The sequence below is a fragment of the Dipodomys spectabilis genome, unplaced genomic scaffold (genome assembly GCF_019054845.1).
Source record: "Dipodomys spectabilis isolate Male_0828 unplaced genomic scaffold, ASM1905484v1 ptg000051l, whole genome shotgun sequence".
NCBI classification, from domain to species: Eukaryota; Metazoa; Chordata; class Mammalia; order Rodentia; family Heteromyidae; genus Dipodomys; species Dipodomys spectabilis.
This window is the reverse complement of record NW_024870728.1, coordinates 6,650,707-6,794,885: the sequence shown is the minus strand read 5'-3', so window position 1 is coordinate 6,794,885 and position 144,179 is coordinate 6,650,707.

Genomic DNA, 144,179 nt, shown 5'->3' with positions numbered 1-144,179 from the left:
AGAGTTATTTTTTTTATAGAATATGTGGGTTGAAAGGCCAAAAATCATTGGTCATTCTGACAGTCTTAATTACTCATTTAAATTGGTAATTATTCAAATCATTATATGAAGAAAAGCTCATTGTCCTCATCATAAATGGTGTCATCTTTGCAAACTGACTTTCTTCCTGATCCTTTTGTTAACTCTGCCATTTTGGCATTTAACTTAATATGCTGCTACCCTCCTAAATCCTGTGTAAGGAGCAGAGTTATGTTGGAATTTAATCAGAAACACTGACTATTTTCCCATTTTGAAAGTACAGACTAAAGGAACTTTTCAGGACATGGGTTTGTTAATTCTTCTAATTTCAGAGGCAGGCAGAGTCACATCAATCTAATTGCAAGATCTTAATGTTCTCAAAAGTAAATATTGCCATTAACTCAGTCACCATCATTGACATGTTCTATTTCTGTGCCACTGAATGTAGGTCAACAGGTCAAGAGTCCAGCAAACATCAGCATCTACTTCCAGTCCACTAACACTGTTGTGAATGAGAAGAAGCAAACAAATACCACTTCAATGAAAAAAAATTCTCTTGTTTGTAAACATGAATATTCCAAGACTAAAAGGGATAGTGTAACAGATACAATATTACAGTCCAACGACCACAGGCTTATCTTGCCATCAGTATATGGTTCAAGGGGAATCAAGTGGTGTCCCTTTCCGAATTCGAAGAGACTTTGCAAAGCTTAAGACATTCTGTCCCAATGCCCATTCTTGGAAAATGACAGAGCACCAAAATGGTATCCAGGATGGGTGTCATGGATCTCCCATGTTGCTGTAATGTTGCAGAGAAAAACATTGTTCAGCAAAGAAAAAGACTTCATCCTGTTGCTCCTTTTGCATGAATCTTTTTTTTTTAATTCTTCTTCCTGTGGCTGGCTCTCTGAAGTCTCTTTCTCTCTTCCTGATCTCTTTGATGGAGGCCAACTTCCTGTCTATGGAGGCCATTCCTGTCTACTGGGGCAGGTAGAGATGAGTCAGGAGACCATGGACTATGGTAATATTAGACTGCTTGCATGGGATTCCAATTCATCATTCATGCCTCACGCTTTCTGGGGCATGTTCCTGGTCTCCAGGCATCTCTTTCCACCTACATTGTAGATAACTCTTACAAAGATGAAAGGATGTGGCACAGGTAAAATGCCTGATGTCTCCCCTGTATGATCCCATGTCCAGGCTTACCAAGCTATACCAGTAGAAGATGTAGAAGATGGAGAGGTTGAATCTAGGAGAATCATTATGAGACACTGCCAGCAAGTCAGTACCTCCATTCTCATCTAGCATTGGCAGCACTCATTCCACTGTCTTGACTTAAGCATTCCATTTTCAGTGAAACAACTCCCTCCCCACCCCCGCCAACTTGTTATGTAGTAAACAGGTTAGGAAAATAGGTTCAAAGGACCATGTTAGGTGGTGCTGAGTATGAAGAAGAGCAAGCAGAGAGGTTGATGTACAAGACAGAGCTGGAAGAATACTTCATTTATTCATCTAGGAGGACAAGGAGAGAAAGCTGTGAAAACTCTGGGGCAGAAGAATGGCATATGAAAGGACCAGAGCATGCCATCATCTCATTTCACTCATGGAAAATAGGTGGTTCCCAAGCGAAAAGTGGCTTAAACTTAGAGCCATGTTATTCCTCTATGAAAAACAACAGCAAATAAATTGTTTCCGTTTTCAGAAATGTTAGAGTTGAATATGTACAGGGCAAATGACTTCCTTTTATCTTCTGGACTTCTTAAATCCCATGGCATTTTCCTTTGTACTTAGTAAAAGAAGGTAGCTTTAGCAAGTCTATAGGTTAAAGCTTATTTATTATAGGTACTGATTCCATTGTATTGTTCTATATCTGACTTTAAATCTCTTAATACTCTTTACCTTTGTTATGATTGCTTTTTGTCCCCACCCTTTTACTTAACCATATTTGTGGTTGTTATCTTACACGGATCTTTGTAAGACACTTAGAATCACCTCTGTGAATAAGATAGAAAGTGAGAAAAAATGCAACCTAGAGTGATGGAAATACATGTTCAAGCACACCCACAGCACTGAGAGATTTTAGACACATGGTGGGATGGGATAAGAAAACAGTGGAAAAGCAAGCAGCTCTAGAAGTAGACTTGAGAAAGATTAAACTTATCCCTTGCCCCTATGCTTTGCTTTTCAGACAAGAGAGAGAAGACTGTAGTGAGTTGGTACTTTTAAGGATTTCACAACTGAACGTCTAATTCTTTGACTAGTCTTTTATTAAGAGGGCACCTGGGAACAAGTCTACTGCTGTTACAAACCTTGTAGGAACACTGAAGTGAATTCTAATGGCTAATCTGAAGCTCATGTGGGAAGAACCATTTCCTGTTTGTTAGGTAGAGTTGAGTCTTAGGTTAGAAGGCCAAAGTGCTCAAGGTCAGCATTTTAAACTCCCTAATTTGGAGATGCTACCAGAGGCAATTATGAAACGGTATACCAACTAGGGATTTACTGGAATTGTTATTCTGGGCAGTTACTATTCAAGATGCAAATAAGCACCAACACTGTGGTTACTGGTTACTGAGCACTGAGCAAGGTATTTAACCCCATGAGTCTCACTGGCCTCTTCTGTAACCTGCAGTAATAATTTCCTCACAGGACTGCTCTGAGAATTAAATAAACCCTTTAACATTGTGTGTTTCATACATTCTCAACAAGTTCTTGACCATAATACATTTATGAATTCTCTGCTTTTCTACGCTAAGTCTTTTGAAGGAATAAACAGTCTAATCCCCTTTAGGCTGACTCACTGTTTCATTTTTACACCTTCTAGAAGTTTCCTAGAACTCTACTGTTGTTACTGTAACCATTTGTTTTCAAAGTTTCTTCCCCAAGTGCCCTTGAGAAAGAAAAAAAAAGAAAAAAGAAAAAACACCAACACCAACATCGATACATTGATACATTCAGTAATACTCAAACTTGACCGTGTAAAGTAAGTTTCTGTTGACTAATTCCCTAAGCAAAGAGGTCAAAGGAATCTTCTCATCTGAAAATGTAGATGTAGGATTTCTGCTAAAACGTAAACACCTTTACCATGGAATCAAGGAGAGGAGAAGAAAGAAGAGGAGAGAAGAAGAGAGAAGAGGAGAGGAGAGGGCAGAGGCAGGGAGGGGAGAGGTGGAGAAGTGGGGAGAGAGGAGAGGAGAGGGGAGGGCAAAGGAGAAGAAGGGAGGGAAGGAGAGGATAGGAGAGAAGAGAGGAGAGGGGAGGGGAAGAGAGGAGAGGAGAGGGCAGAGGCAGGGAGGGGAGAGGTGGGGAATAGGTGAGGTGAGAGGTGAGAAGAGGAGAGAGCAGAGCAGGACAGAGGAGGGCAGGAGAAGGGAGGGAAGGAGAGGAAAGGAAAGGGGAGGAGAGGAGAGGTGAGGGCAGAAGAAGGGAGAGGAGAGGAGGGAGAGGGGAGGAGAAGAGAGGAGAGAGAGGAGGTAAGGAAGGGAGAGAAAGAAGAAAGGAAGAAAAGAAAGAAGGAAACAAGGGAAGGAAGGCAGTTTGTACCTCGAATGCCAAAAAAAAAGACTTTACTTGGCATATTGCTTTCAAGTCTGGGCACTGCTACTCGAACAAGCTTTTGCCTTTCATTTCCTATCACTATCTACATCTTTTCACTAGTTTGCACCAAGACTTTTTGGAAATTCCAGTCTCTCCCAATGTTTAAAAACCCTTCCCACTCTCAACTATTTAAATGTCACAAAGTTCAGAAGGGAGGAAATTCCTCCTTTTAGGAACTGCTCATGCAAATATGTACACACATGCATTTCTTCTCAATGGAAGTTCTTTGGTAGGTCAAAGGTTCTACTGTCTTCAGAGTTCCCTCAAATATCAAAAGTAGCATTACATTGGGTCAGAAGACTTAAGATCCAAGCAGGAATGTACAATTGTGTTATACTGAAATACTTAGCTCCAAGTTGGGGAAGAACTTTTCCCCTTTAAAAGGAGTTGAGAACTAAATGAGGTACAATTCAGCAATACTTGCAGAGTATTTTGCCTAACACCAGAGAAGCCATCATAAATACATTGAAGTCCTTTCTTCACTGTTACCCAATCTTCCATTGCTGCAACCCACCTAAAACATGCCATACACATAACTCCATTTCTCTCAAAGTGACAGAGACCATGCTGTGCCTGCATACATGTTGCCTATACTTTGAAGGATTATTTCCCTCCCACACTGTGGAAATGACAATATATTCACTGGTAGAAAATTGCACAACTTTTTTTAGTTTAAATTTTAATGTAATGTAGAAATCTACCTAAAGGCGATAACTCATGTTAAAGTATATATATATATATATATATATATATATATCTCCATATATATACCTACATTAATATATATGTATATACGCTTCATTATTTCTTATCAAGAAGTGGCATTCACCATTTTGAAGATAACATGATATACATATTCAACCAAAGTATTAAAGTACTAAAAAATGCTCACAATAGAAACCTTTCTAAGTAGAAACGTTTCTAATCTTAGAGCTGGGATCTTACACTAGAGAAACTTGCTCTATTAAGACAACCAGAAACATGATTTGGGAAAAATCCTATGACTTGGTCCTTGCCTGAGTTGTTAACCATTTATTTTGAACAAAAACTGACAATAACCCAATGGAATATCTATTTATCCTCTCTTCATAATTGTTCTTGGAAGAGATGTACAATAGAGTGTATCTTCCCAGGAGTGTGCGTGAATAAGAGCCTATTCCTGTGACTTGAGTTAAACTGAAAGACCTATTTGGGCATCAACCCTACTTTTTAAAATTTTACTTTATTGTTATTATAGAGGTGATGTACAGAGGGATTACAATTACACCAGTCAGGTACTGAGCACATTTCCTTTCACACAGTGTCTTCTATTCCCTCATTCTACTTTCCTACCCTACTTTTATTAACCTTCAAAATTGGGTCCTGTGAGGTTGCCTTTTTTGCTATCCACACTCCACAAATACTGGTCTCTGTACACACGCACACGCACACACACATACACACACACACACACACACACACACACACACACACACACACACTACATCCTATTCTCACAGTGCAAATCTGCTTGGTTAATCTGACACCCCAGGTCAAACTCTATAATAAACTCTGTAACCTTCTAGAGGATACACTTCCTGAAACTGAGCTTTCATTATATACACATACCAGTGAAGTAGTTTTTCTCAGCAGAACTTTCTGATATCCCTCAAATATTCAATACCTAAGAGCTTACTCCAGTGTACATGTCATTCTACCAGCCTGTATAGAAGTAAACTACCCATAATCTTCACTCCCACACCCACGTTGGTCTATTATCTCCCTTGACAACCAGGGATTGAAGACTTAAACCAACAACAGAGGAATTATATCCATGTAAATTATGATTAGTCTCTTCCATGATAGAGTCTTACTTTCCAAAAGAGTGCTCTTCTCTTGGCGACTGCACTGAGTTGGGTGCTGACTCAGAGGGCTTACTTACTACCTTCCTGCTTCTCTTGGAGGACTGATGGGGAGGAGAGCAGTGCTCATGTGTTGCTGACAAAAAAGAAAAAAAAGTCGCTGCCAAGACAGCCTGCCTGGATGTGTAAGATGCCATGAAAGGTCTTGGCAGAAGCTAGCGGGAGAGTGTTGGCCAAGGTGCTGAAGTGAGGGGATTGAGAAGACAAGGGCACCTTTGCCAGTTCCTCTCCCTTCCCCCACGGCCCTTTAAGACAATGAGCTCATTCATGATGACAAGATCCCAGTAGGATTTCATAGGTGACATAATTTTGGAGAAAGTAATGTGTGTGTGTGTGTGTGTGTGTGTGAGTGTGTGCATATGTGTGCAGCAGTGTATCTGGGATATTCTTTTCAAAAATTCCAGCATGACAAAATCTAGAAGTCACCAACACCAAACACCAATCAAAAGTACCTGTGCTGATGATTCCCTCGGAAAGCTACTACCGCTATACTTCTTGAGCAGATAATGACCACAATTCCTATGCACTGAAAGATTCGCTTCCTATCTCTACCACTTGTCTTTCCCCAATCTCCCTTTTGACAGTTTGTCCTGCCTGCCACATGCGGGGTAGCAAGCAGCAATGTGTTGGCTCACAGTTGAATCAGCTCAGGGTGACTACAGACTGTAGCTGGTGGAAAGTGAAAGAGGTGGTACCCGGGCCCCCAGATCCTTTCACACCCAGATGGCCCCCTCCGTCTCGGGGAGGGGGGGAGGTGGTGTGCATCTGATGTCTCATCTCTCCTCTGCCAGGCAATTTGCTTCCGTTCTGTTCAACTTTCCGACCTCTGGCTTAAGAAAATGGTCCTGGCTGTGGGAATTGGCTTTGGCCAGCATTTGGCTTCCTCTTGGCTGGTGACTGGCAACAGCAACCACTTTCTTTGACACTTTTTTTTTAAAGGAGAGAGCTGTTTAATTCCTAATGATATTTACTGGCAAAGGGGAAAATGAAACGTACAACAGGGACTCTGGCCCAGCCAAAGTCAGGCCTTAAAAAAAAAACCAAAAACCAAAAACCAAACAAACCTCCCTGCGGCTGAGCTCTGGCCTCGCTAGAAGTCTGATTCTCCTACTCTTCCCTGCTTATTCCCCTCCATCCTGCAGTGTGACACCTACTGGAATTGAGGAACGTCTGGAGATGTATGGATATGATTTGGGCATGGATGGCTGCTGCCCCCAGGGACTTCCCGTGGAAATCACCCCGCATTTAGAAGGCATTTCAATGAGGAAGTTACCCCAAGGCCTTTTTGTATTTTTTATTTGGAGGGAGAACCCCATGAAACATCTTCGAAAAAAAAATACCAGAAACCAACCAACCACTGGGTATTTATTAAGAATGACCCATGTGCCCTCCAGCCTGTTTTCCCCAGCTCTTTCTGCAACCCTATAAAGTGGTTTGTGGGTCCCCCCCTTCCACCCTCTCTTTGCGGCAGGAGGGCTAGGCGAAGTGCATTTATTACCAAGCTCCAGCTATTGGGTGCGGGATTCCCTAGTGAGGAGCTCAGAGCACATCCTCTCCACGATGCTCCCTAGTTCACCGTGGGGAGGGGGGTGAGGGGGGCGCATAAACCTGTAGGGCGTGAAGGATTTCATTCCACAGATTCTCCCCCCCCTTCACCTACTCTGCCCTCCGGGTTCCCTCCACCCCCAGAGTGAAGAACAATTCCCACCCTCTCCTCCCCTCCCCTCTCCTTCGCACCTAGACGCCTCCGCTCCCACGCCGCACTCGCGCTGCCCACGCAGCTGTTCACCGAGTCCCCCAAAGCGCCCCGGTCCTCGCGCGCGTCGGTGGCGGCACTGCCCGGGCGGGCGGCACCAGGGGCGCCCCGGCGAGGCGGGAGCGCGGAGGGAGGGAGGACCCGCCAGCCGCAGGGGCGCACCGAGCCCTGGGGCCTCCCGATCCCCCCACCCCGGCTTCATCTCCGTGCCCCCACCGCCGCCCCCTGGCACCACCGGGCGCGGTGGGCGCCCCGCACTCACCCGCTGCTGCTGCTGCTGCTGCCGGCTGCTGACTGCCACGGCGGCGGCGGACGCGGCGCTGTGCCGGAGCTCGGCCGCCTGCCCGGGGCGCAGCAGGCTCCGGGTGAACCTGCGGGTCCGCTCGCTGGCCATGGCCCGGCGCGCTGCTCCACGCCGCGGACGCGAGCCTGGCCCCGGCCCCTCCGAGCCGTGCGTCCCGCTGGTCCTGCCCGCTCCCAGCCGGCTCTACCCACTCGCCGCCGTTCAGGAAGCGGAACTCGGAGCCTTCTCCCCCCCCCCCCCCCGCCGCCACCACACACACCCCCTCTTCCTCGCTCAACTCACAAGAGGCGGGTTTTGCTCTCTCGCACCCCCACTCTTCCCACCCCCTGCTCTCCGCTCCAGCTCCTCCGCGCGCGACCACGACGACTTTCCAAACTCTCCGCGGCCCCAAGCGCGCGCGCGCGCCAGGCTAACTCGGCGGGCCGCCCGCCCCCCTGCCCCCCTGCCCCCTGTCCCCCTGCCCCCCTGCCCCCCTTTCCCCCTGATCTGGACACGCGCGAGCGCGGGGTGGGGACGGCTCCAGCCCGCGCCACCCACCCAAGCCCGGACCGCCTGCCGCCCACCGGGGGCAGGGGCTTCCACCCACAGGGGCGGGCGCAGAGAAGCCCACGCGGGGGCTCCAGGCCCGGCCCGGCCCCTGGGTCAGCATCCTTTTTAGGAGTATGCCCAGCAGGTTCCAGCGCTGGGGGAATTTGCAGGTTAGATCCCTGCTTTCTGGGTCTGGGAAATGGGAGCCCAGTTCCCCTTTTCCATGCTTAAGAAGAGGTCACTGGATGATTAAGAGTCCGGGCAGCTGGAATCCTCCTAAGCTTAGCCTCCCAGCCCTTATTCAGACCCTGGGAGTAAGGGTTCCTTCTAGATTCACACCTGCAACCAGTGAAGTAGTCCTTGGGCTATTTACCAACCCTATAAGCTTAGCTCCACTCAGCCCTAAGGTGGGACTGGTTAAAGTTAACATTTCCAGCAGGGAAAATGAGGATGGGGATGGTTATTTACTAGCCCCACCTTCAAGGCTGTATGGGGCTGGGGGAGGGAGAGGGGGAAGATGTAGATGAGAGGCAGTTACCAAGTGCAATTAGTACAAAAATGAGCCAGACCATTCAGATACATTATGAACTAAAAATAACACAGCAGGGTACTGTGGTGTAAGAGGCAGTATTCTTGTGACTAGGCCAGATCTGAGTTATCGGGTTGCTGGGTAGGATGGGTCAGGAGTGGAGGATGGGCCTTAGATTTGTGCTGTTTTTCTGCACCCACTCTTCTAAGTATTCTGGGTTCCTTAATGACTCTGACATTTTTCTAAAGCCAGTAACACATTTTTAGCACAAGGTCACATTTGGGGTTTAAAGAATTTTAAAGCGCTTGATAAATGCACTTGGGCAGCGCTTTACTACCTGCTACCTGAAATTCAATTAACCAGTGCAGTACTGGATTCAACACTGATTGGACAGCAAAGCATTTCCGCCTATTGTAGAAATCGTGATGGGCAGAAGCTATGGAAGACTCCGAATGACTTTGTAACAGCATCTGGTTTCAGGATAATTTATGTAACAAAACACTGTAGCCTGCATCATGTACTTTTACATTGCTACTCAACAATGTGTGTTACAATGTGGGTGGTTGGCTTTGTGTGAGAGTATAGGAAGGTCTCTGCAGCAACAGTCCCTCTGAATGCAACCTGTGTTGATGCTGTTCCCTCTCCCTCTCTTTTACCCTCCCACTGTGTTTATCCCTCTTCCTCTTCCTCCCCTACACACACTTTCTCTCTCTCTCTCTCTGTCTCTGTCTCTGTCTCTGTCTCTGTCTGTCTCTCTCTCTCTCTCCCTTCTCTCTCTTTGGATCTACATTCATAGAGAGATCTTATTTTGTTTTTTATTGTGTGGATATTTTTTAAGTTTTTTATTGTGAAAATACTGCTGAGTGTAAGTTCCAGTCTTGGTAATCTGAGATAATAGGAACACATAGGAATGCTCCTTGCCACTGCATGGAGACCCTTTCCCAAATGATAACCAATCAAGGGCATCCTGGGGTTGAACTTTGTTGTCAGCATGTGTCAAGGTTTACCATTTTCATATCTGTCTACTGCCATGTGTGTTAGACAGAACCCTCATTTCTTTCACTTGATTCTCAGATCATTCATTCTAAAAGGGAACTGGGACTCTGACTATTGCTTTCCTGTACGCAAGGGAAAGCCCAGATAGAATTTAATAGAATGGACATCAAAGGAAAGAGTGTGAAGCTGGGTGTGGATGGTTCAAGACTATAATCCTAGCTACTTAGAAAGGAGGGATCAGGAGGATCACAATTTTAGGCGAACAAGAACAAAAAGTTTGGCAGACCCCACCACCTCATTCAAGAGCTGGGCGTGGTGGCACTAAACTGTTATCCTAGCAAAGCAGTTGACTGAAATCAAGAGGATCACTATTCCAAATCATCCTCTGCCGTGCATCTCCTCCCAAACCCCCCCAAAAAGCAAGATTTCATCTTAACAGGAAAGAGTTTGGCATACGTGGTACACACTCATCATCAAGCTATGTGGAAATAAGAGGACCACTATCCAGGCCAATTGGAAGAATAAGTGACACCTAACTCAACAGTAACTAGCATAGAAGGGATGGACATATGGCTTAAATATAGAGTACCTGCCTATCAAGCATGAAGACCTGAGTTCAGACCTCTGTGCTGGCCCTACTAAGGAAAACTATCACTAATTAACATAGAAAGGGATAGGGATGAGAATATGCAGGATATCAACCCCTCCTTTCTTAATGCCTTCTGAGGGAAAGCATATGTGTTCCCTTTTAACAACAGGGAACAAGGTCAATAGAGGCCCGGGGCCCGATAATGCAGTACCATAACTGGGAGGTGCGAATTAATTTCAGCCAAGTACTAAAAATATGAAACCTGTTTCCCTGTGCATTAAGAAAATAAGGTGTCAGAATTGTAAGCCAAAAAGTAAGGAAACTATTTTGATGGTATAACTTTCCTGATTATTTTTTAATTCTAAGGAAAAAAATCAATTGAATTTGCCATCTTTTGTTTGTTTAGGTCCTTCTTATAAGGTACATTGTTCTACCACTTCACATAGGGAATATTAAAAGGTGGACAAAACTACAATTTGAAAGAAGCAATATTAATAGAGATCCATCAGATCTTGCCAGAACTAGAGCCACATGCCTCTGTGTTGCTTGTGGGCAAAAGCATTAAATATGATACATATTCATTACTGTGTTTAGAAGATAGATCACTACCCTGGTGAGAATTGGTCTTGGAGTAAGGGATATGAGTGTGAAACTCCACCAGGCTGTAGGATTTGGCCCAATACCCAGGCAGTAGCACATTCTCTTATACACTTCCACCAGAATCGTTGCAGGTATGATTCAAAGAAAAGCCCGTTACTGGGGCTGGGAAGGTGGCTTAGTGGTAGAGTGGTTGCCTTGCATGCATGAGGCCCTGGTTCGATTCCTCAGCACCCCATAAGCAGAAAAGGCTGGAAGTGGTGCTGTGGCTCATGTGGTAGAGCGCTATCCTTGAGCTGAAGAACTGAGGGACAGTGCCCAGGCCCAGAGCTCAGGCCCCACGACAAAAAAAAAAAAAAGGAACAGTTTTGATTGGAAACCAGTCTCTGAGTTTCTCTATTTTATTTTGACATTAATCTGTAGTTTGATATCAGGAAATTCCTGTCATACCACCTTTTTTCTCTATCTGTAAAAGCTGCAAATGCAGATCTGGGTGTAATATGAGGTTGAAGAAAATGGTTAGTGAATACCAAGAGAAATTTTAGTTTCTTACCTGACAGAGGTAAACTCTTAAAGATCACTTACTTGGGTATTCTGATTTTCTCCTGTTCTTGTTCAACCTGTTGGTCATTCCTAATATCTCTCATTTCTCAAAGTTTTACATCTCACTATCTAATAAAATTATAATAGGTTTTTTTTAGGTTTGAATGAGAGCAACACACAAAAAATAAATTCATCTTGTAGTATTCTGGTGAGTATTTTGCCACTCTATACAAGTAAGGTTGCTCTTTCTTTTCTTCTTTGGAATTAACCTTATTACATTTTGCTAGGAATCTTTTTCTGGCTTACGGACTTGGATTGGGGAGCTTTCTACCTCTTTCCATGGCTACAACAATTTAAATAACATTGGGAGTATTTGTTCTCTAGAAGTTGGATGGACTCCAACCTTGGAACCATCTGGTCTTGGTGCATTTTAATGGGAGATCTATAATCAGTTTCAAATCACTTCTATGGTAATTGGTTTATTCATGATTTCTACATCTTCTTTTATTTTGTTAATAATTTATATTTTTCTGCGAATACCACCCTTTTCTCTAATAATGTAAATGTATTTGCCTTAGAATTTTATGTTGCATAAAATTATGTGTTCCTTTTTATCGTGTATTCTATTGCATTTTGTTATAAGTAGTTTAAACATGTCTAAAATGTGTCAAAAGATTACCAAAGATTGCAGTTTATACCCATAATTTAAAATGATTATGTAAGTCATGAACTTTTGGCTCCAACCAGTTCAGAATTTATCCTCTGAAAGCTAAAAAACATTACTGCAATATGATTTATCATACTGAACATAGCAACCCCTTTATATCTTTTGTTACCAGGTCACATTCAAATTTCTCCAATTGTTCCCAGATTTCTTTTTTTTTTTTTTGGGGGGGGGGGGTCCGGTTGTGGAGCCTGAACTCTGGGCCTGGGTGCTGTCCCTCAGCTCTTCAGCTCAAGGCTAGCGCTCTACCACTTGAGCCACAGCTCCACTTCCGGCTTTTTTCCTTTTGCTTATATGGTGCTGAGGAATCGAACCCAGGGCCTCAGGCATGCAAGGCACACACTCTACCACTGAGCCATCTTCCCAGCCCCCAGATTTCTTTCTTTATGATAGAGTTCCACCATCAATGATGTGTTGATTTGAATGTCATATCTCTCACATTCTCAATGTAAACTACCTCTCTCCTTTTTGATGATGACATTGACTTATTGGCAAGACAAAGTGAATTGTCCCAAGTCTTAGTTTTTCTCCTTGTAGACATTTATAGTGTGTTCCTTTTTCTTTAAAGGTTTTAAATATAATTATTCATTCAGTGACTAAATCACTTTTCTCATGTCTAATCTGGAATTATTTTCCTTCCTTCCTCAGCTCTACAGTGGGGTTTTCAAGGAGATTATCTACTGATTAGTCTACTTAAGCAATTAGTTTCACTTTCATTAGTTTGACCATGCTTTATTGTTTCTTGGTAGTTGTTGATAAAAGGCTGATAGTCTCTTATCAAGTGAGAGATCTTCTATTTTACAGAAAAAAAATAATAATGTTCAATGCTTAATCCTGATTACGACAAAAGCAAAATTAAAAGTCATACTCAAATGATATAATTGGCTAAACATTTACAATATACATGAACAAGAAAAGCCACTGTAACAAAAAAACAAAGATTGCAAAAGTCTCTTACCAATGTACAAAAATACAAAAAAGGCAATTTCCTACAAGCAAATAAACATTTTGAAAAAGAGTGAGATCTACTCAAACTCACAAACTCACATTTTTTCCAATTTTTGAAATGTGTTGGTAGTCTTTCCTTTCTGATTTTTAAATTGTAATGTATGTGCATTTTATATATATGTGTTCTTTGGATAATGTATGTATACATAATTTGTCTATAAGTACTGTACATTACTAACTAATCAGAAATCACAGAATCTTAAATAGTTTTCTTAACAGAATTTAGAGAAGGTCACACCAAACATATATTTATCAAAAGATAGCTTTCCAAGAGAGAGGATGCTTCTTTCTAGCAGTCTCAGAAAGAAGCAAAATGTTTCTTAAGTTTTAGATTGGTGCTATAAATTTTATAATAGCTATAATACTTGTAAAGTTTTAGCATTAATTTTGCACTCTGATTATGTATGTGTAGAAGAGATGGAGAACAGACATTTATTGGTATTGTCTAGCTGACATAAAGAAGCTTTATTTCCAGGATTTTTTTTTTTTTTTTGGTAAAACAACGATGTCAGTTGTCACGGGTCTTTTTCTGGCCTGTGGTTTTGGTGCACACTCGTATTTGTACTAACCCATTTCCTGTGCACACTTTCTGCCTGCTTCTGCTCAGGCTGTGGTAAGAAGATGTGAAATAGAATAGAAATTATCACAGCATGGCCAGGGCTCAGTTTTTGAGAGGAGAGAAGGCAGAGCAGAGAAAGCCATAGATATGTGCTTGCTTTTTCTGGAAGCCCAGAGCAAAAATGGCAGGTTGACTGGTCTTGATGATGTCTATTCAAATAAAAACCAATGGGCTTTTGTTCTTCCCTACATGATCATTAGAATTTATTAATACAACTAGATTAGGGTTTCTCATAGCTTTTATCTTCTATCAATTTCTCTTGTGTAGACTTTAAAAATTTGCTCTGTTCTGAGCTAATCATGAATATTGTCTCCTTTCTCTTTGTTTGTTTATTTGCTAGAAGGACAACAAAAGGAACAAATAGCTATTTTTATAGAAGTCTTAAAAGCAAGAGGAGAGTTATTATGCAACTTGTCTACAATTTCTAATAAAATCAAAGTACCTTTTGTAGTTTTTAAATGAGGACTATTAGTATCATCAAATGCATGACGCTCCAAGCTCAAATTAACAAGAGATTTTTCTTACACTGCCGTGTAGCCTGCCTTCTACCAAAGAAATGCTTGCAAGGAAGTTTTGCTATTGAAAAGAACACAAGCCAGATTGCATTGTTGTTATTAATACTGGAGTTTGAACTAAGTGACTTGTGCTTGCTAGAAAGACTTTCTACCCCTTGAGCCATGCTTCCAGCACAGAACTCTGATTGTTGAAGTTCAATTTGCACCAACATTTATCCAAACAGTGTGGATCAGTTTGAGGGGGAAAGACTAAGTGATTAGCATGTGGATATGTTTTATGTGGATATGTATATGTGGACAGACTTTAATCCAGTCATTGACTGTATGCTCTTGTTGGATTCACATTTTGGGGCAGAGATGTAGGGATGTAGGGATTACTGACTCTGCTAGTTAAAGTCTTCTGGAGCCATGCTTGTGTATAAAAGAGTTGAGGTATGCCAGAGATTGACAAAGATGGAAGAGGCATAGAAAACACCTTTCCTCTTACATGTAAGTTGATCTGATTTGGGAGAGAGGGAGAGCACAGAAATGGTGGGCAAAGGGTGAATTAATTCAGCAGTGATACTCACTATGTTGTAAATGAACTATACAACTTAGTGGGAGAGGAGGCTCGGGAGAGAAAGAAACTGGGAGGAAATGAGGGAGGGGGGAGACACTTTTCAAAAAGCAGTGTACACATTACCTGACTTAAGTGACAGTAACCTCTCTGTTCATCATCTTTACAATAAAAATGTTAAAAAAAAAAAGAAATTAAAAAGTGGCATAGAAATAATGTAAACCAAGTGGGGAGCTGGTGGCTTATGCTTATAATCATAGCATCTCAGGATGCGTTGATCTGAAGGATCACGGTTTGAAGCCATCCCAGAGAGAAAAGTCCACAAGATTCCATCTGCAAAAGAACCGGCACAAAGACAGGCTGGAGACCTGACTCAAGTAGAAGAGTACCAGCTGTGACCAAGGAAGTGTAACTGTGAGGCACCCTACGTTCAGGCCCTGTTGGTGTTCTTATTTATAAAAGAAAACCTAGATGTTAATGGCTGTGTCACTGATTTCCTAGTTAGTGACTGCGTGATGTCACAGGTAGATGAAAGAAGTGTTTAATGTACTATGAAGGCACAAATATACAAAAGATTTAGTGTGAACATTGTAGAGATCTACAGAGCTACTACTGAATCATGGGTGGGGCTGGGGAGAAGCAGTAATACTTGTAATACTTGTAATTTCCTTACCTGCCATGTATTTCAGGAGGTGCTAACCTTTTTTTATATTTCAAGATTCAGATAAGAACACGGATTCCTTAGGATGCCTTTTCTCCATACGAATTTGTCAGATTTTCCTCCTATATGTTCAGATACTACTCTTTGTGAATTGTGATTTCATATTCATTTCTTCAACTCTGGGTACCTATTATGTACAAGATCTTTTACCAGGGATGTTTTAAGAGGCTTATTGAGTGCTTTAAAACTCTCCAAATGAAGTCTGAGACTAGGAAACTGTAATTCAGACTGGGTGAGTAGTTAAAATTATGTTTATAAGGCTCCAAGTCTCATTTTTGTGTGTGTCCTAATGAATTGCTTATGGGTTTGTCATGATGGTGGCAATTTCTAGATTTCCCTTATTGTCCATTCAACTCCATTTCTCACCAATGATATTAGAAAACTATTCTGTGGGTCAGTGTCAGGCACAGCCCAGCTATGGGAGCTTTTGGAAATCAAAGCAGAAAGAGATGTGTTTTAGGGACAGTAGAGGCCAGGCTTGAGATCCAGTGTGTTCTCTTCTACACTGAGGTTTGAGAAGCTGTTGTGGTGGCAAAGGTTGTAGCAACCATGGAGGCTTCCAGATATCTGGGTTCTGAGCTGCACTTTTGGACTCAGTGGTTCTGTATCCTCCCACCCCTAAGGGGGAGCGCTTCTTTCTTCTCCTAATGGCTTTGTTAAACTTCAAGTATTAGAGCAAATACAGTGTTTTTTTTTTCATTTTCAGATCAATATTTCTGTACAAAAAACCCACTGCAGAAACTTTATGGACCTAGACAATAATGATTTATTATTCACCATAATCCTTGGGTGGCTTAGAATCAGCTTAGCAGTTCCTAGAACTCACATGGTTGGCAGAGGTCATTTAAGTCACTGTGTTAGGTGGGAGCTCTGTTAGAAGGTCAAAGTTAGTGTCACATACTGTGGTATATGTTCTGGTAGCCTTTCATTCTTCCTGGCTTTTCTACCACTCAGGAGTTTAATTTTAAACTAGCGAGTTTGTAGTTTGCTTTCAAGAATGTGGAAATGTAAACTGCTGTGTCTCTAAGATCTAGGGCTGGAACTCATCTACTACATGCTACTGACCAAAGCAAGTCAGAACAACCCAGATGAAGACTCAGTCTTCTGATAGGAGTGCCATGCATGGACCACTGTTAACAGCGAAACAAAAAACAGAAGCCTAGAGACAAATGTTAGAGGATACAATTTTTAAAAAGTACTCATGAGAAAATCTAACCAAAATTTTATAAGTCATCAAAGGGGAAAAATATAAAATTTTCAGTGAATATTAATTGTTTGGAAAGGTGTGAGGCATTTATGGATTTGGGGAATCAATACTGAAAAAAAAGTCAGTTGTCACTAATCAATTAACTGATTTAGAGACTCGGCGGAAAAATCACTGCCGTTTCTCCTGCAGAATTATTGCACAGCATCTTCGAATAGCACTACTTTGCAACCAACATTTTACCCATGGACTACTTGAGTATGCTTATCCAAACCATAGAACTAACTTCTGTTGTATAATCATGAAGGCAACCTTCATCAGTATGTTTGTTGTTTGGTCAGAAGTAATCATACACCCAAAAGGAGAGGATTACCTGGGGCATATGCATGATGACAGACTTTATTGTTATTAATAGACTTGTAATACTGTAAGAGATGTATAGGCTCAGTTTATGTTGTTGTTGTTGTTTTATTTGTTTGTTTTATGTCAGTCCTGAAGCTTGAACTCTGTACCTGGACACTGTCCCTAAGTTCCTTTTTTCTCAAGTCTAGAACTCTATCACTTGCCACAATGCCACGTTCAGATTTTTCTGTGATTAATTGAAAATAAGAGTCTCAGGCCTTCCTGCCCAGGCTGGCTTCAAACACCACAATCTTCAGATCTTAGCCTCTTTAGTAATAGGATTACAGGCTTAAGCCACTGTCACCTGGCATCAGATTATGTTTTAAACAAGAATTCCAATTGCACCAAGGTCTAGGACAAGGTCTCGAAATTCAAAGAGTTGTGTTTCTTGTTACTTTGGCAAAATTAATTTCTGATAAGTAATGGAAATAACTATTACTGAAATCTTTAAATGGAAGAGAAAAGAAGGAAAATGCAGTGGTTTAAAAAAAGTTTTGTTGTAACTCTGCTAAGAGGAGCTTGGCTTCTAGTGTCCCTGATCACTCACTCTCAGAGCTAAAGAGCAACTGGAAAATTTGAAATATAGTACGTGCTCTGTGTCAAGTTCCCTTAGATTCTGCCTGCTCAAACTCTCAAACTCGACACACCCCCCCTTCCGCCCCCATCTAGTTCTCTCACCGGTCAATGAGGAAGATAGGTTTGATACTCTTTGGTAGGACCTCTGGAATTATCCAGAAGATGAGAGCATTAGCAATGTGGCCTGCTCTTGGACTCTGTGTGTCTTAGTACCAATTTGTCCTAAAAAAAATTCTGTCGGAAAATACAGTCTAGTAGTTTTTCCTGCTTACACATACATCTTTAAAATATGCTCAGAAACCATCTCAGAGGAACAAACAAGCAAAATCATAAGTGTGCCGGAGCAAATTCAACCATTCTGTGAGAAAGATGATTTTGATTTTATTCCTCATGTATATTTACAGGCACGTCAAGGAAGAATTAAAGAGAGTTATGATGAAAATATTTAACTAAAACCATAGGGACATTACGACGGTGGGTCTGTGTTTCCCCAAACCAGGACAAAAGCACAGCAACTTATTAAGTGCCTGGCTTTCAAGTAATGACTTCATACAGGCAGTGGATCGTGTCGGTGCTTCTAGCTGCTTGGGAAGTGGAGATTGAAATTGTGGCTCAAGACCAGCTTGGAAAAAAATTTTGAACCCTCATTTTCACCCAAAACACTGAGCATGGTGGTACATGTCTACTGTGCTGGGTACATGCATGGGAGCCATGAACAGGAGACTCATGTTCCAGGCCTCTAGAACATAATTTGAGAGGCTATTTGAAAAAATAACAAGAGCAAACAGGACTGAAAATATGGTTCAAGTGGTAGAGATCTTGCCTAGCAAGCACCATATCCTGAGTTCAACCCTTAGTACCATAAAAGAAGTAAGAACCATTTCCTTTCAATATCAAATTTCCTCTCATCCCTTATGTACCACACAAAACCCCCAAAGTTAACATAGTTGTATGGCTTACCTGATGATAGATCCATGAAAGTACATACAGAATGCTTGATCTATAATGGTATTTCTCACCCTTGCTGGATATATAGAAATTTATGGAGATGCACATTGTTTATGGACCTTTTTGTTATCTAGTGATTAGAAGAGCTCTGGCCCATTCATTTTACTCTCCTTGGCTAAGTGTCATGAATCTCAGGAAGTATTCACAGAACACAAAGGTATGTAGTGAGGGCCAGTGAGACACTTGCAGCCAAACTGGTTGGCTACTGAGGAAAGGCTCAAACCAATAAAGCTATCGCCAAATATTTGTGGTATAGGCAGGAAAGGTTTTAGGGGGAAAAATGTGTGACTGGAAGGAGGGAGGGAGAGACAGGAAAGCTCTGATTTGTCTCCTTTCCTTCTCACACCTGCTTTCCCTATAATAAATGAATAGATTTGAACCCTTTGCGGTGCATGTGTGTGCATGCACGTGGCTGCATACCTGCTGATGGAGAAGGCTGAAACAGTGAGCATTCCCATAGAGCAGCTTCAGACAAGGCAGCTTAGGGAGCCATGCATCTTTTGAGCTGCTAGCATGTTTGAAGTTTGTGATTTCCACACTTGTACTACTTTTTTTTTTAATACATTTTTATTGTAAAAATACTGTACAGAGGGGTTACAGTTACATGAGTAAGGTAATGTGTACATTTCCTATCGAGCATTTTTACCTCCTCTTTTGTTTTTCTCCTGCCATCCCTCCCCTCCCACCTCTCCAACTCCTCCCTCCCCCCGCCTCGTTAGTTTTCAACATAGTGTCTTGTACATCTCATTGTTACAATGGGTCAACCTATATCCCTGTTTAAGCATTTTGTTTTTTCCCTTCCCCTCCCCAAATTAGAAAAATGTATATACAAGATGCAGGGCACCAGAATCAAACAGTGAAAACAGGGGTTATACCATGGGGGAGGAACATACTAAAGAAACAACAACAAAAATCACATCGTACATTATAAGTACGTTAAAAACAATAGCAAGAAAGAAAAGATAACTTGTGTCCCTGTCTTGAGGTTCTTTTCGTTTAACATCATCTTATATGGTCATATGTACATAGCTTTTGACCTTTTCTGCTTGTCCTAAACATATACTTCTTTTTCTGTCTTGCTTTTTTTCTGTATTTGTTTTTGAGACAGGGTGTTGCTATGCATCTGAGGCTGCCCTTGAACTCATAATCCTCCTATCAATTTTTCTAGTGCTGTAATGACAAACACGAATGACTTGTTCCTTCACTTTTCTAGGGTGGTAGGTAGATCACACTTGTACTCCTGGGAAGCTAGAGCTACCAATGTGGAGTCCTGGAAAGATGATGGGATCTGAACTCGAAAGCTTGGCTCGTAGACTTAGGAAACATAACCAGAAGGATCTTCAGATGGCTACATTTAAATATGGTGCTCACAGAGGCCTATGTGCTAAGAGAGGAGGCTGGGCTTGATGAGTAGACTGGGTCGAGAAAATACGAGCTCCTTATTGAATGATGCTTCTATTGTAAGATAGTAAGACATCCCAAAGGGCCATTTGTGGTGTGGAGGATATTCAAATTAGCATATTAAAATTCACTTGCTAAGCTTTGCTTCTCTTTTGTCCACTCACTAGAGATTCAGTGGTTTATTAGCATTTTGAATATAGAAGGTTTATTTGAAAAAAAAACCATCAAGTCTTAGAAGCAGAAAAAAAAATACAATTCTGACTGGCAAGTGAGTGCTGAGATTCTCCAGCCTAAAGAAAACAAGGGTGTCTAATATGTACAGTGCTCTCACTTCCTCTAATGGAAGTCTCTGGTGCCGTATTGCCATAATGTTATACACAATGCAATTAGACTAAGAATTATTAAGGGAGGGATTGCCTTCAGAACTTAAAATGTGTCCAATGAGAGATGGACAGCTTAGTTTTGTATTGCCATTGAAGCTTTAATAAAAGCTCTTTCAGAGTGTGTAGCTTCGAGTGGAATGTGGGTTTCACATATGCAAATATCTATCTATTGATCAATCTATCAGTCCATCTAAGACAGCTCTTTTGAAATCTAGGATTATATCTGACAAAGGCATACATGATTGCTTTATGTCACGTAAGTAAGATGGTACATCTCTATCACCAAACTGAGATGTAAAAATACATTATTCTATGAAGCAGATTCTCCTCAGGCTCTGATGCTGTTTTACTTGGAAAAGGAGTGCTGTGGGGTAAAATTAGACAAGCTGACTCCCAATAATAAGGGGTGCACGAGTGAACGTGGGCTTCCTGGAGGCTGCCCAATGAGGCTTCCAAACCTGCTCAGTGGTTGACAGCCTCACTGAGCTTTTATTTGGTTTGTTGTATGTCAAGGCCTCACTCTATTACCCAAGACTAACCTCAAACTCTGTCTCTTTCTGCCTCAGTCTTCCAGTGCTGGGATTACAGATGCGTTACCATGTCCAGATCTACTACCTTAATTATTTTCCTTTATCCCTACACCTTCCATTCTAGGATTGTAAACTGTCTTCCAAGAAAGTGACCACATACATTTCCCTAGCTCTTGGCTTTAGTTCAGCCATGGGACTTACCTGCTTGGTTCACTTGACAAAAGCAATCACGTTGGTATTCTGTGATATGCATAAGAAGGGTAATGAGTTCTCCTTCCACTTTTCCATTCCTGTCACTGGCACAAGAAGTTGTCATATTAATCTGCTTGTGCTAGGAGGAGAATGAATGATGCAAAGTGAAGCCACCCAGACAAGACCAGCTGACTGCCAGCCATGTGAGCCGAACAAATGCTTATTGTGCTATGCTGAGAAGCTTTTTGTGTTTATATGCAGCACCATCAGAACTCATTTGCTTTGCTTTCTGGATACATTTCCTTCTTTGTTATCATGAAAGTATTATGATGGGGCTACTGTTCCTAATTCGTACTAGCCTTCAGGGCAGAAAGGAAAAGTAAATGGGGGAAGGAAGGTGGTCTTTGAAGAAATCATACAACCCTCTTCCATGAAAGAGGGCTGCTGCCAGTCAAAAGTGATTTGCAGGAATGTATTGCCAAGTTTGCATATGTATGATGGAAGGTCAAAAAGTCTGAATATTTAAAATTTGGACTTTCATTTTAGGATCTAATGTATATGTATATGTATATTTGTATATTTACACACATATATAGACGATTGTACATATATTATAGAGAAGATTACATATATTATATATCTACATAGCATCATATATACAAGATATATGATATATGATATCTTATATGTATATCATATATATCATATATAATATATGATCATTCATGTATATGAGATGTACTAATATCAAATGTATGACAATTCTTATATCTTCTCTATACGGTATATAATATATATGACCATTCTTATATGTGGTATTTATCACACATAGATCATCTAGCACATATATGAACATTATATAACATGTCATATATGTATATATGATCATTCTTAACAAACTTTTTAGACTATCATCTGTAAGTTCTTATTGGGTTGAATTTCTGTAATCAGTAGATTCAAAGAAAATTTATTCTATGCTTTACATTATCCTAAGTGCCTTTACTTTATAGTGACTTCAGCAAGGTTCTCCTTTAAAAATACAGACCAGCTGAGCACCAGTGGCTCATGCCTATAATACTAGCTACTTGGGGAGGTTGAGATCTGAGAATTGGAGTTCAAAGTCAGCCTAGGCCAAAAAGTCAATGAGACTCTTCAATTAATCAACAAAAAACTAGAAGTGGAGCTGTGGCTCAAGGTGTAAAGTACTAGCAGTGAAGGAGAAAGTTAAGGGATTGCACGTAGTCCCTGAGTTTAATCCCTAGTAAAGGCACGCAGGCATGCATGCAAGCACGCACCCCCCTCCCACAGCCCCCCAAAATGCTTCCTTTTTTCCTATGACATATCTTTCAAATATTGTCACATCAAAAAAGCTAAAACCATATATAAATACAATATCAAACCCTCAACTATGTAATGATCCTCAACTATGTCAAATGCATATATATATATACTGTTTAAAGCTGAGTTTTTTTTTTTACCCAGAGTGGGAAAAATTCAACTTTCAAGTTCACTGCGACTGTCTATGATGTAAGCGAATAAAGGTATTTATTGTTAGTATCAGACATAACACAGTATCTACTTCTAAAATATAATATGTGTGTATCAGAGGACAATAAGGAATTTTTAATTCCTTTACATGGTTTTTCTTAATAAATTAGCCATTCACTAGAAAGATGGAATTGTGTCTCCATTGTAGTGAAGGAGACCTTTATTTTTAAGAAGCCTTTATTTTAATTCTTCATTAGCTACTACTGATTAGGCCAGTAGAAAGTCTTCAATCTTCTAAACCCTGGATAATTAAATGGGAAGAATATAACCTCCTCACTGGGTTCTTGATTGTGTTAATGGTTATACATACCTGGCTTGCAAAATAGAGACCTCTGTGTGTGTCACTTTAATTTAAGTAGAATATAATTAGTCCCAGCCAACTGCACATTGGACACAGAGTAAGGAATAACAGAGAACACAGGGAAGAAAATTTCTGCTCAGAAGCAATGTAGATTAAATGAAGACCAAATGGAGGAGCGGGTACCTGGGGATATTTTGGTTTATATTTAGAATAATAGGTTAAGGTACATTAGTTACAATTGCTTGATACTCCATTATACTTACAGAGGCTTTGTTACAGTCTCTGTATTTCTTCCCATTAAAAAAAATTATTTAACAACAACCAAAAAAAATAAAAAGAGAGTGAGCATTCAACATTTGTGAATATACAGAAGGACTACTTTGATCCCCATTTTGCAAAATGAAGAAAGAGGCTCAAGAGAGTCAATGTATTAGTGGAACTATCACTTCCTTTTGGAAGTATTTCTGGATCTCTGTAAATTTTTCTGTGACTGGCCTAAGATTCCATTCTATCACATATAACGTATAGGTGTTGCTTGCTTTCTGAATCTCCTACAGGGCCAATGTTACTTGGGCTCCGTGATAAGCTAGCAAATGTGCATGAAGTACATAATTATTTCCTACCCTAATGATAATTCCTGTTACAAATAGGAAATCTATGCTTAGTGTGTCATTGGCTGAGGAAAGATGCCAAACCTGCATGGCGATGAGAATCCCACAAGAGGAGGTAAGTCTGGATTGGAGAAGACACATTAGGGACAAGAATATTTCAGGTGGCCTGATTTGTTATGCAAGGATAAGAGCTGACATTTATTGTTGCCCTATTAGTACAATGTAAACGTTTGGAGAGGGGTTAGGTGAAATCCAGGAGTCACGAGGAGCCCTAGTGTGCAGGATGAAATGCTCAAGCTTTCAGTCAGGAGAGGTTAAAAGTGAGATATACAGAAAAACGTGTAGCGATGAATCCATTGAATACTTACAGGGCCGAGTAACAAGGAATGGTAGTGAGATCTCTGAAATTAAGTTACATAGTGAAAAAAGGGCATCGTCAAGGGAGGAATGAAAGAGGCAGGAGTGTGGGGATAAAAGAGTTGCTCCCTTATAGAAAAATCTAAATCAACCTTTAGAATAACTCCAGACAGAATAACTTCAGACACAAAGCAGACACAAAGCTCCTCCAAAAGCGGTCCATCAGCAGTACTGGTTAACTGGGAATCCTTCTGGATTCTCTTTTTAGAAACCAGGAAACCACCGGAGGCCTCAGTTACCAACTGCTGTACTTCTTATAACCTAGATTCCAGGAAGGCAAGAAATGTTAGCTGCTTTGTTCACTAGCTTATGTTGCTGGGGGCCTAGTGTTTGGGACATGCAGTAGGCTCTCCATAAATATTTATTGAATGAAAACAATGAATGGATGTGATTTCTTTGCACAGAGCTCAGCCCAGCAGACAAGGCACACATAGTAACATACCAAGACCTCCAGCAGTGAACCAGAAGAAGCTATGGGTTGTGAATGGTGGAGGGATTGGTGTTGTGAGAGGTGGTGGGGTGGTAGGAATGACAGGTTTGAATGCCAAGGAGAGAGTGTGTATGTAGGGAAATGAAAACTTTTTGAGTGTTCAGGAAGACTAGAGTTTCTAGGGCCTTTCCCTTGCAAGAATTTTCCCAGTGGCTCATGTTTTAAATTCTTTTAAAAATGTTAACTCTTTGTTTTTAAAACCTTAACTGATCATCTAATGTTATCTTGTTTGGATTCTTTTCTAATAAGTGTTTCATTTTTACAAGAAAATGTTAAAGACATATTAACTATAAAACGGGCAAATAATTCAATCAAGAAATGGGCAAATGAACTGAACAGATCATTTTCAAAGACAAGAGTACAAATGATGAAAAAACACATGAAAATTATTCATCATTCTTAGCCCTACACATGCAAATCCATGCATCATTGAGATTCCATCTCATCCCAGTCAGAAAGGCTGTAATCAAGACAACTGAGAAATCACCCACGCTGGCAAAAATGTAAGGAAAAAGAGCCCCTTGAACAATGTTGGTGGGAATGTAAATTAGTCCAGCCACTATGGGATTTCTCAAAACATTAAAAATAGAACCTCTACATGATCTGTTTCTACAACTACTGTGTATATACCCCAAGGAATCAAAGCTTACCATAAAGATGCATGGATATGAAGTTCATCACTGCACTGTTCACAATAGTCAGGTTAGAATCAGCCTAGGTACCCATCCACAGATGGGTGGGTATGTATAAACAAGGGAATTTTATTCAGCCATAAAGAAGAATGAAGTGACTTGATTTGCAGAAAAAAAAATGGGTGGTCTCTAAGTCAGCATATTAAGCAAAAGAAGCTAGTTCACAAAGACAAGCATTGTTTACTTTTAGACTCGTAGACTCTTGGTGAGGGGGAGAGGATATGAACATAAGAAGGCTACTAGAAACAAGGAAGGGAAGAAAGAGGAGCAATAAGAAAAAGTAACAACATTCAGACTGGAGATATGGCTCAAGTGGTAGAATATCCTCCCAACCCCCCGTGAGCAGAACAGCAGAGCAAGAGCACAAGGCCCAAAGTTCATACTCTAATACTGGCAGGAAAAAAAATAATAGTAAGGGTGAATGAAACTCCTTGCTTTGAACGATTAAAAATAAATACAAAGTTAAAAACAAAACAAAAGCAGATTTTTAAGGAAAATAATAAAATAGACAGTCAAGAAAACTTTATCTGTCAGTTGCTCTTGAACTTCTGATCTACCCAAGCAACCCTCCACGGCCTAGTTCCCACACCACTTCCATCATCAGTTTATGGAAATTCCTCACAGTCAAGGCAGGAGATAATCTAGTCCACTCCCAATTTCTGAAAGTCCACTCTCCTGACAAGTACATTCTATACCTCCTCTGCCTGCAATGCTTTTTGCTGCACCATTTTTTCCTCCATTCCTTAGCTCTTTATCCTTCTCATTTCTCCAAAATCAGCTAACATTTCATCCAGGGTATCTCAATGGTCCAGGCCAAGGTTGTGCTCATTCCTGTTCTGTGCTTATTACTACATATTTAAATATGTTACCGTTGTCCCAAGCTAGTTTGCATGGAAACAGGTTTTATTTATCCTTTCAACCGTTTTGTACATAGGGCCTCTGTGTCATAAGTGTTTTCACATTCATCCTGGAATAAATGGTTGAGTTTGTGTTTTGCTCTTTTCCTGTACAGTATGCTGCACAATGTAAACTTCAGGTAAATCTGAATCTTGGAGTTTGACTGGATAGGTTCTTTCCCAGGCCCTCTTTGATGTGTTTATCTTCAGACTTCTGTGAAAAACACACAGAAAGTCTTTGTTTCATGTAAATGAAGTATAAAAGTGGTGTACACTGCCATAAATGCATTTTTCTTCATCCTTTGGATGGTTAAAGGTTTTCCCTGAAATGCAAGGGGGTATTTTTGGTATTGCAATGGAAGGTTTGACATTACATAGAGGAGAAATTCGCTGAACTTCATCAGTGGCGTCACAGCTCAATGACTTGCTTCCTTTCCTCACAAACATGACTTTTAAGGGCAGTGGAATGCTATGGGATAGAGAACTAACACGTTTTCTTGCTAGCTGGTATATTTTATGATAATTTAAATATTTAAAATTTGTTTGGAAGAAAGACCTCAATGATACCTTATCCATCTCAATTTGACGAACTATTTACTAGCTTATGAAACATGAATCACAGCTGGGAAGCTGTTTCCAGCCACCAAAGTGGGCCTAGTTGGCTTCTGAAACTCATCTGTGTGACTAAGAGTTCTGGTTATTCCTCTCTCAGCTCATTGTTTCCAGGCAGTAGGTTTAGAAAATGTTCCATCTACTAAGTTCAAAATCAGAAAAAAACATGCTATCCAACTCAACTCAGGCTTAGATGCTGCATTGGGTAGATATGAAAGAGAACAGAAATGGCATTATTGTCCTTTAGTTCAGAAATGTGTCAAAGGCAGGCAGTAGAGAAGTTAAGTCTTTGGGATGTGTCAACTGGTTGAAAGTTCAGTCTAAAAAACCATTTCTCAATTGTATTCTTGGGTTCAATCTCAGAGAAATAAAACTTTATTTTCACACAAGAGCATGTACACAAAAGTGCATAGAAGATTTATTTGTATTAGCCTAAAAATGGAAGGAGTCCAACTGTCTTTCGATGAATGATTGATGGAATGGGCTGGGTCCATCTATACCATGGCTTGCTGCTCAGCAACAGGAAGAAAAAAAAATGATGCATGTGGCAGCTTGGCTGGATCTTAAGGAGTTATAGGGAATGAATGAGGTCTATCTCAAAGGGTAATACAGTGCGTGATTCCACTTGCATGACCTTCTTAAAAAGTCTCAATTACAGGGACATAAAATGATTGGTGGCAACCAGGGCTGAGGCAGGGCTATGGAATCTGGTCGTGATGGAACAGTTCTTGTGCCTGCAAGGATTATAAAATTGCATGCACCACACACACACACACACACACACACACACACACACACAGTGAGTATACAGGTCACTTTGGAAGGAACCCTTTGGATGGCACCAGTGTCAACTTCCTGCTGTAGACATTGTGCTGCAGTTGAGCAAGAGTGGGAAGTAAAGCCAGGCACCAATGGCTGAGGCCTGTAATCCTAGCTACTCAAAGGCTGAGATCTGATGATTGAGGTTTAAAGCAGACTGGGCAGAAAAGTCCAAGAGACTCTTACTTCCAATAAACTACTCAGAAAAATCAGGAAGTAGTGCTGTGGCTCAAGTGGTAAGAGTGCTAGCATTGAGCACAAAGAGGCTCAGGGACAGCATTCAGGCTCTGAGTTCAAGCCCCAGGACCAGAAAAAAAAAAGAGTAGGAAATATGTGAGACTTCTGTTTTTACAACTTCTTGTCAATATATGAGAGGATAGAATTTATATGCAAAATATTCCTTTTTCCTCATAGTAGTACTCAAAAAGTTGCTCTAGGGAAGTGAAACCCCAAGTTCTCACTATGTACTGTTTTATCATTTTGGTTATAGATAATTGTTGTGGATTCAGATTATAATCTGTAATATTGTTCAGTTGCATGTGAATTGACAACCAATAGTTGATTTATTGACACTTGAATTAGAATAAACACAAGATCCTACAAATAGCAAAGGAGAGTGTTATTTTGAAGGGGACAGGTGTATCATAATCCCCAGATCCCCAGGCTATACTGTTCTAGGCCCCTTCTGTGCACCACAGTCATTTGTGATTTTTCATTTACCCACATTGGCCTGCATTGCAGTTTATTCTATATGCCATGCGCCCTTTTCCTAATAGTGTATTTCATTGAGGACTATGGCTTGCATATAATGGGTTCTATGTAAATGAGATAATGGGAGGTAATGTCTGGTGGATGCCTTCACCCTTGCTGACTGCTATATCAGTTCAGATATTTTCTCATATAAATGACAGAAATATCAATCTGAACTAAATCAGGCAAAAAGAAAAATGCACTGGAGTCACCTAGTTGACAAGATGAGGAGCATATCCAACTTCAGACTGTGTTTCTCTTTACCTCCCAGCCATTCTTTTTCCATCTTGGCTCATTTAAGAAGCTGGATGATGCGATTCTGAACTTGGACCACAAGAAGCCTACAGCTGCCCTAACGCTGCTCCTCTTCCAGTCAGCAATCAGAGGAGCAATTCTTTTTGATATTGCTCAGGGAAGTCTAAGTATCCATTTGCTCTCTGGCTGTACAGGATCAGATTTCCCATCCCTAAACAACCATTTGAAGGGATCCTGCTGGGTGGTGTTGCTTCATCTGTATACTTTGCCCAGGAATCCAGTAATTGAAGATACAAAAGTCTTGTGAACTAAACATTAAGAGAAATCAGTGAAGAGCATTAGGGGAAATTAGTTCTACCTAAGAAGGTAGATTTTTCTTCTTCTTGGCAAAGAAGCAAGAATCTCCCACAAAAATTCAGAAGTTCTTCTTTTTTGTGTGAGATCTTTATATTGGGAAAAGGGAAATTATTATGAAGCACAGAGAGCTGAGCATGAGTGACTTAGAGAAGGCATTAACTGAACATAAATGCAAATAAAAAATTGTTGCCAGACAGGTAAGATTTTTATCTGACATGGCATATTGGAAGGGAGTGCAAACTAGGACTTAATAAATTTTTTCTTTTGCAGCTTCAAACCACATTGGTAGAATTTATATTCAGTGCAATGGTGGTGTGGAGTTAGTTGATATTGGTTTATATTGGATATAGGCTTCATTATTTTCATTCTCCTCCGGAGGAATCCTGAATTCAGCTCTACAATTTCCTTACTGCTCCTCACTGACGGTGTGAGGTATTCAATGGTGCCTTCGTGAAAGATTATAGTCCACATCTGCAAAGCCTTCTCTCATATTCAGTTCTCATATTCTTCTCATATTCAGTTATGGCTCTGGAAGTATGGATGGTGTTGTATATACTGCCAGGTTCCCTCTGGGGTAGTGGGTTGTGTCTCCATGATTCCTCTTTGGCCGTACCTTTAGTATGTGTATTGTTACAAACTGGAAGAACATTTGCTCAATGAACAGGTAGTGTTCTGGTGGATACATGGAGCTGAAGGCCGCTATGTAAGATAATTCTCTGTTCTATTATAATGGAAGAAAGGATAGCAGGTAGGTCTTTTATCCTGGTATTAAGAGCAAAGCTTGTGGCAATAGCTACTCTTCTCCATATCGAGAAGGAAGGAGTAGTACTTGGAATTTTTAATGTCTGGAAATGTGAATCATTTCAACATTCTTCAACTGAAAACCTGCTGCTGGCTGCCAATAAGCATTTGAGGACCATCAGGACAAGATTTCTTAAAATATGTTTTTTATTGTAAAAATACTGTACAGAGGGGTTACAGTTACATGAGTAAGATAATGAGCATTGTTACCTCCTCCTCTGTTTTTCCCCTACCATCCCTTACCTCCCCACCTCCCCAACTCCTCTTTCCCCCCTTCCCTGCCCCCGAAGTTGTAAACTTTGTTTTCAACATAGTGTCTTGTACATCTCATTGTTACAATGGGTCCACCTGTATCCTTATTTCAGCATTTTGTTATTTCCCTTCCCCTTCCCAAATTAGAAAAATGTATATACAAGATTCAGGGCACCGGAATCAAATACAGTGAAAACAGGGGTTATACTGTGGGGGAAGAACATACAAAAGAAACAAAAAAAAATCATATAGTACAGTATAAGTACACTAAAAACAATAGCAAACAAGAAAAAAACACTGTGTCCCTATCTTGGGGTTCATTTTGCTTAACATCATCTTCTATGGTTGCTTTTGACCTTTTCTGCTTGTTCAGGACAAGATTTGAAGTAGAACTGACCAAGCTTAGACTTCTTCATCAATTACTTCACGTTCCATTCTTCACCACTGTGTCGCAATCCGTCTTTGGCTACCCTTCTGGACTGGGAGTGAGCTCAGTGGTGATCTGTCTTCTCTTGGGATGATGGGCTTAGGATAAATCCTTGAACAGGGCCTAGAGAACAGGGACATTGACTCAAACTGGAGGCTGTGTTTTGTAGCCTCCAGAGAGGTACATGTCAGAGATTCCTTCTCTAAAGAGAGGGATGGGCTCAGGAGACAAGGGAGAGTAAGTGGGTTTTGGTAAAACACAGAATCTAGGGAAAGAACCCCACTTCCTGGTTTGGAGGATTGCACTGGTTACATAGCCATGAAACAGCTTTGCTTTGTGTTCACTGAGCAGAGGAAAAGAGGCAAATGATGGACCTGAGGGAGAAAAGGGGAAAGCATTGAAACTCCTGTGCTCCTCTGTCTGATGTGCCAGGAGTATGTAAATTCACTGTACATTAAGTGGGTGCTGCACACAGAGTCAAGTTTGAGCCTTTACTCAAATATCCTGGTCATGTGGTCACTGGTTGAATAAGAAAAGCTCATTATTTCGAGGCTGGGGCCAGGCAAAGTTAGGTAGATAAGAGATATTGGTGGAAGGCCTTTCCAGGAGTAGAAATACCTAATGCAATGGAAACACTCTTTCAGGGCTCCTCCGAAAATCCACATGTGTAAGAATGCCAACATTTGGAAACCAGACTCATGAAGGCCCTTTGTAGATGAATGTGTTATTCAGTCAAGATTGGGTTGCTCCTTGTCCAGTCAGATGAGAGGTTCTGCTTTTGCACACTTCCTCCCCATCCTGCCAATGCAATGGCCTGGCCAAAGATGGGTCATAGCAGTTCCTTCCTTCCAACTTAAAGTACCCTCTGTCCCAGAAACTCACTCATTAGCCTCACTCATAAACTACCAGTCCTGACTCTTTATTGCTCAAAATGAGAATCTCCAGCAAGTGAAATGGAAAAGAAAAATAATGAATCTTACCAAAGTTCCATTAAATACCCGATGGGAAAGGTAGGATGGATATAACACGATTAGAAAACAGTTACTGAAAAAAAAATGAAACCCTGACATGAACAGATCCAAGCTGAAACTTCTCAACATTCTACATGTATCTACAGATATTCTAGCACCTGCAAAGGCTAGGCTATGGAATCTAATCTTGCAAATTACTTCCAAGTTAGATAGAAAAGAAAAGCCAGAGCTTGTTTGTCCCAATGTTTACCGATGAGATATTTAATTTGAAATGTAAAGCTCTCTGAAACTTAATTTTTAAATAACTACTTTGTCTGTTTTTCACTAATTCAGATACATTTGGAAAACCGTGGAGCAGTATAAATCATGAATAAAAAAGTTCAGAATGCAATAAGTAATTCCTATTGTATTGCTTTGAACTTGGATTTTCATATTGGTTTATCTGGTATTTTGGAAAAGGAAAAGTAATATTCACAAAAATATGTGCCTTTGAAAACGTTTAAGTATCTGAAAAGTTAGAGTTACACAAAATAGAACACAAAGAAGGTTAGGGTAAACCCATCAGAACAACCATGTTCATTGCAGCACTGTTCACCACAGCCAAGATACAGAATCAGCCCAGACATCCCTCAGTGGATGAATGATCAAAAAAATGTGATAATGTATATATATATACACACACACACACACACACACACACACACACAGTGGAATTTTACATGTCTTCTGTATGTACAACATATTGTTATCCATTAGAGTTATACAATGAGAATTCTTTTAAAATTGAATTTAATTTTGTTGTAAGGTGATGTCAGAGGGGTTACAGTTACATAAATAAGGTAATGAGTACATTTCTTGTTTAACATTGTTACCCCTCCCTTGTTTTCTTCCACTTTCCTTCTGCACTGTCCTTCCTCCCCAAGTTGTAAAGTTCATTTCCAGCTTGTGAGTGTCACTGTTTCTTTTTCCCCCCACCATTTTGTTATTCCTCTACCCTTCCCCAAATCAGATAAATAAGTGTATATAAGACACAGGGTACCAAAATAAAAAACAGGGGATAAACCAAAGGGAAAAATAATGAAAGAGACAAGAAATAATGTCACACAGTACCTTACAAAACAAAAACAAAGAAACAAAAAAACCCTTTTGTGTCTCTATCTTCTTGGAATTTATTTCGTTTAGCATCACTTCTATGGTCATGTATACAAAGCTATTGAGTTATTGTTACCCTCTTTTAGGATGATACTAGACATATACTAATTATTATAGATGAGGGAAAACATGAAACCCATGTTTCTTTGGGTCTGGCTTAGTTCACTTAGGATTTTTTCCAAGACTTTCCATTTCCTTATGAATGGGTCATTGTCTTTCTTTCTGATGGAAGCATAACACTCCATTATGTATGCAACATAATTGATCATCATTAATATTTTTGTCTTATGCTAGGTGCAGCGATACAATAATTAAAATAAATAAGGAACTTGGATTTGATACCTTAATCTTCTGACTACTGGTTTCTCAGTCCTCACATCTATCTATTCTTTCCTTGCTCTCTTCTGCATTGTAGTAGGCCATGCGAAATGGACTTTTTCCAGCCAGCATTGCCAACTAACTTCTGGCTATATTTGGCAAAGAAAGTATTCTAACAGAAAGCTGTAGAAAAAAAAAATCAGCATGTATTTCCTCTTTTCACTGAGTGTGGTTATTGAAATAGTACCTGCTTCTTGTCAGTTGTTCTAAGCCCGCTGTGGAGCTCATGCTGAGTGGATCTGGTTTCTATTGGGCAGTTTCTGGAGTCAGGAGTACTTCTATGCTCTGTCCCTCCAGGCTTTCGGGCAAGCAGCTGTGTGCAGCTGCTATGCTCTGGGGTTTTCCACCCTCCTCTCTCCGCTTGTTCAGCTCTCAACACATCTGTGGAATTAGCCTCATACAGTAATTTCTTTAAGCGCATGGTATGAGTGTCCTATTTTCCTGCTAGAACCTGACTCCTTCCTGTTAAGATGTCTTCCATTTGATAGAGGCGGTTAAGTCCAAACTTGCCTTCTCATTTACAGTGCTTTGAAAGAGAGAAATCATAAGATTGCTAATGCTGAATAGCAATTATGTCACCTTGAAAATGTGAATCTCTGATTTTTTTGTTTTTTCCTATTTGAACAGTAACATATATGTGTAATATTTGGTCATGTGATACAGAATATTCAATTTTGGGGTAAAAGAAGTTTTTTATGTATAAACTTCTTATTTTAAGCTGTGCAATAAAGGTTTGGGAGTGATATACTATTAGAATAACTGGCCAAGGGTTGGAAGTACTTCTTTGTATTGAAGTAAAATAACACTGAAAAGATGAAGATTTTGTTGATGATTAGAAAGTCTAGTTAATTATAGTTAATTTATATATAATTATTTATATATTTATATTAGTATATATAGTTAATTATAGTGAATTGAGGCACTGCTGAAGAAGTGGACATATGTAATCTGTGTAGAAAACTGAGATGAGCAGTTCATTTCAATGTTTGTTTTAAACTAACTTGTAGAAACAACTCCTCTATCTTTATCTCTATTTCTTGGATCACCTATAACTGACCATACAGAATGGATGATAACCAACAAAGGACTAGATGCGTGTGCTATTATATGGCAAATCCTTTCCATGGATGAACCATTATTGATATCCAACAGGGTGATTGTTAAAACCATGGCTCAAAACTTGAAGATATTTTTTTCTTTACTTAGCTCTGCTTATAAACATACAAAAGACTTCACACTTGCACATATTTTTGTAGAATTGAGTAATTAAAAAAAGCATTTTTGTTCAATATTGCTGTTTGTAGTGGCATTTCTTGAATTAGAATTCCCTCGAGCAGTGAAATGTAACACTACATTTAGTTGTATGCGGAGGAAACAGCTGTACAAGTTACTCCTCCTTCCCAACTATTATCTGACAGTTCTGTGTAGAGCCCATTGATGGGATGAAAACAAACTGTGTCGTTGTGGGTCACAGATTTTAGTTCTGACCATGGGAGCTCCTTTTTCGGTTGGAGAGAAAGTTAAGAGGTTTGCAATGCTAAGCTGGGAGAAGAGTGGTTTCTACATGCCAGGATGTGTTTGCTCACATTGGTATAGATAGCAGGGGAAGCAGGGATGACTTGTGGTTTTATTGGAAGCTTTTACAAGAGTCATGAGAGAGCATTCTCTGCTGAAAGTGTTGAAATTAATAGACATCACTCTCATGCTGAGATTATGAACATCGACTGTAAAGATGTTCAGAATCTGAACATCTCTATAATTTTAAAAAATCCACCTCTAACTCTGTATATATATTTTGATTTAAAATTTCATAAATTGCTTTTTTATTACAGAAATGTTTGAATCTCCATAAAACTATCTTGGGTAGAGTAAAGATGACCCATTAGTTTTAACAGTTAGGGGGACTTTTGCTAGTCTGTTTCCATGTTTTATACTTTCTATTAAAAACGGATGCATTGTAAGGCAAATATTTGGTTTCATATTGTATACTACATAAAATTTATAGTGAAGAATACGTATTTGCCAGTACAGGCCTGGGTGCTGTCTTTAAGCCTATTTGTGTTCAAGGGTAGTGCTTTATCATTTGAGTCACAACACCATTTCCAGCTTTTTCTGAATAGTTTATTGGAAATAAGTCTCATGGACTTTTCTGAAAGAGCTGGTTTGGAATTGGGATCTGTAGATCTTAGCTTCCTGAGTAGCTAGGATTACAGGCATGAGCTACTGGTGCCTGGCTAAGAACATAATTTTATACGTGTTTAATGACTGCCATTTCTTGTGTGCTTCTGAGGTGGAATGATTCCCTGTGTGACCTGAGGAGGGCTTGTGCCCTGTGAGGTTCAGTACATCTGGTTGCCTGAGATGTCACCTCTTCAACAGGCTTGCAAATTAGTTAGTTCCCATGGCATACTTCATTATTTCTTATTGGTAGAAAGGGAATGACTTTACTTTGGATATTTTAAAATATGCTAAGTTAGTGAAACTTGTTTACAGTTGATTAAGTCAGTTTAATTAATGCTATGTGAATCATTATTATACTGTATTGTTAAGGAATAATAAAAATGTCTATGCATATGTTAGTATTAGATACAACTATCACAATCCTAGCTATGCCAAGTACATGAATGAGATATGAGGCAAACATTACTCAAATTCTGGAGAGAATCTGAGTAGCGGGAGCTTGTAGGACGGTTTTAAGTCACACACACATACACACACACACACACGTACTTTCTCTCTCTATATATATATACTATATATAAATATATACATATAAATGTATATAAGTATATATACAATTGTATATATAACAATATATATACAAATATATATATACAATTATATATATGTATATATATATAATTTTTTTCTTTCTTTAAATTGATGCTAGGAGTATTGAAAACTCCAAAAAGCACAGAGCTAATTATTTTCAGAATACCAGGAATAAAACACGCATATTTTGACATTTATTTCTATGTTCTTATCTAATGCACTATGCTGCATGTTGTCTGAATTTTCTAAATTTTATTTGCTTTGTGCATACTTTTATAATGGATTTTCACTAGTGTTTTTTTTTTAAGTTATACTTTCTTGAACCATTGCTGGCACTGTCACCTAATTAACTTTTTAACAATATATGGAAGTTTTGGGTATGTGGAAAAATCTGAATTCTGACAAGAATAAAAATGGGTGGGGTCTTTAAAGATTGCTGCTCCAGTGTATAACCTACAAAGAGCTACACTTCCAAGGTCAAGGAGCTAACAGTGATCTCAAAAAAGCTAGATTTAAAGGCAAATATATTCAAAATTTTTTTTTTTTTTTTTTTTTTTTTTTTGCTTATGTGGTGCTGAGGAATCGAACCCAGGGCCTCTGGCATGCAAGGCAAGCGCTCTACCACTGAGCCAACTTCCCAGCCCCTATTCAAAAATTTTTTAAGTGTAAGTATTTTAATCATGGTATTAACCAAATTCCACAGTGCAAAAATAGTCTTTCTCAAGTTTTAGAAGCTGATTTGCGTTAGAGATTTATAACACCTTAAATCATAAAATAAATTCTATAAACTAATAGGAAGTATTTCAATATAATTTGTCAGAAGTCGGTAAAAAATAAAATTCTTCTTCCCCTTTAAGGAAGCTGGGGAAGGGGGCAGGTAAGCTGGACATCAGCTTCTTCCTGATGGCCTCTTGGAGGCTTGGGACTTCTTTAGCAAAAGTCTAAATAGACTGATAGTTATGCTCTCTTGTTCTGATAATTTTCATCCCTTTGTCCTTTCACCCGTAGGAAACATCTTGAATCCCCTTAAACTTAGTGAGGCTTTGTACCTGTCTTTTTCCCCTGAATTCTGCTACACACTTACGTAAACTCATTTGTCAGGAACTGAGCTGAATCTTGAGAGGAAGCTAAGCGGTCAGATTGCGGGATACTTCCTATTAGTGCATAGAATTGATTTTATGATATAAGGTGCTATAAATCTCTAAAATCAACTTCTTATTTATTTTGTTGTAGAGATGCTGTACAGAGGGGTCACAGCTACATGAATGAGGCAATGAGCATGTTATTTTTCAATCATAGTTACCCCTTCCCTTGTTTGTTTGTTTGTTTAATTGTGAAAAATACTGTACAGAGGGGTTACAATCACATGGGCAAGATAATGAGTACATTTCTTATCAAGCATTGTTGCCTCCTCCTTTGTTTCCCCTTCCCATCCCTTCCCATCCCCCTCCCTTCCCCTGCTTCCCCCTTTCCCCCTCCCTCTCCCCTTCTGCCCCCCCTCCGCCCCCCACCACAGTTGTAAAATTCTTTTTTCGACATAGCGTCTTGTACATCTCACTGTTGCAGTGGGTCCACCTGTATCTCTATTTAAACGATTTGTTTTTTCCCTTCCCCTCCACAAATTATGCCAACATCAAACACAGTGAAAACAGGGGTTATACCGTGGGGGAGGGACATACAAAGCAAAAAGAAATCATCTTATAAGTATGTTAGAAACAATCGCAAGAAAGAACACTGGAATTCTATGCCTCCATCAGAGAGAATGACATCGCCACATTTGTTAGGAAATGGAAAGGCCTGGAAAACATTATATTAAGTGAAGTAAGTCCTTCCCTTGTTGTTCCACTACCCCTCCCCCCCCACCTCCCACACTCCTCCCCACCCCCATCCCTCCCCTCCAAGCTGTAAAGTTCGTTTCCAATATACTGTCCTGTGACAATGACTTTGATGAATAAGTGTTTACAAAATGTTCCAATTAGTGACTCAGAGTATATTTCAAAGAAACACCAAACATTTAAATGTTACTTTAAAATATGTAGAAGCTTTAATTTAAGCATTTTGATGCAAAATACTTCTTAGACAATTAGAAGTCACAATGAATATCATCTCATATATATTTCCCACCAAATAGAATTGAAATGACTTTGTTCATACTTTTACAACTTTGTGATATATATATACATATATATATATATATATATATATATATATATGTATATATATTGTTGGTCATGGGCCTGAACTCTGGGCCTGGGCGCTGTCCCTCAGCATTTCATCTCAAGGCTCGTGCTCTACCACTTGAGCCACAATGCCACCTCTGGCTTTTTTTGTGTGTGTGTGCCAAGGAATTGAACCTAGGGTCTCAAGCATGCAAGGCAAGCACTCTACCCCTGAACCACCTTCCCAGCCCCGACTTTGTGGTATATTTTTGTAGTTGCTAAGCAAAAGTTCTACTCCCCCTTTAATTTGAAATGCTTAATAATATGTGTGTGAAATTTGGATCATTAACTTACTGTTTATTATTATCTCAGACTACTCTTATACTTCCTTAAAATTCAAGAAAGACTGTTGTAATGCTGTACTAGAATAAGCTGAGGATGAAATGCTCACAGAAACTTTTGTTATACCTGTTGATTATCTTTTGTTCTATGGAATCCATTTCACATTATTCCAGGGAAAATTATAAGGTTGCAAATTTCCTCAGTTTCCCTCCACATTTTATGTCTTTGCCAGGCATTTAGAGAACACGGCTCAATAATGGCAGTCCTATCTACTCCCTTGTAGGTCAAAGGAAAATTGATTTTGAAATGTTTAAGTATAAGGAAGTTCAACATAGTTCTAAGCTTTTCTATCTTGACTACTTAAAAATTTTTTAATACAAAGTTTGCCCTGTACATTTTTGTATTCCCTGGGCTTTGCTTCCTTTGCTGATGTACAAACTTTATTTAAGTAGTTTGATCATTAATCCTTTTGCAGTAACTTGCAGTTCAAGTTGTTGTTTTTTTTCTTTTTAAAGATTGTTTTCATTTTAATATTTGTGCAACTCACTCAATCCCTGGAAAACTGGAATATATCCTCACCAAACATGGAGGTGGCATTAGTGAATTTTTATTTGGCATATTTAGCAATGTTAGAAGAGAATTTTGTTAAGACTGTACTTTTCAAGACTCATTAGTATGCTCAACATTATGAAATGATGTTTCTCCAAAACATCATCCTTTCTTTCCACTGCCTAAAGATCATGCATACTTACTTTGATACACAATGGGTTATTATCTGTCAATACACAAACATTTACACCAGGCCATATTTCTGCCAGTTATCCATTGGAATAAATCAGTGAACTTTAGGGTTTGCTTAGGGGCATGTGTTAGGAAATATAGGTTTCTGTATTAGTCTGTTTTGTATCACTGTAATAAAATATTTGACATAGTCCAAAGAATAAAAGAGGTTAATTTGTTGCTTGCCTCTGTAGCACAAGCTCTTACGGGGAGAACTTCCCATTGGTACATCACCATATGATACAGATAGCAATGGTGGGGATACTTGAGTGAGCAGAGATTTCAGCTTGAGAGGTGGATGGGGCCAGGTGGACTACTGAGGCGTCCCTGGAGAATTACCACGATATCCCACATGAGCATGACTCAAGGAGCTCCCACTAGACCTGCCTTCTAAAGATCCCATCAGAGACATTCTTGGTGACCAAGCTTTCAGTCAGTGGACACATCCAAACCATAGCAGATCAAACATAGCAGGAAAGTAAAAATGTATCTCCAGCCTTGGTCTCCAAAGACTGGATGCAGGCAAACAGTGCTTTAGAAGACAGACATTCTGCATCTTAAAGAAAACTTTATTTTTAAAGCATTACAAAACTTTATTATGTACATGTAGCTTTTCCTTTGAAACTATGGAATTATATTTAACTCCAGCCCATAATTACCAGAATTTATTAACATAAAATTGGTACCCTTGGTAAAAATATCTGCAGGATTAATAGTATAGGTGGTCTATCCATTTTTTTATTGCTTGTTTTAGTTTAACTATTCCTTTCTAGGTTACCTCGTGACACATCTCCTAATCACAGTTTTTTTCTAAATCAAGCTACTCTTTTAAATGCCACCATAAATACTGACACATCCAGAACGATGGGAGCGCAAGTATAAAGGAGACAGAAAGTCTTAGAATGACTTAGTAATGATGGCTGATGTTAGTCAGTGCACTGCAGTGTCGAAACAGTGTTGATAATGCAGGTTCCAGCAAGTTCCTGACTTTTCCTACTTTTATTCCTCAGGTAGTGTGAACCTCTGCTCCTCAGTTTAGTGCCTGCCCATTTCTTTCTCAGTGGACATAGGACAGCCAGTTGTATTGTAGGGAAGCGTGACTTTTACCTTCTCAGGTGTCCTGCTCTGCCAAAATTATGTATCCACCAAGTGGGTTTGAAGTCACAGTATAATGTGAAATGCAGAACTGAGGATTGAGAGAGTTCTTTGTAGAATCCAGTTTTAAGAAAGGGGGAGGGAGCACTTGGTGAGTGCCAGTTCCCATGGCAACCCTTCTCCAATGCAGACATTGACTCTCGGCATGCTCTGTGCACACATGCTTGCACACGTATACACACTCTCATGCATATACACGTGTGTGTGTGTGTGTGTGTGTGTGTGTGTGTGTGTGTGTGCTACCCATTTAGATTCCTGCTAGTTGTGGTATGGACTATGTGTTTTCAGTGCACTGCACATTTTCATGTACTACTGTACCAACCTCTTAAACCTGTTATGCATTAAAAACAGATTAAAAATGAAATGGCTTAAAAATTCTGAAAGTTTAACCATTTTGACTAAGGAATAAAAGAACCTTCTAAATGTGAGAGCCCACACCTAAACTTACTTTCAGCTTGCATCCTGCTGCCACACTAAAGTGCATTTTGGGATTATTTTCTGTACACTTGTCATGAATCTAAAATAATTGCAAATAAATCAGAGTGTCCTTGACATTGAAGTTCTTAACGAAATTAAAGAATTACTGCTTATCTTTATCATCTTCCTTACATGTCTAGGACAAAACAGAAAAGGTCAAAAGTTATGTACATTTGACCATATAAGATGATGTTAAGCGAACTGGACCCCAAGATAGGAACACAAATGGTTTTGTCTTGCTTGCTATTGTTTTTAATGTATTTCTAATGTACTATGTGATTTTTTTTGTTTCTTTGGTATGTTCCTCCCCCAGGGTATAACTCCTGTTTTCACTGTATTTGATTCTGGTGCCCTGAATCTTATATATACTCTTTTCTATTTGGGGAGGGGAAGGGAAAAACCAAAATGCTTAAATAGGGATACAGGTTGACCCATTGTAACAATAAGATGTACAAGACACTATGTTGAAAACAAACTTTACAACTTCAGGGGCGGGGGTGGGGGAAGGGAGGAGTTGTGGAGGTAGGGAGGGAAGGAATGATAGAGGAAAAACAAAGGAGGAGGTAACAATGCTCAATAGGAAATATACTCATTACCTTACTCATGTAACTGTAACCCCTCTGTACAGTATTTTTACTATAGAAACACACACACACACACACACACACATAAAGAATTGCTGCTTAATTTTTAAAGTGCTTACATGGAAATATAGAACTACATACATGATAGGAGTTTGTACTCATATAAAAGAACATTTTGGTTTCAAAAGCTTGTTGAAATATGATTTCTCTCACATCTGTGAACCAGAACTCCCTGAGGCTCTGAGTTGATCCAACAGTGGTACAAATGAAATAGATGTTTCATTGTTTATGAAATGCGCTGAATAAATGTTGGCAGTCAGCATTGGATTATGTGAGACTGTATTTCCTGGTGCTTCTCCCAAACTGCCAAAAATATGACAACTATTAATTTCCAGTCCCCCTGAGAGGACAGTAATTTATAGCACAGAATTCCAACTCATAAAAGAATTGTTCAGACTGTAAAAATGACTAAGACTGTCTCTCCTAGGCAAACCAATTGTAATAATTATTGATAAGATAAGGAATATTCTTCCTGAGAAACCCATCTGGAATTCTATTCTGCCGTCTTGTCACACTAATGGTGTTTTTGAAGGGCAAAGTGTTATTACTCATAAAAACACACTAATTCTGCATTCTTAATTACTACTAATACATGCAGCTTATTAACTATAATTGGTTCACCTCCAGTGAGCTTCCACATAAATGGCAAATTAGAGGCAATATATGTTTTAATCCTATAGGGCAGTACACTGTCTAAAATAGGTAATGTATTATTAGAGGAGTAAATTAGCAACATTTTCAAGCTATTTTTCAGTAATAGATTTTTCTAGGTAATTTTGTTAGAGCCTGAATTTTTTTTCTCTTTGATCAGTCACAAGGGGAGAAACAAGAAAAAAATATATTCCTGAAGAATAGTGAAGAACTCACTGCCAATGCTCTCAGTAATTTATGTGTCGAGGGAGCTTTTCATAGCATAATGGTGAAACCAGAACTTGCTAAAGTCGTGCCACATCTCCATGAACCCTTGAGTGGAGAAATTTTCCTAATCAACATCTGGTAGAAAATGTAAAACAGACAAGCTTAATAACTTCCTAGAGTCTTAAACTGCATGCACATTCCTGCTGGAATGCTGTGGGGATCAGAATGGACTGGTGATATCTTGGCTCACAAAGTAATAACAAGAATGGCTTTCTCATCTGGTCTGGCATATGAGAAGAACCACAAAACAACGCAACCACTGACCCTGCAGGTGTGCGGGCCTCCCCACAACAAAGAAACATTATTCCCCAGATTCTTTCTAGTGGTGTCATCATTTGTGCTCAGACACAAAGAAGTAAACAAATGCCCAATGCCGGCTCTGCACTGGGGAGCCTTTGGTGCCTTTCTCCCTAGGAAGCCTCAACTGGGTCACAGAGGAGTCAGATGGGAGGGGGCTTGTAGACCAATTTTAGCTGTCAGCTGTTCTGAAGAGAAGGAAAAGAGAAAATAGCTGGAAACAACGATTCAAGGCCAGGATGAATATAAAGGTAGAAAATCCTGTTAATTCTTTTTGCATTTACTTTCCAAGTCTATTGGGTCATTTGAACCATAAGGACTGGATGTTTCTTTGTATTATGTTTAAGCAGTTTTTTGATATGAATTTTTCTGCCTGTGAATAATTTGTATTTCAGAGCTGGTAACAGCCTCGGCAGCCTGTTTTCTCCTTTGAAAAGTCTTATTTCCCACAAGGTTATGTCTCTCTCCTGCCTTGAACCCAACAGAATGGCAACTGACACTGTTAAATTTAATAATTTCGTGTCAAGTCCCTCATGTTAACCGGATTTAATACTTAATTGCTTAGAAACCAAGAAAATCTGAGGCTACTATCTTATAATTATCAACTTAAAGTGATAGTTTTGCAAATATACTGACTGATGTGATTTTCTAGATGTTTACATTTAGCTTCTGTATTGGTTTTCTTATAGAAACTCTGGAAATCATAAACTGTAAGCCATCTGGGGCTAGGCAAAGCATAGTTGCAGTTACTAATTCATGGTATGCATCCAGTTTAGCCATAGCATGATTATTGGAGACCAAATCTGACTTCAATAAGTAGCCTATTTCGTGATACCCTTAGGGTACTTCTACACATTTTGGGGGGCTATATTATGGATTTTTAGCTACCACAGTCCATTTTTCCATCCTATTTTCTTATGACATTATAGATCACTCACTAGTTCCCATGTAAGCATAATCAGTGTAATGCTTGAAAAAAAACGCATTGGGTTGATGTTGAACTGATGTACAAAATATTTGCACACTGGCTCTGCTTTGAGAGACACCTTTGTTTTCTGTACAAAGATTGTTTGCCAAATCTCATACCTCCAGACACTTGGTTCTGTACAGGTAAGTCTGGGCAGTGACCACAGAAGAAAGGGCTGAATCACCAGCAGTCTAAACAGATTGAGATGTTCCCAGACCCACTTTCCAGTTATTGGGAGTGGTACGCTTACTCACAAGGGGATAGAAGATGAAATTTTTCTAAGATTCCTCTGGGAAAGATTTTTCTACCCCAGTACAAAGGGGGATTTTTGAGAGAGGCCCTGTTCCCAGTCCTCAGCTTTACACTTGTCATGTGAAGACAGATGTCTTTCAGCTGGTGTAGCTACCTTCGAAGCAAATTTTGCCTCTAATTTTACTTATTTATATACTTATTTTTGTTGGTTATGGGGCCTGAACTCTGGGCCTGGGATTTGTCCCTCAGCTCTTCAGTTCAAGGCTAGGGCTCTACCACTTGAGCCACAGTGCCACCTCCAACCTTTTCTGCTTGTGTGGTGCTGAGGCCTCATGCATGCAAGGCAAACACTCTACCAGGGAGCCACCTTCCCAGCCCCAAACTTTACTTATTTTTGAAAGGCTTGCCTCAGATCCATCATCTGTAGCCACGATCCCATCTCCCTTTGCATCCTGAACACCTGGGATTACAGGTATGTATCACCACACTTGGCAGCCCATGTACTTTGTAAGGTATTTTCCAGTCATCATTGTTACTTGTTGGATGTTACTCTAAGACTCAGAGAACATAGATGTACTTCCTTATCTGAACGTGGCAAAAGAATTTCTATAAGGGTAAAGTATCAGAAGTAAGGAATGAAAAACTGAAAGGACATAATGTGTCATTTTCCACTTTATTTCTTGGTTTGTCTCCCTTTTCAATAGGTTTCATGTCCCCCCCACACCACTAGAACATCTATGGATAAGATAAATTTTCAAAATAAATGATCATTATTGTTATGTCCATTTCACAAGATTTAAAAGGCACAGAATAGAACAAAATCACTGGTCCACAGTATACTAAATGCCTGTTGCTCTGTAAAATCATAATGGAAAAGGATTTAGCTTTTAAAGAAAAAATAATGCTAGAAGAGGCAACACACATTTCATATGCATATGTGCACTCTGGGGAAGGGTGCACTGCCCAGTTTTTTTTGTTGTTGTTGTTGGAAAGCATTGTTGGTTGAAAGGCTCAGTTTCTCTTTTAGATCTGTCACTAATATTTGCACTGAAACTATACTTCACAGGGCAGTTTCTGTGCCAATGAGTAAACATAGCATGGTAAATTAGCGAAGCCCATTCTTTCTGAAAAGGAAAATGATGGCCCAAGAACTCACCATTAACATGGTCTACACTTCCTTAGGATGATGCAGGAGGTGGAGACTTTTTACGTCCTCCTCCTTTTCTCTACATTGGTCCTTTCCTCCACTCTGTTTTGTTACTCTAGTGTTACCTCATCCTTATAAACACCCTTCGTATCATTTCTCTGTTTTCCTTGATTCTGGTGCTGAAAATCAGGGATGGGGGAGTTCTGGGCAAATGCTCTGCCACTGAGCTAACCACCCATTCCTAAATTGCTTGTGCGTTGAAAATGTGAACATCTGATCTAAGAGCAGAAGAATGGATACCTATGTACACACTTACTTAGTGAAGAGCTATTATCACATTAGATAAAAATTTGATAGAAAGAAAACCATAAAACTACCAGTCTTCTAATTTGTTTTCTACACTTTTATAATATTTTACTAGTTATAAGCTGTTGCTTAAAAGTAAATTTTGGATGTTTTCCTTCACAGTTTGTTTGAATTCATTTTGCTATTAGTTTTTTAGAAATTATTTATAGGCACTATAATACTTCAACACATATACCTATGTTATTTATGTCTCTTAGCCATTTATACATCACTTTTTATTCTAAATCATGTTGGAGAGCCGGCACCAGTGGCTCACGCCTGTAATCCTAGCTACTCAGGAGGCTGAGATCTGAGGATCATGGTTCAAAGCCAGCCCGGGCAAGAAAGTCTGTGAGACTCTTATCTCGAAGAAACCACTAGAAAACCAGAAGTGATGCTGTGGCAAAAGTGGTAGAGGGCCCATCTTGAGCTGAAGAGCTGAGGGATAGTGCCCAAGCCCAGAGTTCAAGCCCACAACCCACAATAAATAAATAAACAAATCAAATAAACCGTGTTGGAGGAAATTTTATTTATTTAATTTTAATTTTATTTTATTGTCAAGGTGATGTATAGAGGGATTAGAGTTACATGAGTAAGGTAGTGAGTACATTTCTTGTCGAACATTGTTATTTCCTCCCTCATTTTTCTCCCACTTTTCTTACCGCCTAAGTTGTAAAGTTCATTTCCAACATATTATCTTGTAAATATACCTTGTAAAAGGGTCTGAAAAAATCCAATTTATGATTGCTACCAAAGTATCTATGAAGAAATTAAACTAAGGAAGTGTAAGACCTCTATAGTGAAAATTGCAAAATACAAAGCACTGATGAACGATATTGAAGACATGAAAAAACGTAAAGACCTCCCATTGTCATTTTTCTTTAACACTCAAGTTTTCTTGTTCCAGAAACCCTGAAATCCTATCCTATTTTTGCACCTGTGGTTGCATTTCTGGGCCTCACAGCCTGAAGGCTGACTTGTGTGTCCAGAGTTAATTTTGGCTCACTGTTTTTGAGACAGAACACCTGTGGGAGGTTGTTTAGATGCTAAGAGAGCAGATACATCCCAATTCATCTTGGAAACTTTTCTGCCTGGGCTGGTCTTGAAACAGCAACAGGTCTCAGTCTCCCAAGTTGCTAAAGTACTGTTCCTGAAACTTGCTGTAGAAAAACAAAAGCAGAAGACAGCTCATAAATAGTAAATCACAGTACTTCATAATTCTATTATCAAATACCATGTATATAATTTTGCCTAACTACAATATATTTTAAATATTCCTAAATCATTTACCTTGGGAAGATGTTAAGGCCAGTCTCCCAGATGAGGAGATTTATTTGTACTCTATTTCTGTGGGAAAATGGGCTTCTCTGGAGGGTTTTTACCTGACTAAGGATTGATTAGGAGCCAGATTACAACTATTTGGTTTAGAATATCCATCTATAGGCCACATGAGGAAGAATAATATCAACTTTATCCCATCTATTTCAGAGTTACTTATTCTTGTCTTCCAAAGGAGAGACAATATGGATACTTTGCTTCAGACATATCTCAATTTGGTTATTTTTTTTTAATGAAACACGGAAGACGATTGGATTTTAAATGAGCATTTAATGTATTTTGTTGTTGCCAGAATTAAACTTTTTCTCATATGCAGTTCTTCTGTTTATCAGCAGGTGGCAGCAGAGGGCTAGCTTCAGTTTTAAATTCACATTTAAATTCCTTCCTTCCTTCCTTCCTTCCTTCCTTCCTTCCTTCCTTCCTTCCTTCCTTCCTTCCTTCCTTCCTTCCTTCCTTCCTTCCTTCCTTCCCTTCCCTTCTTCCCTCCTTCCTCCCTCCCTCCCTTCATCTCTCCCTCCTTTTTTCTTGGTATTCCTTCCTTTCTCCCTTTCTTTTATTCCTTCCTTCCTTTTTCTCTTGTCTCTCTCTGTCCTCCATTCCTATCTTTCATCTTTATTTCCCCAATTCTAATTTCCTTTCTTTCTTACAAAAAATTGTGATATTTAGCTATGATTGATAAATGTAAAAGTATATTTTCCTTGGTAGTAATATATATATACACGTAAAAGGAAATATCAATATTAGTAATATTCATTTTCTAGGTTCTTAAGAATCAATATTTAGAAGATAGACTCCAGATATAGAAGTCTAAGTATAAATGAAAATAGAAACTGATAATGAGCTGATAGTCTGATTAATAAAGATGCTATCAAAATCTAGATTTGGTTTAAATATACCAATTATTAAGATTGCATTCCCTTTGCGTAGCATATGCAAATGACCTCCTTTTTGCCACTACATTTGGAACTGTAGAAGAGGGAAAAAAGGCATTTCAATCACTCCCTCATCAGTTATTCACTGTATCCGGGCCTCTCGATTGTGTTTCTTTCTTGAATGTAACAGTAAGCAATAATCCTGCAGCTGTGCTTTGCAGAGTGAACTATATACACATCTATATTGAGATTTCACACACACATAACATAAAAGGGAGAGAAAAACAGCAAGAATACTGCTTGGCCCATTGCAAAACCATACAAAGAACTCAGGAATCTCTCTACAAATGGTTCTGTAGTGGCCAGCTGTAAGGCTTGATTTGTATTCCATAATGGAATACAATGGAATAGAAATGGAATATATCGTCCAGAAGGTGATCATTTCAAGGTGTATCCCTACCTCTTCTTTCTGCTATCAATGTCTTTACTTGCAGACAATCAGTGTCCATTTCTAGGATCAACTAAAACAGATCCCTCTGTCCAAATTTGTCTTCCTCTCAATTTCTTTGCTTCAACTGCTGAAGAGCATTTACCTAAAGCCTTCCCAACAACAAGGAAACAAGGAAAATATGCTGGTGCAGACATTTTGGTATGGTATTTGAGGTTGAGTGGTCATTGTTAAGTAGGAAGTGCTTTGATTCTGTGGTTTAGTTCATAAAATTATCATCCATAGCTTCTACAGTATTCTGTAATAGTTGCTTAGAAATAGTGTGAGCATATAAGGCCAGAGTGCATTACATATTTATTCAATGAATATTTACTGAGCTATTATCACTGTTGTTGGCATGCTTTAACCAGTTCAAGCCTTAACTCCCCATAGCATTCAGAATGGAACAGGAGGAAGAGAGACCTCAGCTGATAATTATATTGATCTTTCAGATAATTAAGATAATGTTAAGTGTTTCAAAGAATAAGGACATAGGTTATGAGGACATATAAGAAAAGCACTTGACCTTGCCTTGGGTGGAGAAATGGATTAGAGAAACTTCTCTGCATGACAGATCTGAAAATTCAATAGTCCTAGACAGCAGTTCAGAGTGAGCTTTGATTATTGTCTTTAATTTGTAATTAAATGGGAGAAACTAGAATTAGCAAAACCTTAAGCAACGTAGCACATTAGTTTATTGTATGAGATAATCATTATGGTAAGTGGTAATGTTTTGACACAGTACTTTTGTGTGACTAGAAACATCTTCAATGGTATTTTAAAAAAAGCTTATCTTTCCTATGGTGAATCCATTTACTGTTTACCCAACCTTTAAAATTACATACCTTTAAAATTGTGGTTATTATTATTTTTGGGGGGGGGGCTCCTGTTGTAGGGCCTGAGTTCTGGGCCTGGGCGCTGTCCCTCAGCTCTTCAGCTCAAGGCTAGCGCTCTACCACTTGAGCCACAGCACCACTTCTGGCTTTTTTTTTTTCTGCTTATGTGGTGCTGAGGAATTGAACCCAGGGCCTCATGCATGCAAGGCAAGCGCTCTACCACTGAGCCACCTTCCCAGCCCACCAAAATTGTGGTTATTCATAGGTGTGGTTTTGTTCTGAAAGTCTTATTGGGCCATTGGGGAATATAAAACCATGAACAAGAAATATCACAGATCTCATTTTGATATAAAACAATATTCTACAGATTTCAAAATTTTGCTTATCTTTCATTTCCATTCTTCTAGAATTTTCTTTTATTAGTGCATTTACTTTTATTTACGTATCTTTATTATCTTTAAGTAGTTTACAAAAGAGTTTCGGCTTTTGACATGTCAGTTCATGCGCCTTGCCAAGTGTCACTCTTTCATCTTTCTCCCCCATTGCTCCGAACCCCACCCCTACCTCAGTTTACCTGGTTCCATTTTCACATGGGTACATTGAATATTATGATTGTATTCGCTCAGTCTTCCCCTCTCCATTTTTCTGTCCTCGTCCTCCTGACCTCTCCCTCCCACCGATTACATATGCTCCAGCTTCTTCAAGTTCATCTGGTTAAACTGTTGTTCATGGGAGTTTCGTCATTCTTTGTTCAGTTAAAGCTGGCACTAATTTTGGATTTATATACTCTCTCTCTCTCTCTCTGTGAGTATATAGATATATATATATATATATAGAATTTATTTATTTATTTATTTATTTTTGCTGGTCCTGAGACTTGAACTCTGAGCTTCTTTTGCTCAAGGCTAGTGCTCTATCACTTGAACCACAGTGCCATGTCTGGCTTTCTCTGAGTAATTTATTGGAGAAAAGAGTCTTGTGGACTTTCCTGACTGGGCTGGATTTGAACTGTGGTCCTTAGATCTCAGCTTCCTATGTAGCTAGGATTATAGGAGTGAACCACTGGCACCCAGCATAAATTTTACTGTAAATTTTTTTTCTTGACTGATAACATCAAACAAAATAAATATACATATTAAAGGTACCATAAAAGTTTCAATGCACATAGGCATTGATCTTTCCTTTAGGGCAAAAAAAAAAAACATTCAAATCCTTTCTTATAGCTTTTAAAAATGGTCCAGCATATTATTTTTTATATTAAAGAAAAAGAGCAAAACAAGTGATTATATTGGCAATCATTTATGAAGATAAAGAAAGATATAAAAATACTAGAGAAGTACAAAATGAGAGAAAAATATTAGGACTAGAAAACAACAAAATTTGCGAACAAAATGATCAAAGTGCTTCAAGAGGAAAATTGCTAAAGGCAAAGGATGTGGTATTTTTCACGAGAAGGTTGGCATGAGAAAAATACAAAGGCAAAAACAATCTAAAATGAACAGATAACATGAAACACAAACTAATGACACATTTATTCCAAGCTATACAAACACGGTTCAGAATTTTAATAATGAGCCTGATAAAATAATAAATAGCAGCTATTGAAGCCTCTGATTCTAGAGTGTATTTTAGATAGCTGCACTTTCTTATGTTGGGATCTGTGGGTTGTCCCAAACTTGAATGTCAGAAAAGTAGAGTACGTTTTTCCAATGGAATCTATCAATAATCCACTCCAATACTTCCACACCACCTCCCATGGATGCTGGTGACTTCATAGGCTTCATTAGCAGACCTGGCCTGACACATGCCATTTCTGTAACTTCTGTCAAATGAGCTGCAATAAGACTTATTTCTCATGTCAAATTTTCAAGCCTTATAAAATGTAACTGATGTAAAAAAAAAAATTTCAAGCCTTAAATTCTAGACTAATGTCTCAGACAGGGGAACACTGACATTCTGGTACTTTGCTATGAAGTCTTATTTTACCAAAAATTATAATTAAGTCCAAGGGTCTTTCAGAAAGATTATTTGTTTAACAGAGATATTCTAACCAATTATCTGGGAATAAAAGGAACAAAAGAAAGCCATTATGCAAATGTCAGCAAATGAGGAGACATAAAGTTTCCTGAGTTTTCAAACCAATTAAAAATTAATGTCAGGTCTCTCCTTGCATCCATTAATATTTTAACCTCTGAAGGAGAGGAACAATATAAAAATATGAGATATAATAGCTTATAAAAAGATCAGAATGTATCATGAGATTTAGGCTGTATTCTTTATAACAATTTGGCTACAATTGCTCAGAGTGGTAGTGTAAAGCACTTACAAAATGTACATTACTCTTAGAATTTCCAGTGTTAGTGAATATGCAGATAAAAATAAAGTGAAATAGATAATGTATCTATTGGTTGTTCTTTTTCCTCTATCCTTGTTAAGTGATTTTTTTTCTTTGAAAATGAATGGAATTGATCTCTGTAATCTTAGAAAATTTAGTCACACAGAGTTTTGTTTTGTTTTGTTTGGCTCAAGGCTATCATCCTATGACTTGAACTACAGCTCCACTTCTGGCCTTTTGGTGGTTAATTGGAGATGAGTGTCTCATGGACTTTGCTGCCTGAGCTAGCTTCAAACCATGATCCTCAGATCTCAGCTTTCTGAGTAGCTAGAACTATAGACATGAGCCACAAGTTCCAGGCTTATTTATCTATCTTACCACATATGCATATATTTATCTGCACATACATACATATATACAGATACCGTTAAAACATTGATTACAGATGCAATCTATAGTATACTCTATGGGTTGTTTACTCATTTATCTTTTTCTTACATCTCTGTAGGAAAATATTTTTTGATCATTTGGTATGTGCATACTCATGTTTCATGATTTTCCTAGAACTGTTTTAACAAGCTACCACAAAATAGATAACTTGACACAATAGAAACTCATTTTTTCTGTTGATGCCAAGATACTGTCAAGGATAGCACCTTCTGAAGGTCTTGAGGGGAGTCCTTCTTCCCCCTTTTAGCTTCTGGTGGACTGTAGTTGCCCTTAGCAACACTGACCGCCACGGCATTACTCTCTGCCTCTCTGCCTTCATCTTCTCATGGATTCTTCCATCCTGGTGTCTTTGTATCTCTCTCTCCTTCAGAGGAACCAGACATAAGATTTGGTCTCACCTTAGTCCCACAAGACTTTGTTGTAACATGATTGCATCTGCAATGATTTTTATTACCACAGAAGCTCCTATTCAGATGCTAGGGCTTCTTTTGGGAATGACACAGTTTAACACACAATAAACACAATAGGAAAACAGATATATGCTGTGCCAACACAGACATATTCCAGAGAAGGGCTTGTGGATGACTTGTCCAGGGATAAACAAAGAGGCAAGTACAAGACTACATTTATCAATACATCTTGGTGTGTGCATTTCTTAGACCTAGTAAAATAAAATCTTCTCCATACCAGCAAAATTCTCTGTGAGTTTTAAAGATTTGTCTCATTGTAGGCATGTCCTTTAGGCTGAGTGTCAAGACTATCATTCACACTATCTATGATAGGCAAAGAGGGACAGAGAGAGACGTCTGCACTGGTTTTAGCTTGTGGGGTTTGCCTTTAACAGAAGAACATGGAAGCTGCAACAAATGGTTATTTTACTTTTATGATAGAACAAGTCAGAAAAGAGGGTTTGAAGTTTTCTTGGCAATTTTTAGACCATCATTCCTTTTCTGTCATTTTGTAATTGATCATAATTGGCAAAAATCTGTTCCTTCAAGGGGTGAAATTTTTTGTGTTGTTTCTTTACCACAGGTACTCCACTTGTAGAGTGGAGTCTCCAAGTTCTGTCTTTATATTCATGGTGTAAGAAAAGCAAGAGCTGTCTAATAGGCTGATGTATCAAGCAAAGTTCGGTGCAAAGGAAAAAAGAAGGGACTGAAGAGCTCTTCTAGATGTGTCCCCACTGTGCCTAGTTTATTTGGTGAGATGCAGTCTCAGTAACCTTTTGTCTCAGCTGGCCTGTAAATGTGAATCTCCTGATTTCTGCCTCCAAGTACTGGGATTATACATGTGACCACTGTGCCCAGCCCCTTCCTGCTACTTTTCTTAAAACTGAGGTGATGTATATTCCAGATAAATATCCATAGATAATGTCATACTGTTATTTAGTAACTGAACCCCATAATATTGGGGCTGAGTCGGGATATTGGAAAACTGAGCCAAAGAAAAAGTTTTGTTATATGAACGATACGCTGCTTTTTTGGGTCTTGGCTAATTCAGCATATGTAATAAATGCTGTAGAAGTTTATTCATATAATCTCGTTGGTTCTATCATTGGTAATACTATCTAGAAAAGTACATAGTCAATCAGGAGTCTCATACCAGCAAGAGGCAGAGACTCATTTTTCTGGCATCTTGATCAAGGATATGGAAAAATCCAACCTGGTTTTACTGCCCCATGGGGTAGAATGGGGGCAGGATTACATGTGATTTTAGTGTTGTGACCCTGAGACATTTTTTGGTAACATGCTAGCAATTTGCCTCAGATTTTAGCCAAGAATACTGGACTTCTCAAAGTTGTTCAGAGCTTAATGGAATACGGTTAATTGCAAGCAATCTGGTATATTAAGACTTAAAAGCTCCCTGCTCCTAACTGTGCCCCTGAATGATTTCATATAGCAGCTGGGTGTAAGGGAAGCTTCTGTGAAGGAAATGCAGCCATTCCTTTGGAAAATACCAGTTATAGTCCCTGTCTCCTATGCTGGAGACCAGTGGGCTGCTATGGAATTGTGGCACCTTAGTTTGCACCATTCGCTGTTCTCCATGAGAAGAAATACTCATTGGATATTTTGTGAACAATACTAATGGTCATAGGATTTCAGACTTGGATGTAGACTGGGACAATGATTGCAAGGATAAAGAAGATTCTGGAGAAGTGCTTTTGTCTCATATTCCTGCTAGGGTGATGACAGGGACCTTGGTAAAGATGCTACTAGAATCATGGCTGGCTATCCAACAGTTACTGAAGCTATCTGGTTGCTTTAATGCATACGTTTCAAATCTTAATTCATTTAATGTGAGATAAGTAAGTGCTCATGTCTGAGAAAGTTCTACTGCGGTCAGCAAAATGCTACCATTACCTGCAACCTTTCCTGGAAAGGACTCAAATCGTCTGTGAAACAAATTCCTTTGCGTTCCTGAGATGATAAATAAAGACGCTAATGTAAGTGTGTTCCAGAAAAGGTATCATTCCTGCTTTCTGAAGCCCACCCTGCCCCTCGGCTTACGAGTGGGAATCTCCAGATTTGGAGCAAAATAAAAGTGTTGCTTGGAGGGTCCGGTTGACCTCTGTGTTCTTCAAGGAGGCGGAGCATGTGCACATCTGTTGTGCATGTGACCAAGGAAGTCAGCACCTTCTGCTGACCTCAGCATGGGTGTGACGTTAATCCAGGGGGATGATCTTCACAGCTGGCTGTGTAGTGACTCTTGCTGAGGGTCCAGCGCCCTCCCATGTCATTCACTAATTGGTTGCCTCATTCATAACTGCTCTTCCCAGCCAGAATATAACCCTCTTTTTTTCTGTTTCTTTCTTTGGATTTTTTTGTTGCTGTTCTTGTTCCTTTCTCAATTCTGCAATTCATATATCTTCTAGATACTTAATTGCACCTATCACAGTATGCTATGCAACGTAATCGCTAGCAGCTTCAGATTTGTTAATTCAAAAAAAGGCATCCTGGGTCTTGTTTGTATCCTATTTTCCCTAGACACTGGTGTGGCTGATTGTCCAGGTATTTTTCATGCATGGAGAAATGGCTGGTAGAATGTAAAACATCTGTAAAATATGACAATGGACAATGGAGTGTGCTTGAGTTCCATTTATAATGCCATGGTTATTAATAATGCTTTTCCTTTTCTCTCGGTTACGTGATAACCTCAAATATTTAGGCCCAAAAGCTAGCTAGAGTATAAATAGAAATACATATATAATAGTTGGAATTAATAAATCAAACAAAATATAGTTGAATATAATATGGTTTATCCTGATGGTTTGACAGGTATGTCTTCATGCAAAGATATTAGTTCAAATATGTAAAGTTTTCTATGGAGATTTTCCAGAAGTTAGAAATTATTAAAGGTGGCCCATTTTTGTTATATGCATGTGGGTATTCTGTTGGTGGGTTGGTGTATCAGTTTGGATTTTCTGGAAGGAGAATTGAGAGAAGCTTCTTTTTATTTTGTCAGTTGTGGCTTGAACGCATCTCAGTGCTGTCCCTGACCTCTGTTTACTCAAGGCTAGCACTCTACCACTTTGAGCCACAGCTCTTACGGTTTTCTGGGAGTTCATTGATGATAACAGTCTCATGGATTTTCCTTCTTGGACTGGCTTTGAACTGTGATTCTCAGATTCCAGCCTCCTGATCTACAAGCATGAGCCACCAGTGCCCAGCTGAGAGAGGTTTCTCATGAAGCAATGTCTGTGAAAAATAATGACACAGGGAACAAAACATAATAGGCATACAGAGGTATCTTGATATGAATTAAATTGTAAAGTGTTTAAAGTTTTCAGTTGAATTGTATCATTCCTCAACTTAAAACCTTAGAAAGCTGGTGACTAGCAAGGCTGTTGGTGTTCTGGACCTGCTACACCTCTGCCTCATTTCCAGTCACTCTTCTTGTTCAAGTCCTACATTCATAGAATTGTCATTCTACTGTTCCCTACATCAAGACCTCTGTGCTGGCTCTTCTGGCTGCATGCAGCACTGTACTGAATATTCCTGTGGATAAATCTTATACCTTTATCCATTCTTTGTTCATCTTCTAATCATTTCCTTAATAGTTGCTCCCTTACTCAAAATTTCAACATACTATGATTATTTTTTTGTTCAGGGAAGCAATGTGTGATTTACTTATTCATGATGTTTATTATCTCACTTGACAACTCCAGAATGTACAATATTTATGTCTAAGGAATTTTTATCTATTATGCTACTGCTGATTTTGAAGCTCATACAATAATTTCTGGCTTAGATTAGATCCAAAATAAATATTCATTGAATGAATGAATTATAGACAGCATAGGGAATGAGAAAACATTTCTTTCCCAAGAAGCTTTTGGCTGGAAGAGGAGACAGATCTTGCTATGATTTTAGTTTAGAGAATTAAAACTTCTTATTCTTTGCTAGTTTCTGTGTGTGTGTGTGTGTGTGTGTGTGTGTGTGTGTATATGTGTGTGCCTATGTGTCAACTTGAAGAATTATAAATTCTATCAACATTTCCAATGTAGGAAATTTGCTACAAAGGAGGTGTCCTCTTGTCTTCTACTTATTATAAATATTCAACCTGAATGCAAAAAAGAAATAAATATCCATTGGTGTTTTTAAAATATGTAAAATGAATAAGCATTTTAAAAGGTCAGACTGACTGATTATCTTTTAAATTTCCTCTCTCTAAATATGCCATATTTACGTGTCATTGTGCTTTGCATTCTGTGACCTCTGTGCTAGTCAATGACAAGTACGGTCTTCTGTAATTCAATATTCTCTAAGTTGAAGTGAAATGGTCTCTTTAAGAAACGAAGTTTGAAAGTAAAATGATGTTTTGCCAGTAGTCTTAATTCTCCGTACACTCACCTTTAATCTTTCTGATACCTTGAGTATATTTACCTCTCATGGACTTTGCAAAGGTCACAGAAGACAATTTCCTTTTTAAATAGAACCCCAGTGAAGCTCTCATATTTGATTTGTTTAAAGATGAGACTTTTAAAACATTGCTTTCCCTTTTTTATTGCTAGTGAAATATAGAAAAGTATATTCTGTATAACGTGATGCAGGTGCTTGGGGTTTTTAACTTTTACTTCACTGTGGCATTCACATTCTGAAAAACATTCTGAAATGTTTACTCAAGCCCATTAGCATGTTAGCCTCTGTGCAGAATGTCAATTTAGTAAAATTCTAGACTGAGACTAGATGTAAAAATATAGACAAAATTTAGCTTAAAATATCAGGAATGTTGACAGTAGCATTTCACTTATTCATTCAACCATCTAGTGGCAAATTCTAGAGCATTTGCTATTAATCAGGCACCTTACTGAAGGAGAAGGTAATGTCTTATATAAATATTTCTTTTTTTTCTTTCTTTTGGATGTGGGGCTTGAACTCTGGACCTGGGTGCTGTCCCTGAGCTCTTCAACTCAAAGTGAGCACTCTACCACTTGGACCACAGTGGGTCTTCTGGTGTCCTGGTGGTTAATTGGAGATAAGAATCTTACGGACTTTCCTGCCTGGGCTGTCTTTGAACCACAATCCTCAGATCTCAGCATCTTGAGTAGCTAGGATTACAGGCATGAGCCACTGGTGCCTGGCTAGATATTTCTTGAAAACATTAGCTTAATGATAGAAGTAGACCCTTAAATATGCTGTGTATTATGAAAGAGGCCCTTATGCAAGACTGCTCTTGTATTTTCTAATACAAAACAAGGTACTTTGTTATTCAATTGTTTTAATATTCTGTAGATTAACTTCAAACTAACAACATAGATGAGAGCTTTCATTTGTTCATATTATTTCATTTATTTAATTTAGTTAAAGGAGTATCTTCAACTAAAAGATCTACATACATAAATAATCCATGGATCATGGCCTAATATTTACTTTCTGGGAAAAGTATGAGTGGCAGTGGGAAGAGAACTTGATTCCCCTATTTGTATATGCTGGCAAAAACCTGAATCCCATCAGGGATTTTCTTCCATGTGTTTATAATCATCTATATTCTCATCAGAGTTTCTGAGATTTGACATCGTTTTTTGTTCTGATTTAAAGACATTTAAAAGCTCTCTGGATTTTGAATTTCTGTGTGATAAAGACTTTTTTATTCAATATCTTAGCCTCCTGTCTCACAGGCACAACATGGTTGGTTATAGGCTTGATTTTCAGTGTCTGTAAGCTCAAAAATCAAGCTGAGTATTGACTATTGGTGAGACAAGGCTCAGGTGGTACTATTGTCAATCTTTCAAGTTGAGCATAAAGACTCTGGAGGAGACAGATAAACACTACAAGTACATTTACAGCTGTGCATGGTTGTAGAGAAAAGTGCATTGAATTACTTAAGTGTGGCATTTATCTTATTGAGAAAGATTACTTTTCTGTAAAAATAGATAAAGGAGTACATGTTAGCAGCTTGACAGTAACTTCAAGAGAAGGCTTTAAATTGTGTTTGCCCTGTATAAATAAATCATTAAGACCACACTATAAATTTATGTAAAAGTTGAATTGAAATATTCATAACTGAAATTTTGGAAACATACAAAGTAGACTTGAAAAAGTTGGGAGACATGTCAAAATAATGAACACTCACGATGTTGTAGTATCCAGCCAGTGTTTGGATGATATTAAAGAATGGTGTTAGTGCTTCAGAATTTGATAAACTTTGGGTGCTACGATCTAATTCAACATTTGAAGATGAGGATGTGAAAGAATCCAGAGATTTCTTAAGAACTGACAATGCCAGAAAGTTCTGCATTATGAGAACACTGAATCTGACCACAAGGTATCACTCTTGTTTGAAAAAAAAAAAAGCAGTGTACAAACTATGAAGATGAGAAATTCTCTCTAGAGCCATATCTACTTGGGAAGAAAAGAAAGAGAGAAATGGCAACAACTAATCAGGTAGCTGGAATGCATGATACAGCTAACCGTAATGTATTTTTTATGAAGTTGGCTACCACTAGAAAGCTATAAGAATTGTTTGTTTGTATAAAAAGCATTTTAAATAAACATTTCATCTAGTTATAAAAAAATGCTTCCAAGTACCAATGGCTCATGCCTTGGGAGATAGGATCCTGGTTTGTAGCCAACCTGGACAGAAAAGTTCATGAGATCTTCCTTTGGCTTATAACTGGATGCAGTGGTGTGAGCTGTCATCCTGGTTTCCTGGCAAGGATAAATGGCAGGTTCACAGTCTAGCTGCATACCTGGGAAGAAAGCAGTAATTTACCTAAAAAAGAACCAGTGTACATGAAAGAATGGAGACAGGAATCTGTGGTAGTATACCTACCAAGCAAGCATAATGCTTGGAGTTCAACACCTAGTAACAATCTATGGACTTGCAAAAAGTAAAATCTTTTATGTAAATATTTTATGTAAATATAAGGAACAAATGAAATATACAGAAGCATACAAAAGTAGTTTAAAATGACATTAGGATGAGACAAAGTGAGTTTATATGTGTTAAATTGTGGAAAACATGGAAGTATTTTTAACCTTATCAGTGAAAAAATAGAAAAATTACACATGGAGGTTTAAAAGGTATAGACAGAAACAGAAATCATTAGACAAATCTGCTAACATTACTAAGATAAAAATTTACAACTATGGCTTAGAGTATCGGCTCATACTTGTAATCCCAGTTACTTGTATGGCAGTGATACAAATCATAGTTCAAGGCCAGTTTGGACAAACATTATCTCAAAGAACAAGGTGGATATGGGGCAGGTGACTGAATCCAACTACATGAGTGACATAGATTGGAGGATTCAGGTTCAAATCTAACGGCAGACAAGAAGTATGAGATCGATATGAAAAATAACTACAGCAAAAATGTCTGAGGTCATGGCTGGCCTTGGAAGTGTAAGGTCCTACATTCAAACCATTGTACCATCAAAAGGCCATAAAAATGAAGCAAATATGTAAATAGAATGCTTATTCCAGTGAAAGACTGTGTATACTCCCTGATGTACAGTTATGACTTAGGGTGCTATTATCTGACTTTATGGGATGTGTTAATTTCCCAGATATTTGTTGGACACTGATGAGCTATTGAGGTATGCTTCAAAGAGCAGAACACAGAAAAATTCAGTAGATTCTCTTGGCTCCAAGTTATCCACATATCCACTTGTGATTAACAGTCCTTTCTATTTGTTCTCATCTGTCTCACATGAATAAATACGGAGCCTTTTCCACAAGAACAGGGAAAATGTTGAGAGAGAAACTTGATCCTTGTTGGAATTCCATTTCCTTTGCACAATTACAACAAACATAAATGTGCAAAGTCTCGTGGGATATATGATAGAAATAACCAAAATGAATGTTTCTGAGCTGGGCATGGTGATGTATACCTATAATCCTAGCTAAGTAATGTTTACCTGTTGACATGAGTTTGGTCAGCCTGAATAAAGTTAGTCTCTTGTTTAAGGGACAAAAGGAAAACAAAGGACTGGGAACATAACAAAAGTGATAGAGTATGCTCATGACATATTCTATAGCATTTCATGTTTTACAAAGGATTTTCACATTTACATACCCTTATCTCTTTGACCTCTTCAAGTTTATATTGAGAGATATGATATTAAAGTACTTACATAATTAGTTCTTCTATTAGGAGAGGTGTCAGCTGTAATGACTAGCTACAGCATCAGTTCTGAGGTTTATTTTTCTATAATTATCCTTTTAAAAGAGCTTTTGTTATCCTGCTTATTGAAGTCAGATTTTCGAGCAAAACACATGTTTTTATCAGGATAGTTTTAGTTGCCAGTGACAAACTAAACTCAAATTGGCTCAAGCAAAGCCAAAACAAACGCAACATACTAAAATAACTGCAACATAAAAACAAAACCATAGACGTTAGACAGGTGCTGGCAGCTCACATCCGTAATCCTAGCTATTTAGTAGGCTGAGACCTGAGAATTGTGGTTCTAAGCCAACCCATGAAGGAAAGCCTGCAAGACTCTTATCTCCTATTAACCAACAAAACATTTGAAGTGGAGCTGTGGCTCAAGTGGTAGAGTGCCAGTCTTGAGTGAAAAATCTCAGGGTGCAAGACTCAGTTGTGGCATAAACAAACAGAAACAAATAAAATTACAGCTATAGACTTTCTCTAACATAGCCTATTCCCTGGAAGCTGAAACAGAATTCCTTCAGTGGCTAAATCAAGATGGCATTATGCAAGGTATTTTTCTTTCCATTTCAGATTTCCTTTTCCAGGCTAACTTCATACTCTCTCATAATAAGAGGACATTATGGAGAATCTCAAGATTATATATTATCATGTAAAATAAATCTAAGATGAAGAGAAACTCAGCAACTCTTAGGGACAACAAATGAAGCTGCAGTTCTCTGATTGGTCCTGGTTGTGCTATACATTGATCTCTTGAACCAATCACAGTTGGAAAGGAGCTATGGTGCTATGATTGATAGCATTTGGCTCTCATCTAATGGTTGTAGAAATAACATGAAACAAAATACCCATCTGTGTGGATGGGATGATTTCTCAAAGAAATGTGCAGGAAAAGGGGAACAAATTTCCAGCCGCAAATACATTATCCTTACCATTGTTTACCAAATGAATCACACAGGAAGACGTATTTTGGGAAGGGTACACCATGATTACTGTCATGACTTTTTCCCTGTGTTCAGAGCATTGTGTCCTCATGAGCTCACTGGGAAAGAGTGCATCATATGTATAAAATGACTACTTTCAGGAGTACACAGAGACCTCATACACTAATTTTGCCCAATTAGTGTAGATAATAAGTAACATGTGACTTTGTCCTATATGAATTTAGATATCAGAGCATTAAGGGACACTTCACAAACTCTCAGTGGATAAACAGGGAGCCTCTCTTCTTCCTGTGACTCGTATTATTTAGCCCCCATTCCCTGCAATACAGAGGGCTTGCTTTTGAGATTTTTCTCTTTTCCAAAGGAGTGAGATGGGATGTAAACAGAAAAGGGAAACAAAGTCACACACTGTTCATATCAAATTATCTGCTCTCCTCATGCCTTTAGGAATATATTGCCTTCTGTGCCCAATCTTCTTACTCTGCATCACCTAAACAATATCACTTTTTTAAGCATAGAAAACACTCAAACATTTTCACAAAAGCCACAATAGTAATATAAGACCTAGGTTTTCAACTTGGAAAAAGGGATCCAAACATGTTTGCTTTCCCAAACCGTCAGCTCTCATATCTTCATATTCTGCTCTATGGGACAACAATCTTGAAAGGTTCCATGAAAATTCATGGTCACTAGTAGTCCTCCATCATCTTCCTTGGCAATTCTTACTTTTCTTGCACACAGGCATTTACCCAAACAACCTGGGTTCCTTTCTTGAACTATTATATTACAGCTAAGATCTGAATATTTGAGGCACTTCTGGTGAAGTGGGTGAGCTATCATTTACTTTAGGTCTTCTTAGCTGAGAAAAGTAAGGTATGGTTTATATTCATTTGTGTGGATACATATTTCTATATGGAACCACACAAGCATGTGCATGCACACACACATACAATTTTCTAAACATGAGTTTGTACTGATGACTTCTCCAAATCTCATGCAAGACCACACCATCCTTCTTGACTCTTTCTCTTTACAAATTCAAAAGATGGCACGTTTACCTATTCTTGCTTTTCAGTATACATGTATAGCAGCAACAATTTTGTTCACTTATGCTCCAATAGGAATCAAGTTATCAACCAGAGACGAGAGTTTGGTGTTTAGTCCTTTCTAACATACTGAAGTCATTATATTCTTCTTCCCCCAGCCCCCACCTCGCTCCCCCTGCCCTGGTCCGTTCAGTGAAGTTCTTTCATACATTTATAAAGCAGAAAGTTTCTCCTGTTATTGTCTGAATTCCTTATTAGAAAGTATTGATCTCTTACATGATCATTATACTTTTGAAAATCTGTATCTTCATGCTGAATGGCTCTAGGGCATAATGTCTCATACTTAAAATTAAGGAATCAAACAGAGTCTATCACTACCCTAAAAATTTTTCTCTTGGTCTATCCATTCCAACCCTTGACTCACGTATTTATCATAAAACTGATCACCTTATTATCTCTCTAGTTTTGTGTTTTTCAGGAAGTCTGGTCATTGAAATAATATTGTATGGAAACTTTTCACATTGACTTTTTCATTTCGTGCTGTGACATGGCTATGAAATTCCCCCAAAGGCTGGGTCCTCAGCTGGTGGAGCCGATCTTTGAGATCTGATTGGACCTTGAGGGCTCAAAGCTAATAAATGGATTACCACACTGATAAATTCATAATTTGATGACCTTGTGGGAGCTGATGGAAACTTTCAGCTCAGTGGGAGGAGCCACTGGGGTATGGCCTATGGGAATATATCTTGTCCTGATTCTCTCTGCTGCCTGGGCTAGTCTAGTTGAGGAGCATTCTTCTGTCACTTATTTCCTTCATGATTTTCAGCCTTGCCATGAGCTAGAATTGTGGTGTCAGTGATCTGATCTTGCACTGATTCTGAAATAATAAGTCCCCCAATTGACATTTTCTTCCCCTAAATTGTTTACGTTAAGCATTTTTTTACAACAACATTTAAGCCTCCTTCATATCATTTTGTGGCTTGCTAGGACTCTTTTAAAATCAATGATTATGGGCTGGGAATGTGGCTCAGTGGTAGAGTGCTTGCCTTGCATGCATGAGGCCCTGGGTTCAATTCCTAGGCACCATGTAAGCAGAAAAATCAAGAAGTGTCACTGTGGCTCAAGTGGTAGAGTGCTAGTCTTGAGCTGAAGAGCTGAAGGACAGTGCCCAGGCTCAGAGTTCAAGGCCCACAACCGACAAAGAATAATCCCTTAAAATCAATGATTAATATTCCATATTATGGATGTAACACAGTCTGTCTATTCAAGCTACTGAAAGCTTGGCTGCTTCAGGTTTTAGAGATTATCAATAAATTACAAAAAGCATTTGTGTACAGGGTCCTCTGTTAATTTCAAAGAGGCACAGTTGCTATATTCTATACTAGGATATTTCTCTATTTTTCTTTTCTTCTTTTCTCTTTTTGAGAGAATTTCATTATATGACTCAAGCTATTCTTGAACTTGCAAACCTCTTGCCTCTGTCTCCTGACTGTGTGGATTAAGAAGGTTTTCTACTACACCTAGACTATGTTTACCTGTGAAAGAAACCTCAACCTTCTTATAAGAAGACATTACCAATTTTCAGTCCTGCCTGCTACATTTGAGAGATCCTAGACTCTCCAATCTTACCAGCAGCTTCCATTGTTTTCCACAGTCAAAATCTTCCATCACCCTAATACATATGCATAATGTCTAATTGTTATTCTAACTTGCAACTTTCTGATACTATCTTATGTGGAACACTTTTTCATGTGGTTATTTCCATCTATATATTTTTTGGGGGGAGATGCCTGTTTTGTATTTCTGTTGGAAATTTAATTGATTTTCTTTTATTTTGTTTAGGTTTTAGTATTTTCTTACAAGTTATTAATTGTACATACCATTAGCACCTAGCCAACTGCAAATATTCTTGATGTCAGAGATTTCATGGTCATGTCTAGTCATAAATACAAATGAAAGCTTACATGTCACTTTGATGCTTTGGTTGACATCAGTAATTGGGTGCTCTCCACACTGTTATGGGATTAATTGCCAAGATGAATATGTAGAGTAGTAAATGATAGCTTAAATGACAACTGATATTTTATCCATCTTATACATTTTGCCTTATAAGTAAACATCAACAGCTTATGTTTATTTTTTATGCAGTTGAGGATTGATTAAAAACAGCTCTCTCTATTTTTAAGGAGTTTAAAAAATATTGCCTTCTCAGTAAATGTTTTTACTTCAAATATAAATGAAATAGTGCTGTCCAAATTTTATTTTTCAGTAAAATTATTCAACTGTCATACTCCATTGTTCTCTCTTGTTGTCAATGTCTTCTTTTTGCTTTGAAATGCTCCTGGGAAAATGTTTTTATACCCTTAATTCTCCATTGTTTATTTGCACACAAGATTACTGAATCGCATCTCTGATTGATAGTTCAAAAATAAATGTTCTAAGTATCAATCAATAAGTCAAATATGCCAGAGACGCTTGGAAGCCAAAGCCCTTTGTGATTGTCTGAGTATGCACAGTCCCCACAGGATGCTGTGCTCAATACTGGATCCACAGCTGGTGGTGCAATTTTGGGAGGTGGTAGAAGCCTTGGGAGGCGGGGCCTGGCTGGAGGAAGTAGGCCACTGGGAATGTGGTTCTGAAGGTTACTTTGTCCTTGGCTCTTTCTTGTTTCTGCTTCTCAGTCACATTACTAAACTTTGATTGGGTAATATGATTTTGAGACAGCTGAATCTTGGCTTAGACAGTGTTGGTGTATTTAAACCTTACTTAGAGTGCTTTGCTAGTGTTTTGATTCTTAAAGAAGTTCAAGTATATTTGTTCAAAATAAAATCTCATAAAATTGGTGTCTTTCACATTGCTTCCTAGTTGGCTGCTCTTCTCCTTTAGTCTTTCACTTCGATATTTGTAAAACTGTTAAGCCAATGATGTGGTCCTTGCCTGTCAGTGCCTGTTTATCCTAAGCCCTGTCATTCTGATTTTCTTTCCCATTAAACAGGCTAAGCTCCATTAAGTCATAAGCAGATTGTGAATTTTCAGAGAATGAGGAAATAAAATGTAACATGTAAGCTGCACTTGTAAAGATGTTCAGAAACTATTCCTCAAATGATTTGAAAATAAACTCATTATATAAAAAACTACTACATTTGATATCTTAATCACACATTGTATGCAAGGTAAGGAATGGTCCAATACTGAATTTAAATAGAACAGAGGGTCTTGCATGTGTCAACATCAGAGGGACTGACAACCTCCTCCGTTCCCACGCCTAGCTCCAAACGTTCAGACTCTTCTGCAAGGAGCCCTGAATATACTCTTTGTTAATATCATTAGCACCTCAAAAGTCAAGGCTTCAGCTAACAACTTCAAATATATCTTGTAGAAAGATGCTGTAGAAATATAGTTACCAGCTATTATCAGTTTAGCAGGAAGTAGATGATGTGTCATCGGAATTCTGGAAGATGGCGATTACCTGTTTTGATGGTGGGGTGGTGGAAAGGCATGGGGTGGTGGAAAGGATGGAAGCCAATGGAGACCTGAAGTAGAAGGGGAAGAGGACTGACCAACTGAATGCATTGTGAATTCCATATGGAATTTAATCTCTTCAACATCCTTTTTTTCATCTGAGTCAACAAAGATCTTTACAGGTATTTCACAGGCTCCTCGCTCTCTTTTCTGACCCAGTGCAAAAGTCAGGTAGCCATAGAACAACTGGTTCAGGGATTTTTGTTTAGATATTTGACATGTGGAATTGCCACTTTGAGTAACAGGATTAGACAATTTCTGTATTGAAGTGTTTCAATAGTTAGGCTGTTGAAGACAATTCAACTCAGATACTCCCTTTCCTTAGGAAATTCTTCATTTCAACTTACCACATTGGTTGGCACATTCATTGGATCATAGAATTTCAATTTTATGCAAAATAAGCTTTGCATGACTCAGAAACTGTGAGACTTAATTTATAAATAAGTGATCAAAACCTTATTCTAATTCGTCAAAAAAATCACAATCTAATGGCATTCCCACTCATGACTCTGCAGATGTCATTGTTCAATAGTTCAATTTCCTTTTGGGATATTCAGTTTCCTGGTAAGAAACAAAATATATTTTTACTGGTTTTTAAAAATGTTCTACAGTGGATTTTATTTAAGTCTCTAATATTGGGTAAATGAATGTGTATAAAAGTGAAATTTACTTTGTGCATGTCCAAGATGACTATCAGCCTTTAGTAATAAGATGAAGAACAATGGCTAACGTACAGTTGCAGAAAAGTGCCTTCTTTTCAGCCTGGATGATACACCAACATTGCATGTGAACTCATAATGATAATCTGTCTTTGCTGTGTTCCCATAGATGAGCTATTAAACGAATCATTAATTTCATTCACAAGTTAGTATTAATTGTTCTAGAAAATGTGGACTGACCATTGGAACAAAGTGAATTTACTAAATTTAACATGAAAATGTTGCAGTGCTTGGTTAACATGTATGCTTTCAAAGTAACTGGCTGAAATTTGGATTATTTTTCAATTAATAAAAGATGTTTCCTCCTTTGAACTGAGATTTGCTGCATGCATATGCTTGAAATCTGCTGAAAGACCTGCCTAGTCCGATCAGACTTCCTAACCAGATGAACCATTCCTTTCCTTCATTTCTTCTTAAGACCCGGGAGAGCTTTCCAAGCTGTCCCATTTGGGAGCAGATGGAGTACTCGCAGGAGTCCGTCTCTATAGCAATGGTAGCTGCACTGGGCAGCCAGCTCTCCATGGATGCTTGAGGAGCACAGGAGAGTGCTGGAGTCCATGCAACCTTGCTTCCGCAGACCGTTTGCCCTGCTGATGCCATTTGAATGTTGTCTGGTTTGACCTACATCTGAGAAGACACTGCTATCTGGTAGGAAACCTAAGAGATTCAACATATAAACAGCATCATCTAAGGAAGCATCTTATTTTTTTTTCTACATGTTTTCTCCTTTAAGCCACTTATTTTAAGTCTTTGTCTAGGTCATAGATATGTGTCATATCACAAGCCTCATGTGTGAGGAAGATTGAAGTCATGAGGACTAACTGCTTAGAGTTTCAATAAAGGGCATGGGCCATGGTAGAATTTCTGTGAGGGTGTAACTGCTGTCAGATGGAAGTGCATGCAGTAAGTTCAATGTTGAGGACATAGTAGGTGTTCAGTACTGTTGTAGCTATACACTTCGCAATGGTTTCCAGGTGCTTATTTTGGAAATCCATCGCTAGGTGTGTGTGTGTGTGTGTGTGTGTGTGTGTGTGTGTGTGTGTGTGTGTGTGTGTGTGTGTGTGTGTGTGTGTGTTACTTGGGTATGAACTCAAGTTGAGCTTGCTAAACAATTGCTTTTTCCCCAACCGTCTTGCTTTTTATTTTTCAGATGGGGTTTTCACCCTGGATGAGACTCAGACTCTAGTTATCCTACACATGCCTCCTCTGTAGCAGGGATTATAAATACACATCCCTACACCTGGATTATTTGTTGAGATACATCCTCTCAACACTTTTTTCCCCAGGCTGGCCTCAAACCACATTCCTCCACATCTCTTTCTCCCAAGGAGCTGGAATTACAAGCTCGAGCCATTGTTCCTAGCCCTATGGGTTCTCTGGATAGCTGTAGAAAAAATTAACACAAAGCCATATTATGGGATTTGCATTACATAAAGGTTCTGGTGGTTCTGATGTTTCAGTTTATTGAAGTATTAGAGATGTCCTTGTCTCATATTAGTAAGTGCTGATGGGGATTTGACGTTTCTGACATGCAATGTTCATATTGGACTAAATTTGAACAAATCAAAGCGATTGCCCCAGATTAGCATCACTGTGCCTGAAGACCTGTGACCTGGTGCTGCAGTATAGTTTCTTCTTTTGTTCACATCCACTCTTTCCAGCTTTCCCTTTCTCTTGTTTTTTCTCTCATCAAACGTCCCCAAGGTAGTTTGTGGCAGAATGGTGGTGACATAGCACAGGATTAAGAGAAATATATGAATTATCATTGCACATACCTGTATATGACCCAACCTTTTGAATAGGGGGTTGTTAAGTAGAAGAAACTAGACGCCAAATAGAAGCATTTCAGCTTTTATTTGCCTTAAAACAGTTAACTGAATAGTTAGAGATATTCCAAGAATGATCTCTGTTTTAATAATGAATTCTCATGTTTCAGTGTAAGCTTGTACCACAAGAGTACTACAGTGAAAAACGAGTCTACAAATCCAACATTCTGAACCCGGTGCTCACGATTCACTTGATTTCTGTTTAGAACCTCCATGTCTGGGCGGTTGAAGGAATTCTCACTTTCCCCATGTTTTCATGTCAGATAGAGCTATCATGTCACATACATCCTGCATTATGACTGAAAGTTTCATATTCATAGATCTACACTTTTACAGGAAATCTAGAAGACTATAAATGAGCATCGGGCTAATCTTGGAGCCCCTCCAAGGAGGTTTTGAGTTCTCAGAAGTGTTCACAGAGATTCTCGTTATCACAGGGTCTTGTTTGTAACATCCACTGTCAATATGGACCCTGAAAATAACATAGCAAGGGAAAACTCCTTTTCAAAGAAGTGTCTTTTTTTGCCATAGAATGGTATCTGCTCTCCATGTGCACATTTAATAGGCCGTCCTCTGATATCCACGAGCAACACTTAAAACCTGTAGGTTTGGTCCACTCCCCTGGGTGGCTTTCTCCTTTCTGTATTGTAGCTCCTGTGCAGGATTTCTGCTTTCACTTGTCTCTGGGCTCTTACAATTTTGTTGACAGTCTACTTGTGTTGTCTCTAACATCCCACTCTGCCTTCCCATTTTCCCTCAGTGCCTGACAATGTGCAGTTTGCTGCAAGTACTCAGTGTTTTTGCCCTTCTATTTCTCAGTTCCTGTGGTCTCTTGTCTTTCTCCAATTTATCTGTGTTCTGATCCTGTTACTATTGGAGAATATAATAACTCATGTGCTTTCCCCTCATGCTGAACGTCCTGTGCCCTGTTTGCAGCACATTGTCTTGCTTCCACCCATCAACTAGAGTCTTTAGACTCTGAGTAACAAAAGGCAACAATGAAAACCAACCCTTGCAGAAACTTTGAATTGCCATGGGTTGTGTTCAATTACCATGTGTTTACTGTATCATTAGAGCTTGCTTTCCTCAATAAGGACTTCAAAAGATGGTGACTAAATTCATTATTTAGAATCTCTCCCTCACTATCATCAAAGCATTAGTCACTTTAAAAATTTGAGTGAGTCAGGAGAAAAAGTAGTGTCTGGGGAGTTATAATTAAGTGTTTTCCCCCCAAGAATCTTTTAGAATAAATGGATAGCACTTTTCTTTTTCATGTCTAGTCTGGTGAAAATGTGATTAGAATCTCATGACTCAATTCTTAATTTTGGATAGAATATAAGTTTTAAGGTTTAGATTTTGTTAAAACAAGATTTGAGATTGGGTGTTTATATCTATATGTACATATTTTTATATTCATGCTCATTTATATGACTCTATAAGGAACATGTGTGTGGCTAATATTTTATTTATACTTACTTAGGATTTCAAGTTGGAAATTATCTTTCCAGCTTGAAAATTAGAGCATGAGCTCTGAAAATTATCTGCAATGTACACAAGAAAATAGAACCATCAATTTCCTTTAAAAGTACAAAATACTTATTTCCTCTTGACATATTTGTGTTTTGTTTTTATTCTATTCCACTGCACTGGTTCCTTCTTTCTGAAGCTCAGAAGGCTGAAATTTGTCATCTAGTCTGGAAACACTTGGAGAAGAAATAGACTTACCATACTCTTCTCTCCTCTTCCACATCCTCCTGTGAGAAGGTGGGATTTCATTTTGAGGATTTTCTGATTGGTTCAGATGTTCTAGAATTTATGTATCTATGCTGACTCAAATTTTTGTAAGGTGTTAAGTTATGTCTTACCTCCAGAAAGCCTAAAGTGCCAACCCCCGTTTCTCTCATCATCAACACCAGATCCAATGACTTCCCAAGCCAAATTATTTCCCATTTTTATCAACACCGTGAGTGTGTATGCTTCATCTGACACCTACTTGCAGCTCTGAATTCAGTCTGAAACCAGAAACATGTGTTTTTATCTTTCCTGAATCCCCCCTTTTCTCTCCAAAGAGCCTAAGACTCAGGGTATTTTTTTCCTCTTTATTTTCACTTATAATCAGAGAGAATAATTGCTGCTGAGGACAGTAATTTAGTGCTAGGTCCTCTGATCTTAAGGAAGATTGTATAAATCTTAATACATAAGAATGTCAAATGTCAAATTAGAAGCCCAGTTAAGTGATTTAAGGAAGGAACTCATGGTGCCTGAAGGTATGCAAGGAGGAAAGTTCGTTCCTACAAAGGTAACAATGATCAGAATCGTAACTAACCAAGAAAAAAATGGGGTGGATGAACAGTGTCAAAAACATACATAGAAACAATTTCTTTAAGCCTGGACAGAATGGCATAGAAAGGAACCTGTTGGGCAAAATTATTCTAAAGAAAACCAGAAACAATGTAGTCCAGGCAATGTGGAAGATGAAACACAAAACATAAAGGCATCCATTTCAAATGTAATTATGAAAGAGCTAGAAGAATATCCACCAAATAGCACCTAATATCAGAAAAACTCAGAGAACCACATGATACCCCCTCCCCCATGGAAAGGAGGGACCCAAACAAGTTTTATAGATCAAGGAAAATAGCAGTATTATTCACAACGACCAAGAGGTGAAAGCAGATCTTAATGAATGGATAAATGGAATATAGTATACACATACAATGAGGTATTATTCATTTTTAGGGAATGGAATTCTATCACATGTGCAGTATGGAAAAACTTCAAAGACATTACAGTAATTGCATGATTCTACATTAAAAAATTTCCAGGGTAAAATGAATAGGAGAAAACAGGATGGTGGTTGCCAGGACTGAGAGAAGTAGGTATGGGATCTTGTTATTTAAGTCATATGGTGTTTTAGTTTGAAAAGCTGATGAGTGATGGTAACAGTGAAATAAAAATATGAATGTGCCTGATGCTACAGATCTAAGCAGTTAAAACTTGTTAAAGTGGTAGATTTTATGGTTACATATATATTGTCACAATAAATGTTGAATTTAGATATAAAGGAGCTCACTGTAAAACCACTTTGATTGATTGTTAGATCTGTATGAAAGGTTTCCTGCAAGTGGCATAAATTAATAAGGGATTTTCCCTCTTTGTGTGCAATGAAGTCTCACCTGAGGGCCTCTCCTTGGAAACATATGAGAGATTCTAGAAAACAAAATTATTTTCATCCATTTTGCATTTCAGAAAAAAACTCTTCACGTTATCTTTCATTTTCAAGTGAAGACAAATATATCATTACATGTTCACTAACATGATAGAATAATTACCCTGAATAAAATTTAAGATTTACTCACACTCCTAATGATAGACATACAGTTATGCACCTCTGGTGATCATTTCACTGTTAACTTAGTCACAATGTACAACTGATATGTACAAATTAAATACTAAATTGCAGGGTTAGCAGAGTCAGTAGATTTTATGTTGATTGAAGAAACACAAAACAAGATAATACTGTCTATGCATATTTAAACATAACATATACATATGTATTTTTTTCTTTTTTTATTGTGAAAATACTGTACAGGGGTTACAATTACATGGGCAAGGTAATGAGTGTGCTTCTCATCAAGCATTGTTGCCTCCTCCTTTGTTTCCCCTTCCCATCCCTTCCCATCTCCCCCTACCCCCCCACCCCCCGCACCTCCCCTCCCCCGCACCAAAGTTGTAAAGTTCATTTTCGACATAACATCTTATACATCTTATTGTTGCAATGGGTCCACCTGTAGCCTTATTTAAACAATTTGTATTTTCCCTTCCCCTCAACAAATTATACCAACATCAAATACAGTGAAAATGAGTTATACTGTGGGGAAGGATATACAAAGCAACAAAGAAATACCTTATAAATATGTTAGAAACAATAGCAAGAAAGAAAAAAACATTTGAATCCTTATCTTGGGGTTCATTTCACTTAACATCAACTTATCTGACCAGTATAGAATGTATTTTCTATCTATGTTTACATGTATAAATAAATCAGGGAATAATATGTACCATATGATATTCTTCATTTGTGTGATTGGTCATGTGATGACAGTATTTGTAACTTTCTAACACCATACTTCCCATATTCCTCTTGCCTAGTAATTCAGCTTGTGATTAGTAGATTGACCCAAATTCTCCTTCTGAAAAGTTTTGTGTCATTAGCCATCTTAGTTCTACCAGTTTTCTGTAATTTTCCATTAAATTTTCCTAGTTGGCATAAAAATATTAAAAGGAATGCCAGAGAATCATGTGAGTCTCATATATATATTTAATTCCTATTATCCATGGATGGAATATATATATATATATATATATATATATATATATATGCAGAAAAGCAGAGAATTACCCTGTAAATTTATCTTCCCCTTTATTCAAGAGACTGTTCCAGCAATTGGGTAAAAAGTGCAATTCTGTGTTGTGATGGCTCAAGTTATAAACCATGAGGTCTCTCTATTTTACTGATGTGCATCAAGTAGGCTGTACTTTATTTTAGTCTTAGTGACTTCATGATGAACTAGCTGTGACCCAAAGTTTTGTTGATTTATGTCTTGTCTTCAGAATGCCTCTCTTGCTCTGCAAGTATTCATACCCAGCTTGTCTTTTATAATATCCATTTCTCTGCTAGCTCTGATAAAATGCACATATTCTATCTTTACACTTAAGCCTTAAACTACCAAGTTAATCATTCTTAGCATACCTTAGATGCATAGATGCAAGTAGACATGGGAAATGTACTGAGTTCTCCCACTCTAATATTCCATCATCTCTATTGAATTCAAGGAATCCCTTTTGATCCCTTTCTAAAGTCTGGCTTGAATAGCCAGAGTAGCCAGAGATCTTCAAAGTGGTGGCCCCTTTTGAGCAATTAGTAACACATGAGGCATCTCCTTCAGTGTTTTTTTTTTTTATTTTTTAAGATACCAAGAAAGTTTGGGCACCTTGTATAGGGCAGAGAACTGTTGACTTGAATAGTGGTATTGAGTAACACTACTCAGAATTTTTAGGAATTGTGTCTGTCTATATCTATAAGCCCAGGTTAATATTCACATACAATTTAGATTATTTCACTTTAGATTATTTCAATATCACAGCCATTTCTCCTAGGCTGAAGACTTTTGAAATACCCTTATATGCATGTTTTTAGGTTCCACTAATATATGTTGGCAAAAATCATACCACTCTTTTCCTATGCACAGTGCATCTTTAGAGGCTACGTTTTGTGGTAGGCCTCCTAGAAAATGCAAGAATTTAAAAATACTTATGACTCTGGAAACAATATAAGGTAGAATGAGTTCAACATAACCCTGCAAGCCAATCACTTACCATGTGGTAACTATGTGGTCTCCAGGTCAGTGGTAACTACTTATTTCATGCAAGGGAGGGAAGAAAAAGCTGCTTTTTGTTGGTCAAGGAAGGCAGAAAATCCAAGGGGAGATTAAAGTTATTGGATTCAATAAAATAGACAAATATATTCATAGCAATTATTGAAATCTCACTCTTCCTCCCCCCCCATATGCCATAATTTTGCACTGATGATGCTACAAAAGCTATAAATTCCACTTGTTTTTTTTTTAATTTTCCCATTTCTAGGGTCAGATTGTATTTTTCCCAAATCTCATTATGTGAATTCAAGGAATAGATCATTCCGTCAGGAAAGTCATAGACTCTCTATGGTCCTTCACTCTGAATTGAACCAAGAATTTAAAAGCTTTAACTTGTCATTTTCTTACTCCAATTCCTCAGTGCACTTGTACAAAATGCTATCTACATCAACCATTACTTTACTCCTGAAAGCTTCCTTTGTCCAGACATTTGATTTTAGGCAAATACAGTTGTGATAAAATTATGGAGTTTAGGGATTTCTCTTGTCATCCATTGAGGTAGGAATTAGTGCATCACAAACAATTCTAGGCAAGGCAGCTGTTTTGGAGGTAGGTTTTGACTTTGGTTCAGGACATGCAGAGTTGAAGATACACATTAAGCCATACTTCCTACCTACGTGTCTGATGACTGTGTTCTTTGCTAACAGCCATCAGCAATGGTTGCAACAGCCAGCAACTGCTTCCTATTTATTGTGGGCTTCTCAGAGCCATGGAGGTTCTTCTTGCAATAGGTCCTAAGTGATAACTCCCAAGAGCCTCTTCTAACATATGAGATGGCAAGAAATTCCCTTTGGCTGCTGAAAATGGTTCCACGTATTTTTTGCTTCATAGGAAAGAATTTGTGTGACCATGGGCTCTTAGTCTGTGATTACAATCTCAGACACCTACAATAGAAGCAGTTACAGCAAAGCTTTGCTAAGCTGTCTCTGGAAATCTGTTCATGAGAGGAAGGACCACCCCCAAACACTCAAGCTGAGCTGAAGAGCGCAAGCATACAGACAACACATAATATAGTATTGCCTTTCAGGCTGCTTTTGCTATTTCTGTTGAGATAGGTTAGTTTGGGTAGGCTTTCCTTTGCAATGATGCTGCCTGGAGACTACAGAAATAATTTTGACTTTTCTCTCCTGGATTTATTCCACTGGGGTACTTAAGGAACCCAACATAGACTTATATCACCTGAACTCCCATAGGAATAGAAAAGATATTTTTTCCTAATTAGTGGGAACTATGAGTGACTCAAAGTTTCTCATGTAATATGTGGAAACTCAGAAGACAACTATTGCATTATTTAAAGTTTGTGTCACTACCCACTTTTCTGTGAGAAAGACTTTCTTCTTTCTTGTTTACTCAATTACTTATTTATGTCCTTATGGACTTTGGTGTGTTTATTTTATACTGCGGGTTATAACTCAGTGCTACACTACTTATCTGCACCATCAATGATGGTCACAGGAAACTTTCACAGGTTGGTTCTTTTTCCCTCTGAAATGACTCCATTCTTTCCTTTCTAGAGTATTTCTTCATTTTCCTGGACTATAAGATGAGTCTAGCTCATCTTGTACTTTTTGAGTTCTAGACTTAACAATTAGCGATGCTCTAAGCAACCCTGGCTCCTGCAATTAAAGGATGGTATACATAAACCAGGATCTGACCACTGGATACACTCTCTGGCCTGAAGTACTTCCTTTACACAAAATATCTTGTGGTGCATTTGTTTTGTTAGTGATTGTTTCCATTGGCTTTTGAGCATCTATGATGTTTAGCTTAGTCTTTTCAAGCTTTCTCAAATGAACATGCTGACCACTGCGCTGAATGCTAAGGAAGGTCCTCTGAATATCAACCAAGTTCTTTACTCACTGTTATGTATGTCTCTCCATTCGGATTATCTGTCCCACACATTCTAGCTGCTTTGGCTTTACTTAATTCTCAAGGTTATTTTATTCAGTTTCTCCCTTCTTACCTTAGACTATAAGTCCTTCGCATAGCGACCTGGGTCAACCACTGCACTAAGTCTTACATCTCTGCTTCATCTCCTGTATGCTAAAAAGCTACTCATTGAACACTATTTCTCTTTGTAAGTAGGTTAAGTTTGGTACCCAGCCCTCCATCTCTGCTGGACCTTAAATTTTGCTTTTATTTTTTTTACTTATCTTATTTTTAATGAAAACATGGAACTTTAGATAAATATAGGCAATACTTTTTGAAGAAAGATTTAAGATGAAATATTTTATTAAAGAGGGATATCATTTGTGTGAATTAGAAAAATGATACTCTTTGTTCTTTGGGCAAATCACTGTAAGATAATTTTGGTAGCAAAAGAATCATTGTAATAATCTGCTGGAAAATTGCTATCACACTATAAAAATCTATGACCTCTTCAATACAAACATTGCTAACCTCTCTTCTTTTTCAGTGTTAATATTTATAGCTGTCTTTCAGCTCACAGAACAAAATTTCAGAAGTGAGGAGGTAAAGTAGAAAGAAAAACATAAAATGTTTGCTTCTTACTTTAGAGAACCAATTAAATCTAGTTTAAATTTTTCCTGTTTATGAGAAAGTTTAATTTGTATAGACTAAATTTATATATCAATTGAATAATATTGTATTAAATAGTGTATTAAAATCTTGATATAAACTTTATTTATTTAGAGACATAGTCACAATCTTCCTATTTCAGACTTCTGGGTGCTGAGATTGAAGGTGTATATCATTATGCCTGGGTCCTTTTATAAAGCCATCAAAAAAACTAATGAAAAGAGTCCTTTTGCCATATCGGGGATGCTAGATAATTTCTATATAATGAAGAATACTAGGAAATACAAAAGGGAAAATAATCCAGGAAGAATGAAAACATTTGTGGTAATGGCGTATCATTTATAATAAATGAATTACAGATATTTATCTTGAATTAGAAGCTATACATTTTATGTGGATGTCCACATGATACCTTTAAACACACAAAAATAACAACATATTTCAAAATTTGTAAATTTTACAATCTTTTAAAAATGGTATAAATTTTAAATCCATGTAAGCGAGTTTCACTCAAAACGATGTTTTCTCTCTTTTGGAGATATTTTCTTTTGATTTATTTTTTAAATTTATTTTTATGACCTGTAAATAGTTGTACATGTGGGTTTGTACAGTCGCCTTACCAATTATGAGTACAATGCATCGTGGTCGGTGCCATCCCTTCCATCATTTTCTACTCACTCCCTCTGCATTGCCCTCAAGTTTCCTAGTTGTATTTTTTACACGTGTACATCATGTATTACAACCAAAGTTTCCCATTGTTTCTTTTCTAGTTAATAAACATTTTGCTTATAGAAAGAACATGTATCTCAAAATTCAAATTCTATGGGAAATCAGTGATTTCCATGATTAAACAAGAAGAAAATCAGTAGAAGCAATTAAAAGCATAATAAGAAAATTGTCATAAGACAAAATGATCAAAATTAGAATACAGAATTTGAACATAGACAAAGCAACAAGATATATGTAAAACTGCCTATTTGGGAAATAAATCACATAATTAAGCAAACTTTAGATAGCCTCTGAGAGCATGGGATACAGAAGGTAAGGACATATACGATCTTGCATTGCACGAGATTCCACCTTTCCTGCTGGATGCTAAGCTAATAACTGAAGTTATTACAAGCTAACCTGTGCAGTGTGTTCTAATGAGTTCTGCTACAGAGGGAGAGCTACTTCTGAAAGAGCTTTAGAATGATGTCAACAGACTAAAGCGAAATCCAGGAACATGTGAATGGGGCTGACTCCTGAGGGCACAGGATTATATTGGTGGGTGTGGGAGGCAGAAGCAGCATTAGATAAGGAAGTGTTTATTAATTTGAGGACCCTCTGTTTGATGCAGGGTTTTATACCCTGGCAAGGACTCTAGGAAGCAATGCATACATGTTGCTATGTTGGCTTTCAGCAGTTTGATCAAACGAATGCTTGTACAAAATGAAGAAGAAATGCCAGAAACACTATGTGAACATTGGAGGGGGAAATACAAGGTCCTAAACGTGGAGTGTACAAGCGTATATACTAGCTAAGGCCAGAAAACCATTGCTATTCTACCGAAGGCCCAGAAATATGGCCTTTATCAATTTATGACTGCATGGTGAGAGGAGCATCAGTCTCAAAAAGCATCTCATTAGTGGCTGTAAGGAGGCGCAGTAGTAGAGGCAGGATCTCCAATCAAGATGAGCTAATTCAGTCCCCGAACACTGGAAACAAGCGGCGGTATTTAATTCTCAGAAACAAGATATGCACAACGATTGTAACTAGGATAAAAATCAAAGCATGGAGAATTCTACCTCACCTTGTCTTGTAGAAAGGTCTAGAAATGTACAGAAGATTAGAGTTTGTCTGAGGCAAAATGGATGAGCACACCAAAGTTTTGTTCAATACGTATAGTCAAATGAAGTCAAAGATAGATAAAAGGAACCTAGGATGAAAGTCACAATCCTCTGTCTGGGTTCTAACTTGACTCAGTTTTCAGATAGAGAGCACAATGATGAAAAGAGGGGATGACCCCATGTCTCCATGAAAGAGTTGATAGAGAAACAGCTATTGCACAGTGGCAAGACTCCACCCACTCTTGAATGGATAGTATCCCATCTGAACATGATATGTTTTTGGGAAATGGGCGTGTCTTTGTTCTTCCCTTTGCCAGCACCTTTATTTGAGAGATTCTAGTACGTGACCCACTGATTGGCTTTGACACTGAGTACTCTGAGTTCTACATACCATCATCTGAACTCAGGGGACCTGCTCTGCAGCAGAGGAGATGTAACTAGGACATGATCAAGGTCCTGTCACAGAAGATGTTGTGCTGACTGGTGAAAAAACTATTTTTTATTAATACATATTATACAGAGGGAAACATTGCTGTATCACACTAGCTTTCTAAATGTATGACAGTCATGACTGTTGTCTTGAAAATGTATAATAACCTTTTCATGTTTTATCGCAAATTGTAGAAACTATCTCATTTAACAGATAGTGAACTCATGGATGAATATACAGAGCCTCAGGAGAGAATGAGAAATAGAATAGTGATTGGAAATAACAATGATTTGTTATAATAAATTTGACAGATCTCAACAGGGGAACCATTTGATGTAATAGTTCTGATCATGTCAGCACAAGAATCAACTGTCTATTTCTTGAGTTCTTAATTTGTTATGTTCAAATCGTGAAGTGGCTGGGAATAGATGCCAGCAGTGTTAGTTAGCATCATGGCCTGCTTAATAGCGGGGAGGTGTGGGATCTGCCAAGTCCCCTGGGGTTCTTCTTGTTTTTCATTGTAGGAGGGCTACTTGCTTTACCATGTGAACAAGACAGCACCCAGTGGGGTGCAGCTGTAGCTCCCCAAAGGAAAGCTTGCTGCTCTTTCAGTTAAGGGAGAAATGGACCATAGGTAACTAGGAAAACATCAATGGTTCCCGAAATAGCTACTCAATGACTTTACAGTGAATAGAGGCTATGTGTTATTGGATATGTGGACAAGTAAATCGTGTTTGATTCCCCAGATACCACTTTCTCCCTCTCCCATTGGCAGCCTGGAGGTTGTGGGAAGTCCCTCTCCCATTGGCTGCCTGGAGGTTGTTTGGAGGCCTGCTGGTTCCATTCCAGTAAACGGCGGGCACTGATCTTGTAATGTCAGGAAGCCCAGATTAAATGTTAGTTCATACCAAATTCAATTCAATCTTCGTTTTCCCCTTCTAACTTTATTATTTAAAAGCCTGAGAGATAAACTTGTATCTGGAGCTTAAGCAATGGTATCTGTAGATTAAGACTGACAGGAAGTGGGCGCTATGGCTCAAGTGGTAGAGCGCTCACCTATTCTACCCTTTTCTGCTTATGGGCCTTCTAGCGGGAATATTCAGGTTCTCAGAGGTTTCCAGGAGCTGGAAAGTCTATGGGAGCAATGCAATGAATAGTCTCATTATCCATGGTTAGCAACTCCATTGTCGCCTTCTCTTTTCCGTTTTTGCTACTGGCCTTTTCACAGCAGTCCTTAATGGGTTCCTTCTACCTAAGGCAGAGTTTTTAGCATCTTTCTCCAAGTCTGCAGTAAATAAATCAAGTGCTATTTATTTGCATTGCAAAATTTTTCTTTCTTGTTACTAGCAAGTTCAATGAGGTCTTAAAAATTGTTCAGTGTGGATCAATTCATAAACATACCAGCACAACATGCTTTAGGTAATAGCAAATCTCCTTTTATAGAAAAATCTGACAAGCTCTAGTAAGAAAATAGTAGCAGATCGTTGGCAGGAATTATTCAGGCTATTTTGTCCCCCTCTCCAAACTGGTTTCAAGAGAATAGTGAAATAGAGTTCCCTATTGCTGAAGGACAATGAAATCATTCTGAACTTAATGAGAATGTTTTCAAATTGTTTCTATTTCCTTTTTCAGGTGATACTTAAAACACATTTATTCTATTCTCTTGGTACTATGACAGGAAAGCAATTGCATGATTACTTCTACTACCTAGGGAAACATAGCTGATTAAGTACTTGTAACTTTTGGATTATTCTCAGAGCATACTCTTAAAGCACACTTCTTGGCGTTATTTCATAGAAATGGAAATAAGGCCACTGTTTTCCATTATCCTTCATAACTCTTCTCATGACCTGATGCCTGATGATTTTAATTTTAATTTTAGGAGGTACCCTACTACAGAGACTCCATCTCTTTATCACTCACTGTAAATTTCCCCCGAGAAATGTGTTTTTGTTTTAAAAATGCATACATAAATAAAAATAAATAATAGAGTTAAGCTAAAGGACACTGGTAACTCAGGCCTCTAATTCTAGTTACTTATGAGGCTGAGATCTGATGGTCACAGTTCAAAAATAGTCCAAGCAGGAAATTCCATGAGACTCTTACCTTCCAATAACCACCAAAAAGCCAAAGTGGAGCTATGTACTCATGTAGTAGAATACTAGCCATGAACAAAGAAGCTAAGAGACAGTATTCAAGACAGAGTTCAAGCCCCAGAATCAGCACCACCCCCAAACACACACACACACACACACACACACACACACACACACATACACACACACACACCTCCCATTCCCCCCCAAACCTAAACAACAACAAAAAATTTAGTCAATTGTAACTGTAGTCAAACCAACACTTATGATGCTAACAAAGGAATATAATAAATGAATGTATGGAGTTTTGATGCATAATGTAATATCAATGGTTTAAATCCTATTTAAAATGAAAATATATAAATGGAAAGAGAGACAAAACAACAAAGTTTATTTAAAAGGGTCACTGGGAGCTACATGCTTGCAATATATTTCAATAAATCTCACCTCCTCTATCACTTCCCATTTTGACCTTCCTTTGACCAATTTGCATAGATTTCCTTGTTTGATTTTCATAGTTGCAAATGATTTAGTTTGACCATATTCATCCGCTTTAAAAGCTCTTCATCCTTTATTCTTCTTTTTCCTTTTCTCTTTTCCTGTCTTCTAAGTAGTCCCTTAGGTTCATGTTCTGTATTTCTGTATAGACAGTTTTACACACACATACACATACACACACATGTACCATATATGTTACATACACTATATATGAACATGTGTATGCACGTATATGCTCATGAAAGTACAGAACATGTATGTCTTTTTCCACATATAGATAGAAAAATACAGGATTTTATATTTTTGCATTTTGCTGGTCTTGCTAAGTAGGATGTCTTTCAACTGCATTCATTTTCCTGCAAATGGAATAATTTTATTTTTCTTTATGACTGCACAATATTCTATGTGAAAATATTCCACGTTTTCTTTATCCATTCATTTGTTTTTGGACATCTCTGTTAATTTCTTTCTCTGGCTTTTGTGAATAATGTTACCATATAGTTTTGTAGGTGTCTTTCTGATATACTACTTTACCCTTTTTCAGTATTTGCCCAATAGTGATATAGTAGGCTCATAAGGAAGGTATATTTTTAGTATTTTGAGGAACCTTCATACTGATTTCCATAGTGATTGCAGCAGTTTACCTTCCCATGAGCAGAGTATAAAGATTTTTTCCCCTTCCATTCTCCTGCATTCTTGGCAGCATTCCTTCTTTGCTTTTGTGATGGCTTACACTTTGACTGGGGTCAGATTGAATCTTAGTGGACTATTTGCATTTTCTTTATGGATACAGATGTTAGTTTCTTAATTTATTTTTAGCTATTTGTATTTCTTCTTATCAGAACTGTCTGTTATGTTTGGTTGTCCATTTATTGATTAATTTATCTGTTTATTCTGGAAAGGATTCTTTGTATATTTTGTATATTTATCGGTCGACTAGCTGGCAAAGATTTTTCTCCCATTCCGTGGATTATGTGTTGGTCTAGTGACTCTTTTGCTGTGCCCAAACACTTTAATTTGATGAAGTCTCAATGATCAATTCTTGCTTCCATCCTCTGGGCATCAAGAGTCCTGATGTTCAGTTTGCCTCCCAGAAAAGAGAACAGGTACTTGCTCCATGTTCCCAGCTGCTTTGAGCTCCTTGTAGTTGCTCCTTTCTTCTACACGTTCTCGTGTAAAATAAATAGAACTAGAAACACTCATATCCCCATTGACAGACACATCTTGAAAAAGTGCCAGAACTGCCCTTGCTACCCAACTTGCTGAATTATCTCCCCTCCCCAGACACACGCTGCTTTCAAAGAGATAACCTATGACCAAAGGCCATACCTGAGGACACACATAATGTTGAAGCCCCTTATCCTGTGTGATTCAAGGTAGGATTATTCTCCCACCTTACCTCCATCTTTGCGGGATGAGCTCCCACCCCTGCTCCTACCCTGCCCCCACCCTGTGTGAAACAAACCACCCGTGCTCTCTAACCTGCCTGAATTTCCTTTTCTGCCTGATAAAAATGGACCCTAGTTGTAAGGGAAGCAGGCCACCTCTTCAACTGGGCTGAATGAGACTTGCTGCCCTTCCCAAGTTTTTATCCCTAATTTAAAGTCTGTTGGTGTGTTGAGTTTGTATTTCTGCTCTTTTCACTTTATTTGCACTCTCCATACTGCATACATTTTCCTTTCTTCAGTATTTGGTCACTTTGTATCATCAGATTCTTTTCATTCTAAGAGTACCTATTTTTAATGACTTGGGATGCCCTTTTAGTTGTTTTGATGGACTACTAGGATGCGTTCACTTACCTACTTCTGAAATTGCTTGTTCTATATTTATCTTTCCTATTCTCCCTTAATCCATTGTTGGAAAGCTTGGATTTGACATTTTAGAATTTCTCCTGGCAAGATTTAAACAATGTCTGTGCTCTGGTGCAACCCCAAGACCTACTTTGCTAAGGAAAGAGATTCAGATGTATGCACTTTGTAAGAACTCTCCAACTGATACTAAAGTGCCCAAAAGATGAGATCCCCGATGGCTTCCTGGACCTCCTAGCAACAAGACTGAAAGGTTGTGGGTTGACATTTAAGAAGCCGTTTTGGATATGGTGAAGGACCACATTTCAGGCAGGCTGCCATGATGCATCTGTATTTTCCTAGAGTCTCATATTTGTATCAAATCCTCATATTTTCCCAAGTGTCTCCCAATTCCTCATTTTAATTTTTACTGTAATTTGTATTTTCAAGTTTCTTTCTTCTCTTCGTTTTCTCATGATGTGGCTAGACTTGGTGTGTACCAATAACTTGTTTGTGTACTAGATGATGAGATTTCCCCTCATCTTAGGAAACATCAATGGGGAAGCTACTCTTTAGGTAATTAATTCTTTTATCAAAACTTTTCATTCTCTTATTTGGTTCTCAAAGGATGCTCATGAAGACAGTCTTTTGATTTTGGATAAATAAGCTGTTTATTGACACTTGACACTATGCAAATGTGAATGTGAATGTGTGTGTGTGTGTGTGTGTTCTTCTCAGTTCACAGATCTAAATAAATGGTACCACCCTAACATCATCCAAGATTTTGAGAGGAACAGAATCTCACAAGGTAGTTCTTTCTATTCACTGTCAAGTCATAATCAAATACTTCTTTTTGGACAAAAAATTTTGTTAATTACTTAATTTTTAGTCTCTTATTTGAATCTGACTAGCTGATCAGCAAAGAAATTTCAGAGCAGTTCATAAACTGAAGTATGTGTCCAACAAGAAAGAAATACTAAAGCTTAAAAAAATCAATTCAAATAAAAGAACATCTCTCCTGTCCACTTCAGCAAATTGATTTGAATTAGATTCTCTCACTTTTGATCTTGACATTTTCAAAGCCAGAGATAAACTACATTGCTGGGGAAGACAGAGATTTCTGTTTTCCAGACTTGATCTAGAAAGGTCACAGAAAACATTCTAGAATTATCTCCACATTAAAAAAAAATCTTATTACTGTGTTCTTTTCCTTTTTACCATGATGTTAGCAGTTGAGTTCAAAGAACTGGTAGACCAAATGAAAACTTTCTTGTTGATGCTTTAACATCATCAAACTTCAATTTTTTTAATTATTTTACTCATTGAACTCTAGTGTATTTTAAATGAAAATATTAAAACTATCAATATTAAAATGAATATTCATGTAAGATTCAAGAATGTAATTAGTATTACTGTCTGAATTCATAACATCGTGTCTTGTTTAAACTTTAAGTAAATATATTTTAACCAAAATTATTCTATTTCATTTTTTATTTAATCCCAGAGGGATTAAATATATCCCAGAAGGAATTCAGGGGAAACATCTTTTTGAGGTGCCTAATTATGTGGAGACTCTAGCTTTAAACTTTAAATGCAGCATAAGGTTACGATTGAAATTAATAACCATGGGGGTGTACAGCAAGAGTAAAGAAGCAGAAGAAGAGGAAGAAGAGACAGAGAGAGAGACATACACTCACAGAGACCGATACACAAAATTATCTTGATCCTTGTCTTGAAATTATTTAAATTCATATTTTAAAATAGACAACTTTCTTCTCCCTAATGGACCCAGCTATTGTTTATGCAACAAAACTTTATATCGCTTTCCTAAGGATCTCAAATATTTTATGCAAATTCAAAAATATCTTTAATGTTCTCTTGCCATCTACCTTTTTGATACTACCTTTTAAAAACGAGATATTATTTTGGTTACATTAAAAGACACACCAAATTTCAAGAAGAAAAAAAGACACACTAAATTTTAGTAAATTAAGTTACTAAAACATCATCACTGAAAATGTGAATGTATGTGTAAATATCTGAATGCAATCTCAGACCACAGAGCTAGTGTGTGACCTATGTAACTAGTATGCTAGTATGTGAATATCTTCCTGTGTCCAGTTCACATAGGTCATAATTGCCTGGCAGATTTCCTCAGGTCATTACTCTTGACTGGCAGCAAGCTTGCATACTTGATGCTTATAGGTTGATCCCAAGCACCCTTGGAAGGATATTTTTATAAGTTAATTTTAAAAAGCTCCAGGTTATCTTATTAGTGTCTTTCACTAAATAAGGATCTCTTTCCCATCTTTCTCTCTAAGACTTTCATTCTGCATTTTTAAATTTTTTGTATTAAGAGCTACTCAGTTTAATTGGAACAAAAATCTTTTGAGCAGTTGGAGAAGTCCAGAATGAGAAGAATGGTGCTAGTGCATAGCAGGGCTGTGCATTGCTTTGGAGGAAGACATAGGCAAATAAATAGACTGGTCATTTGGGAGACATTCATTTTTATGTTGATTAAACCTTAGTTTTCCAGAAGGTTTCAGATTTACTTTCATCGTTATTGCATGCCAGAACTTTGGCATGACGGTGTAAATCTATATTACACGTTCCTGTTTTGTGATAGTTGGGCAAACAATGGTGGCAAAGCTCCCCATTTCCTTTGCAGCCCGATTCTGCCACATTGATGAATCAGGCTTTACTTTTTGTATGTCCTGGAGGATGTAACTCAATTACTTCTTGGAATAAAAAAGTGACAAAAAGTCAGACAGTAAGTTCTTACTATAAAACAGGTAATCTAAAGTGTTTAATAAATTGGTAGAAATGAAGATTTAGTCAGATCTATTAGGATATAAATACATTTCCATTTATACATACATGAAGAGACACATAATGCTTTTAAGTATCTATCAGAAAGATTAGTATGAAATATGGAATTTTTGCCAGAAAAAGCACATAAACTGTAGTTACTATATAAGATAAACTCAGAGTATGTTAAACTTGATAGCTAATACATTAAACTGGTAAACAAGCTATCATTTATTATCACAATGCTTATGTTGTGAAGAGATGTTCACACTCCTTGAAATATCCCTTTAATAAATAAAACAGACATCTCAGCTAGTTTGCACCAATTGTAGTCAGAAAGTCATTTTCTAAAATGAATGGCTATATTAAGGTAAATGCCAGTAGCCACCCTTCCTTGTATAAATTATGATGACCTACAAATTATTAGCCTCTGTCTGCCTTCCTATTTAAAAATTTTCATACTGGTATTTCAAAATGCAGGAGCATATTTAAAATCATAATCAAAGATACACCTTAGTAGAAAATATATTTATGCATTCTTAATAATTTGATTTAAAATTGTATATGAAAGAAGGTGAATTTTAAAACTTCTAATTGAGAAAAATATCCTATAATGGAGTGAAAAATCAGTGTGGTAGTTCTGTGCATTTTTAGGCCAACTGTGGATACAGAGTGGGAGGGAACAAACAATGATTTGCTGTTTCCGTTCCAGAATTATAACCTTGGACTGAACACCCAGGGCATCAGCTTAAATTGCTGTGGCATAGCAGGAGGACAGAAATATCCTACAGAGTTTTGTAGATAACCTTTTATATTTGGAACCATGTCAGGAAATGAAAGGAACTCTTAAGTAAGTAAATATTCTGGGTAACTAGGCCTAAATATTTAACTATAGTTGATTTTTTGAAATGAGCCTTTTTACTTCTTGGCTTTTTCCAATAGTAATAAACTAACCTGATTACTTGTGATTTCATAGCTCACTGTCATTAACTTGATGGTCTCTGAGGACTTCCAGGGCTGTCTCCAATAAGCCACGCCACCTGGTCCTGTCATATTCCAAAATTATACTAATTTTCCTCAGGGTATATGTTTTCCCCTTTAATCAATCTCATATTTCTTTGCATGAGTTATATGTTAAAGAATGATACCAAAGAATATTCCAGTTGTGACACTGATACAGTTATAAACTGAACCCTTGTCAAAGATTTGTGATTCAGTCATGAGTGTGGTGACTAGAAGGGATGCTAACTTGTTCAAAGAAGAGCTCAATGAACACAGGTGCACAATTACAGTCTGGAGTGAGCAAAGTAATGGAGGGGTCTTTATAATTCATCAGGACATAGAGGGTAACAGTTTTCCAGCCCATAAGAATATTTTAGTGTAATTTAGAAATTGTTTAAAGACAAACACCTTCAAAGATGGTTCAAAGACAAATAAAAACTAGTTAACCAAACCCAAAATGGAATGAACTGGAGAAACTCAGGGACAACTAAAGATTAACAAAACCCAATGGGGTGGACTATCGATAACCTGGAATCTTCTTTTCACCCATTCCGATCTCTTACATTTTTTTTCTAAACAAGGAAAAAATATTTCTTAATTCTATTGCTGGCACTGTTCTAACAACACTATGTGTATTGATTTTATTATTTGTATTTATTTATTATTCCATATTTTGTTAATGATAGTGATAACATAATAATATAAGGAATTCCTCTTGTTCTTTCAGTTTATTGATGCTCTAAGCCTCAGAGATTGCATATGGTAAGATTCAAACCAAAGTCACTTCACTCCATCTTTCTTTTTTTCATTATTATATAGTTTTTAGCCTTTAAATGGTTTGTTCTTATGTTCAGATATTTATACAAAGGGTTCTGTTATGTTCCACTCTAAGTATCAACGTACTTGAAATGTTCAAAAGTCATGTTTAATTGTCACTTATTCTAAAGTTTTAAAAAGCTATTCCTTGTTAAGCAACTTGAGATAAACTGAATGATTCCTGCTATGGAAGAATCACATATAGAAGAATTTTAACTGCTAGTCTGAGTTCCACTTAAATCACTCTGTTGACTTTGGAACAATACTTGAGTGGGAATCTCCACACATATCTTCCGAATTAACTACGATGCATGTATTAACTGCTGATTTTAATTACATCACTGCCTGTGTAGGCTGGGACCTAAGTTTCAGATAAATTGTATTTACAGGAAGTGTATACTTCATAAAATATAATTACATTGCAGTGACCAGTGTAGACTGTGATAAAACATATTTACACTATTTAAACAGTTGACAATGTACAGTGTCCTAAAGCATTTTATATATAGTATAATGGAGAATAACAAAAAATAATATTAACCTTCACAGAAACTGCATATGTTCAGACCAATTTTATGAAAATAATATTAAATAAAATCATTTTCTGTACAAATAATGTCTGCAATCTCTAAAGCCTTGAGGGTCTCTGAAACTCCAATAGAGATTCATGACATCAAACTACTGTTTTCATTATACTAATAAAATATTAGTTGCTATATTCACTGAGTTGATTTTTTGTAGACGGCATAAAATTAAGAGTGGATAAAATTTTTGGAAACTTGTAGTATATATACACAATGGAATTCTATGCCTCCATCAGAAAGAATGACATCGCTCCATTTGTTAGGAAATGGAAAGTCTTGGAAAAAATTATATTAAGTGAAGTAAGCCAAGCCCAAAGAAACATAGGTCCCATGGTTTCCCTTATTTGCAATAACCAGCATATGTCTGAGACAATCAGAAAAAGGCAGATAAGTTGATGAAATGAACCCCAAGATAAGGACCCAAATGTTTTTTCTTTCTTGCGATGGTTTCTGACATATTTATAAGATGATTTCTTTGTTGCTTTGTATGTCCCTCCCCCACGGTATAACCCCTGTTTTCACTGTATTTGATGTTGGTAAAATTTGTGGAGGGGAAGGGAAAAAACAAATTGTTTAAATAGTGATACAGGTGGACCCATTGTAACAATGAAATGTACAAGACACTATCTCAAAAAGGAACTTTACAACTTTGGCGCTGGACTGGCAGGGGGAGAGGAGGGATGATGGGAAGACATGGTAAGGGGAAACAGAGGAGGCAACAATGCTTGATAAGAAATATACTCATTACCTTGCTCATGTAATTGTAACCCCTCTGTACGGTATTTTTACAATAAATTTTTTTTTTTGGAAACAACAAAAGCCAAATAGCACTGGTAAAGGAAGAAAAAATACAGTCTTACATGTATGAGTATCCTTAAAGAAACAATAAAGTTATAACTGTTTTAAATCCAAACTGTAAAAATATTTTAAATGATCTTTACAGTCAAATAAAGACTTGATATGGAGCATTTTTGTTGCATATCAAGTTTATGATGAAAAGTAATATGATGGAAACACTATTTTTACTTGAGAAGATGAGTAACAAACTATGCATATTCAGAAATACTTTCTCTGAAATGAGTAAAACAAGTCATATTTTTAAGGCAAACATTTAATTACAGGATCCTGACAGAAATCAGGCATTTCCCTAAAATTAGAATTTTGAGTTTTCTTGATGAATATTATGAGAATAATATCAAGCATGTTTTCAAAAATTGTATTATCTAATAATTGTGTCAAAATTTTGAAGGCTCATTTATCTTAGTGGGCCGATTTTTTCATGTTACTAATGTGTGGTATAAAAAAATCTCTGGGTACAAAATCCACACAATCACAACATAAACAAGTAGATATTTGTATACATATTCACAAATAAAATATATGTATTGATGTAGATTCTACACCAAACCAACTTTCAAGAAAGGTTGTGGTTTAGTTGAAAGAGTAAAGCAAAATATTCACATTTATTTCAAAAGGCTGTTAAGTCATGCTTCTGTTTCCAATAGCATAGCTCAATAAACTGATGAAGAATGAAATCTGGAAGCCAGCTGTCTTGTTTTAAGCCAGAATTAAGATTCTCAGAAATATAAATTAATGATACTCTTCTTACTAAAAATTTGCCTTAGAAAACATTGTTTTAATAATATTTAATAATATTTATTTTATATGATTTAATAATATTTAATCATATTAAATAAAATCACTTTCTGTAATTTCTGTAATCTCTAAAGCCTTGAGGGTCTCTGAAACTCCAATAAAGATTCATGAAACCAAACTACTGTTTTCATTATACTAATAAAATATTGGTTGCTATATTCACTGAGTTGATTTTTTGTAGATGGCATAAAATTAAGAGTGGATAAAATTTTTGGAAACTTGTATATATACGCAATGGAATTCTATGCCTCCATCAGAAAGAATGACATCGCCCTATTTGTTAGGAAATGGAAAGTCTTGGAAAAAATTATATTAAGTAAAGTAAGCCAGGCCCAAGAAACATAGGTCCCATGGTTTCCCTTATTTGCAATATCTAGTATATGTCTGAGTCAAGCAGAAAAGGTCAAATAAGGTGATGTTAGGAGAAATGAACCCCAAGATAAGGACCCAAATGTTTTTTTCTTTCTTGCGATTGTTTCTGACATATTTATAAGATGATTTCTTTGTTGCTTTGTATGTCGCTCCCCCACGGTATAACCCCTGTTTTCACTGTATTTGATGTTGGTATAATTTTTGAGGGGAAGGGAAAAAACAAATTGTTTAATTAGGGATACAGGTGGACCCATTACAACAATGAGACGTACAAGTAGTTAAATCGAAAAAGGAACTTGACAACTTTGCCCCAGGGTGGGGGTGGGGTGGTGGGGAAGGGATGGGAAGGGGAAACAAAGGAGGAGGCAACAACGCTTGATAAGAAATGTACTCATTATCTTGCCCATGTAATTGTAACCCCTCTGTAAGGTATTTTCACAATAATAATAAAAAAAAAACGAATCTCTTAATATGTTATGGATTTCTTATTTTGTAATGATAAATACTTTAAACATTTAATGTACATGATAGAAGCATTAATACACATATCCCATACAAACAAAGACTCTAGGGTACTCAAAATCGTGGAAGAGGGTAAATAGATCAGGACACCATAGTTTGACACCTACTTCCCATTACTTTGAGTCATTGATTGCTGTGTTTTTTTTTCATTAATGCAATCATGGGATTATTTGTCCTGTGTCTAACACTGATTTTGGAACTCGAAATCACATTCTAGATGAAGCAGATTATGTTTCTTCCCAGGCAGACTTTTGTTCTGACCCACTGGGGAGAGATACTTTTAGTAGGTTGGGGAAAAAAATGACTATTTGGAGATATATTATATTTGAGATGATAAATTTTCAGTAGGTGCCATGGTTTGATATGAGTTTGGAATTTGTAGTGTTTTAATATTTACTACCCACCACGTTTTTTGCTAGAAAAAGAAACAACTAACTCTTTAAGTATTTGTGCCTTAAAGTGCTAATTATCTGAAGTGATTAAAAAATAGTTGTAATTCTGCTTTTCTAGAAGAACATCCATGTTTTAGTAGTCATAGCACATATACTTCCCTGTAGAATCTATATTCAGCCTCTTAAATGCTTAATCATGATCCTGTTAATTATTTATGTATTTTTCTCTTTTTCATAGCATTCTTATTTTGATTGAAAAGATGATAGGCTACAATTTTGTTACAAAAATATGTAATTTTCATTCCTAGAGATCTGAAAAGAATAAAATATGCACATATTTGTACATGTAAGTTAAAGTGTTCAAAGCCAGCCTGGGCAGGAAAGTCTTATCTCTAGTACACAACCAAAAAGCCAGAAATGGAGCTATGATTCAAGTGGTAGAGAGCTATCCTTCACCAAAAGACGCTCGGGGCAGCACACAGGCCCCAGTGTTCAAGCCGCAGGATTGACACCAACAATATATAAATAAAATGCTAGTTGATTACAAGATAGACATTTGGAGGTATTTTAGCTTCAGAAATGTAGAAACGAAGGTAGTGGCAGATAAGAACGCTAATACAGGAAAAAATGAATTGGCAAAATAGCATGTCAAGAACAAAAAGTATATTTAACAATGCATAATGTTTCCTTAACCCCAGGTAATATTTCACATGGGGAATGTCAGAAGTATCACTAGCAAGTTAAGGAATACAGAATAGCACTATTATCTTTTTTAAAAAGGCTAAACCATATTTACGATAACGTGACGACAAACAGTTGGAGGGATTTTGCAGGGACCAAAGATGCTCTTGCTAGATAACTGTTTATATAAGAAAATGCAGATACTTCCAATCCTAGAAGATGAGAATCCCAGGTAACCTTGAATCTGCTGTGCTTAGCACCTTGGAATTCAGTTCCAATAACATAAATCAGTATAAGAATCAGCACATGAATTACAAGAAAAGAAACTCCTGTTCTTTTTCCACTGTGTCTGAATTCTGTAGACATTCGTGGGATTTTTTTTTAGTTGGGTGACACTGAAAATTAAAACCCCCAGGGCTCAGAAGTACCAGCAGGGATGAGAGAAAGGCATGACTTTCATCCCCCTTTTCTCAAATTTATGAAGGAAAACCACAGCTTAAAAGGTAAATGTGTTGGATTCTCTGTACTGGGGTGAAATTCTCATCTTGATTCATCCAGCAAAGGTCTCACTGAAATTCCTGTCAGTGTAGATATTACTTTACTCGATTACTTGTCAGGATGCTGAGGTCAGGTGCATTCTTTTCTAGCCAGGCTTCTGATGTGCAGTCCATCCTTTAATGTTTGTGGGGCATCTTTTCCTCTCTGCTAACAGGGCGACCACCCACCCGAGTTAGTACATGGAACTGAAGAAATCATACATAGGAACTACCTTTAAAGCCCTGCTTCGTGGTGGGCACCACTACATAAATATTTCCCTAGTTTGCTTTGGAATTAAAAACAAATGATCTTTTCCATTTGTCTATTTTTAAAAATTCAAATGGCTTGGGGAGCTATCTGGTCACAGGCATAAACAGGAACTATTACTCCAAATGCATTTCTAGACTTGCAAATGGTCATTTACAAAGGGAATTCATTTCAAAATGCTTAACTTTCAAAGAGCATAGTTTTAACTTCTTCATAGGAGTGTGTGTGTGTGTGTGTGTGTGAGAGAGAGAGAGAGAGAGAGAGAGAATGTAATGGGAATTTAGAATGCAGAAGAATTTAAAATAGAAATCAAATTTATGGAAACTGTAATTTTATGGTGCTCTTAACAAATAATTGGAAAGCTTAGGTGTCTCAGCTGTAAAAAGAGAAATACATCAATTCTACACTGAGGCATATTCAAGTTTGCAATGAGATTGGATCTAGATACAGAATTAAGTTCCACTTCACAGAGCTGAGGGAGTAATGTGCCATCACCTGGTGCTAATTTAGGACAATGTGCACACATTGCATTATAACTCATCCATGTTACTACATTTGAAGACAATTTGGTTTACCTTTTATTTCATAAAGTCAGTCATAGATACACAAACAATTGTGTGGCACATAATGAAGATTATTATATTTCAGAATAGAAATTTAGGGCTTTTGAAAATAAAAGAACTTGTTTGAGTGCGGGGAAATTGCACACAGGAAATCTTAATTAGAATTGAACTTCCTCTTATCTTCTCTGAAGGTGATAGATTAGCCTGGACATCTGTGAAGTTATTGTTTTCATATTTCAATTTTGGTTTCATTCTAGCCATTTCCCCAGTTAGTTCCGTCCATAGAATGAAGATGCACTACATGAAAATTAGCTGATTCCTATTCAACTATAGCAACTGTATTCTTTTATCTAGAAGATTACAATTAATAAATTCTCTGGATAAAATGTGGCTGGGTGCTGGTGGCTCATGCTGTAATCCTAAGTTAAGAGATGAGAGCTGAAGTTTTCTGTTCGAAGCTAGTATGGTCAGAAAGTCCATGAGATCCCAAATAACTAGCTGAAAATCTGGGCTGGAGGTATGGCTCATGTGGTAGATTACCAGTTATGAGCAAGAAAGTTGAACAAAAGGGTGAGGCCCTAAGTTCTACTACCAGCAGAGGCGAACAGTAATTATTTTAAGGCATTATATGCATGTTTTTAAAGTACTTTTACTTATAGGATTATGCCTTGTAAATCTAAGATTTTCATTGAGTTTGCTAAAAGTAAGATCAGATAAGGATAGTATGCTCAACCCAGACCAATGAGAAGTCTAATCTCAGCAAGACCTTCATCTCTTTTTGGGCAAAACACTATTTGATTGGTTTGTATACTTTGTCTATGGCCTCACTGTAATAATTCACTTCCAGTCCTATTTCATTGCTTAACTCTCTGAGTTCTTGGTAAACCTACTTCAGAATAAAAAAAAGACAGATTGTTTATTAGTAGAAATCAATCTATGTTTCTCAGTTCCTGGGGTCAGTCAATAGTCTACTACTATTTTTAGGAGAAGTCAGTGTATATTACTAAGCTACAACTTGAGACCAAATCAACCAGGCAGCATGATATAAGTAGCTGTAATGGGAAATGTCACAAATGAGCTTTAATTGTTCCTCTTGACAATTATTGAACTGCTTTCCTGATAACTTTCTCTTCTCCATCCTGGCAGATAAATCAGGAATAGCTAACAATCATGTTTGCTGGATTTTTATTAATTCAGGATGAGCTTAAAAATTGACATATTGAACTTGTAATAGCTCTGATGATTCAATCTCTCTCCCACTTCAAATCACACACAGCTGCACACTGCATAAGCTGTAGACTTCTTTCAGATTTTTTGACTTCTTTTCTATAATATGATCTGCTTTGATGTAAATATTAAATAGTTCCAGCATTTGATATTTGTATCAAGCCGCATTTCCAGATTTTCTGCAGGTCTGGGAAATGTAAACAGGGAATAAGATCACATAGAAGATAACATCCTCCTGTTTCTGTATTGGCATATATGCACTGCTGGTGCATGTGCAAGCACACACACATATCATCATCATCATCATCATCATCATCATCAATCTTGAGGTGAAGACAAAAGGAGTTTAAAGTTACTAGGTAGCAAGGAGAACAAATCATTAGCACAATATGGAACCTGACTGAACGTATTAAGATTTTAAGTGTTCAAGAAGAGGGATAGTTTGGGGAAGAGCCCTAATTTTGTGAGCAGAATACATATGTATGGCAACCCCTATTTCTGTGCCATTCAGAAATAATTCCCATGGCTTAAAAGATGACGCTGTATACTTTTGCACGTGTGTCAGCAAAGAGGCAGAGAAAGGAGAAATAAATGGAAATAAATCCACAAATTCCTGAAGGCATATATCTCATACGATGGGTGGTTCTCTGATCCTTTTCTTTTGATCAGTGAGAAAAATTTGGGTATCTGTTAAAATGCAATGTAATTGGCACCTCTAAAGCCTTGTTAGTACCCAGGTTTTTGTCTGTCATGTCATTGCATTTTTATATGTTCAGAGTTAGGTTGCAGTGACAGAGAAATGGAGGAAGGCGCTGTGGATGGATATCTCTGCTGTCCAAACTGTCATGGGTCGCTGTGACTTTGCTTATAGACTGCTAAAGGCACTTGTCTACATTTTCAGTTCCCAAGGGCCTTTCCTAACAGCTGTAATCATCACCTCAAAATAGAGGAGGGGAGAGGAAGACGCCTCCAGATGCCCCTGCTCAGAGTTGCCCAGCTGGTTGGCAGCTGCTGTCTCTCCAGGGAATACCCACAGGTGAAATCTGGCTGAATACCTCACTGGGTCAGGGTCCAGGTTGGTGGGAGGGCCTAAGAGGTGGGCGGAGACATGTGTGGCAGTCATTTGGATTGTTGATACCTGTGATAGAGGCTGAGCTACCAAAGCCAGAGGCATCCCTGAGCCCTCTTAGGACTTATTTAAGAAATATTTCAGTAAAACCAACTATAATTTGTAGTGTAGATCAGTAATGACATCACGGAAACAAAAGCTTTCAAATGATGGTGGATGTTTTATGGTAGCAATTAACACTAGATATTTAGGATGTTAAAAATTCCAGATTGACTCTTTCAAAATACAGGACATTTCTATAGGGGTAGGTTTGGCTAATTCAGCGACTGCTATGATTCTATCAGCATTGTGATGTTTATGTGATTCAGTACTGCCATCCTTGGCATATGGGTGCATTCTCATGATTATCATAACCCAATTTTATTTTCATATTAGAAAGCCTGGAGATCAAAAGGGGACCATAATTCTTATTGGCCCTTTGTTTATTGTTCATGTTTAACTTCTGGAGAAAAAAGTTCTTTTGATTGTACTGAGGTTTAAAGTCAAGGCATTGTGCTTGCTGGGCAAGTGCTCTACCATATGAGCTATAGCCCTGCCTTCTAGGTTTTAGTTTTAATTTTTTGAGTGGACTCACACTGTTTCAGTCTCAGATGAAGATTCACCTCTCTGCCTCCTGTGCTCCTTTGTGACTAAGATTACAAACATGAAATCCTAGCTCCATTCTTGGTCCACGAAGAAGATATTTCTGGAAGATCTCAACATTCTTTTCCTATTTGTGGATAATAACTGACTATAGACCCCACACTGAACATTAGTAAAGATAAGTTCCCAGTACCTCCTGGAAATGAACTTGAGCAGTTTCCACTGTAAGAGTACATCATGTTTATTAACGATTTTACAATGCCTTGGACAGTTGAGTCATTCCTAAATTGTGACAATACGGAGAGAATTATGTGATTTTATGTGGACGTTTTCCTTCACTTTTCTCAAATTCAAGAGTAAAACAGCTCAAGTGTTAGTGCTGTTTCATTCCTCCTTCACAGGTATTATTGAAACTTGTGAACTCAGCCTTTATAATTTTCTCCATTTTACTCAATATTTACTGATACTATGCAAATGTAAATGACATTCAGTTAATATGGAATGGTCACAAATATACAGCACCAAATTTACAATGACGTTGACCATTTGTTCTTATTTATCATCTGTATAGTATATTTAGTTATAGGTTGGTTCAATTTTCTTCTCCTTTTTCTAAACTTGAGTTGTTTGACTTTTAATGACTGAATTTTATGATTTCTTCATCTATTGTAGATACAACTGATTAGTTAAATATATATTACAAAGTGTTTTTCATCTATCAATGACTTGACATTTTTGTTACTTGAAAAGCTACAAGCTGGGTACCAGGGTACAAGCCTGTAATTTTAGCTTCTCAAGAGGTTGAGTATTGGATTTTTGTTTTTAAATTTTTCTTTATTATTATTGTAAAGGTGATGTAGAGAGGGGTTACAGTTACATAAGTCAGATACAGAGTACATTTTTTTTTTTTTTGTCTGTCATGGGGCCTGAACTCTGGGCCTGGGAGCTGTCCCTCAGCTCTTCAACTCAAGGAAACAGCTCTACCACTTGAGCCACAGCACTACTACTGGTTTCCTGAGTGGTTTATTGAAGATAAGAGTCTCACAGACTTTCCTGCCTGGGCTGGTTTTGAACCACGATCCTCAGATCTTAGCCTCCTGAGTAGCTAGGATTACAGGCGTGAGCCACTGACACCCGGCCTCAAAAATTCATCTTTAGTAAGCAATTGGCTCAATAGCTTTGGTATGCATCTGTTTAGAGACTACAGCTATCATAACTACTGTCTTGTTTTAGATTATGCCCATCACCACAAAAAATTGTAACAATTATTGATCACTGGAGTCCTCCCTGTGCCCATCTCTCAATCTACTGTCTTTCTTTAGGATTTTCATATTCTGAACAATTGATGTGAATGTACTTAAAAAATAAAAAGCATGTGGTTTCAGAGGTAAAGGTGTGACTCCAGTTCATTTTACTCCATATTGACTGGGGATGAACATTTGAAGTGAAATGATAATTTGATGTATTTGATAATTTGATGTGGGAATCTCGGGCACTTATAAAATAGATGCCAGGCTCCATCATCTAAGCACATATAACCCTTCATTTTGGATTGCAAATATTACAGTTTAAAGAGATTCTGAACCGCCTAGAATATGAGCATGAGATTTTATGTTTATGATGAGTAGTGGGTAAAAATTATGTATGTATCTGGCAACAAAAGTACTAAATTAAAAAGTACAACATGAATTTCCTGTAGTCAGCCGCATGCAAATTAAAACAGTGCGTCAAAAGTGCTCAGTTTCAGTCGTCTTTAAGAGAAACATTAAGCTGCTTGCTAGTTTTCTGCTTTCAGCCAGCTGTTTTGACATTATATAGGAAACAGCTCTAAAAAATTATGGAAAATGATTTACTCCTTTATAATGCTGAGATAAGGATTTCCTTCAGAATAATCTGTCAAAAACAACTGTGGAAAGGAAACTGTAAAAAATTGTGAAAATTACAGCCAAAAATGTGTGTGGACATTGTAGTAGAATAAACATAAATAACTATATCTTTGAGAAAAATATTTAGCTTCATAATTGAAAAATGCAGGTTACTAATTTTTCTTTGCTAATTTATATTTAACCTACTGTACTTTTGTTCCACTTCTCTTATTAAATTTTTATACCCTTGGCTATTGGTTAATATAGGAACCAATACCATTTCTTATGAAAATTAAGTTAGAATTTAAAATATTTTATCATTTTGAAAATCTAATCGTACACCTACTGAATTAAAAATATATAGGAATAGAAAGAATTACGAAAACCAATTTAATTCTCAATTAAACTATGAGTTATATGTCTTAGCTGTGTTGTGGTGATTATTACTTTGTGTAATAATATGCAAGAGAAGTGGCTGGGAAGGTGGCTCAGTGGTAGAATGTTTGCCTTGTATGCATGAGGCCCTGGATTCGATTCCTCAGCACCACATAAGCAGAAAAAGCCGGAAGTGGCACTGTGGCTGAAATGGTAGAGTGCTAGCCTTGAGCTGACAAGCTGAGGGACAGCGCCCAGGCCCAGAGTTCAGGCCCCACGCCCAACAACAACAACAATAATAATAATATACAAGAAATACACAGCTTTTTTCTTCCCTAATTTTTCGTTGCATTATTCTCAAAGAAAAATATTTTGAACACAATTTTATTGTTATTAAGGTGTAGTACAGAGGGATTCCATTCCATATGTCAAATATTGAGTATATTTCTTTGCTGGATAGTGTCTCTCCCTCTTTCCTGTTCCCTTATTTCCTCCCTTGACCCTTTATAAGTTACACATTTGGTTTTCTACATAGTGCATACTGAATACTATGACTGCATTTGTTCACATTTCCTCCTTCTCTTTCTGTACTCCATCTTTGCACCCTATAAAAGGACAAAACCCCATAGCAAACAAAAAAATACCACTACCACCATCACTACCACCACCACCACCACCACCACCAATAGCTACATTTCTATTTCCTGGAATATATTGTGATAAACAGAACTTTAAATGTTCAAAGGAATTATGCCTTTGGGTTCCTCCTCTTCAGTCTTGACTGTGTGTGAATGCCAAGGGTCTTGTATAAGTTATCATGTCCAGTTGTATTGTAGATCTAGCTTCCACATACGAGAGAAACCATGTGCTTTTCTAGCTCTGAGCTTGGCTTACCTGACTTAACATGATTGCTCTAGACCCATCCTTTTCCCTTCAAATGGCATAATATTACTCTTTCAAAGAAGAATATTTAAAAATAATTTTCAGTAATAACTCTTATTACTCTGCATCTCACCCAAATGACTATGAGGTTAAGTCACATTATCTTTTCAGGTGCTTATTTGTAATTTACTTTTTTCTTTGTTGACATTTCTATGTAAATCTTTGGAAAATTTTTATTAATCTATTTACCTAATTGAGTTTGTGCAAGCATTCTTTATATATTCTGGAATAACTTATTAGTTCTATGTATGCAGATACTATTTTCTACTCTGATTTCATTTTCTTAATAGCACTTTTTGTTGATGAAGTCTGAACTATCTCTTTTTTTTGTTTTTATGTTTCATAGTTTTTGTATTATATTTAGGAATTCAATGCTTAACCCAAAGTCAAAAAAACTCTTTGGGGGTAAATTTTCCCCTGTAAGTTTAAAATTTCAAATGCTATATTTAGATCTAAGGATCAACTTAACTAGCGTATAGTTTAAGAAAATCCTTTCCCATTGAATTTCCTTGGGATCTGTGTTAAAAATCCATTGAATATACACTTGTAGGATTGATTTTTAGTCTATTCTGTTATTTATCTATGTGTTTGTTCTCATGCTTAAACTATATAATATGGATTATTTCAGCCTTGAATTTAGGAAATATGTGAAGGACATTTTTCTCTTCTTTTTCAAAATTGTTTTGGCAAGTCTAGTGATATTGATTACACTAGGATTACCCACTGAAGGCTTTCATTTGTGTGATGTGTTAGACAAGGTAAAACTATAAGGAATGTAAACACAAGAGCAAGTGGCTTGGATGGGTGAGAACTGCCTTAAAAGGACCATAAGAGCATCTAACAGATGAATTCTCTTGCTGTAACAGGGTATTCACTGTGAGTAATGCATAAAGGAAAAACGTAATTCCACTCACCTTTTTTGAGGTAGAAGCATGTTGGAGGGGAACCTAATGGTGGATGCTTCACATCAGTGTGAGCACATGAGAAATAAATCACGTGGTGAGGTACAAGTCAAGTACTAGAGAAAGGACCAACCGTGCTCTTTTTATATAAATCTGTTCTAAAGGGAATTAATCAGTGTACCAGAAGAATTAGAAGAGAACTTTCAGGGTTTTTGTGTGTGTGTGTGTGTGTGTGTGTGTGTGTGTGTGTGTGTGTGTGTGTGTGTGTTGTTTGTTCAGTTGTGGGGCTTGAAGTCAGGGCCTGGTGTGTGTGTGTGTGTTGTTTGTTCAGTTGTGGGGCTTGAAGTCAGGGCCTGGGTGTTGCCCCTGAGATTTGCTACTCAAGGCTAGCACTCTACCAGTTTGAACAACACCACCATTTCCAGTTTTCTGTTGGTGAATTGGAAATAAAGTCTCATGGATGTTCCTGCCAGAGCTGGCTTTGAACCATGATGCAGCCTTCTGAGTAACTAGGCTCCTGGCAGGGCTGTTGTTAATGACTGATCTAACCTCTCTCACTAAGACTCCATTTCCTAAAGTTCCATCATCTCTTAATGCTAATAGACCAGTGACCAAGTTTCTAGGACATGCAATTTGGAGGGAATATGTTCAAGTCATATCAAACAATTGCAGGTTAACAAAACTGGTTTACATATTAACTGTTGTAGCCATTATACAATGATTTATATCAATTAAAACTTTCCATGTTATATTCTTGAAACAAATGAACCCTATTCAGCAGGGTTCAAAACATAAAACAAGACAACTATTATTATTAAGATCAATCTGTGAGCATTCCTTAAATAGTGTATTTTGAATTTCTGTTATTCTAGCTTGGATCTAAGCTACACATATTGGAGAGCCTTCATCAAGAATGAAGAAAGTGCTAGGCGTGGATGGCACATGCCTGTAATCATGGCTAGGGAGGAAGCTGAGATCTGAGGTTCATGATACAAAGTCAGCTGCGCAGGAAAGTCCATGAAAATTTGTTCTCCAATTAACATCTAAAAGGTGGGAAGTGGAGGTGTTCTTTAATTGGTAGAATGCTAGCCTTCAGTCAAAAAGCCGGGAGACAGTGCCTAGTCTCAAAGCCCAGTATTGGCACATGTGAATGCACACACACACACACACACACACACACACACACACACACACACACACACACACACACTGAAATTCTCAGTACTGAAAAAACGGAGAAAATTCCTAACTTTTCTCCTCCCCTATTTTATGCTAGACATAGATCATACTTTTCTATTAAAATATTTTCACCTACATTTTGTGTGACATAAGGAGATTAAATTAATATCTTGTTTCCATATATCAGTCTTAATAAATCATTTGCTATTAATTTCCTACATGCTTTATCAATTCCCATTAACTTTTTAAAAATATCCAGCATGGACTACAAGATGGATTTCAAAGTTTTCTTATTCTCTATAGATTTCTTGGTTTGCATTTACTTTGAAAGATGTTCTCTAATTTATTCTCAGCAACAATCTTGTATATTTAGTTAGTAATCCTTTTGAACACATTCACAAGTATATAAGAAATGTGACCTTTGCAAAATCAACTACTGTCCTCAAAAGCTTTTGATGGAATGGCATACTGCAGCCCTAACAGCTACCATTTAAACATCTTGCTGAAAAGGTCAAGTACTCATCGTAATTCATGTGAATGACAGGGAATAAAACAACAGGAAATACGTTTCTCTCTCCTACTTGCCAACTTTTCCCTTTCATAGAAGACTGCACAAAAAATGATTTTTAGTTCCACTTGTGTTTATGTGACAATTTACTATTTTCTTTCATTCCTTTCTTTTCTTCTCTCTCTCTCTCTCTTTTTTAAAGTCACAGTCTATAATCATTTCCCAAGGAGTTCCGTGTGGATGCAAAATCCAGATGGCCTGGCAGATGGAGCCTTAGAAGACTGGTTGAAATGCCCCAGACACATCCATCACTTACACATTCCATAGGAAATTTGAATAAAACTAAAGACCCAAAATTCTATGGGCTGGAGAGGGTAGTCAGCTGTACAGTTCAAGGGCTGGCCATGTGCTGGTTATGTCTTCTTTAAAAACCTTATTGTATTATGCTCTTTATGCATTATTTAATCACATGGAATTTAAGAAGCCCACCAAATTGTTAGAGCAGGGAGAATGACCTCAGTTGTCCCATTGTTTTCGTATGTCAAACCCCAATTGTAGAAGTGGCAGTTAAAAATGAGGAGAATTTTTTGCAATTTGGTTCACATGCTTGAACCATCTTTGCAAGGATGGACTATTTTTTCAAGGATAGAAACAGGGAAGTGCTTTCTTCTAAATCTTCTAAAGTGCTTTCTACTGAATCACACCAGTGTATAATATTTTTCCGTACTCTGCCTGAGAACAATTTTTCTCAAACTTTCATTAAATTGTTGACTAAAATCAGTCTCATGGCTTACTAAAATAGCAATTAGTTTCTGATATCATGAGACAAACTCTTGATACTGTGTTTTTATATAATAGATGCTTTATTAGTCTCCACTCATTCTTTAGCATTCATTATCTTCATATGACCAAAGTCCAGACTAAAGGTAAAGAACATCTAAAGATTTCAGTTGTCCCATATACATTTCAATTTAAACTTGAAACAACCAACAAGATGTTTCTTATAAAAATTAATCAGGAATGACACACTCATAATTTTCCAAAAAACACCTAGTACTCATGTCACTCTATTTTTAAAATCTTGGTAGACATTTTTGGAAACAATTATGCTTAAAAACAGTGTGATACACACACATACATAGATATGAAAGGAGTGAAGATAACTTGATACTTATGAACACTTTATATTTAAGAAGACATTGAAGGATATGCAGCATTAGCCCCCCACATCTTTTGGGGGACTCATGATTCTGATTTACCCTATGTTCCTTTTCAGTGTTCATTGAAAGTGTGGAAGACAGAATGCTTAGTTATAAGTTGTAGGGTCAGCAAGAAATAGCATTTGGTCTGGAATATATATTCAAAGCAATTCTTTGAAAGAAATTCCAAGGGAAGTGAGCGGGGAGGGAGAAAGAGAGTCTGGCCAGGGTAAGAGAAATGATGTGGAAGTATTCTTAACTCTTTAAGGGTAAGTATCCAAATGCTATTGTGTTTATGCATGTAAATGCTTGTTTGTTTATGACAAGAATTATTGTATACAATTTAATTTTGTGGCACAATGTCTCCTTTAACCATGTTCAGAATTTCCAAAACAACAGGAAATGTATCACAGACATGGCAGCACAGATAGAATGTAAGACAGGAATGTGCAGTTGGGTTTGAATGAAATTCTGAGCTCGGTGTTCCCGTGAAGTAAGGCTTTTCCCATACTTGGACTCTTCAGTTCACATCCGTGGGAGTGCACTTCCATTTCCTCTAGACAATGGTTTGGCTTCTCTGTGTGACAAACTGCTTGCTTTCCCACTTTTGAACATCTCAGGATACGTTGGTGATTACCTTTCCAATCTACATGTGTTGGTTTACTAATTTCTTTTGCTCTATGATCTACACTTCATTTTCTACTTCCTTGACAGTTTAACTTAAAAGAAACCAGATCTATCAGAATTTTAAAACTACAAGCCTTCTCTTTCCATGCTTACCATCCTATTGAAATTATTCTAATTTCACACATCTCTCTGTATAATTCCATTATCTGAATCTGACTTGCATTATATTCAATGAGAGATGTCTTCCTACAGTCTTAGGTGATTGTGACTTGTCACAATCAGTGTCTTCAACTTGCTCGTTTTTGCTCACAGCTTCTTGTGGTCCTGAATGTATTACCCATAGCAAGTTAAGAGTTTCCTGATTTCAATAGAACTATGCAAAATGAAATCAGCCTCTATTTTATTGACTGACCGTTCTTACTTTTCTTGCGATTTCAGTGAATTACCCTTTACAGCCAATCTCTTAAAAAGAAACCCATGTATAACCTACTCCTTTGGTCTCTCATAGCTGGAGTCTGATTGAAAGCTGAGGTATTACTCATCTGAGTGGCAAAGGAGAATTTGCATTTTCTGTCATATACCACCCACCAGTTTAAATAATCTTTGATTGTACTGATACTTCATTGCTGAGAACAGTTAGAAAAATCACTGATTGTGAGAAAAGATACAAAGATGTTAAAAAAAATATATCTGAGGCATAGCATAGTCATTCCATGGGAATAATCCAGAAGGCTGGGTACCTGAGAAAAGTTAAGTACTTTGGAGTTATTTACTCTGTAATTTACTCTGTTTGGGCTGGACATGTTTGGCGATAAAGTAAAAATAAACTATAAGTCAATGTAAAATAATTATTGATTGTGACGAGAATTCCGTAGCAAAATGTCTTGGCAATCATGAATTTCTATGCACCACGGAATCTTCATATATAAAAGACAGTCTAGAAACTAAGAGCTAAGGATTTTATTTACAGATAAGCATGTATTGTGTGCCTATGCCAATGAAATGACACGCGGCTATTTTCCCGTTGTCAGTCAGCTTGGTCGTGTGCTGTAAGCCCAGTGCTCTATGTCAGAGTGTGGGGATGGTTAAGTGACAGTTACAGTATGAATATAAGTACATATTTGAGACTTAAATAATAATTAGTCCATATCCTAGATGAAGATGAGTGTGATGTCTTAATTCTCTACATCTGTATATCTCTCTTTAAGACAGTGATGAGTGTGGTACAGGCTGTATTCAACTAGTAATTCTCATTGTGTTCTTCACAGTACCTGGAAAGCTCATGGTAGAGATTCTCCACCTCCTTGGGTCCTATCAAATCAGAGGTCCCAAGATGGGCATTTTGAGTTTATATCAAACAAGCAAAACTCTTCCATACTTTTGCTGTACATTAAACTTGGGGAGCCACTGGTTGTAACTGGTTTTATTGAGAAAGGACACCAACATGTAACAGCCCCGATATAGTTGTTTCTACCTTATAGATATGTCCATAACTTTAAGAGCACACATGGTAATCTTGTAGCATTTGTTCCCTTTGTTCTAAATATGCACCATTTAGCTTTAGTTCTAGGTGATTCACAGTAATAGTTGTTATAACGACTAACCTGCAAATTCCTGAAGCTATGATGATGAGTTCTCAAGATCCGGGAGAAACCATCTTGAGATCATCACATGAGTCGGAATGTCTCCTTTTTGCTCTCATTTTAAACAATCTTTCTGATAAGCTATAGATATTGTTCTAAGTATCTGGAAGAAGAGAGTGGGAACTCTCTGGAGGTTTTCATTCCTCTGCCCCTTTTTGTTGGGTCAGTCCTGAGGCTTGTACTCAGGGTGCTGTGGTTACGCTTTTTCACTTAATGTTGGCACTCTACCGCTTGAGCTACAGCTCCACTCCTGGCTCTTTGGTGGTTAATTAAAAGAGTCTCATGGACTTTCCTGCCTTGGATAGCTTTGAACCATAATCCTTAGATCTCATCCCTCCCAGTAGATAGGATTACAGACATGAGCCAACGGGTGCATGGCTTATTTTCCCATATTTAAGAAAGCTCAAATAGCTTCAGACCAAAAATCATTCCTCTCCTGCCAAGTTAATAGTAAGACCACACCATGGGGTCACTAAGAAGCTATATGAAAAGCTTTCAGTGAAACATGTCGTCTGAAATCTTGTCATATTGGTGATAGTACTAGATACCACAAAATCTACACTTCAGCTGGTGTGGGTGGCTCTGGTCAGCCCTGACAAACGTGGTGGCTACTGTCCATGGTAGTAGAGGGACCCTTTAAAACTAGCATGGGGGAAAAGAAAAAGGGTCATGTGAAACAATTCAATTATGGAAAAGAAACTGGAAGAGGAATTTGGAGGAGGAGGGAGAGAGAGGAGCTGAGAGAGTAGGCTTTAGGGAATATGGGCCTCACTGAATTAAAAGTTCTTTAGAAGTTTCAGTTGTTGAAAGTATAGGTATGTCCCTGTCCTCAACTCTAGCCATTTGGGCTCTTTTCGCACCTCCTGGCTATAGACAGGCAGGGCCTGGAGTAAGGAAGAAGTTGAAAGAGGGTCAAAGAAAGAGTGGAGAGAAACCTTAGTTTCCCTGAAAGGCCATCTCATTGATTGGTGAAGCTCTCTTGAAGGACTTAATAGTAGAGGCGGTCATTACCATCACAACTCTAGTGTCTGGGCCATCATTATAGCAGGACATTAGCTTTGCTAGCAGGGGACGCCAACTACTGGGATGAAGTAGGTAGAATGGTATTAAGAAAATTAGAGTGCCAGAGTTACGTCGCATTACTGAAAGGCATTCCTGCTCTCTGTGAGACCTGCTCATGGCTTGCAGAATTGCTCCATGTTGTTTTTGGGTATCTGCCTATCTGCATTAAGCTCTCATTTCCTAGGGCACAGGCTGAAGTAATTGCTCATGAGCTTGATTACTTTTTCTTTCTCTCTGTGCCCGTGGTAGTAGTGGCTTCTGCATTTTTAAAGACATCATTGCGCACAGCCTTTCCCCCAAGTATTTCTGAAGGCAACTTATAGGCACGATACACATTAATATTTATCAGCCAAATTTTTGAGGAAAATTGGGCAGTATTAATAATTATTCTGGGACAATAGGATTGCAAGAGTGAGGGTAATTGGTCAGCATAATTTTATAAGAACAAGAATAGTAGACTACTCAAAGAGAATAGAATTCATAGGAAATTTGAATTGACTTACAAGAATTGTTGGAATTCTAAAGAAAGTGTGTGTTACTTGATGGACAGGCTCTTTGAAGAGCATTTGAAGATTGATCTGACTGATCATTCCAGACCTCCATATACAATCTGTGTACTCCCTGACAAACTCTACTAAATGTAGCTGCTTCTGTTCATTAAACTCTGTAATACAAAGCTGTACTAGAGTGGTCGGGAGGATCAGTCTGCAGTGTGAGATGAGTACTCTGTGCTCTAATACAGTCACTATTCCTTAGTGTACCATTAAGCAAATAAAGTGCAAACTTTATTAAAATAATTGAGTGAGTCCTTTACCTTCTAGGAAGATAGCAATTTGTCAAATGAGTGGAAATAAAATAGCACAAATTAAGGATATGTCTACTGGTGTTATAAACTAGATGTACTAACTAATGATCTCTTTTTGCTTCTGAAGAAGTACAAATTATAAGAAATGTTTTTAAAGCTCTATCTTCTGATAGAACTCTCATTTTACTTTCACAGTAGATTTTGAAACAGAGATAGAGGCAGGAGTTCAGGAGCATGTAGTGGGAGGAGCCCTTTAGAATCTGTTATTATTATTAATTTTTATTTATTTATTTGTTTGTTTATTTCTCAGACTTGGGGCTTGAACTCTGCATCTGAGTACTGTTCCTGAGCTTCTTTTGCTCAAGGAGATCACCCTACACTTGAGCCACAGTGCCATTTTTGGCTTCCTTGAGTAGTTAATTGGAGATAAGAGTCTCACAGTCTTTCCTGCCTAGGCTGGCTTTGAACCGAGATCTTCAGAGTTCAGCCTCCTGAGTAGCTAGGATTACAGGTGTGAGCCACTGTGCCTAGCTGATGCTTTGAATTTTACACTTAGTGGAACTTTGGAGATGCTATCATTTTGTGTGATCTTCATTAAACAATCTGAATATTCCTTATCATGTGAAACCTTGAGAAAATCCTCACCTTTCATGCTCAGCAGATCTCTTCATGTTTCGCTTCACTCATGCTGCAGCTGGTTATATAGGTCATATTTTAGCAACTTGGACTACTAATGACTACCAGTAATTACAATGCTATTATCTCTACAAGATGTAGCAATGCTCAGCTTTTTTCAGATGATTCCATATAATTCTTCAGAATGAAACAACTTTTGGTGTTGAGGGAAAGGATCATCCTGAGATGTTAAATCTCACTAGCCTAGCAAGCTTCTTTGGGAGCTCCCAAACAACCCCTCATAACTTGAGTATTCTGTGTAGAAAAGATAAAGCATTTGTTTTGTTTTTCTTGCTTTCTTATCCCACAGTCGACATTGACCCAATGACTAGGGTTTGTCTTGTGCACCAAGCAAGCAAACCATTCTGCACTGGATACTAGCTGGGTGACCCCAGTCTAATTCCCCCTGGGGGTGGGATCGGGTTCCACAGGCAAAGAGCTTCTTTCCTGGACTGCCCCTCACTACCTTGTAGCAGGTTCCAGTTGCAAGCTCCGTGGTAGCTTACTTGTAATTCACACTAACCAACTAAAATGGAGGGTGTTCATAATCCCTTCCTCTAGCTCAATTAAATTGGTTTAGTGGCCCCTAGAACTAGATATTCACTCACAGAATTAGGGGTGAAGACTGAAAATAAATATGTTAAAGTCCCAAGGCAAAGCTTTCTTGATCCTGAAGTTAATGCTTAGTAAATTGGAACTATGTGAAATATGTTAAAATATTTGACAAGTAATTGAATGTTAAAATATTTATTTCTATGTGCAAATCACTTCTTTTGAATCTGTATTGTAATGACTCAGATAACAGTAACTAATAATTATAAAACAGTTATGTTGAGACATACTACTATCATAATAAACAGAATAAAGCATCACATAATTTTGGATACTATCTCAGTACTTTTGTTCTTTCATAATGGCTCAGTAAATGTGAATCCAACAATTTAGATACATAATACTTTATAGGTATATAAAATTTACTTTAAGTTTTATCATATTTGTGAATACATCATTATCTGGCATAATGATATTGCCTTATTGGCGTGTATTCTCATGGTTTCCTTTAGTTTTTCTTTGCTTTTCTTCTCTTTTTTTGTGAGTGCCAATACTGAGGCTTGAACTCAGGGCCTGGGCTCTGTCCCTGAGCTAATCCTCTACCATTAGAGCCACAACTCCATGTCTGGCTATTTTTTTTTTAGTTTATTGGAAGTAAGAATCTCATAGACTTTCCTGCCCAGGCTAGCTTCTAACCATGATCCTTACATCTGTTTCATGAGTAGCTAAGATGACAAGCATGAGTCATCATGCTTGAAAACATTTTCTGCTTAAAAGTTGTGATCCTTAGTCATTTTTGCTTACATACTTGTCATGGGTGTTGGACCCTGGACAGTAGGGTGATTAAAACAAAACAAAAAGGACTATATAACCAAACAGTACTTCTGTCATCTGAGCAGAGGCGGGTGGTTGATACTTGTCCTCCAGAGGCATATATGCCTTGCTGAGCTTAGGGAGACCACTTCATGACTAAGGCTGTAGGGAAATGGGTCCATATGATGAACAAGGAAAAGGAATACAAAAATCATCCAAGGGACATAATCCAATGCATAAGAATATTATATTATAAAAGAACAAAGGGCAAATATTTAGGTTTCCATTAAATAAGGGGCTTTGTTTCCAATATATCATTTGTTCCAATGAGTGTGGGTAGAAGTTATATAACAATTTTAGTTATGAAGCCTCATATTTCCCAGTTTTCTCACATTAGGAGAAACTTATTTAACAGAACCTATTTTCCTATCCCTCAGCTCCATTTTAGTAATTCCTTGCTCCTAGGAATCATACCATCTTGAATCAACTAATAAGTGTACTCGAAGTTGAGTGTAATCACATGTAGCAATGTTACAGAACTTCTTTATTTACTTACTTTTTTATTATCTTTAAGTAGTTGTACAAAGAAGTTCCCATTCTACAAAACTGTATGAGTACAAAGTGTCTGACAACATTGTCACCATCTCTATTGACCCATCCCTTCTCTCACTTTTTTCCTTTAATTGAGATTAGGTGATTACATAAATTTCACAGATTTCACAGTATTGTAGAATAGTGATACTTAGAGTCACAAACACATTTTAACTTTCACAAGGCAAATTGTCATTATCGTGATCTATACAGTTTGTGAATTCTATGAGCTTTGACATTACAAGTTATTTTTTCCATATCAGATGATGTTTACGTTTCTTTCCTTTTGCTTAGTGTGGGCTGTTCCCAATTATTCTGTTCCTCCTCCTGGCTTCCCTCTGTTACGTGCATATATCTACCGTATATATGATCTAGAACATGGAGTCATTTAGCAATGATATAACAAAATGGGTGTCTGTCCTTTGTTTCTTGGGTCCTGTTTCTTTGCCATATCTTCTTGTATTTTGGCTTTAGCATCCACATATCAGGGAGACCATGTGCCATTTGTCTCTTTGTTCTTGGCTTAATTCGTTGAACATAATCTGCTCTAGCTCCACCCATTTCCCTGCAAATGCCATTATTTTGTCCTTTCTAATGGCTGCATAATAATCCATTGTATAAAGGTACCACAATTTTTGGATCCAGTCATCAGTAGTGGGGCATCTGGGTTGTTTCCAAATCCTGGCTATTGTGAACAGTGCTGCAATGAACATGGAGGTGCATGTGCCTTTGTATACTGGTTCCTGTTGCTCAGGGTTAGATGCCTAGGAGTGGTATGGCTGGGTCATAGGGGAGGTCTATTTTTAGCTTTCTGGGGTATCTCCAGACTGTTTTCCAAAGTTGGTGTATTAGTATACATTCCCACCAGCATGCAATAGGGTTCTTCTTTCTCCACATCCCTCCAGCATTTGTCATTGGCTGACTTTAGGATGTGGGCCATTCTGACTGGGGTAAGGTGGTATCTCAGGGTTGTCTTTATTTGCATTTTCTTTACAGCCAGGGATGATGAACATTTCCTTATGTGTTTCTTTGCCATTTTTTATCTCTTCTTCTGAGACATCTCTCTTTAGTTCCCTTGCCCATTTCATAATTGGTTTGTTAAATTTGTGAGGGGTTAGTTTCTTGAGTTCCCTGTATATCATGGATATTAGACCCTTTACTGATATATTGCTGGTAAATATTTTTTCCCAATTAGTTGGTTGTCTTTCTAGCTTGGTTGCTATAGCTTTATCTGTGCAGAAACTTTTTTTATTTTAAGGTAGTCCCATTTGTCGAGTCTCTTTCCAATTTGTTGTGACCCTGGGACTCTGTTCAGGAAGTTCCTGCCTGTGCCTATAAGTTATAAGTTCAGGTGTCTCTCCTATTCTGTCCTGCAGTAGTTTCAGAGATTCAGGTTTGATGTTAAGATCTTTAATCCATTTTGAGTTGATGTTGGTGCATGGTGATAGGCTGGGGTCCACTTTCATTTTTCTGCATGTGGCCACCCAATTTTCCCAGCACCAAAGTTGAAGAGGTTATGCTTCTTCCATTGTATGTCTTTGACATGCAATATCAACTGACTGTACATATGCAGCTTTATTTCTGGGTCCTCTAGTCTGCTCCATTGGTCTTCTGGTCTCTTTTTGTACTAGGCTGTCTTTGTTATTATGGCTGTATAGTAGAGCTTGAAATTCAGTATCGTGATCCCTTCTGCGTTGTTTCTTTTACAGAAATTCTAAAAACAAAACCTTGCCCTCACGTTACTATTTCTTAAAAATGACAAAAAAATGAGGAAGTACATCTGACTTCATTTGAATCATATGCTAAATAAAGACTTCGCACTCCAAATATTAGCAATAAACACACATGCCTTTTCTAAGTATAGTAACCTGACTTTTCTTTAAATTAGATTGTAATTTGATACAATTTAGTATCAAGTTAGGATGAGAAACTATAGTTTATCTGACCATTTAATGATAGAGAATGAATCTAATTATTTGCATAGAGTCTAATACGACAAATAAGGAAATCTTGAGAGCCAGTCAGTGCCAACTGAGTCTGTTTGCTAAAAATATGAAGACATTTTCTTGTGGTTATAATATTAATTACATTTCTCCTGCTCTAAAAATGGATGAGGTTTACTGCAATTGTGAGAATCTGAATTATAATTCTGAAGAGATTATGATTCTATTCACATAAGAAACTTGATAGAATAATATAAAAATCTTGGTAAAATGCAGCATGTTCAAGCCATCTTTGAGATGGAAATATTTAATCTCTTCATCTTTTGTAATTGCTAATTTTGAAATGGCATTTCTTACAAGGCAAAGTTATTTGGATACATAATGAAAATATCGCAGAAATATATCTTGCCTTAATGAATAATGCAAAACGAAAAAAAAAACAACTGTGTTATTTCAAAGCAAATATTGAATCTGAGAGACTCAGATTCCTTTTACATGAGGTCAAATTATAAGTTTTTAATCTAATTGACTATTTTACCTTTATAATTATGATTTCAATCATTATTTATAAAATGTATCTTTAATATTTCTCTAAATTTTGATCCAATTTTGAAATTCATTGCTTAGACCATAGCATTTAATTTTTGCCTATTTTTATATAGTTAATGTATTTTTTACAAAGTCAGGGAACCAGAAAAGTATTATCTATCTTGATGTTTTCATTGTATATTTTAGAAGATGAGACACAATTACTTAAGTGGTTAGAGTTTTGGGTAGGTATGATTTTTATTTGTCTGCTTATTTAGCTTTATCATCTTACTTGAGTTTTTATTCATTTACTCAGTAAACCATCATTGATTATCTTTGAGTCTAGCAATGTAATAAATGAGACAGTTATTGATGACTCACACCTGTAATCCTGGCTACTCAGGATGCTGAGATCTGAAAGAAGCCTAAGCAGAAACACCCTTCAGACTCCCATCTCCAGTAAAATGAGGACTGGAGCCATGGCTCAAGTGCTGAACAAACCCAGGCCTTAAGTTCAAGCTCTGTTCCTCTTTCCCACCCAGATAGAAGAGAAAGAAAGGGAAAAACTGCTTTAAGTTGAAGCATTGTTTCTAGAAACATATTCACATACACATACTCAGAGATGCTTTGTATGGAAGATATCTAATTTGGGATGGGGCTGAGTTGCCAGCCCTCTTCTCATTTGCCTTATCTCTCCAATAGAGACTTGCACCTTGATTCAGCTACTTATACCTTCAGTAAAGCTGGAGAGAGCCACTATGCTTGGCTTGTATGTTGAGATGAGTGTCTCTCTAATGATTTTCCAGGGTTGGCCTTAAACCATAATCTGTTTCTCCCATGCAGTTGAGATTATAGGTATGAGCCACCATTCATGGTTAACACCATATTTTTAATCAGTCTAGACACAAGTATAAAGAAAGGGCAGGTGACTGTAACAACGGAGAAGAGAACACACTCAGAAACCACAAAGGCAGGCATCACACTTGAAGAGCTTGTTTTCAGGGAAAAAGAGGTTAGGAAATGAAGCCTTAGGGTTAAAAGAACTTGTGGTAGTGGTCACAGGGCTGTCAATGATGTGTTGATCTGTTCCCACCATTGTATTCATGTTGACAGAAATATGTATGGAAGAACTAAATCTCAAATAGTAACATCACAAAATTACAGCACCAAGGTCCCTACAGCTATGGGCTCATGAAAAGTAAGAGCTAGTCAACTTTACTCACCAGAAAGTTTCAAAGCTGTCGTAGAACTATAAGGACTGAAATCAAACTCTAGGGGAGGAGAAAAACATGGTGGTGGAGGGGAATGACAGAGCCAGAGTCCCCACAGAATGCTGTGGGAACTGTAGAAGCCTTACTTGTTTCAGATGAGACTGCGTTGAAAGACTCTGAGACCTGTGGGAGATAGCAATGAGCTTGTTGGACTAGAGGAAATCTACTTATAACTACGTACTGTGTGATTTTTTTTTTGTTTCTTTTGAATGTTCTTCCCCCATGGAATAACTCCTGTTGTCACTGTATTTGATTCCAGGGCCCTGCATCTTGTAAATACATTTTTCTAATTCAGGAAGGAGAAGGGGAAATAACAAAATGCTGAAACCAGGATACAGGTTGATCTATTGTTACAATGAGATATACAAGACACTATGTTGAAAATGAACTTTACAACTTCAGTGGAGGGGAGGGAGGAGTGGAAGAGGTGGGGAGGGAAGGGATGATAGGGGAAAAACAAAGGAGGGGGTCACAATGCTTGATAGGAAATGTACTAATTACCTTACTCATGTAACTGTAACCCCTCTGTACAGTATCCTTACAATAAAAATGTGTGTTAATAGAAAAGCAAATACCACAAAAAATCTACTTACAACTCTTTATCTTATAATTCATACTCAGACTTATGCTATGGAAGCAAAACTGAAATCACAGACATAAACTTGTAGTTGTCCAGTTTTACTTCTCTGCTCTGTGTCAAAATGCTAGACTACAAAATGAATGATAAAGGTTTCATGATGATGATTTTTAAAATCATGAAAGTGAGAAATAATAATATGTTGACACAGTGCATGTGTGTGTGTGTGTGTGTGTGTGTGTGTGTGTGTGTGTGTGTGAAAACAATTAAAGTGTATTATTTAAATATAAAGGTACAAAATAAGGGCAAAAAATCTAGGAATGAATGATGCTAACTTCAGAGTCCAAGCCATAATATTAATGGGGATTGCAGATGTATCTGAGTTCATGAAATATTATGTGAAATACGAAAAAAGGATTATATAAAATACTTTTCTTTTTGTGGCATTGGAGATTGAACTCAGGCTCTTGCACATCTTAGGCAAGAATTCTATCACTTGAGCCACATCCCCAGATCTTTTGTTAGTATTTTGAGAGTGATTGTTGATGACTGTTGGGGCTGGCCTTGGATTCATGGTCCCTTATCTCTGACGAGTAGCTGTGATTACAGAGGGGAACTGCTGTGGCTCGCCTTGTAGAACAGTTTAAGGTTAGCTATGACGGAAGTGCAAAGGTTTTCTGCTTTCTATTTTTTCACTTTAAGGTTTTGTTTCTCTCTCTTTCTTTGCTTGTCTGCTTCCTTCCTTCTCCTCCTTGCTTCTTTTCTCCCTCCTCTTTCTCTGTCTTTCTTGCTCACTAACTCTCTTTCTTTCTCTAGGGATTGATTCCCACGGCCCACAAATGCTAGGAATGAAGTCCACTACCAAGCTGCCCCTCAGTTTTTAAGGCTATTTATTTATTCCACTGCCATATATCTATTTATACTAAAGTCATATTCAATTGTGCCTCCAATATTTATTTTTTTACCTGTTATTTATTTTAAAAGTTTCTAGTTGGGATATTATCTCCTATGAGATTTTTAAATATGATTTAAGCATGGTATTTCATAACTTCCTAATATATATTCAATGTTTATATTCAGATATCATTAAATAGATTCAAAACAAATGGGCTCAAATGCAAAATAAGTAGAAAATCTCTTCTTTGTATTGTACACAGACAATAGATCTACTGATAATGACAAGAATATTTTTACACTGAATAGTATTAAAAATAGGTGTTGTACTGTCAAGAAACAAAGTAGTATAAAATAGAATAAATATTTTGTAACCTTCAAACTTTTATAGCAGTTACAATATAAAAAACTGAATGATTAGATGGTAGAGAGATACATTTTTGTCTTTAAAATATTAAGCTGCCAGGTGCTGGTGGCTCAAGCCTCTAATCCTAGCTATCCAGGAGGCTGAGCTCTGAGAATTGCATTGGGCAGAAAAGTCTGTGAGACTCTTTTCTCCAATAAATTACTCAGAAAAAGCCAGAAAGGATGCTGTGGCTCTAGTGGTAGAGCACTAGCTTGAGCACAAAGAGGCTCAGGGACAAAACCCAAGTCCTGAGTTCAAGCCCAAAGACCAGTAAATATGTATATATATATATATGATGTCTATATATATATATCTCATATAAAAGATAATATAACATATATATATATATACATATATATATATATATATATATATATATATGACAGTTTTGGCTAGGTTCAATAACTCAAGCTTATAATCCTAGCTACTTGTGAAGTGTAGATTTGAGGATTCCAGTAGGACATAAACTTTAAGAAGCTCCATCTCAACCAGTGGCTGGGTGTATTTGCATGCATTTGTCACCCTGGCTATAGAAGCACAATGTCAGGGCACAGTGCATGCACTTATCTTCCCCAGTGATACAGAGAAGCACAGGTAAGAAAATGGCAGGCCAGGAGCTGGGAAGGTGGCCCAGTGGTAGAGCGCTTGCCTTGCATGCATGAGGCCCTGGGTTCCATTCCTCAGCACCACATAAGCAAAAAGAAAAAAAGCCGAAAGTGGTGCTGTGGCTCAAGTGGTAGAGTGTTAGCCTTGAGCTGAAGAGCTGAGGGACAGTGCCCAGGCCTGGAGTTCAGGCCCCATGACCAGACCCCCCCCCCCAAAAAAAAAGAAAATGGCAGGCTAGGTAGGCCTGACTCTTGCTGGAAAATAACTAATTCAAAAGGGGTTGGAAATGTGGCTCAAAGAGTATGGTGCCTACCTACCCTTAGCATGCGTGAGGTTCTCCAGTTCTGCCCCAGTTAAGCTACTCTGCATTCTGTTTTCTAAACTGAAGTTAAGATGGACCCAAGAGTTTAATGAAAAATGTCACAGTTTGAATTTTGCCAGTTCTGGGTCAGAATTGTATATCTGTCACTAGGTTTAATTTGGAACAAGTTGCATAATATATCTGGTGGTCAGGCTTATCATCTGTAAAATGGGCATTATTAGATTGTTATTAGATTGTAATCATGAGAAGGTATATGGAAAGCAGAAAGGCTATAGCATGGCATACAGTAGAAATTCAATAAATTACAGGGAATGGAGATGGAAATAAACTTGCCAAAATCAATCTCTTTTGTGACAGATGTAACTTTCTTCTTTTCTGCCTATTCCGAGTTATTCACGGAGATGAATCTCATGAAACCAGAAGAAAGTGGTCACATACAATGGTTGCATAACTTATAATGCCCTTTATCTAATATATTACAGAGGCAGAAAAAAATACATGGTTTGTAGAAGCTGGGAAGATCAGGGCACAAATAATCATACCCATCCCTAGAAGAGTGGAAGGGGGTTACAAGACTAGTTTTTGTCTTGATAGAACTGGTTTTGGTGTTGATGGTATTATGCATCATATACTCAAACCCCAGAGCTAAATGTTTAAAATAATTTATTTGTTGTGAGTAAACTAGACCTTCACAAGAATAGTTTTTGAATTAAAGAAAGAGAACAATTTTATTCATTGTTAATCCAATACTGATGAAGTTGTGTCTGGAGAAGAGTCAGGAAACTAACTGGGAAAACATCTTCACACCATTGGTTTGCAGATTTGCTACTTGGTCCTCATGATGGTAGATGACTTGCTGAGGGAGAACATATTTGCATACGTTACAAATGAGATCGAGACATGACATGAAGCAAGAAGAGCAACAATATTCACTAAAAATATAAGATGAAGAACTTGAAGTGACTTTGGAATGGGTAAAAGTAAAACACACTTAAGGTCAGCAGGAGATACATGCTGGCAGTGTTCAAGACTTCCAGAAATAGAAAAAATGTACAGCAATGAGTCAGCAACGGGAATGTACCCGGTAGGCAGAGGTGTGGCTGAACTTCTAGCTACAGGTAAACAGTGATAATGGGAGAGCCGGCTCACACATCCTGTTCCAACCTATTCAGAGAATTTGTGATTGTTCATCAAAGAGAACAAATGGACACAATGTACTTTCTAAGTATTTGAAAGGTTAGATTAAGCTGCTCTTTCCCTTTCTGCTGCAATAAAAAGCAAGTAGAAAAAGCTCTAAATTACAGCCTAGCTGATTCATGCAGGATATTTTATAAAAGGTAGCCCTGGCACTGAAGGGGGTTGGCAGTGGGGTTTAAGAGCAGCGACTAAGTCAGAGAGACGTGGATTGGCAGACAGTTTTTTCCCCATCTTGTCTCTCTGGGCCATCAGACTACTTCTCTGAAGATTCAGTTCTTCTCAGAGTTCCATGAGTGGCGCGTAACACAGGGTTAGGACCCAAGACACCTTTGCTTGGTGGATGTGGAAATGACCCACTCAAATCATAGAGTGGCCCGAACGAAAATAATTCAGGGTTCCATAGAGGATCTACTGCATCTGTGCCACGGAAGCGTGATGGAGACCCGGTGATAGGCAAGCTTGGCGACAAGGGACTTTCGGCCCCAGAACTCCCTGAGTCTTGCTGAATTTTCCTCGAAACTTCAAGGTGTTCGCACCCAAAACTGCCTTTCCCTTTCCGGTTCTTCACTCGGCATCCGAAATGTTTTCTGATCTAATATAATACCCCGCATCTCCGGATTTTGTTCCTAGGTTTTCCCGCAGCGATTTCTCCGAGTATTTTCTTGCACGTGGAATGTACTCCTGCCTTTTGCAGGAGTCAATTCACAGGTAAATTCAGTGGGGCTTCCATGGAGATCTTGAATGGGGATTTTTAAAGTTGGCAGTTGGGGGAATTATACAGGGATATCCTTGAGGAAAAGGTTTGGGGTGTGTCTTTCTAGTCATGCTCAAAGAATTAAATAGAGGGGAAGATATAAGAGGAGTCCAACTAATTACATATGAATTCCTTTTACTTTTCTTGGTTCTATTCTTTCTCTTTTTAGACCAATAGAGAGGACTTTTTAATCCCACTTTTCAGATGTTTATTTGTTGATTTAGAGAGTAAGCAATGAAAGGATGGATGTGATTTGGGAAAGAGGCAGAGACAAAGAGACAGAGAGATAGATAGATAGAGAGAGAGAGAGAGAGACATTAAGACAGAGAGAGAGAGAGAATGGTAAACAGAACCCAGATATTTACAGAACCTTTAGAATGGAAGATCTGAGAACTTCCAGGGTTAATATCTCAAATATTTTTTTCACTCTTACGATTCTAAATCAAGTTTAATGGTTATCCTAGGAGTGGAAGGGATCATAGTGGCCTAAAATCTAAGTGTTCTGACCCCTAAACCAAATCATTTATAAACAATCACTTTCTATTATTTCCTTCATCATTTAGGAACATCTGTCCACCACTTACATGACAATCTATTCCACTGGTAGGTCATTTTGTTGAAAGAGAAGTTATTCTTAAAATCTAATGACAAGATTCCTTTTTGAGGTCTCTTTGAAAATCTCCACAGATGTAGAGGAAAACTTTATTGAATCCCTGAATATTGTAATTGGGTCATTCTATTGTATTTCTGTTCCAACATAAAGAGCCAATTTTATTCATTAATTTGTGTATTCATTTAGCAAATAATTTTAGTGCCTTATTATACCAGATTTTTTTCCAGTTTCATAATTTCTGTTTGTCTTTCTTGGACTCTCTCCAGTTGTTCTGGAACCTTTAAAAGCTGATGTTCAATATTAAATACTCTTACAACAAAAATCTGACTTAGTAAGATAAGATGCTCTTTTCTTTTCATGTTCTATTACTCTCTGAAATATTATATCATCTCCACTTCTTAACTCTACCTGCTAATGCCAACCTGTGCCAAGTATTGCCAAGAAGGTGACAATAGGGCTGGGAAGGTGGCTCAGTGGTAGAGCGCTTGCCTTGCATGCCTGAAGCCCTGAGTTCGATTCCTCAGCACCATATAAGCAAAAAGAAAAAAAGCTGGAAGTGGTGCTGTGGCTCAAGTGGTAGAGCGCTAGCCCCATGATCGGACCCCCCCCCCCCAAAAGAAAAAGAAGGTGACAATATTTCACTTGTGACCACACATTGCTACTATATTTTTTCTGCCTCTCTAAGTTACATTTAGTAATTTATGTTAGTGGCTGTTACATGTCTGTCCAATTTTGGAATCTTAATACCACTATCTGAATAATTTGATTCAAATTATTTTCTTTAAATTTCTATTTTTCTTTATTTAAAATTATCTTGGTACCAAGTATCCAATTTCCTTTTATCCCCACTACACTTCACCATTCCCAGGATCCAGTGTTAATTTTTTCCATTCATTTCCACATTTTCAGAATCCACATGAGGGAGAAGCATGCAATATTTGCCTTCCCGTGAGGGGCTTATTTCACTTGTGGTAAGGTAATGTCTTCCTTATGTTGTGTTGTGGCCAATGGAAGCATTTCATTCTTTTTTATGTCTGAATAATATTCTGCTGCCTAAACACACATTTTCTTCATCTTTTTTTAATGAATATAAAACAGAGTTACATAGAAGAAACAGATTCTATCATTCCATGGCACAGTGGTATGCTGTAACTCACCCTACCTAGGAAAGAAGAGAGTTGACAGACGGAAGAGAGTTGACAGCTCCAAACATAAAGGAATGATGAAATAAAAATGTCAATTTCTCTAATTTGGAAAATTCATGTAGTTATTCACTGAAATACCAAACTGTACTAAAAAATAGGTGCAGTTATTATACACTTGTCAGAAGGGTTTAGAAATCAACATGATACAAAAATAAAGATGAAAAATCAAATCTCTATTACTAAGTTACCTGCCTATGGACAAATTATTATACTCCTAATTCTTTAACATGGAAAATGAAGATTATTATACCTAGATGGCAGGTATGACAGGAAGGGAGATATGCCATACCAATCTGTAATTGATATAGTGATAGTGTTCAAAATGAGTTACATTCATGTACCTTGTGTGCACTAAATTCCAACAGGAGAAAGCTTAATTTGAAAGATAATTTAGCAGCAGGAAATCTTTCAAAAGGGAATATAAAGCTAGTTCTTTAGGAAAAGACCTATTTAACTGACTTAAAAGGAAAGGATTAGATCACATTCTTTTTCAGTTTTCCTTTTGAGCATAACCGCAAGGAAAAAGACTTCTATCCTGGGAAAATATTCTAGCACTGAAGAAACATCCACCTGACTTTGTTAAAGAGGAACAGAGATGTTTTTTCACAAGACCAAAGAAGAAAAACACTAACAAACCTTGGATATGGAAGAGGAGCTGCCTACAAGTAATTGAAATAATATCATATAGAAGGCCTAAATCTAAAATGGGTCAAAAATTATGGAAAACAGGTCATGGAAGGAGCTCTCATCTCCTGAAAAGTCCTTGGGTGAGAGTGACTGTATCAGGATGTGGTCGGTTCAACTATCAGAGGACTGAAACATGTTTAGTGTTATCAAGAATCCAAGCATTAAGACATGTGAGCCTTAGACAAGTTGATCTGCAAAGCAAGGCATCAAACTCATCAAATGACATTATGGAGCCCAGTACAGTAAGAGCTCCCTTGCAAGTACTGAGCTGTTCAAGTGGTGGGACAGAACCTACTGTTAGGAGGACATTGACCTTCCACACTCTTTTACTGGGGACTGCATGCAGAATTCAAACATTCTTTATCACAGTTCTACTCTTTATCACAGTTCTACTCTGTAAAAGGCTCTGAGGAGACAAGGAAGGCAGTGCCCGAGTCATTTGTGTTTCCTCACCTTTAGAGAAATGTAGGAGTGGAGATGGAGGGCAAATAAGTAAGAAGATGGTTACTAGAATGGTTGTCAGTATTATTAACAGAAAGTGCTGTGAAGTAGGCAGGTGATGGTCAGTGATGGAGGGGATAAGAGTGAAACTTCCCTAGCCATAAAAGAAATGCAAATCAAAACAACACTGAGATACCACCTCACCCCAGTTAGAATGGCAAAAATCAAGAACTCTAATAACAACAGATGCTGGAGGGGATGTGGACAGAAGGGAACCTAGAAGGGAACCTTACTACATTGTTGGTGGGAATGTAAACTTGTTCAACTACTTTGGAAAGTAGTATGGAGGTTCCTCAAAAGACTTCACATAGAGCTCCCTTATGACCCAGCAATCCCACTTTTGGGCATTTACCCAAATGTTCACAAACAAGACCACACTAAAGCTACCAGCACAACTATGTTTATTGCAGCATTATTTACCATAGCTAAGATATGGAACCAACCCAGATGCCCCTCAGTAGATGAAAGGATCAAGAAAATGTGGTATATACACACAATGGAATTCTATGCCTCCATCAGAAAGAATGACATTGCCCCATTTGTTAGGAAATGGAAAGACTTGGAAAAAATTATATTAAGTGAAGTAAGCCAAGCCCAAAGAAACATAGATCCCATGATTCCCTTATTTGCAATATCTAGTATATGTATGAGTCAAGTAGAAAAGGTCAGATAATGTGATGTTAGGGAAATGAACCCTTAGATATGTATTTAAATGTTTTTTTTTCTTTCATGTATTTGTTTCTAACTCATTTATAAGATTATGTCTTTGTTGCTTTGTATGTCCCTCCCCCACAGGATAACCCCTGCTTTCACTATATTTGATGTCGGTACAGTTTGTGGAGGAGAAGGGGAAAAACAAGTCGTTTAAGGATAACTGTGGACCCGTTACAACAATGAGAAGTACAAGTTGTCATGTCGAAAACGAACTTTACAACTTTGGTGGGGGGAGGGTTGGGTGGGAGGTGGGGGGAAGCTGGGAAGGGATGTGAAGGGTAAACAAAGGAAGAGGCTGCAATGCTTGATAAGAAATGTACTCATTATCTTGCCCATATAATTGTAACCCCTCTGTACAGTATGTCCACAATAAAAAATTAAAATTAAAAAAAGAGTGTAAAAGTCTTCTCTCAACCTGTTCTAAGGAGCTTGATCTTTACAAATAGAAATAAAAGGAAAGAAAGGAGAAAGAAGACAGATAGAAAGCCAGCTTTGCAATAGGGAGTGGAAGATCACTTAGAGGTGAGAACACTTTTGTCAGTCCTAAAATTAGGAAAAGAAAATTGTCTCATGGTCATAGGAGTTGGCTTGCATGAGGCTAGAATTGAAGTTGGGACATGGTAAGAACTTAATTTTATTCTAAGAGAAATGAAAAGCTATGGGAAAAGGTTATGAAAAAAATCAGAAAAATCTGTACTTTGTGAAAATGATATTTAAAATTTAAAATTTGGAAAAGGAATTTTTAAATGTAGATGAGACTGTTACAATGAATTTTAGTACTCTTTACTTGTCATTTGATCATTTATTCTATGTTGAGACAAAACTGTTGTTGTTATTATTGTTGTTGCTGCTACTACCACTATTTTTGCTATTGACAAACCATCTGAGTGTGAGTCATAAATATCCTGACCCTTTGCCCTTAAGTATTTCAGTATCTTCAAGGAAAAATAAAGGATTTTCACTTTAAAAACCCCAATGAAGTTGCCAGGCTTAATGATTTTAATGCTGCTACTCCATCATCTAGCACACAGATTATATTTGACTTCCCATTACTGTGTATGTACTCTGTCTTTGGATGGGAAGAGGTTGCAACTTATGTCTTTCAGAATATTTATGTTTTAGAGAGTAGAGTTCAACTGGGGTACCTATTGGAAGTTCTTCAATTTGGGGTTTGCTTCATCAAGATGCTTCACCAGGATGAGATTCAGGTAGTGCATTGTTGGCTGGAATGATGTCCTTTATCATAAGAATGTCTTTTGTTTCAAGAATGATTCAGAAATTATGACCTTTCTGAATCACATCAGATGATATTTGATATCACTGTGTCCCATTAATTAGAAATGTTAACTGAAGGACATTTATTTAAGGTGGATGGTAAGTTTTACTACAGAAAGGTATCAATTTTTCTTTTTGTGGGAGACACAGCGAGAGTCTGTATCTAGCATGTTTTGTTAGCTTCTTGCTGTAAGATTTTTGTAATTCTTAAATTCTGCTTATGCGAGTCCTCATTCTCATTTACTTATTTATTTTTTTAAAACATCTATATGTGTTTACATCTATATGCATTTAGTTATCTAATCTCTATATAGATTCTGGTTTTATCAGTGGGTTTAAAATATGTTCCTATTTTTATTCACTTTGAAGTATAGATCCTGAGAGTTGGCCAGTGAAAACTCTTTTTTTTTTTTTTCTTTTTTTTTTTTTTAAATTTTATTTTATTTTATTTGAGAACATACTGTACAGAGGGGTTACAATTACATGGGCAGGATAATGCATACATTTCTTACCAAGCATTGCAGCCTCCTCCTTTGTTTACCCTTCACCTCCCTTCCCAGCCTCCCCCCTCCCTCCCACCCAATCATACCCCCCTCTCCCCCCCCCACCGACATTGTAAAGCTGGTTTTGACATGACATTTTGTACTTCTCATTGTTGCAACAGGTCCACCTGAATCCTTAAATGACTTGTTTGTCCCCATCTCCTCCACATGTTATACTGACATCAAATATAGTGAAAGCGGGGGTTACACTGTGGGGGAGGGACATACAAAGCAACAAAGAAATAATCTTATAAATGCATTAGAAACACATGCATGAAAGAAACAAAAACATTAAAATACATATTTGAGGTTTCGTTTTCCTAACATCACATTATCTGACTTTTTCCGCTTGACTCATACCTATACTAGATATTGCAAATAAGGGAAACCATGGGACCTATGTTTCTTTGGGCCTGGCTTACTTCACTTAATATAATTTTTTCCAAGCCTTTCCATTTCCTAACAAATGGGGAAATGTCATTCTTTCTGATGGAGGCATAGAATTCCATTGTGTATATATACCACATCTTCTTGATCCATTCATCTACTGAGGGGCATCTGGGTTGGTTCCATGTCTTAGCTATGGTAAATAATGCTGCAATAAACATAGTTGTGCTCGTAACTTTAGTGTGGCCTTGTTTGTGATCATTTGGGTAAATGCCCAAAAGTGGGATTGCTGGGTCATTGGGGAGCTCTATGTGGAGTCTTTTGAGGAACCTCCATACTGCTTTCCAAAGTGGTTGAACAAGTTTACATTCCCACCAACAATGAAGTAAGGTTCCTTTCTGTCCACATCTTGGAACTCAAAAAATTAAACCACCCAACAACAAATCCTCAAAGAAACAACTGCCCAATAAGTAAGTGGGCGAAAGACTTAAAGAGAAGCTTCTCTGAAGAAGAAAGAAGGATGGCCAATAGACACATGAAGAAATGTTCAACATCCCTAGCCATAAAAGAAATGCAAATCAAAACAACATTGAGATATCACCTCACTCCAGTTAGAACAGCAAAAATCAAGAACTCTAACAACGCCAGTGAAAACTCTTTAAGGTTGGTCATTTTTTGTTTTAACATGTTAACACATGTTTATATATATTTGGGGGGGCCTATGCTCTTAATTCATTAACAATTTTTTTTGTTGTTGTTGGTTGTGGGGCTTGAACTCAGGGCCTGAGTGTTGTCCTTGAGCTCTTTTGTTCAAGACTAGCACTTAACCACTTTGAGCTACACCACCACTTTCAGTTTTCTAGTGGTTAATTGGGACTAGTCTCACAGACTTTCTTTCCCTGGTTAGTGTTGAACCATGATTCTCAGATCTCAGCCTCCTGAGTAACTAGGATTGTAGGTATGAACCACCAGTACCTGGTTTTTTCTTAATTTCTTGTAAAGCACCAATGTTCAATGGGCATCTATCCTGTGTTTCCTGTTTCTACCTGCTACTCTCACTATTTTTGCTATTGACAAACTGTCTGAGTGTGAGTTATAAACATCCTGGCCCTTTTCAATATGGTTTCAATAGTAGAGAATAATGTTTCGTCATCAACTTTTGGAAGATTGCAGGCTAGGAGCTAGTTGGCCAGAAACAGTTTTTGTCATTTGCCTGAAAGTTCACAATAAATTAGTCTGAGGCGATGAAAGTGAAGAGAGGGGAATAAGTATGCGCGCACACACACACACACACACACACACACACACACACACACAAGTATTTAATTAAATATAGGAATTCTGACAAACATTACCTATTAAAGTTGAGACAAGTTTGAAGGCAATCCTAGGCTAGTGAAACTACATTCTGGAATATGTGTGTGTTATTCTCTTTTGCTATCTCTTTCAAACTCACACTGGTGATTTTACACAGTGACAGCCAGGTGTTGGGTGTCGTCTTTTTTGTTGACTGTGCTGGATGTAACCAATCTTGCATCTGCATTTGTGGGGCCATGCTCATGTGTTACCATGGCAACTTCCCAGGATACAGCTGCCTGATGGCTTCAGTGATTTTCGTGAACAGAACCCTCTGGAATCAACTGCCTTAAGTTACTTGGTGGTAGCTCAGCTGGTGCTAAATAGTATTGGGAACTTTGCCTTTAGAAACAGGGATTAACAGAGGGAATATTTTCTGGCTTCTTGTGCAGTGTCATGGTGAGAAAGATGCTTTGGAAATTAGTAAAAGAAAATGCTAGTTTGTGAGTAGACAGGAACGGGCTTTCCTAATGTAAATATGCAGTTCAGTGGCCTACACAGATTGGGGAAATTATGTGATTTCTATTCTGATACATAAAGTCATACTCTTACATTCCTTCTTTTTATATCTACAAAATAAAAATCGACACTTACGTAGGCAATTTCATGCTGTGCATTTTTATTTTATGTACTATTTTCTTTAAAATGAAGATTTGATAAATCTTTTAAATCTATAATTAAAATATTGTAATGTACTGACACTTTTCTCAGTAACTTTCTATAGATATTCTAGGAACTATTTTAGTTTTGTAACAATATAGGAGGCCTATATTCAGAGAAAATTTACTTTATAGATGTAATTTTTGTATCCTGGGTTCTTGGTTTTGGATAACATGAAATCTCTATATTTTCTTTCCAGATTGTGTATGTGTGTGTGTGTGTGTGTGTGTGTGTGTGTGTATGTGTGTGTGTGTGTGTGTGTGTGTGTGTATGTGTGTGTGTGTGAGTGAGAGAGAGAGAGAGACAGACAGACAGACAGACAGATAGACAGACAGACAGACTCAAAGTACTTTCTCGGCCTGCTCATCAATCTCTATAAAGCTCTGAAATACCAGATAAAACTATTAACCTCCTGATTCAGAAGCTCTCAATTACTGAGTTTGAACCGATTGCTGAGGAGTTTTGGATTTCCAGCTATGAGATGAGCATTGTGACTGTTTATCACATCAACTTGTTCTGAGACATCAGGAAAATATTCTTCAGAAGGATTTTGCACAAGATCCAAGACTTTGGAGAAACTGAATAAGTGGTGGTATTACTTTAATAAAGAGGTAGTTATCATTCTGTAGTTGTTTATTATGTATAAGGTCTATTATAAACTGCTTTACTTACCTTTGCTCCTTAAGCATTTATGATTATCTTGTGAGGCTGGTGTAATTTAAAAATCACATTTTAGATACAACAAAAGCTGAACTAATCCAAGGAAGTTCTGGTAGAGCCAAGGTTCAAGTTGATTCCACTCACCTAAAGCATGGTATTTTATTTATACTGGTGTCTTGTGTATTATAGGAATGAGTACTTTATGTCTATTAACGTACAATGCTAATATTCATGATTGCTTGCTGTGCTAAATGTTACCAACAACTTGTGCTTACAGAGTTCTTGCAAGCTGTTGAGCTGTGTTTTTTTTCTCTTGGATTATCTTCTTTAAGCTCCTTAAACCTTATCTGGATTAAGAATGAATTATTCCTGATTCATAGAAAATTTGAGTCTGAGAGTAAGAGAATTCAAGTGTATTGTCCTAAAGGAAGAGGAAAAAACATTTGGAGGCAGGTCCTTCTGACTCCAGGTCCCAAAATCTCCTCATGAAAACTAGGGGATTGATTTCTAGTGCTGTACTACACAGTAGTCATTTGTTACCATGGCCCTAGAAAGGAGTTACACACACTATCCAACCCCTCATTGCCACATTACCTTGAAAGTCATGAAATCAAATAAGAGAGCTATCTAGGCAGACTATGGGATCTAAATTTAGGAGAATTTTATTTTGTTATCCACAAAGATACCTACGTTTATAGAAAACATAACATTATTGCATTAAACTAGCCTTGGCATATATTGGGTTTGATCACTTGTTAGTTCATAGAGGAAAAATCTTCAATTCAGGAAAAGAACAAAAGAAAGGAATAAAGGATAGAGGAAGAAAGGAAGGAAAGAAGGAAGGATGGAAGGAAGACAGGAAGAAAGGAAGGAAGAAAAGGAAGAAAGGAGAAAGAAAAAGAAATTGTGCTTACAAGGGGGTTTACAGAAAGAGTGAAAACAGAACATGCTACAATTCCAGCAACATCTGGAATATAGAAGAATATATAGGACTTCACAGGAACAGATGTTCTTAGTTTCTGATTGTATATCGATTTTCCGTAGGGCATATACCAGTAACTTACAGTAAACACTGCCTCTTCCACTGGGAGGCATTCTCTACCAAATTTTGCATATGAGAGATCCCTTAGAAATGTTGAAAGTAAAAAATGTGGAGACAGTAGGTGAAATATTCTACCTGGAGAAAACCCTGACCCTTATCAGATGCCCAGAGGAGACAGCCTAAATGGAACTAAATACCCACAACACCCCAGGACCTGAGTTATAGTCTTGTGATAATTATTTTCTTCTTAAGAGATGAAGGGAATTCTAGAGAGTTGGTCTTACTGATGTTTGTGTGTATGAGGTGAACTTGATTTAAAAAAAAAAAAAACTCATTTGCAATAAACTCCCAAACATATTCTTGTCTTCTATTAAGTTGTCATTGTTCCATGAAAAGTGGAAGAAATTGACCAATAATCATTAATACAGGCCTGGGAGGGTGGCTCAGTGGTAGAGCGCTTGCCTTGCATGCATGAGGCCCCGGGTTCAATTCCTTAGCACCACATAAGCAAAAAGAAAAAAAAGCCGAAAGTGGCTCTGTGGCTCAAGTGGTAGAGCGCTAGCCTTGAGCTGAAGAGCTGAGGGACAGCACCCAGGCCCAGAGTTCAGCCCCCACGACCTGACCCCCAAAAAACAAAAACAAACAAACAAAAATAATCATTAATACAATGAGCAAAATGCATCAAGTTGTTTAGTGTGTAATAGTAGGAAATGTCGATCTCATGGTCCTTTCCTTTTATCAGATAAATGTAAAATGTTCTGAGAATGTACAGGATGTTAGATTAAATTCTGAACTACTGGGTGGAATGTGTCTTTTTGTGCACATACTATGGGTACTGTGTGAGTAATAAATTTCCTGTGTTAGGTTACTAAAATATTTGCCTATTTGTTTCAGCAGCAAACATTCCCTAATACAGTTATTTTGTCAATCTTGTTTATACTCTAATTCTAAAAATAGAATGTGGATATATTTACTTTCAGGGAGTTTAAATTTAATCAGATAACATAGTAATTGCAACTGCTTGTAAATGTCTTATGAAAGCCAACTATTGAAGGATTCTGTTCTTGCTGTTATTATCAATAGGACATACAAGGTCCTTCATTATCAGATACCACCTTTCTCTTCCAGCCTGATTCCCAGACTTACTCTTTATATCACCTAACATTTCTCTTATTTCTCCATTGCGTCCTAATCCATAGAAATTCTCCACCTGGATGCTTTGTCTTCCACCATCTTGGCACATTGCTTACGTTATTTTTCCTACTGAGTATGCCTTTCCTTTCTATCCCAATTACTTCTCATGTATTATAATTCAGATCCTTCAAGGTAGTAAGAAAATGTCACCATTTTGTGAAAAAAAAATCTAATCTACTTAGGTAGAATTGATGGCTTCCTTCTCTGGTGAGAGAGTACTTTGTATATATATGCATTACAGCATTTAACAAGTTGATTGTAATTACGTTGCTCAAGGGACAAAATGGCTCACTGGAAGCACAGAATCTTGGTAAGGGTATTTGCACTAGCTACTATCCTAGGAAATGATGTTCTGCTAAATATTTGCATAAATGAAAGGAAAGCTGTAGAGTCCCCCAAAATGTCCTCTACCTCTAAAGTTTTTGGGAGCTCTGCTTTATTTAATTTCTTCCCTTCAGAAAGCTTTCTCCAATGAACTTTTCTCACCTCCCCTTTTACATCCTGCTTCCTTACCAGCTAATACCCTGAAGTTGCTTGTGCCAAGAGCATCATTGCCATTCAGCTGAGTGATTGGGGGGACAAAAATCTCAAGTGTGATTATTGATAACTGCACCTTTTGGTGATTTTGATGTTTTCTTTTGTTGTCATGAAAGCAGAATCTTGCTATTTAGTTGAGGATGGATCTAAAATCACAGTCCTGTCTCAACCTTCTGAATTCTGGAACTACAGGCATGTGCCACCATTTTGGGGTACATCTTTCGGCTGTATCATGTATATTCTTAGCTCATTCACATCTGCTTCTCAATTTGTTGCTATTTCAAAATAATTTCTTCAGCTCCCCTTGGAGCTACAAATGGCTGCTTGGTTGTAGAAATTTCTCTAACCAAATTTCCTTTTCAGTAATCCCATCTGTTCTTTTTGTTTTTAGTACCATATAGATGTTTATAACAAAAATTTATATCTTTTTCTAACACCTTGAGTCAAAGTCCAGGATTTTACTATCTCTGAGAGCAGTTAAATTTAACACACATGAAATACGATTGTCAGCTCTCTCTCAAAAAGCTGTACCTTTAACAGGCTTAGGAAGCTTAGTAATGCCAATGCATTTGACCTAAATGGTCATATCAAAATTTTAAATGATTGAATTCACAAAATTTAGTAAATTCTGAGAAAGAGGAAGTAATGATATCAGTGGGATAAAAATTAAAGGAGTTAGACAGTAAATGCAGAAAATCAATGATCTCACTAATGAGAATTGCAGAAGAAAGATAACCAGTTAAGATATGCTACAGGAAAACTTTTTCCTAAAACAGAAGTGAAGCAAACCAGGTGTGCGTATTTAAAATTTCTCTTGGGTCCTGTGGCTTTTCACATTCCATTGGTCAAAAGAATCCCCAAGCCAGTGAAGTGGAGGATTATATTCTTCTCAAAGTTAGGTATGGTAAATTGAGAATAGATAACTATGAACTAGTTGTTATACAATACACCACACCACATGTAGTTAAGGGATCCAAATAAAAACTGAAATTACAAATTAAACAGCTAATAATATTTAAGAGAAGATAAAAGGTGATTATTAAAATGTTAGATAAAAGGAATTCCAAGGATAACTATACACCTGATCTAATGACAAAATATGAGAGAAGAGAGAAGGAAAACCACAGAAAGAGAAGAGGAACCAACTGTTTCTCTGCTTACGTGGAAACTTAAACTCAAGTCTTTTGCCATCATACTTTTAAATAAGAATATTATACTAATTCTATAGAAACTATTCACTTTATTTCTATTTCAATAGTTCTTGTGCAGTCCAGATTCTAAATGTGTTCCAGACTCACTAAATAAAATATTTGTAGTACATTATGAAGACTTTACCATCACAATACTTTCTAATTCTGGGACAAACCAAATTTCTATTTTTGAAAGTTTTTGTGAAACTCTCAAAGGATGGTGCTTAGCCTATCTTCAATTGTTAGCTAGACTGTATTGTAGGTCAATTTTGTTGTTGGAGAGCCATTAGAGATACTACCACTTAACCTTTCCTCTATGAGTAGCCTATAACATTCTATTATCCCCATTATTTCCCTTTTAATATTTATATTAATGTTAATTAATATTGGCACTTTTCTCATCTATTTTATCTATTCTTACACTGGATAATAAATTATCTATGGGTGATAACTTTATCTGGTTTGTTCTTTGTTATATCATCTGTGTTTAGAACAATGTATGGGATGGGGAATACATTTTGTTAAATGAATGAAAGGATGAACATATACATGCATGAAGCATGAATGAGAGACATGAATGAAGAAGAAAACCTAAGGGTGATGGGTTACAAGAGTGAGAATTTGGTTTGAGGAAAGCAATGTCTAAGTTAATGTTTTAAAAATAAAGAGTTTTCGTGGGGGGATGAGGGGAGAGGATGGGAAGGGATGGGAAGGGGAAACAAAGGAAGAGGCTACAATGCTTGATAAGAAATGTACTCATTATCTTGCCCATGTAATTGTAACCCCTCTGTACAGTATTTTCACAATAATAAAATTAAATTAAAAAATACAGAGTTTTCTTTGACTACAATGGAGGGAACAATGCATAGGTAGATGAAGTAGCGTGGCACAGGACTAAAAGCCTTGAAATAACATGGATATTTACTAGCCTCTAAGGAGGTTTTTAAAAAATTAATTCTGATGACATTAAAAGACCTCTGGGAAAGTTAAAGGTTTCACAGAGACTATAAGAGCACTACCAGTAAGTATTGGTATTACTCAAGGACTTACTACTTTTTATAACCATGGCAGAATCTTTGCACTATGTGCCTTATTTTATTATTATCTACACTGAACCTCATCGAACCAATAGTACAAGCAATTTTCTTTTATTATGGGATAGGTCAAGTGAAGCACGTAGCGTCAGCATTCCTTTAGCTGCCAAGGTCTAGCATTTTCAGAGTAATTACATTTGTTGAATCCATTTGTTGTAAGGTAACACAAGACTAGCTTGAGGAAAGACCTGGGAATCATCAATGTGTTTCAACATTTAATAGTTGCGCTATTATAATTTCTGTTTATTTCCAAAGTTTAACTTAATTATAGCTATTATATGGATCCCTAGAGCTGCCGACTCAATGATCAAGACTATAAACCAAACAATTGGCTTTAGATCTCCATTCTGGAATCATGAGCAAGTCTAGAAAACTCCTGGAGCTATGATCTCCTCATAGATAAACAGGGGACTGATACGATAATATCTATCCCTGATGACTAGTGTGCAGATAAATGAGATAATGTACATCATGAGTTTAAATTTGTGAACATACTCTTGCCTATCTAGAGAACATTGCCAAATCCAAATGGTCTGTGCTGTCTGCTTGCATTACATACTGCCAACTCTAATATAAGGTTTCATGGGAAATCTATCGTACTCTTAACTATTCAGGTTGTGAGAACTGAATCTGTGTACTTGAAATTACTCAACTAAAGTAAGAATTGAGTAAATTAGTGTCATAAAAAAGAAATTGTCTAGCCGGGCGCCAATGGCTCACACCTGTAATCCTAGCTACTCAGGAGGCTGAGAGCTGAGGATCATGGTTCAAAGCTAGCCCAGGCAGGAAAGTCCGTGAGACTCTCATCTCTAATTAACCACCAGAAGACCAGAAGCAGTGCTACCATTCCAGTGGTAGAGCGCTGGCCTTGAGCTGAAGAGCTGGGGGACAAGCCCAGAGTACAAACCCCCCTGACTGACAAAAAGAAAAGGAAAAAGAAATTGTCTCAGTAAGCCATCATCCACTGGCTTTCAATGAAATGATTCTATACCCAGGTTCATGTATTTTACAGAAAACTATTGTGGTGACATTTTAATGATAGTGGGACAACATAATAGCCAAGCACATGCAATATACACAAAAGAAAATTGCTTCCTTAAGAAGGTAAATGTGGTGTCGTGGAATTAACCTAGATCTGAGTCCTGGTTATACTTAGTTTTTTATTTCCTCACGCTTCATTTTTCACACGTGAAGGGACCTTGTACTTACTGCGTCTCATTACCAGTTCTGTTCTTCAATAGTTGAGTCCTAATTTCCCAAACAAGTTGCAGAATTTATAGAGCTTGAAGCTAGGTGGTGTATCTCTTTGAATTTCCCAGCAGAGTATGGATCATGACCTTTCAGGGTGGTTGGAACTGAGAAAAATGATTCCCTCATCAAGTCAAGTAGGTTAACATATGTTTGTTAACTTTATGTCTGTTTGGTTTCAACATGGATGCTCCAGCATGATGGCAGAAAAAGACACCTTGTGAATAAACTCATCTGGGCTCGGTGTGCACTTGAGAAGTCAGCTAAAGTTGTTATCAGCCCTGCTCTTTTCATTTTGGTTTATTACAATTACTCCTGGAATATCAGTAGCTACAGAGATATTAATCTTGCAGGTGTGCAATAATAGAACTTTATTCATCTCCACATTACCTAAGGGGAAATGAGTCATAACAAAGAGCATATATTTATTTTCAAAATGAGTTTCAGAAGGAAAACTTCTACTTTGGAAGTATCTGCCATTTCATTCTGCTATATACCTGATATTGGGGGAAATGCCATTTCATGTACTATATTTGAAAAATAAACTCATGCAAATGGTCAAGAAGATTCTTTACAGAAAGAAGCTGGTATAAAACCAATGCTTAGAAATTTTCTTTTTAAGGCAACTTTCTAGAGTCAAATCCCACAGACTCCTGCTATTTTCAACTCATTCTGCTGTAAGTTTTAGTTTTTGAAAAGAGGTCATGTGAATTTCATAAAACTTTGAAAAATAGTGAACATATTAAAAAAGAAATTGGTCATCGAATGTAATTACATCCCCAGCCTTCTATCTGAACATTGAAAATATCTGGGGGTATAGGACATTTGCTATGTAAAAATTATATTCATATTTTAAAGTGGCTTTATAAGTTCTTTACTTTCCATGATAGTTACTTATAATCTGATTTTTAGTGTTTAATACAATTCTTAGCTTACAGTAATGGGCAAACAGAAAGTTGAATCTCACTTTAGTTGTTTTAGTTTTTCCTTTTTTGGGGGGGGGGTCCGATTGTGGGACCTGTACTCTGGGCACTGTCCCTCAACTCTTCAGCTCAAGGCTAGCGCTCTACCACTTGAGCCACAGCGCCACTTCCAGCTTTTTTCTTTTTTCTTATGTGGTGCTGAGCAATCAAACCCAGAGCTTCATGCATGGAAGGCAAGCGCTCTACCACTGAGCCACCTTCCCAGCCCCATTTTTTCCTATTTTTTAAAATTTATTTTATGTTATTTCATTTTTTTATAGAATCCCTTTTTTAATTTCTTACTATGTGGAAAATAAGAAAAGTCATACTACTAAAGTTACCACACATTCTGACTGACTTAGAAAGAAGGTTCAGGCATGAGCACCTGAAGAAGATATCTCGCGCGCCTCTCCTGATTGTTTCCTTACTCTCTTCTTTTCTTTTTCTCTCTAGTCAAATTCCAGTGATAGACTTTTTTTTAAGCATTTGATGAGATGTCAGTGAAACAAGTGGGTCAAGACGTTGTATATCAGGTAATGGCTTCATAATATTTCAGATTATGTCTTTGCAAGCTAATAGTACTCCATATTGGGAGATGATAAATAGGTTTGTGAATGGAGGTAAACGGCAATATAAATGCCTAGATCACAGCAGCCATTCTCATTAATTAGTACATTTATTAAGAGACTCAAAACCATGTTGGAATTTATTTGCCAACGTAAGCATGCATAATAGAAAGAATGCATAGCAAAATAGGCAAAGGGTGTCATTCAGAGACTAAATTTGATATTCATTTGGCTGCTAAGCTTATTGCCTGTGCAAATACCAATTTTAGCCAATAGGCCATCTCATAATAGAGTATTAGTGGCTGAATAGAGTCTGAAAATAGAAATGCAAAATCCCAGAAAAGAACATGATTGATGATGGTGATGATGCCGTGACATAAATATAACAGAAACATCTCGCTGTAATCAAAAAGTGCATGTTTCTTTCAATGCCATCATTATCTCCTCTGTGTATCTGAATGATCAGTTGAACAAGTGCACAGAAAAGTAATATGTGTCATAAACACCATGAAAAATTTCACAATGTCTAAAATCTTCAATTTTTGGACAGATATTTCCACTGATCTTAAATAAATGGTACCAACTACACTACACTTTTATCAGAAAAGTTTCGTTATTTTATTTCATTTTTATTATATGCTTTAATCATAGCTATTTTGGGTACCTCTACTATTAGTAGTAACCAAAGCTTTAATCTAATCCTCTCTATAGCCCTTTTGTGAATAAAACTTGAACTTAATAAGAATAACTCTTGCAAATTGACTTGCATACTAGAACTCATTTTGCAAACATGAACCAAGTTAATTACCCACTTTGCAAATGGGTTATTACATTTTGATGGTTTTGCTTTGGAAACTATATATGGGATTTTAGTTCGTAGAGGAAAAGAAATCATTTTAATTAAAGGAAATAGGGATGAAATGGGAAGTGAAATTATATTTTTATATATTAAGGATTTTCAATTAGAAGTCAGGGAAGAGAATTGATATTTCCTGAGGATCTATTAAGTGTCAAGCATTGTAGCATATATTTATATATGTTATCTCATTTATAGAATTTACACATATAGTTCCTTATGTACCATGATTAGGAAACTTGTTTCTATTATTAATAAAAGAGAGAATCAGTTATCAACCTTACAGGAATAGTAATATAGTATTCATACCATATGAAAATTTCTTTTCCTATTTACTCTGTGAAAAATTGATCCATATTGATCTATATGAAACTTCTTTGACTTTCAACTGCAATGTGGTAAGCTTTTGTACATTTGCAGTATATCATTTAAGAAATTGCTGAAGTAGTGTCTAGGCAGAATTCTAAGTTGATTCCTGAGATTTCTGACTGCTTTGTATGCTCTAAATAGTGTCAAAACTCTGAATACAAATGAATTCTAGTTCCTGACTAGACAAACTCATAGAACATAGCTAACCTACGCATTATCCTGCCCATGTAATTGTAACCCCTCTGTACAGTATGTTCACAAAAAAATTAAATTAAATTAAAAAAAATTAAGTAAAAAAAAAAAAACCCAAGACATACAAAACTTCTCTGAGCCCTCACGACTATATGACTGGAGCAGAATGGTCCTTAAATGTGGGCCTAGAAATCAGAGATAGAGAAATCATTATGGTTTAACTCTCCCCCACGATATTCTGCCTCTCAACAAAGCCAAATGAAGAGAGAGGGGATGCAGTGTCCTTGTACTGCAACCTTGAAACTCAGCCCAAAAGTAGTCTTTTTTCTTTTATTTCAGTTGATTTTCTCTAATATTTTGTCACATGAATGATCAAAAACAGTAAGAGACTTAAAACACAAGAAGGTTGGATCCTTGTACTCTTGCTAGCTAGATGGGATGAGAACCCTGTCTGGAAAAAGCAGGAAGGTTTAGATGCTGGTGGCACTGCTGAGCTGACAGATAACATGGAAACAGCAACCTCAGTCCCCTAAGCAAAGGGAACTGAAACTGTCCAGAAATAAAAGGGGTTGGAAGCCTGTTGGCAGTGCATAGAAGCTCCGGATGAGAAAGTGGACCAGCCCCTTGAGCTGTGGACAGAATCCGAACTGCATCTTGTGTCACAAGTGATATGTGACACAGAAAACGAAAAAGAATCTGAGCACTAATGGGAAACTTAAAATTTTATATGCTGCCTATATTTGGAAAACACTTTACGAGAAAGAAGTTGAGATTGTAACATTGAGAGGAAATATCTAGGAACTTCCCTAATGGAGAATTCAGGAATACCATGGTGTTTGGGATGAACAGGTGTGTTATGGAAAGTGATATTAGATTTCCCAGACCTTTCCTTCTGCCACTCTAGATTTGGCTTCCACAATGCAGTAATGCCATGCCAAACATGGTTTGATCTAATAATTTGCTCAAGTTTAAGTCTAGATTTCAAGGTCAAATCTGTTCTGTGGTTATGTGGTATTTCAGTTATGTGGTGATTGTGGTACTGGGAATTGAACCCAAGGCCTCACAGCTTAGTAGTCATGTGCTCAACCAATTGGGCTATGTCTCTAGCCCATGGCATGTATCCCATATGAAAAAATGCCATTGTCTTTTTGGAAAAGCTCAAGTAAAGCAATAGATAGTTCCACTAAGAAATTAACACAGGGCAAATACCTCACTAAGGAAAGAATCAGGAAGTAAGTCTACAAAGAGTGGAGCTCCAAGATAAGGAGAATGAGCTGCCAAACAGAGCATCTAGTGGTACTGACAAGGACTGACTGAGGAAGGAATAGGGTAACTGGGAAATAATTAGCCACTCTGAAATGATTTTTGAGGTCTACAATGGAAGAAACTTGGAAGAATAAGCATGTCGTGGCTTAACAAAAAACCATAAAATTAATGACATGAAAATGGGCATAAACAAATTTGGGGAATGATTGCAGAAGGCAAACCAGGTCAACAAGAGGCTATAATTCTAGAATTTATTCTAAATTCAATTTTAAAAGGGAGCACTATGGTATCCCTTTATTTCCACATGCACTATAAACTCAATTAAAGCTAATGGGTGTTATGGGCAACATTTCTAAATCACAACCTCTTTGAGGCCAATTACTTTGAACTGAATTGTTGAGCAGTAACCTTTTCCTGTTTTGGTAATAAGCAACACAACACTTGTTCATATTATATTCTATTCTGAGAACACATTTATGAAATTATTTCCTCTATAATTGATTTTTTTTCTGGTCTTGAATTGAGGAATGATGTGAATTGCCCTCTGTGTCATACAAACATTTGCATTTGGAGACAACTCTTTTAACCTTATAATATACCTATCTTGAGATACTTTGCTTTTCATGAGTAAGCTGTCTGTTTTATCAGGAGGTGGAGAGAATGATTCTCATCCAAAGATCTCCCAAGATTTTGTGATTTTTAAATTCTACTTGCTTTACTGGTTGGGTTCTGAAACAGTCTCTAAAATGCGGTCTAATGTGAGCTCCAAACACGCCCTAGTGTTGTTGTGAAAAAGTATTCATTTATGTATTAAATATGTTTTGGGCAGGTTGATCTTTCTGGCCAGTAGCAAGGTAGCCAAAACCTTTTGAAAGAATTTGCTCAGTGAATTCAACCCTTGTTAAAAGCTGGTCAGTTGATTGTCTCTGATGATACCGTGACAAATATTTGATTCTACGCTGATATATATATACTCACGTGTGCCTAGAGAATTTACATAATGCTGTTGGGATTGAAGAACCAGCCACCTACAGATTGTCTTTGCCAATGGTGTTTGGTTGCACTGACGTGTGAGGTAATGTGAGTATGTGGAGGGTTGTAACAGTAGACAGAGGCATTCAAGGTTATTATTATTATTTGTACCAAGAATCTTTTTCTTTTCTTTTTGTTGGGCATGGGGCTTGAACTCTGGGCCTGAGCGCTATCCCTCAGCTCTTCAGCTCAAGGCAAGCACTCTACCACTTGAGCTACAGCGCCACTTCCTGTTCCAAGAATCTTTAAAAAAGACAACACATACTGGTTTTTAAAGGTAAGATTCACACTCTACATGTCCACCTTTGATAGGATCACTTGTATATATTTTGTAAGGGGGAAATTCCAGTTACACTGTTTTTTCACTATCTGGTAGAGAGTATAATTGCTGAGCATGTTTTGAACTAACAAGTCTTAGAGGCATCTGTCTCTTCATGTTCCTGTAGTGTGACATCTTCGTGTTTATCATGCCAAAGAAATGGCATACAACTTTCGCACCACTGCACCACATAGCAGCTACGCTGCAGGAGGAGGCCTAGCATCTGCAGCTCAGGCTGGATTTAAAGCTCACAAACTATATTCTGCCATGTTTGGGATAAATTGTTCATGTGAACCAGCCAATAATTCAACAACCACAGCGAGGTAATTTTAAGCTGACAACAATTGGGTCCGTTACTATTACAAAATAAGAAGGAAAAAATGATAAAAAAAAAAAATAAATGTTGCCAAGATGTCTGCTTAAGAATTGATGAATAACTCAATCTAATTCAGTCTCCTATGAGAATTAGGGGTGTAGAGATGGGTGTGGGAGTTGCTGGGGTGTTGGTTTAAATCTGGGCACGTGAAAGACAAATATGAGAAATAATAGACTTTTTGAATAAGACAATGAGTGATCTAGTGATAGACATTTAAATTAAATTAAATTAAAATTTTAGAAATGAAACAAAACACTGTTTGGGCTCTCTCCAGGCACTAACCTACTAGATATCATTCCTTTTTAAAATGTTTTTTAAAATTATCTTTAAGTAGTTGTACAAGAGTTTCCATTCAACAAAGCAGTTTATGAAACCAGTGTGTCTTAATCAATGTCACCCATTTCACTGTTTTCACCCACCCCTTCCTACCCACCCACTCCATCACTCTTGTCTTAATTTTTTTGGGGGGATCCGGTTGTGGGGCCTGAACTCTGGGTCTGGGCGCTGTCCCTCAGCTCTTCAGCCCAAAGCTAGCGCTCTACCACTTGAGCCACAGCGCCACTTCCAGGTTTTTTCTTTTTTGCTTATGTGGTGCTGAGGAATTGAACCCAGGGCCTCATGCATGCAAGGCAAGTGCTCTGCCACTGAGCCACCTTCCCAGCCCATCTTGTCTTAATTTTTAAGGCTATGTATATATTGAATTATTTTGCCCTTTAACAAAGCAGTTCATATACAATGAATCTTCATTTTTAAAATTTGTTTATTGTCATTGTCAACATAATTTACAGGGGTTACAGTTACATAAGTCAGAAAAGAATACAGTTCCTTTTGAACAGTGTGACCCTTCCCTCACTCTCTCCCAGTTTTGCCCTCCCATCCTACCCACACATTGTATAGTTCATTTTCAACTTAGTGTCTAATGAGTACCACTGCTAAATTTGTTACCTCTTTGCTCCACCATTTCTGTGCCCCACCTTTAGGCTCCCAAAGACAAATAAATGAAAAAACAAGACAAAAGGAAAATAAAACAAAAACAGCAACAGAGAAAAAAAATCCTCATGTTTCCATTTCTTGGAGTTTATTTAGTATGACCAGGTGCACATAGCTATTGTGCTTTTGTGTTCCTCTCCTAAGAATATACTCCTTGGGTCTCACTCAGTGTGAATGCCTACAGCCCTGCTGATCTGTGTCATCTCTTCAACATCTTTACCCTTCTTCCACCTACCCTTTCCCTTATAGTTCTCAATTCTCTGGTATATACAATGAATTCTTGCCTGTGTTCTCCTCCCTTCCTCCCTCATTCTTTTACCTCTCTCTCCTTGGCTTCCCCCTTCCCCCAAGCAAGTACCCATTTCCTGGTACTTATTTTGTTGTGCTTTGTTGACTTATTCTTTCTAAAAAACTATACTATTTGTGCACTTCCTCTATGACTTCTATTATATTTCAGTTAATTCATTTGTAACTACATCTATACCACCCTGAATGTTTACTTCTAGGCTCTTTCTAGTTCCCACAAATGAGGGAAACCGTAAGGCTCAGTCTCAGCCAACATTACTCTGCTTTTTGACTTAGTCCAAGAAACACTGAGTGGTAGTGTTTGCTCTGAGGGTAGTGAAAATATGATCCTAGCTCTGCTCCATGACAAATGCATTCTCCAAGGAAAAATAAAGCCACAGGCAGTTAAAAATGTAAAAAATGAATCTGAATTAGGAGTGAGAGGCACAGTTTCACTGTGACCTTTTGGTGCCTGGCTTTATTTCAGGATAGGAAAGTAAGGAATATCTTCTATCCCCTAAATCAGAACTTCAGGATTCCAACAAAGTGTATTCCCAGATGGTAGCAGAGCTGTGCATGATTTCACAATTTCAGTTCAAAATGTTACGATAAAGGTTTCAAATATATTACTAGTAAGGTTGAAAAAAATAGGTTTGCAGTGAATATTTATAGTTCTGTCTTGTAAATTTAACATTTTACTATATGACTGTGACACATCCCTATTCATCTCTACAAATCCATCAGTCTTTCCTATGTCTGAAGTATTTTGTGAATTGCAGACATCACTATTGTTTTCCTTAAATACTTCTGAGGGCAGCTAAGTATAACTTGCTATTTTTTGTGTGTTTTACTTATTTTAATGTGAATTTAGAGACAATGAAATATTTAAGGTGCATTTACTGAGTTTGACACAACTGTATAAATGTTTGTAAATGACACCTCTTTATATCCTCAGAAAGTTCCCTGAGATGTCATTTCTGTCAACCTCCTAATCTACTCCTGAAACAAAAACTACTGTTAGGATGATTTTCTACCATAGTTTAGCTCTAGAACATCCTCTAGGCATCATAGAGTACAATTCCTGTCACTTAGAAGGATGATTGTGATATTGCTTATTGCTGCATGATTTCTATTATTGAGTAGTACTGCATACCATGGATGAGCCACATTTTATTCTTTTTTTTCTTTTTAATTACTGGGCTTGTTTCACTTTGGACATTGGCTGGTAATAATAATTCTATACTGTATATCCCATCTGATTGAGGAAGGGCATTTTAATTGCTTTACATTCTTACCAGTATTTGGTATAATAAATAATTTTTAATAAATTAGACATGTTATTTCATTTATTCATACTTTTATGACTAATGGAGCAAGTATCATTTTTTTCTGGATTTTTTTCCAGTTTGTATAGCTTCTTTGATGAAGTTTCTGCTCAAATATTCTATCCACTTAAAAATTAGATATTTTCTCATTGCGGAGCCTCAATAGTTCTTTATTTATCTGAAACACAGTTCCCTTTGCAGATACATGTGTGTGAAACTCACTAGATATAATGAGTCATGTTAAAAACCATGAATCTGGCTACTTATAAATGTGGATACTCTTTGCTAAGCCAAAAACAAAATAAAATCCTATTGAAGGAGGAAAATGAAGGTTTGTTTGTTCTTTTTATTATTATGATAAGCAGTTGTACAAAGGAGTTAAGCAGTTGTACAAACTTGTAGTTAAATAGTTGTTCAAAGTTAAGTAGTTGTATAAAGGAGTTTCCATATAACAAAACAGTTTAGAGTACAATGTATCTTGATCCATGTCAGTCCTTACAACAGTCTCACTTACCCTATCCATCCCTTTCCTTACTCTTCTTAATTTTGTAGGATATATATTGGATTTATAAAATTTTAAATGTAACATAAAACACTCCCGAGATTTTTTCACTTAGTTTGTTTAATCTGTACTACATATTTTAAAATTGGAAAAAGTATTGAATGAAAGTTATACTTTGTTCAATAAAAACATGCCTCTAATTCATTACTTTGATAAGGTGTTGTTGCCCTGGATACACACACACACACACGCACACACACACACACACACACACACATCAAATTTGTACTCAAATCTTTCTTTTTCACGTCCTCTGCGTGCATCCACTTTGTGCTCTTTTCCCAGGATGCCAAAGACCTGTTTGGGGAAATAATTTGTGAAATAAACAGCAATCCAACTTATGAAGGCACATAATCAAACATGTCACCTATTCTAATTCTTTTTAACAGTCTTTTGAGGATTCCTACAAGCTGAAAAGGGGGTGATGAGGTTAGTCCCTCAGATTTCATTTTAGAAAAAGCTTCAGATAATATGCAGAAGGCTTATCATGCTTTGATATCATGCGTTTGATAAGATAATATTATTTTCCTGGCATGCAGAGCCGTACTGCTCTTTACCTTTTTTAAAATGAAGGGTTTGTTGTGTTTGTTGAATTTCACACAGGAAACCATTCTTAAAACTAAATGTCAATCTGAAAAAAATTAGTCTCTCCACGTGTTCAGTAATGGGAGGAAAGTTCACAAGTACGCCCTCAGCAAAAGTGCCAGCATTCACCTCATTAAACCTTGCTTGTATCTGAGCAGGTAAAGGGACTAGACAACTTAATTACTACTTCTAGTTCTAGCTTTAAATATTCACTACTGTTCAGAAACCTTTCATTTTATTAATCTTTGATGAATTGGTTATACATTTTGAATTATCACAAAAATTGTTTGATAAAACAATTTTATTGTTTGCATCTTCTGCCTCCTTCTTAGCCCAGACTGGCTGAAAGTAGGTTCCTTAAACTAGATCAAATATAAGTTTAAATAATTAAGGCTGGATTCCCTCTGGGGACAGTTAAAACGTTATTGTAAAGCTTGTGTTGTGCCTTGACAGACAAAAACTCTTCTGGGATTGAGTTTTTAATTTGTATTTAATCGTGTTCTCCTTTTTCTTCACCTCTTTTCTCAACAAATGTCCTATGCACAGTTCTCAGTACCCATCTACAAACTGGATTTAAATTTTATCTCTGTTGGGTCAGCAGAGGACCTTTGCTTCTTGTCCATTTCCCATCTCCTTTTAATATTCTGAATGGTGTCTATCGTTATATACATACATTCTAAACTGAAGTGAGTGGCTACGATTAAAGAAATCTCTAAACTTTGCTAAAAATAAAAGTATAATTTCTTCACAGGTAATCGTTGGTTAGAAGTTAAAGCATTCTCTTGTTAGTCCCCATATCAATATTCCTCAACAGTTTCTGATGATGGAAATTGCACATATTTTCAAGTCATACAGAACTTCTACAGATTTTCAAAAGCATTGGACTCTTTTAAGTTACTACATTCATAAGGAAGCACATATATTACAACATTACATTTTTCATTGCCTTAATAATCATGGTCTAATAAGATTCAATTTCCATACCATTTCATGTATCTTATGTTTTTGATCCAGGCTGGGACCAGCATCCTGTACTTTGTAAAGAAAAGCATGGTTGCCTTTGGGAAGTGAAGTTTTGAGGGAAAAGGGAGAGTGTTTACTCTCAGATCTGTGCTGGAGCAGAACTGATGAGCAGAGTTGGTGCTTCCAATGATGTGAGATTTCCTTAATTTTTCCTTTCTCTCTGTGCCTTTTGTGCCACTGCTGGTCCAGGTCTTGTCTTTGAAAATGCTCTCCTGAGAAGGATTCTACGCTTCATTGTAATTCTTTTTTTTTTTTATTTTTTGTGAACACACTGTACAGAGGGGTTACAATTACATGGGCAGGTTAATGCATACATTTCTTATCAAGCATTGCAGCTTCCTCCTTTGGTTACCCTTCACATCCCTTCCCAGCCTCCCCCCCACCCCCACCCAATCCTCCCCACTATTCCCCCC